The sequence below is a fragment of the Monodelphis domestica genome, chromosome 1, assembly GCF_027887165.1.
Source record: "Monodelphis domestica isolate mMonDom1 chromosome 1, mMonDom1.pri, whole genome shotgun sequence".
In the NCBI taxonomy this organism is placed as follows: Eukaryota; Metazoa; Chordata; class Mammalia; order Didelphimorphia; family Didelphidae; genus Monodelphis; species Monodelphis domestica.
This window is the reverse complement of record NC_077227.1, coordinates 367,076,517-367,220,695: the sequence shown is the minus strand read 5'-3', so window position 1 is coordinate 367,220,695 and position 144,179 is coordinate 367,076,517. Positions and strand designations below refer to the sequence as shown.

Genomic DNA, 144,179 nt, shown 5'->3' with positions numbered 1-144,179 from the left:
GATTTGGTGGGTTGTCCATTTTTTTTTTCTTGGATGGGATTACTTAAGTATTCTATTTCATCTTTTTTTTTTAATCTGGGCATTCATATTTTTATAAATATTCATACATTTCACCTTGATTTTTAGATTTCTTGTAATGATTGTTTTAATTTCCTCTTCAATGGTGGTGAATTCACCCTTTTCATTTTTGATACTGGCCATTTGATTTTTTCTTTCTTTTTTAACATCAAATTAACTAATTCTCTATTTCAATTTTCCCCATAAAAACAATTCCTAGGCTTATTAGTTTGGTGGTTCTCTTATTTTCAATTTGATTAATTTCTCCCTTGGTTTTTAGGATTTCTAATTAAGCCTTAAGTTGGAGATTTTTAATTCATTCTTTTTCTTAGTGGGTTTTTTTTTAATTTACATGCCCAGTTCACAGATCTGTTTTTTCTCTATTTTATTAATTTAAGCATTTAGAGACATAAATTTTCCACTAAGTAATATTTTGACTGTATCTCAGAAATTTTGATATGTTGTCTCCTCATTGTCATTCTCTTTAATGAAATTGATTGTTTCCATAATTTGTCTTTTGGTCCACCCCTTTTCTAGAATTAATTAGTTTTTTATTAGTTTTTCTTTGTCTTTCCATGGACCTTTATCTATTATAATTTTTATTTCATTATGATCTGAAAAGGATGCATTTATTAATTCTGTTTTTCTGCATTTTGTTGTGAAGTTCTTATGCCCTAAAACATGGTCAATTTTTTGTGTAGGTGCCATATACTGTTGAGAAAAAGATATTTTCCTTTCTATTCCCATTCAATTTTCTCCAGAGATCTATTAAACCTATTAAATTTTATAAAATTGTATTCACTTCTTTTACTTTTTTCTTATTTATTTTTGGTTTTATTTATATAGATCTGAGAGGGGAGAGTTGAGTTCCTCTTCTAGAATAGATTTACTATTTCCTCCTGAAGCTCATTTAATTTCTCCTTTTAAAATATGGAAGCCATACCATTTGGTACATATATGTTTTATTATTATCATTAACAAATATTAGTATTTATATTACTTCATTGCCTATGGTACATTTTTATCAATATGTAATTTCCTACCTTATCTTTTAATTAAATCTATTTTGTTTTAGCTTTGTCTAAGATAATGATTGTTACTCCTGCTTTTTTTACTTTAGCTTAAGCACAATAAATTCTGTTCCAGTCCCTTAAGTTTATTCTGAATGTCTCCCGGACTCTAATGTGTTTCTTGTTAAGGGCATAGCAAAGGATTCTGATTTTTAATTCTGATTTTTAATCCACTCTGCTATCTTCTACCATTTTATGAGAGTTGTTCCCATTCCCATTCTCAGTTATGATTAACAGTTGTATATTCCTTTCCATCTTATTTTCTCCTTTGCACCCAGCTCTCTCTCGCCTTTCATTCTGTTCTTCTTTACAATTATTTTGCTTTTAATTACCATCCCATCTGCCCCTCTCTTCTACTACCATTCTTTTGTTTTATTCTCCTCTTACTTCTTTATAAGATAAGATAGGATTCTATTCCCAAATGAATATGGTTGTTATTCCCACTATGAGCCAATTCTGAAAGGTTTAAGCATCATTCATCACCACTCTCATCCTACCCTCCACTATAATATGGGGTTTTGTGCCTCTTTAGGTGAAAGAGTCTACCCCAAGTGTGCTAAAGGCTGCCTTGCACTGAGGCTTGGAGTCTTGCCTTATTTTTGGACAGAGGCTCCAGATCTCAATCTGGATTTACACAGGCTGCCTTGTGCTGTGGTTCAGGTTGTCATGGCAGGCTTGGACAGGGGCTCTGGAACTTACCTTGGATTTACAACAGACAAACACACCACCAAATGCCTTGCACTAGGGCTAGGGGGCTCAATGCAGGCATATACTAGGGCTAGGAGTAGGCATGAGGTGTTCCTTTTATGGCTTAGACTGGATCTCAAAGTTGGCTTGGGCCCAGGTTCAGAACCATAACAGTAGATGCAGGGTAGTGTACAGTTAAAAGAGTGGTTGCCTTAAACTGTGACCACGAAAATATGGTTTCAAGACGTTGAATTGCCAAAATTGTAAAGATAATTTTTAGAGTCTTGATTTTATATTAAAAAATAAAGTGGTCGCCATGGAAAATTCCCAAAATATAAAATACCCAAGTCAGCAGGGTTTATGGAGATTTTAATTATTACAAATGAAGGAATTAATAAAAAGGAGAGAGAATAAGAGAAGTATAGTATGAAGGGCCTAGGCCAACATGGCCTAGGCCTGAGCCTTAAGAGAGAGACCACTCAGTCTTTAATCCACTCACCACAAGATCTGTCCCAAGCAAGATTCTAGTGTTCAGAGAGATCCAGCTACTCCAACTAGTTCAACTAGTTGGACCAACTGAGCTCCAACTCAGCTACCAAAGCTGAATTCCTTTCAGAGCCCCAGCAGCCTTCTCTGACTCCTGACCTCCAATTCAACTCCAAAGCTGAATTAACTGTCAGAGGCCTTCTGAACTCCTTTTAAAGAGAATTTTCTCCTATGTCACCTCCCCTAAGTTTTCACATCTACCAATCACAGGAGACATTTTCACAGGACTGACCATTCTTAATTCATACCTTATTATCACCTTCTCTAGGTAGACTAAAACTCTCACACCTCTTGCTAAGCTTGCTTGACCTTTTAGTGATGAATTTGACCTTCATAGGTACTTAGCACCTTTTTGTATTAGATCTAAAAATAGACCCAGCTTAAGGGTTTTAGCTTTACTCTAAGTATGGACTGGGTACCTTTCCATTGTTCAGTAAGGAGTTTTACAACTTTATCTTCCCCTTAAGGTATGTTTAAGTATGGGTGGAATAATGTTAGAAGTCCCTACATTCCTGATCAAGTACCTTCATTGTTTAAAATGGGTTTAGCTTAATCAAATCTTCTGAAGTAGAGTCTGAGAATTTTTAGGATTCACAAGTCTGAGAAATTTTAAGATTCACAATAGGGGTCTACTATTGGCTTCCACCAGAACTTTTTAGTGCAGGCTAAGTGCAGGCTGCATAGGCTTCCTGAAAATTATGTTCCCCTCTCACTCCAGTGAACCAGACTCTCTCTGCCTACCTTTCAAATGTTTTCTGCTAGAAAATTGCTTCACTCTGTCCCCTTGTTGGTTCTGTCACTGTAGTATTAATTTTGAAGCATTATTTTAAGGTTAATTGGAGAGGATTCTCAGAGTGGTTCCAGTTTTCCCTGCCTCTACTCTACCATCTTTGCTCCACTTCCACTAATGACATTTTCAAAAGAAGTTTAACCAATGTAAATGTATCACCACAATAAGAATTACCAAAATAACCTTAAATTTCCTTTATTGTGTCAACCAAAGAAATTTGGCAGCCAAAAGGAAACATTGATTTTAGACTATAATTTCCTTTGTAAAAATTTATGGAGGATGGTAGGTAAATATGAACATTATTTCCTTATAAAACAGATACAAAAATGAAGATTAAAAGGAGACAGAAAGATAGTCATCTAAACCATATCATCCCAAGGACATTTAAGGATGAAAATGATAGGACAATGAGCAAGCAACAAGGAAAATATCTATAAAGAGTATATACTAAACTTTTCTCTATCATTTACAATGTAGCTACCATACTTTGGATTTAAACATCATCTTCAGTGTGTTACATCAAAAAGAAAAATAGAACTAGAGAGAATGACTTCAGAAAAATTGACTTAACTAAGTCAAATATACAAATAAATAAACCTTTGTGCTGTAAACAACATTCTGAATGTTGGAAGTTCATTCTCAAGATATATCAAAAAAGAGTTATAAAAATGATATTTTTAAATGATGAATATTTTAATAGAATTTTTATTATATACTTAGTAACTACCACCACCAAGAAACATCCAAACAAAAAAATTTAAAAATTATTTGCAAAATCACAAGCTCTACACTGTCAACAATTTGCATAAAATATGTAAATTATACATGTGTGCTAATATAAACATTCTTTGATTTTGAATTCCTTTGGGATTTGTTTTACTTTGATTTTTTTCCTCTTGATTTTGTGGCTGTCATTTTTTATGTATCATTGTATTATTTTTATTCTCTTTTTTCTTTTTTCATTTCTTTATATATATTTCACTTATTTTCTTTGTTTCCAATATTTCTCATTTTCAATAACATAATACAATCCATTACATTCAAACAATCCAATCTATTCAGCCATCCAGTCATTACATGTGTGTCATTTCTAGTTATTTTGTCATTACAAACAAAGCTATCATTAATATTTTCATACATACACAGGTTTTTACCCTCTCAATAATGTTCTTAGAGCCTAACCTAGGTCAATGAGCATGAGCAGATTTACAGCCCTTAATGTATATTTCTATCTTGTCTCCTAAAAAACAATTTACAGTTCCTTTAACAATGTAATATTAGGCTTATTTCTCAATAATCCTATAAGCATTTAATTTTGTCACTTTAGCTCAACTGTTTCCCAGTTAGCATACATTATCAGGGCCACATTTAATTAGATTGGTCCTTAGACAGCAAACAATCATTTGCCAGAACCATATTCTTTCCAAAACGAAATCATTCCAGGTTGGTCATAACCAGTGGAACTTTTGTTCTAATGCCACAACACATTAAGAATGCATACTACCTCAATAGTATGATGAGTTTTAAGTAAGACTTTTGCTATATATTTATGTTTTCTAAACCATTGTTGTCCTATTTGAAACAATATTTGGATTATTTGTGTATTCAGGTTTATAGTTACTACTAGTTTCATCCAGGCATGTGGTGGTTTCTCCAGTTATCTATCATATTTAAACTTATCTAAGGTTCTATTCATCTCCTTATCTTCATTCTTATTTTTTTGGTTAGACTTACCTAGTTCTGTTGGGGGAAAATTAAAGTCACCTGCTATTAATATTTTATTATCAATCTCAATCTATATATCTTTTAGTTTTTTCTTTAAAAATCTAGAAGCTATAACTTTTGGTATATACAGATTCAGTATTGATAATGCTTTATTATCTATAGTGCTTCCCAACATAATATACATAACGTGTTTATCCTTTCCAATTATATCCATTTTAGCCCCAACTCTGTCAGAGATCATGTCTATTACCCCTGCCTTCTCTGGATCATCTGAGGCACAGTATATTCTGCTCTAGCCTCTTAGCACTACTTTATGTGTGTCTCTCATTTTCAATGTGTTTCTTCTAAACAACACATTGTCAGGTCCTAGTTTTTTGTCCTTTCTTTTATCCATTTTCTACCTGTGGGTGAATTTGTACTATTTCCACTCAGTGTCATAGTTACTAGCTATGCATTTCTATCTACTAACTGTACATTTCCATCTACTCCATTTCTCCTCATTGTTTGTTCCTCTCTTCCTTTCTTTCCTCCATATCCCTCCTCAGATGCTCATTTTCCTTTGACAATACCTCTCCAATTCACAGCCCTTCCCCAAAATCCTACCTCATTCTCTCTCTTTGCCCTCCTAGTTCTAAATTGGCCCACCTTCCCAAAGGTCTCTCCCTTGTCCCTTCCCTCTTATCTTTTCATTCTTATACTATCTACTGTTCCAAAAATGTTTTTCCTTATTCCCACAACTACTTCCTTATTCTCTACTACTTCTTGATAGTTCAATTCTGAAAATCCCTCCTCTATCTTGTCCTAAGAGTCCCTTTGTTAAACCCTCACCTTACTCCCCTAACCTCTTGATATATAGTCCTCTCTAGGTTTCCCTCTCTCCTCCTTTTACTTATCCCCTTACCCCCCCTTCTCTAAACCCAACCTTCCTTCTCTTGTTCCCTCAGTCCCCCAAGGGGATTTCCAATACCTTTCTTATGCCATTTTTATTCCTTCCTATTTCTCGGTATGTTAAGAGGTTGTTTTTTTTTTTTACCTTCTAATCTTGTATGTTATTCCCTATTTATCCCAGGTCTGATTAGAGTAGGATTCTAGTACTACCACCCCTTCACTCCCTCCTCCTTTTCTTTGTTATATTTCCTCCACTCATTCCTCCTCCATATGATACAGTCATTCCACCCTACCTCCTCCTGGCCTATTCTGCTATCACTTCAGCTCATTTGATTACATTCTCCTCAACTTCAAGTCTTCCATCCATACATGCCCCTTCAAAACACCCAGACAATGAAGCCATTCTCAGTGGTCATAGATGACATTTTCCCATATTGGAATCAAACACTTTAACCTGATCAGTTGGTTTGATTAGACTTTCATTACCTTCATATGTTTTATAGATAAAATTTTCTGCTGGGTTTTGAGTTTTTCCCCAGGAATAATTGAAACTATTTTGTGTGTTATGTATTCATTTTTTACCTTTTATCATTATGTTCATCTTGTTGAGAATGTTTCATCATCCTCGGTTACTGAAAGACTACTGCTACTACTGCTGAGAATGTTATTGTTGGTTGTAAACCCACTTTTTGCTCTACAAAATACTGTGTTTCATGTCCTGTATTCTTTTAAATTTGTGACTGCTAAGTCTTATGTTATTATGACTATAGCTCTTCAGTATTTGAAATTATTTTGTTGTTGTTCTTCTTGTTGCTTGTAGTATTTTCTACTTCATCTGGGAGCTAGGAAACCTAGAAATGATATTTCTATGCATTCACATCTTGGATCTCTGAGGTGATGATCAGTGGACTCTTTCAATTTCTATTTTATTCTTGTGATTCTAGAATTTCTGGGCAGTTTTACTTGATGATTTCTTGGAGTATCTGATTCAACCTCTTTTTTATTGTCATTTTCCTGGAGTCCAACTATATACTGTCTTTCCTTAATCTATTTTCCATGTCAGTAGTTTTTGTGACAAGACAATCCATATTTCTTCTATTTTTAAATTCTTTTGATTTTGTTTTATTATTTTGTGTTGTCTTGGGAAAATGTTAGCTTCCCCTTGTCTAATTCTAGTTCTTATTATATTATTTTTGCTGTGAGTTTCTAATTCTCTTTTTCCATTTGGGTGGTCTTTCTTTCAAAATTTTATTGTGTTACTCTTATTTTTTCCTAAATTTTCCTCAAAATCTCTCATTTGTTTTTTAGGATGTTTTTTAAGCTCTTCTAAAAGCTCTTTTTGAGCTTGTGGTCATTTATTGTATTTCTTTGCTATTTTTGAAGTAGGTGTTTTTATTTTACTGTCCTCTAAGTTTGAACTGAAGTCTTCTCTGTCCCCATAATAGCTATCAACAATTGGTTTCTAAAATTTGACTTTAATATTCCTGAAGGTTATCCTTTCGGGATCTCTTTCAGCAGGTAATCAATTGATTCTTTCCATTTCTATTTTACCTTTTGATTTTAGTCTATCAGGGCAGTTTTCCTCAATAATTTCTTGAAAGATGATTCCTAAGCTCTTTTTTTTTAAATTACAGCTTTTAGATAGTCCAATAATTCTTAGATTATCTCTCCTAGATATTAATGAAAAAAAAATAGCAGAAAAAGTAATATCTGATTTGGTAAAACAACTGACCTGGAAAAAATATTCAGGAGAGATGATCTAAGAATTATTAGACTACTTGAAAGTAATATCATGGAGCCACAGAATATTTTAAAAATTCTGATGAAAAGACAAAAGCTCATTGGAAAATTTGACGCTCAAATTTCAAGAGAAGCATTATAAAAGGTAAATAGGAAAGAGAAATTCCAGGTCAAGGAGAAAATATTACAAGCAGCCAAAAAGAAATTCAAACATCATGGAACTACAGTCAGAGTAAAATAAGACTTGGAAGTTTCTACATTAAAGGATCAGATATCTGGAAATATGATATTCTCAGGCGCAATGGAGCTAGGACTTAAACCAAGAATAACATAGTCTGCAAAACTAAGCATAATCTTCCAAAGGAAGATATGGATATTCATTGAAATATAAAACTTTCAAATCATCCTCATGAAAAGACCAAGGCTGAATAGAAAATTTGACTCTCAAATTTCAAGAGAAGCATAAAAAGGTAAAGAGGAAAGAGAAATTAAGAAATTCAATAAGGTTTAGATGTTTACATTCCTATATAGGAAGATTATTCTTGCAACTCTTCAGAACTTTATGATCATTAGAAGTAGAATACAAAGACAGAGGGTAAGACTGTGAGTTGAATACAATGTAATGATATCTGAAAAATAAAAGTAACAAATGAAAAAGAGGAATACATTGGAAGAAAGAGGGAGAAATAGAATGGTGCAAATTATCTCACATAAAAGAGGTGTGAAAGAGTTTTTACAATAGAGAAAAAGATGGAAGAGGTAAAGAGGAGAATATTTGAACCTTACTCTCATCAGAACTGACTCAAAGAGGGAAAAACATACACAATCAATTAGGTATAGAAATCTGTCTTACCTTACATAAAAGAAGGAAGGGAAAGGGATTAGAAATGGGGAGGTTGATAGAAAAAAGAGGGGGATTTGGGGGATTTGGACATCAGAAACTAAACACTTTGGATGATGGATAGAATAAAGAGAGGAAAGGATAAATGAGGGGGAATAGGTTGGAAAATAATATAAAGTAATCATAATGGTGAAAAAATGTACAGGTCTCTCTTATAAAGGCCTCATTTCTCAAATACATAAAGAAATGAATCAAATGTATAAGAAAACAATACATTCTCTAAATGATAAAGAATCAAAGGATGTGAACAGGAAGTTCTCAAAGTCATTAAAGCTCTCTGTAGTCATAAGAAAAATGCTCTAAATCACTATTAATTAGAGAAATGCAAATTAAAGCAATTCTGATATACCACCCCATATCTATCAGATAGGCTATTATGATAGAAAGGGGAGATGACAAAACTTGGAGGGGATATGGGAAATTTAAGACACTAATGCATTGGGGGAGTTGCCAACTGATAGAACCATTCTAGAGGGTAATTTGGATCTATGACCAAAGGGCTGAAAAATGATACATACCCTTGGACCCAGCAATACCACTACTAGGTTTGTATGCCAAAGAGATAAAAAAGAGAAAAAGGGGAAGAACCTATGTGTACAAAAATATTGAAAGCAGTTCCTTTTGTGGGAGCAAAGAATTGGACGGTGAGGGGATACCCATCAACTGGACAATGGTTGAGTGAGTTATAGAATGTGATAGTAAATGAATTCTATTGTGCTATAAGAAATGACAAGCAAGAGGATCTCGAAAAAACCTGGAAAGATTTTCAAATTCTAAAGCAAAATGAAGTAAACAGAACCAGGAGAACACTGTATGCTGTGACAGCAGAGAGTATGATGAACAACCATGAATATCTCAACTATTCTCAAAAATACAGTGATCCCAAGCAATCCCAAATGACTCATGATAAGAAATACTGTCTGCTTCCAGAAAAATATGTGATGGAAACTGAATTCAAAATCAAAGTAATTTTTTTCCAAGTTTCCTTTCACCAAAAATTAATATGGAAAAATGTTTTGTATGGCTGCACATGGAAAATCTATATCAGACTGTTTGCCATTTTAGCAGGGTAAGGGATGGGGGGAAAGGGAGAGAAGAATAGATTTCAAAGCCCAAAATTCTTTTTAAAATGTCAGAAATTGGGGGCAGCTGGGTAGCTCAGTGGATTGAGAGCCAGGCCTAGAGACGGGAGGTCCTAGGTTCAAATCTGGCCTCAGACACTTCCCAGCTGTGTGACCCTGGGCAAGTCACTTGACCCCCATTGCCTAGCCCTTACCACTCTTTTGCCTTGGAACCAATACACAGTACTGACTCTAAGACGGAAGGTAAGGATTATAAAAATAAATAAATGAATGAATGAATGAATGAATGAATGAATAAAAATAAAATGTCAGAAATTTATTTTCAAATATGATTGGAGGGGATAAATTAAATTTTATAAAATAGGACAATATTCAGAATAACTACATATATGTACATTATATATAAAGGTATGAAAAGATGAAGGGATGAAAAAGAATAAATAATATTTTACAGCAGACCATATTTTTATAGCTTCACAATTACCTGGAAAACAGAAAACATAAACTCTCATTTTCTTATCTGGGCATTTAATTAAGGAGAGAAAAATGACCATTTAAAGGCTCAATTCCAACAAGGTATCTTTCAGGGAAGTGCCAACATAATACAAGATTCTTTGAAAAATGCTCAAAAGAGAACTGTGTTCAACAAACTTCTGATTATTAACATCAAGCAGAGCATAAAAACAGAGAGACAGGCTAGCCAAATATGTTTACTACTGTGAAGATTGGATTTAGCTACTTCCTGATTATAACAATGAAGATACTTAGTTTAACAAAATCAGGAATGTCTTGGGAACTCTAAATTACTCCACCCTACTTAGACTGTACTTTAGGGGAAGATAAAGTTGTAATCTCCTGAGTGAACAATGAAGGTACTTAACTCTTAACTTATAGTGAAGCTAGAACTTTAAGTTGTCTATTTTAAGACCTTAATACAAAAAGGTGTTAAGTAACTATGAAGGTTAAATTAATCACAAAAAGGTTAAGAAACTCACAAAAGGTGAACTTAACAAAGAAGTGTTAAGTAACTCTAAAGATATAATCTAATCAAAGAAGATGGGAACTAAAAAGAATGGGCATTTGGAGGAGACACAAGAGTGAAAGGTCTATATATTTACTCACTTCCTCTCTCTGGCACCTTTCTGGTTGCAGAGAGTTGGCTGGTGGCAGTGTGCTGGGCCTTTTGGCATCTTAGCTTGGCGACAAGCTATTGTCCGATTCAGTGGTGAGTTTCTGGCTGAGTTTTCCTCCTTTACTTTCCAACTTTATCCTCTTAGAAGCCTCTAATCTTCTTCAGAGACCTAGAGGCAAGAATTCTAAACTCCCCCTGACACAGGCCAGGGAGGAGAAATCCTATATCCTCTTCCCTCCTTCTCCTTAAATTCCTTCCCTCTATATTAATTAAATTACCATAAATTTCCAGACTGACTTGGGTATTTTATTTGAGATTTCCCTTGACCAATCTAAATCTAGATTTTAAGTCACAGCCCTAAAATTATCTTTACACTATCATTGTGGAGAATGTCTAGAATAGAGTTCAGATTGAAGAAGAATTGCCTAGAGATAGTGAGGTCCAAAGAACATGACATTCACAAATAATAGAAGCATCCAGTCTGAGAACTTTTCACAATATCCTAAATGAAATCTTTAATCACACAAAAGTAGTGAGGTTGAAGATAGGGAGAGGCCAGGGCATGGTAGCAGGAGACAGATGGGAGTCATGAACAAGTGAATGAGGCATGCTTATTATCCAGACTATGCTATTCAAACGTATGAATAAAAATTGATAAAAATATTTTAGAAGGATAAGAGGATAGATTATGTACTGGGTCACAAAATGAATAGGAACAGAATGAGTTATACTACTTTTGAGAAACTGCACACTGTTTTTAATAATTCTTTTCCCCCCTGAAACAAAGGCCTTATCTTAAGCTTTAATATTTTATCATTGATGCTATTTGACTGTGTCATTTCATAATCTAAAGAATTAAAGTTGTTATTTATCCAAATGGTACATTTGTATCAATCAATCAGTAAACATTTACCAAGCAACTACTATGTTCCAGGCACTGTGTTAAGCACTCTGGTTATAAAAAACAGCAACACAACATCTAGAGAATTAAAGGAAAACACTCCATAGGTAGAACTCCTAAGAAGGATTTATGGTATTATATTGATATATACATGATAAAAAGGTATGGATGGTTGTGATATGTCTTTAGAGGGAGTACACATAGATAAGATCATAGATCCATCCAAGCATGGAATTTGAGGAGGAATATGATGGATGTTGGAAACTTCATAGGGGACTCATATCTGAAGCAAACCAAACTAAACATTGGGACATTACATCACAGCAGTAGTAGGATCTATATGATAAGGATTGATCTTACATACATTTTGGTTTACCTACTACAAATTCTACTCCCTTTACCTGCAAAACTCCTAATAAGAATTTTCTAACCCAAAAGTGTCAAACACCAAACTAAACTAATATTTAATTAGGAAATAATTTAAAGTAAAATATGATGAAATATGGATATTACACTTTATAACATTCAATATGTGGCTTGCAGGATGCCTTATGTATGGATTAAGGGCCTCTGTTTCTATTTGAGTTTGACACCACTGCCCTACACTTACCATCTCTTAACATCTCTGCTTCCTTACCACCAACTTGCTTATCAATCCCTTAAAATTTAGGTGTTTAAGTATATCAGTTTACTGGAAATGTTATCTTAGAAGTTATCAATGATATCTTAAGTGTTTGGCCTTTTATTATTCCTTATTCTTCTTTATCTTTTTAAAGCTTTTGACATTATTGACCACTCCTTATTCCTAGGTATTCTCTCTTCACTCTCAAATAGGAAGAACTGAAGTACCATCAATAGGGAATTTATCTTCTATCTGAACTCTGCACTGGACAATAGAAAATATCATTGCTGATTATAGTCTCCCTGCTTTTTGACTTGTTTGATATTTAAAATCTGAGGATCAAAATTATCCCTGTTGTTGCTTACATTAAGGAACTGGATATGATCTACAGTTTAGTATGTAGGAGAGAAACATTGTTGAAGGGTTTTTTTAAGCTTTTATTCTGCTCTATAAAATCAAATGCTTTTTTATAGTCCAAAAATAAGTATGGTTGACTCATTTTCTGTACATTTCAGAAAAGATATCACCTATAGTAGAATATCATTTGCCAAAAATCTTCCATCTCTCTTCTCTCAATTTTATCAAAGAATTCCTTGAAACATGAATCAAATATTTATTCTCAAAGTTTTTGTAGTGGTTTAAAAGGCATGTGGATCAGTACTTTTTGATATCTTCACAATTACTTTTTAGGTAATGACATCTTGAGAACCCTATGGCATCCTCAAAATTGGGTAACCTGAAACACAGAGCTCTTCTGTGTACATGTGCAGTGCTCCAGCTGCTCTTCTAATCTTGGTTTCCCTTAGCATCATTTCTATTTTCTCATTACATTGGGACAGTGATGTTAAAGTCAAAATGTGCTAGCACCATTGTCACTGATAGTGAAAATTTATTTTAGAAATCTTACCTAAAGTTTTCCATTTTTCATCTGTTTATTATCTCCTTTCAAGTTTATCCTGTAAGGGGGGAAAGGGGTTAATTTTTAAAGGGTTGGATTTGATTATTTAAGAATTTGGTCACCAGGAATTTAATTAATTGGAAAGAAATTTTATTTACAAAATGTAAAATTTATTTACAAAATGTAGAAAGAGTAAAGCAATAAATCAGAGAGAGGATAAGGTAAGATATCTAGCCTGAGGACTAAGTAATTTACTCCTGGTCCCTCTGGGCAGGAAGAATTAGTTTCAGCCAACCTCAGCAAAGCCAAGAAAGTGGGCAATTTCTCAAGAGGATAGGTCTTTCCTGAGGCTAGTCTCTTCAGAGAAAAGCCGGCAGTTAAGAATCATCTTTTCACTCACCAAGTGTCAGTCCAGTCAGTAAATTCTTCTGCCCCTCTTCCCCAGCCTCAACTTGAAAACATGAAGAATTGAATTCTCACAGGAAGTTCCACTCCAAGACTCGCATCTCCACTTCCAAAAATGAAGAACTTAGTCTCACAGGAAGTGACAGCCCCTTTTAAAGACATTTTCTCTTGTGTCACTTCCTGTGCCTTCCCCTAATTCCACATCTACCAGTCATAGTTGATGCTCTGTTCTAGGACTGCCCAGAAGACAATTAGTAGATTTTAATTTGTTATCCACTATTTCACACGAGGGTCACAGACCTCACACTAAATGATTAAGTGGGATATTTACACCTTTGGTGATTACATCTAACATGGGCAGATCTTCCCACTCAGCTTTAAGTATTGTGTTTGCACTTTTTGTGATTGAATCTAAAAATAGGCAGGTCTCCATACTTAACGTTTAAGTAGGGTGTTTACATTTATGGGGATTAAAATCTAAAAATAGACATGAGTAACAATTTAAATCTTTACAGTCAGGGAAGAGCTAAGTACCTTCATGGTTACAATCAGGGGAGAGCCAAATCCAATCTTCTACAATCCCTAAGTATTTTTAAGAGGATATGGCTTAATTGGCTCATGCACCTTGTTTTTTAGGTAGCTAGGTAGCTCAAAGGGGTAGAGTGCTTAGCCTGGAGCCAGGAAGACTTGAGTTTAAATCTGGTCTCAAATACTTACTAGTTGTAAGGGCAAATCACTTCAACTCTATTAGTATTAATCCACTGGAGAGGGAAATAGCAAATCACTACAATATCTTTGCCAAGAAAATTCCATGTATATGAAGGGTCAAACAAAACTCAACAACAACAACAATAGCAACTTTGTTTTTCAAACATGGTCAAAATTTATATCAGCTTTCCTTCCCAAATGTAATTGGTCCTTTACAAAAATAAATGGTATCTTTATCATTTATATTTATAAAGAAGGTCCTAAGAAACCAGAAATTCTTCTAGGTCAGAGCAAAAATTAGAATATAATTGTGCCTTTTATGATATCACTGGCAAGAACAAGATTATCATTCTCCTTATTAACTTTCTAGAAATATAGTTTTCTTAAGTTCATATTAAAGATCCTATTAAAGATCCATATTAAAGGTTAAAAAAAAAACAACATAGGATTTATAACTAGGAATACTGCAAAGATCATGGAACCATATTCCAATTAAGAAGGCAGCCCTGGCTCCTGAATCAGAGTACCTGTGTTCAAATTTCTGCCTTTACTACTTCTGTGACTTTAAGCAACTCACTTAATTTTGCTGGGCCTCAATTTATTTATCTATAAAATAGAGTTGAACCTAATTGGCCTCTGAGATCCCTTTCAATTGTACATCTATGATTCTCTTGAACTGAAGTCCTGAGAGATGAAGGGACTTGTTCCAAAACAGTTTAAGGGCAGAGGTGAGAATGTTTTGTTTTGTTTTTAAATTTGGAAATTTTTATTTAATTAATTTATAATATTTTTCTATGGTTACAAGATTCATGTTCTTTCCCTCCCCTTCCCCCACCCCCTTCCATAGCCAATGAACAATTCCAATGGTTTTACATGTGTCATTGATCAAGACCTATTTCCATATTATTAAGATTTGCACAAAGGTGATCATTTAGAGTCTACATCCCCAATCATACCCCCATCAACTCATGTGATCAACAGTTGTTTTTCTTCTGTGTTTCTGGAAGAACTTCCACAGTTCTTCCAGAGGTGAGATCCTATCTCAGTATTCACATCTACCATATTTTATTTAATATGTTTGTTACATTGAACTAAACTCTTCATGATAGGTTAGATATATAGAAAATCTGAAGTTCTATCCTCCATTTTTTTTTTAGAAATAAGATCACAGTCATTTCCTCTAAATGAAGTGAAGAATTGTAACAGTGACTATTTTGTCTCATTGCCATGAGACCAAGTATGTTACATTCCTAACCTTTTTCCAGAGTAATTTGACTTTTTCAGGGGGTTAGACATGGAAATCTCTTAACTCTACTGCTGACTAAATGTGTTGAAATTGGGAATCATTTGTATTCCCAATGTTATTGTGTCAAAATACTAGGGTTCTGTGAAGATTAAATTAAATCTCTCCCCTGATTGTGAAAATGAAATTAACTCCCCTGCCCATTTTTAGGTTTAATCACTGAAGTGTAAACACCTCATTTACACCCCACCTTGAGTGGGGAAGGTCTGTCACCTAGTGTGCAATAATGGGTGATGAATCAGAATCAAACTGACTGCCCGCTGGGCAGTCCTAAAGTAAAGTTTCAACAATAATTGGTAGATGTAAAAATTGGAGGAAGGCACAGAAAGTGATGCAAAAGAAAGTGTCTTTAAAAGGGACATTCACTCACATTGTTCTAGAGTTCTGAGTTCAAGTTGGAGGCTGGTGAAGAATCTTCTGACTGGGCCTGAGACTCTATACATGGTGAGACTGTCCTTGAATCTCTTCCCTTTAGACTGACACATGGTGGGTGAAAAAGGCTGACTCCTTTCCTGGATTTTCTGAAGATGCTAACCTCAGGAGAGAACTATCCTCTTGAGAGAGGCTCCCTGTATCCCCAGGTCCTTGGCTACAAGGGCCAAGGCCTCTCCAGTTAAGGACTAAACTTCCCTATCTGTTTTTGAGCCAGCATTCAGAGCAAAATATGTAGGGCTTAATCTAGATATCTTACCCTATCCTCTCTCTGAATTTCTTACTTCACTCTCTATATTTTGTAAATAAATTGTAAATAAACCTCTTGGAATTAATTAAAATTCCTGGTGACCCTGATTTTAAATAATCTATTCCAATCTTTTATTTTAAAAAACCCTTTTTCTCCCTTAGAGTTTCATTTAACCATTTCATAGTCATTTCAGCTTTTACAGAAGACCACTTATTTAGGTGTAGTAGGAGCGGACATGTCAACATTTTCCCCCAACATCTAGGGGAATGATGCCCCTTTTATTCCTTCAGTTGAAGTTGGGTTGGTTGAAATATCTAGCCTAGAATCCTTAGCTGAAAATTCCCTCGAGTTTGAAGTCCCAATCCAGAACTCCACTCCCTGTACCTAGAAATGAAAATGATAAATAAAACAAGAAAAGCCCAAATATATTTCTCATGGTCACAGGATAAAGGAAAAGGTAGCCCTTCTCCTCTCAGCATATTTAATAATGCCTTTGCTATGGGTGATTGAGACCATCATCCATGAATATCAGAAAAATAATGACTGCCCTTTAGTTGAGTATATTTAAAGAAGTGGCCAATTCCAGCAAGTCAGTCAGTGGGAAAGAGCTGTTCACACTCATGCAGTAGCCCAATGAAAAATTTATTCTCCCAGAAGAAGCAGATATCTGATGTCTCTCACATGAGTTGGTGCCTACATCTTGGGTGGTCTCGATATGTGCCAAGTTCCGAATACACAACAAACAAATTAAGATATCATGTTATTTGCCTTTTATAGAGTAGCAGGAAGCTGTGTAAAGGGAACCCCTTCCTCCCAGGGTCGTGAACTTCCTGCTCTTCTGAGCCAGCCCATTAGTGTGGCTAGAATACTCCAAACAGAAGTCACAGGTTAAAAACTGGAGGATCATGACCAGGGACTAAGGGTTATGGGTCTGAGTCAAGAGACTTTGATTGGTTCCTGAGATGTGATAAACCAGTGCACAGGGAAAGGAAGTGATATGGAGAAAGAGAACTATAAAAAATGAGACTATAGAGAAGATCAGGCTCTTCTCTGGAGGGCTTTGGCTGGAGGGCTTTCTGCGACTCAGCATTGGTAGCTCAGGTGGAAGACACTCTTGTGTGATGGTAAGATTAGGTGGTAGAATGGGAAATATTTTTCTATTTCCTTCCCTCCTTATTTCTTTCTTAGACTCTATTTATATTAAAATTAAATTATTAAAAGCTACTGTCATCCTCATGACTTAAGGGTTAATTATTTTATAAATGGTGACCACAACAATCCCAAAACCAATTTCTAAATATTATAAAACATTACTTTGGATTTATGATTATATTAAAAAAAAAACAAGTTTTTGACCCTGAGGTGGAAATGTTTCATGTTGTTTCTATGAATAACCTACCTCCCCAATTGTAGTTCTTTGGATGGGTTGGCTTAGATCTTTTCTTATAGGAAATATATTATCTTTGCACATTTAAAATAATGTGGAGTATGCTACACAAACATCTGTCCAAGGATGAGTTTACTCTATGAATTAGGTCATTTGAAAAGGAATTGTAACTTGCAGGGCCTTTATACAGTTTCTACACTTGCTACCCATGTCTATACCAGCAAAATCAGGCAATTATTTTAGCTCCATGGGCTTGAATTAAAGAAACCTAATGGGAGAACACCCTACTACCCTTAGAAGTCTGCTGCCTCTGAAGCTCAGCAATGCATAAAGGACCATGGAGATTGTGTCATTGGCACATAACAGAATAAAATTTCTACTGGAAAGTAAAATGCCTTTATGCTTCGATGACTTCTAAAATAGCCCAGAAATTCACTCTAAATGACTCACTTCTGAAAATGTCAAAATTTTATTGAACTCGGAGGAGCCAGACTTTCTAGATAATAGGAGCTAGCTATTATTGCATGGACTGGAGTCTACAAGTTCAAAAAGGAGATTAAAAAACTTTTTGACAGATTTTGGTTTATCAGTTGTCAGACAAGGAGGAAGTCTAATATTATTTGTTCCAATACCTACTTCTTAGAATATGTGATGTAAACTTTTTCCCCATTCCCCTAAAAAAAATGTACAGAGTGAAAGATGACTCTTTTCTGAGAGACCAGCTTTTATCAACTATTCTTTTTTTCTTTATTTGATCCCAGCAATGAACTAAACAAAGTATTCTGCACATATAGCTCAGACAAAAGTGAGTCTCAATCTTCTCTGTGCACATGCCCATACTTTGAAAGACAAAAAGAAAAAATGGGAAATCTAAAGAGGTGAGGCAGGGAAAGGGAAATGGGAAGCAAAGATAGAAGTGTAAAGTGCTAGACTTGGAGTCAAAAAAAGTTGAGTTCAAGTCTTGCCTCAGAAAACTAATGGTTCTGTTACTTTGACCAACTCATTTACTCTTTCAGTACCTCAGTTACAATTACCATCTGTAAAATGAGCATGAAAATAGCATCCAACTCACAGGATTATTGTGAGGTTCAAATGAGATAACATATATAAAGTGTGTGGCAAATCTTAAAATGCTATATAAAGTCTAGTTATTATTATCAAAGGAAAGAGAAAAGAGACAAGTATAGAGGAAGGGAAGGAATGGAAAGGAAGTAAAAATAAGGAAGGGAAGAAAAATGAAGGGAGGAGTGGGAAGCTTTTTTCTGGAGAAACCATGCCATATTATTATTATCCCAACTATTGATTTTACATTTTCTGATTTCTTTCTAACTCTTGCTTGGTCTTAAAATCTTTCCTTTCCCAAAGATGTGACATGTATACTATTCTGTGTTCACCTAATTTACTTATAGTTTCCTTCTTTATATGCAAGTCATTCACCCATTCTGAGTTTATCTTGGTGTAGGGTGTGAGGTGTTGATCCAAACCTAATCTCTCCCACACTGTCTTCCAATTTTCCCAACAGTTTTTATCAAATATGGATTTTGGTCCCAAAAGCTGGGATCTTTGGGCTTATCATAGACTGTCTTGCTGAGGTCACTTACCCCAATTCTATTGCACTGATCCTCCTTTCTGTCTCTTAGTACCATATTGTTTTGATTATCACTGCTTCACAGTATAGTTTGAGATCTGGGACTGCAAGGCCACCTTCCTTCATATTTTTTTCATTATTTCCCTGGAAATCCTTGATCTTTTGTTCTTCCAAATGAACTTTGTTATGGATTGCTCTAATTCAGTAAAAATGTTTTTTGGTAGTTCAATGGATATGGTACTAATTAATTAATTTGGGTAGGATTGTCATTTTAATTATGTTAGCTCTTCCTACCCATGAGTAATCAATGCTTTTACAATTGTTTAGATCTAGTCTTACTTGTGTGGAGAATTTTTTGTAGTTGTGTTCATATAGTTCCTGTGTTTGTCTCAGCAGATAGATTCCTAAGTATTTTACATTGTCTATGAGTGATGTTAAATGGAATTTCTCTTTCTAATTCTTGCTGCTGAGATGTGTTGGAGATATAAAGAAATGCTGATGACTTGTGTGGGTTTATTTTGTATCCTGCAACTTTGCTAAAATTGTTGATTATTTCTACTAGCTTTTTAGTTGATTCTCTAGGATTCTTTAAGTAGACTATCATATCATTTGCAAAGAGTGATAGCTTGGTCTCCTCATTGCCAATTTTAATACCTTCAATTTCTTTTTCTTCTCTAATTGCTACTGCTAGTGTTTCTAGTACACTGTTAAATAATAGAGGTGATCATGGGCATCCTTGTTTCACTCCTGATCTTATTGGGAAGGCTTCTGGTTTATCCCCACTGCAGATGATGTTTGCTGATGGTTTTAGATATATACTGTTTATTATTTTTAGGAAAGGCCCTTCTATTCCTATGCTTTCTTGTGTTTTCAATAGGAATGAGTGTTGTATTTTGTCAATGGCTTTTTCTGCATCTATTGAGATAATCATGTGATTTTTGTTGGTTTGCTTCTTAATATGGTAAATTATGTGGATGGTTTTCCTAATATTGAACCATCCTTGCATTCCTGGTATAAATCCTATCTGGCAATAATGAATAGCCCTCATGATCACTTGCTGGAGTCTTTTTGCTAGTATTCAATTTAAAATTTTTGATTCTATTTTCATTAAGGAGATTGGTCTTTAGTTTTATTTCTCTGTTTTTGACTTGCCTAGCTTTGATATCAATACCATATTTGTGTCATAAAAGGAATGTGGTAGAACTCCTTTCTATGTTTATTCTGTCAAATAGTTTGTATAATATTGGGATTAGTTGTTCTTTGAATGATTGATAGAATTCATTTGTGAATCCATCTGGTCCTGAGGATTTTTTCTTAGGGAGTTCTTTGCTGGCTTGTTCAACTTCTTTTTCTGATATGGGGTTGTTTAGGTATTCTATCTCTTCCTCTGTTGATCTAGGCATTTTATATTTTTTTAAATATTCAACCATACCATATCACTTAGATTGCCATATTTATTGCCATATAATTAGGCATAATAGTTTTTTAATGATTGCCTTAATTTCCTCTTCATTAGAGTTGAGGTCTCCCTTTTCATCTTGTATACTGTCAATTTGGTTTTCTTCTTTCCTTTTTTTAATTAGATTGACCAGTACTTTGTCTATTTTATTTGTTTTTTCAAAGTACCAGCTTCTAGTGTTGTTTATTAAATCAATAGTTCTTTGACTTTCAAATTTATTCATTTCTCCTCTGATATTTAGGATCTCTAATTTAGTTTTCATCTGAGGATTTTTAATTTGTCCACTTTCTAGTTTTTTTAATTTCCATGCCCAATTCATTGACCTCTTCCCTCCATAATTTGTTAATATAAGTGAACTCAAGGATAAAATTTCCCCCTGAATACTGCTTTGGCTGCATCCCATAGGTTTTGAAAGAATGTCTCATCATTGTCATTTTCTTCAATGAAATTATCAATTGTTTCTATGATTTGTTCTTAAACTAATGGATTTTGGAGAATTGTATTAATTTCCAATTAATTTTTTATTTGCTTCTCCATGTATCCTACTAATTATTATTTTCCTTGCATTGAGATATGAGAAGGTTGCATTTATTATTTCTACTCTTTTACATTTGTTTGCAATGTTTTTATGCCCTAGTACATGGCCAATCTTTATGAATGTACCATGTGCTGCTGAAAAGAAGGTGTATTCCTTTTTATCCCTATTTATTTTTCTCCAACTATCTACTAATTTTTTCTAAGATTTCATTCACTTCTCTTACCTCTTTCTTATTTATTTTTTGGTTTGATTTATCTAGTTCTGGTAGAGGAAGGTTCACGTCTCCCACTAGCATAGTTTTTTTATCTATTTCATCCTTGAGCTCCACTAGTTTCTCCTTTAGAAATTTCAATGCTATGCCATTTGGTGCATACATGTTGAGTACTGATATTTCCTCATTGTCTATACTGCCTTTTATCAGGATGTAATTACCTTCCCTATCTTTTTTGACTAGATCTATTTTTACTTTGGCTTTGTCAGATATCAGGATTGCAACTCCTGGCTTCTTTTTCTCAGTTGATGCCCAATAGATTTGACTCCATCCTCTTAGTTTTACCCTATGCATATCTACCTTCCTCGTGTGTTTCTTGTAGACAGCATGTGGTAAGGTTTTGGATTCCAATCCACTCTGCTCTTTGCTTGCATTTTATGGGTGAGTTCATTCCATTCACATTCAGACTTATGATTACCAGCTGTGTATTTCCCAGCATTTTGATTTCTACTCCTTGTCCTGCCTTTTCTTCTTTCACTATTTCCTTCTACACCAGTGTTTTGTTTTTAATCAGTCCCCCTAATTCCCACCCTTATTTTACTTCCCTTTCTATCCCCCTTCTTATTCCCCTCTTATTTTCTTAACAGTCTTTTAAAACTACCCCCCACCCTCTCCCTCCTTTGTATTGCTTCCCTCCCCACCAGTCCATTTGTTACCCTTCTACTTCGCTATAGGGTGCAAATCAATTCTCTGTCCCAATGTATTTGACTGTTCTTCCATCTTTGAGTAAATTTCAATGCACACAAGAATTGAGTATTTCCTATCCCCAACCTCTTTACCCTTTCAGTGTATTGATGTTCTACCTCCTCCCACCATGCACTTCTTTGTGACATATGAATTTACCCTATTTTGTTTATTTTCCCATTTCTCTTAGTATTAACATCTTTTTAAACTCTATTTGTATATATACATATATATATTTAAGCATACATGTATCTATATACATATTTATTTCTTGGCATTTCATCCTATACAGTTTGTCACTGTTCCCTCTAAGTATAATTCTTCTAGCTACCCAGGTGATAATAACCATTTTTAAGAGTTACCAATATCCTCTTTTCTTGTAGGGATACATATCATTTTAACTTACTGAGTCCCTTAAAAAAAGTTTTTGCTTTGTTTTGGTTTGGTTTGGTTTCCCCCCCCCCCTTTCTTAATTACCTTTTGATGATTCTCTTGAATTCTGTGTTTGGGCATCAAATTTTCTGTTCAGGTCTGGTCTTTTCTTTACCAATGTTTGGAATTCTATTTTATTAAATGACTATACTTTCCCCTGAAAAATATAGTTGGTTTTGCTGGGTAGTTGATTCTTGGTTTTAGACCTAGTTCCCTTGCTTTCCAGAATATCATATTCCATGCCTTTTGGTCCTTCAGTGTGGATGCAGTCAGATCCTGTGTTATCCTCACTATAGTTCCATGGTATCTGAATGACTTCTCCTTAGCAGCTTGTAATATTTTTTCCTTGGTCTGGTAGTTCTTGAATTTGTCTATAACATTCCTGGGTGTTGTCAGTTGGGGATTAAGTACAGGAGGTGATCTGTGGATTCTTTCAATCTCTACTTTTCCCTCTTGTTCTAGAATGTTGGGGTGGTTTTCTTGGATAATTTCCTGTTGGATGATGTCCAGGCTTTTTATTTTGTCATGGTCTTCTGGTAGATCAATGATTTAAGTTGTCTCTCCTGGACCAATTTTCTAAATCTTCTGTTTTATGAATGAGGTGTTCATATTTTTCTCAATTTTTTCATTCTTTTGATTTTGTTTTATAGTTTCCTGCTACCTTGTGAAGTCATTTGATTCTCATTGTTGTAGTCTAGTTTTTAAAGACTGAATTTTGTCCCTGGCTTTTTGGTCATCCTTGTCCTACTCCTTCTGATCTTTCATCTCCTTTGCCTCATTTTCAAGCTGATTAATTTTGGCTTTCAAGACACTATGTTCTCATTTTAGTTCAAATGCCTCTGTTTCCAGATGACTTATTTTGCTTTTTAAGTTCTTTTCCCAGTTGTCTTCTGTCTCTCTTAATTGTGTTTTGAATTGTATTTTGAATTCTTCCAAAGCCTGTGTCCAAATTTGCTGGAGTTTCTGTGTTTTTGCTTGGTATTCCTGATCCTCCTCCTTTTCATTTGCTCTTTGTTCATTTCCTGAATAGAAGCTGGTGATTACAATTTATTTTTTCTTTTTCTGTTGTTTGCTCATATTTGCCCCTTCTTTTCCCCCTGTAGTTGCCTGTAGTCTTGCTCCTCTCACTATGTGCTGGATCTATGGGTTTGGGCTTTTCTGTCAACCTTCAACCTTGAAGCTTAGTCAGCAAAGTTCTCAGAGCAGTCTGTGGAGGGGGGGGGGGCCTTGGGAGGGGGTTGGAGCTTGAGCTTCCTTGCTCTCTGAAGGCCTAATAAGATTAAGCCCATCGGATTTGATCTTGCAAAGCTGGATGTGCCCTGAGGCTAAAACCTCGGGAAAGGGGGAGAGTTGCAATATGAAGTGTCTCAGCTGCAATTGGGCTGCCTTTTCTGAGGTTCTCCTCCAACTGCCTCCCAGCCACCTGTGTTCAAAGTCCTGAGCCTGGAACAGCTTTGCCCACAAGGTACTCCCTCTAGACTAGTGTCCTTGCCCTCCCCCCCCCCCCGAGATTCCAGCCACTACTAGAGGCTCAGTACTGTAGGTGGGGGGAGAGGTCCTGGGACCTTCCTTCTTCCTTCCCCTTAAACTTGAGTATTCTCTTATTCAGGCTTTTGGGGGGCTTACCTTTTAAGTTTAGTCCAGCAGGAGAGTTCCTTCACTCTGTCCTGTTGTTAGGTTTAGTTTTCAGTCCCCTATGAGCATTTGGTTTTTAATTGGTGAGGAAGGGTTTTCAGAGGTCTGAAATTTCACTGCCTCTATGCCACCATCTTTATTCTTCCTCCATGAGGAACTATTGAAAGACCTAAAGATGATTAAGTAAAAGAAAAGGATATTTAGAAAGAGTGAAAAAGACAATCTCCATCATGAAATATTTGAGAGATTGTCAAATGGAAGAGGAACTAAACTTACTCTGCTTGGTCCCATAGAGCAAAACTAGGACCACACATTTTCAGAGGTTCAAAAGAGAGCTTCCACAAAGTCTTTCATCACATTTCTGTTGACAAGAGTGATTCCATCTTTAAACAAACCTCTATTTCTATGTAAAATGAGTAGTCATATCCACTTTCATGTATTTGAATTTATCTACATGCCACTCATCTTGGAAGGTCCTTCTCCAATCATCTCCAGTGCCCCTGTTTACTATAAAAACAACACAGTAAAAATTTTACAGGACTATATTTGAGAATTGTGTGTCTTCTCCTTATGTCTCTTTGTATGGAACACTATTACTCTATACTTACTAATTTCTTGTGTTCTTATAAGGGAAGGTGATAATTAAGATACTAAAGATAATTGTGATATTTGTGATATTTAAGGTATTTAAAGTACTCAAGATTCTTAAGAACCATCTCACTAGAAAGAAATAAGGTAGTAAATTGAATAGGATGGGACGATATTTTAGAAATCAAAGGATGAATAAGAAGAACACACTGAGGAAAGAGAAATATAAGGGGATGAAATTATCTCACATGAAGAGGCACATAAGAGTTAATACTGTTGAGGAGAAAATAGGGGGAATAGAGGGCAATGCTTTAACCTTACTCTCATCAGAATTATCTCAAAGCAGGAATAATATAAATGCTCATTTAGGTATAGAAACAACCTTACCCAAGACAGAAGTAGGAAGGGAGAGGGAATAAGAAAAGGGGGAGACAGTGGAATCATGTGTCGGCCATGGGAGAGGTGGTAGGAGGGGGGGGGAGGAAAAGAAAAGGATCTTTGTTTCCAATGAATAATGTTTGGAAATGACCAAATAAAATAATGTTTAAAGTGAAAAACAAAAACAAAAACAAAAGGGGGAGAGAAGAGACAGAAGGGAGGATAAGTTGAGGGAGATCATTGTCAGAACCTAAATGTTTATGAACAGGGAAAAACTAAAAGGGGAGTTAGGGAAGGATAAATGGGGGGGAATAAGGGAAACCCAATTAGTACTAGTAACTGTGAATGTGAATGGAATGAACTTACCCATAATATGAAAAAGGATAATAATTTGGATTAAAAACAGAATCCCATATGGGCTCTCTATAAGGAAACATTTAAAGTAGAGAGATATATACAAAGTAAAAGTAAAGAGCTAGAGCAGAATCGATTAGCTCTGCCAAAGTTAAAAAAAAAAAAGCAGGAGTAGCAATCTTGATTTTAGACAAAGCGAAGGTAAAAATAGATCTAATCAAAAGACTTATAAGGAAGGAAATTACATCTTGTTAAAAGGTATCATACACAATGAAGCAATATCAATGCTAAACATGTATATAACAAATAATAAAGCATCCAGATTCCTAAAGTAGAAGTTACATAAATTGCAGGGGGGAAATAGACCGTAAATATACTAGTGGGAGACCTCAACTTTCAACTCTCAGACTTAGATAAATCTAATCAAAAAATAAATAAGAACAAAGTTAAAGAGATAAAAAGAACTTTAGAAAAGATTGATATGATAAACTTCTAGGAAAAAATGAATGAGAATAGAACAGAATATACCTTTTCCTTAGCAATATATTTCACCTTTCTAAAAATTCACCATATTGCAGTACATTAAAGCCTCACAACCAAAATAAAAAGCAGAAATATTAAATGTATATTTTTCAGACCACAATGCAATAACATTTACAGTCAACAAAGGGCAGCAGAAAGATGAAAAATTAATTGGAAACCAAATAATCTTATTCTAAATAAGGAGTGAGTCAAAGAACAAATCATAGAAATGATAATTTCACTTAAAAGAATGACAATGAGGAGACAAAACATCAAAATTTATGGGATGCAGTCAAAGCTTTTCTTAGGGGAAAATTTATATCTCTATCAATAAAAATAAAGTAATATTATTAGATAAATATATAATATAGTTAGATTTAGACATAGATATCATAATTTACATAATAATGTAGTTATCTATATTATGCTCTATATACCTTTGTATTATTAATATGTAACCATTTAATAATACAATAAAGCAATATAATCAATAAAATAGAGAAAGAGTAGATAAATGAATTGAACATTCAACTAAAAAACAAGAAAAAAGAACAAATGAAAAATCCCCAATTAAAAACCAAATGGGGAATCTTGAAATTCAAAGGGGAGATTAAAAATTTGAAAGTAAGAAAACAGTTGAATTAATAAGTAAAACAAGGAACTGGTTTATGAAAAAATAAATAAAATAGAACATTGATTAATTTGATTTAAAAAAAAAGAAGTAAACCAAATTACCAGTATTAAAAGAAAAAGGCAAATTTACAACTGCTAAAGAAGAAATTAAAGTAATTATTAGGAGTTACTTACCCAACTAGATGCTAATAAATTTGACAATCTAGTAAAAGAGATAAATATTTATTAAAAATATAAATTGCCCATATTAACAGAAGAGGAAATAGAATACTTACAATTGCATCACAAAAAAAAGAAATTAAGCATGCCAGTAATGAATTCCCTAAGACAAAATTCCCAGGGCAAAATGACTTCACATAAAAATAAAACTACAGACCAATCTCCTTAATGAACATAGATGCAAAAAATCTTAAATAGAATACTAGCAAAAACACTCCAGCAAGTTATCACAAGGATTCTTCACTATGACCAGGTAGGCTGCATACCAGGAATGCAAGGATGATTTAATATTAGAAAAACCATTGATATAATTGACCATATCCATAACTTAACCAATAGAAATCACATGATTATCTTAATAGATGCAGAAAAAGTCTTTGACAAAATACATCACTCATTTCTATTGACAACACTAGAAAGTATAGGAATAGATGGGCTTTTCCTAAAAATAGTAAACAGTATATATTTAAACCATCAGCAAGCATCATCTGCAATGGGAATTAGAAGACTTTCTAATAAGATCAGGAGTGAAGCCAGGATAACCATTATCACCTCTACTATTTAACATTATACTAGAAACACTAGCAGTAGCAATTAGAGAAGAAAAAGAAATTGAGGGGATCAAAGTAGGCAATGAGGAGACTAAACTCTCACTCATTGCAGATGATATGATAGTCTACTTAAAGAATCCTAGAGAATCAACTAAAAAGCTAGTAGAAATAATCAACAATTTTAGCAAAGTTGCAGGAAACAAAATAAACCCACATAAATCATCAGAATTTCTATATATTTCCAACATAACTCAGAAGCAAGAGTTAGAAAGAGAAATTTCATTCAAAATCACTCTAGACAATATAAAATATTTAGGAATATATTTTCCAAGACAAACACAGGAATTATATGAACACAACTACAAAATACTTTCCACACAATTAAAACTAGATCTAAATAATTGGAAAAACATTAATTGCTCATGGGTAGGATGAACTAATATAATACAAATGACAATCCTATCCAAATTAATTTACTTATTCAGTGCCATGCTTATCAGAATACCAAGAAACTGATTTATAGAATTAGGAAAAAATTGTAACAAAATCATTGGGAAGAACAAAAGTATCAAGAGTATCAAGGGAAATAATGGGGAAAAAATTTTTTTGAAGGATTGGGTCCTAGCAGTACCAGATCTTAAACTGTACTATAAAGCAATGATCATCAAAACAATATGGTACTGACTAAGAAGCAGAAGGTTGGATCAATGGAATAGACGTGGGGTAAATGACCTCAGCAAGATAGTGTACAGTAAACACAAAGATCCTAGCTTTTGGTATGAGAACCCACTATTTGACAAAAACTGCTGGGAAAAGTGGAAAAGAGTATGGGAGAGATTAGGTTTAGACCAATATCTCAAACCCTACACCAAGATAAACTCAGAATGAGTGAATGACTTGAATATAAAGAAGGAAACCTTAAGTAAATTAGGTGAACACAGAATAGTATACCTGTCAGATCTATGGGAAAGGAAAGATTTTAAGACCAAGCAAGAGACAGAGAATATTATAAAATGTAAAATGAATAATTTTGATTACGTTAAATTAAAAGGGTTCTATACAAACAAAACCAATGCAACCAAAATTAGAAAAGAAGCAACAAATTGGGGGGGAAATCTTTATGACAAAAAGCACTGACAAACTCTAATTACTCAAATTTATCAGGAGCTAAATCAATTATACAAAAAGCATGTGATTCTCCAATTGACAAATGGTCAAGGGACATGAATAGGCAATTTTCAGATAAAGAAATCAAAACTATCAATAAGCATATGAAAAAGTGTTCTAAATATCTTATAATTAGAGAAATACAAATCAAAACAACTCTGAGGTGCCTCCTCACACCTAGCAGATTGGTTAATATGACAACAAAGTAATATAATAAATGTTGGAGGGGATGTGGCAAAATTGGGACATTAATGCATTGCTGGTGGAGTTGTGAATTGATCCAACCATTCTGGAAGACAATTTGGAACTATGTCCAAAAGAGGGCCTGCCCTTTGATCCAGCCATCCCACTGCTGGGTTTATACCCCAAAGAGATCATAAGGAAAAAGACGTACAAAAATATTTATAGCTGCGCTCTTTGTGGTGGCAAAAAATTGGAAAATGAGGGGATGTCCTTCAATTGGGGAATGGCTAAACAAATTGTGGTATCTGTTTGTGATGGAATACTATTGTGCTAAAAGGAATAATGAGCTGGAGTAATTCTATGTGAACTGAAAAGACCTCCAGGAAGTGATGCAGAGTAAAAAGGAGCAGAGTAAAAAAAAGGAGCAGAACCAAGAGAACATTATACAAAGAGACTGATACACTATGGTACAATCAAAAGTAATGAACTTCTTACTACCAGCAATGCAATGATCCAGAACAATTCTGAGGGACTTATGAGAAAGAACACTATCCACAGTCAGAGGAAAAACTGTGGGAATCGAAACACAGAAGGAAAACAACTTCTTGATCGCATTGGTTGATGGGGATATAGACTCTAAACAATCACCATAGTGCAAATATCAATAATACAGAAATAAGTCTTTATGAATGACACATGTAAAACCCAGTAGAATAGAATGTCAACTATAAGAAGGGGATGAAGGAGGGGAGGGAAAGAACATAAATCTTGTAACTATTGGAAAATGTTCTAAATTAATTAAAGTTTTCCAAATTAAAAAAATAAATAAATAAAGGTTTTGTACAAACAAAACCAATGCAACCAAGATAGTAAGTGAAACAAAAAACTGGGGGAAAGTTTTATGCCAGGTTTCTCTGACAAAGGTCTCATTTCTCAAATATACAGAAAACTGACACAGATTTATAAAAATATGTCATTCCTCAATTGATAATTATTCGAAGGATATGAACAGGAAGTTCTCAAATGACGAAAGATAATCTATAGTCATATGAAAAATGCTCCTAATCACTACTGATGAGAGAAATATAAATTAAAATAACTCGGAGATACCATCTCACACCCAATGGATTGGCTAATGTGACCAAAAAGGAAAATGATAAATTTTGGAAGGGATGTGGGGAAATGGGATAGTACTACATCATTGGTGGATCTGATAAAAAATATTCTGCAGAGCAATCTGAAAACATGCCAAAAAGACTATTAAACTCTGCATTCCTTTTGAATGTAGCAATGCCACTAGTAAGTCTGTATCCCAAAGAGATCAAAGAAAAAGGAAAGGGATATATAAAAACAAAAATATTTATAGTAGCTGTTTTTATAGTCTCAAAGAGTTAGAAACTAAGTACAGACCCAACGTTTGGAGAATAACTGAACAAGTTATGGTATATGATTATAATGGAATACTATAGTGCCATAAAAATGACAAACAAGATGAGTTCAGAAAAACCTGGAAAGAATTGCATGAACTTTTGAAAAATGACAGAACCAGGAGAACACTATCTACAGGAAAAAAATATTGTGCCATGAACAACTATGATGAACTAAACTATTATTAGCAATTCAAGGTTCCAAGACAATCCCAAGGGACTTAGGATGAAAAATGCAATGCACAGTGATGGAAGAAATGGTCAGTCTCAATCAAAATATACAATTTTTCATTTTATTTCCTTCATGTGTTTTTGACACAAGGAATATGGAAATATGTATTGCATGATAGCACTAGTATAACCTATAACAAACTATTTGTCATCTCATGGAGAGAGGAGGGAAAGGAGAGAGCAGCGAAGGGAGAGAACAAAAGAATCTGGGCCAAAAAACCTCAGATAACAATTGTTTAAAATTATTTTAGATGTAATTGAAAAAAGAAGAGAAAAAAAAGAAATCTTCAGTAGATTTTTATTACCTTTAAAGTAAACTTCGAACGTTTTAACCTGCAATTCAAGACCCTTCACCATCTAATATCAAAGTGGACTTCATTGTCTCCTGATGCTTTGTGATGTCCTTTAAAGGGGAAATCTCCTTTAAAAACCTGCTTCATTTTAATGCCTTCCCAAAGCCTTCCCTGATCCTCTATCAAAATTTTCCCATCTCAGATTTCTCATACCTTTTGCTTCTCTACTATGCTTGTCAGATATTTACTCTAATATGTTAAGGATCTTGGTATCATTACTGCTTTGACATCATATCACAACCCTTCTTTTATCTTTGTAGACAACCTCTTAAAGTCATTATGACAGGGGGAAAGATTTCCCCAAAGGTAGATTTAAAATGAAGAATAAGAAAAATAATTTGTTGTATTATTGATATTATTTATGAGGATTTTTTTCTTTTTATAATTGTCTAATTAGAGGAGGGTAATATGAAAGAGCAAGTGCTTATAAAAATAAATATTTCTAAACTGGGGAGGAAGAAGTCATCCAATAACCAAATTTTTCATATTGGACCTTTTTGAATATCACTAGTCTGGTTCTCATATTATGCATCTAATCAATATAAAGCCTTTCTAATTTGGCAGGAACTGCCATAGTCTAACCCCAAATGATTCCCATACTACAGTAGAATAAAAATAATATATGCCAATATGCATCATGATTATCTATATTTATGCTATCCAACTACTAAACATTAAAATAGCATGTAAGCACAGGTGACATCTGACCACCTAATTAGGTGGTACAATGAATAAAGAGAGGGAATTGGAAACAGGAAAACTTGATCTTATTTGAATCCTACTTCAGATATTATTAGCAGTATCACCCTGTGTAAGTCACTTAACCTCTTAGAGCCTGTTTTGACATCTAAAAAAATGAGAATAATAATCATACCTATCCCCAAAGGACCATTGTTAGATTCAAATAAGATAATATATGTAAAACGCATTGGAAACCTTAAATAACCATGCAATTGTTATTATTACATATACTATGTTTCTCCCCATGCTCTTATCACAGTGACCTGATCTAGAAGGTTCTTAATGCTTATTGAATAAATGAAGTTTTTGAATAAATAATTTTACAGAAGAATAAGATCATATATTTTAAAATGGAAGGAAACTAAGACCTTCTAGTCCAGGGGTCCCCAAACCCCTAAGGTCATTTATCCAGCCCCCACTAGACTTCCGGAAGGGGCACCTCTTTCATTGGTGGTCAGTGAGAGGAGCACTGTCTGTGGCGATGCCACGAAGCATGGCATCGCTCACGCACAGTACTACTTCCGGTGACGTAATCCTTTACTTGACGCCTTGTTCTGAGAGTAACTGAACGAGAACAAGATGCCACATAAAGGATTTTGTGGCTACACAATGGAAGACTTCATCATGGTAAGCAGCAATCTGGGGTGAGGGGATTCCTCACTGTGTATACTGCTGCCCAGTATAGTGGTGGCAGTGATGGGCCTGTGCAAGGTGTGACAGCAGTATACAGATTTGTTCATAGTTATTTTTTGTTTGTTTGTTTGTTTTTTATAGTCTGGCCCTCCAATGGTCTGAGGGACAATGAACTGGCCCCCTGTGTAAAAAGTTTGGGGACCCCTGACTAATCCCTTGATGGTGAACCTATTATATGCATGTCAGCACTGACACGCATAGCTTTTTTTGATGACACATGACCTCATGTGGGCTCAGTGCACCTCAGGGCCCAGGAAGATGCTCGCCAGCAGTTACAGCTGTGGCCATATCCCAGCCTGACCTGAGGGGGAGCACTATTCCATGTGCTGGCTGGGGGGGTGGGGCAGTGGTGGGTGGTGCTCCATGAGGCTGGGGCACATGGGGCTCCTGTGGGGTGAGGAGGAGGAACAGGCACTTGGAAGGAGCGCAGGTGGGCAGGCAGACTGGTGGGCAGCAACTGCTCCTCTTGCAGCTCTCCTAGGCCAGCTGACTGGGTAGGGGCAGGGAGGGGCAGGAGCAGTGGAAGACTGGGTGGCATTCCTACCCATGTGCAAAGGAGGAGTGCATGGAACCCATTACCAGACACTTTTAACATCCTGAAAAATATATAAATGGCTTACTTACAATTTTCCCCTCTACGTACTTTTGTGAGACCTTATTCTCAGTGTTAAATAATATCAAAACCAACAAAAGAAATAGTTTGACAGATAAAGTTAGTAGCACTTGCTTGGACTTGAAGTGTACAAATACCAACCTTCAAATGAAGATTTAGCCAATGAAATTCAGCAACAAAAAAGTCACTAATAGGTAGGTTAGTTAAAGATTTCCTCTTCCTCCTCACTTATCTTAGTTCATGGCACCCCACACAAGTTAAGTAATATCAAGACCAACAAAAGAAAATGACTGACAGATGAACAAAGAAGTCACTAAGCAGATAAGTTAAATAATTAGTTTGGGGTTTATTAAATACAGTTATATATTACAATTATACATTTTTTATTACTTAAACTATAAATATCACAAAATTATGGGGTTTTTCTCGAAATGACACACCACCTGAGTTATGCTTGGTTTTTTGGTGAATTTTGACACACCAAGCTCATAAGGTTGCCAATCACTGATCTAGTCCATTCCTTCCGCTTTACAGCTTGATTCATGTTTCAAGAAGTAGAGTGACTGAGATGGTCACAAAGTCCCTTCTAACTCTATTCCTTTAAAATGAAAAAAAAAATACTGTTTTTGGAATTCGAGGTGGACTTACATTGGTTCAAATTTATTCCAATTCTACAAACAGTCCCTGTCCTTGAGGAAGTTAATCCATTCATCTTTGGGATAATTGTCCTGAGGCCCAGCTGTCTTGGGTGGTACCTGCACACTAATCTACTCTAACTAGTCCCAGGTTAGACCTTGCTCCATCTTCATATTACAACCTCCTGACTATCATGCAATCTGACTTTTGAAAACATTTCAAGTGTTCACAGAATCTCAGAATTAAGAGGCATCAGAAGAGGCTCACTCTTAACAATATGTTTTAAAATAATACTGAAAAATATTTTCCCCAACCTTTGCTCAAAGATCTTCCTGGAGGGCAAACCTACTTCCCACTCCTGCTACTTTAGGCTAGATCAAATAGTAAAGAAAGTTTATTATTATTATTATTACCTTAAGTCTAAATTATTCCTTGAAAATTCCATTTATATTTCTTGTTCTACCTTTTAGAAGCAAGCAGAACAAGTTTAAGCCCTCTTCCACTACACAATATTTCATTTCAACCAAAATTTATCATGGGCTTATTATGTGAAACAATTAGAAAGTCTACTCCCAGGTCTTCTCTTTACTAAACAGCTTAAATTCCTTCAAGAGGATCTTTAAATAGCATAATCTCAAGGTCTTCACAATCCTGGGTAACCACTCTACTAGACTCTCCAGCTAGTTAATTATCTTCTACTGACTTCAAAGTGGAGGGTATGTATTCCAGGCAATTCTAAACTTATAAGCAACCATCGATACTAGGTGATAAACGAGCCCAAGGAAAGTATCTTTTCTCAAAAATTTCTTCTGCACTAGCCTGCCACAGTTTCTGAAATTCTACTACAAGAAATGTATTTACTATACTTGGTTTAAGGTAATATTAAGGAATTTTCCCATTAAAATTCATACCTCTAGAAAGGATCACACATTGAAATATTAGAGGTCATTATGACATATGTCTTAACTTGATAATTAAAGAAGCCCAGCAGAATTTCAGAAAAAGGATTAGCATATCAGTTTTGATATGGGAAAAGATAAAGAAAAAAAGGCACAGGGTATAAGCAGTAGTCCTGGGTAAGTCATTTAACTTTTGGGGACTTAATTTTTGTAATCATCTGTATATACAGAAAATGTTGAATATGATCCTTTTCAGTTCTATATCTATAATCCTATAAAAGTAGAATGGCCAAACATAGAGAAAAGGTGATGATGTAAGAGAAAGCTGAAAAAGAAATATAGCAAGCAGGGCTTTCTGGAATAGTTGCAATTTCAGTAGATAAATAGATAGATACATATAGAGATATGAGCTATATATGTATATGTATCATCATTGTATATATAATTATATAAATTACCATGGCTATATGATATGATATATTATATGATACAAATCATCCCCTTTGTAGACTGGCCTACCTAACCCTGCTAGTTCCCTCTAAAAAAAAGTCAGAATTTCTTATTAAAATTTTTGTTGTTAATTTTTTCTAATAACCATTTACTCTCTCCATGTCTCATCTTGTAAAGGACAAATAGCCATGTGAAATGTTATAGTTGCACCTGCAAAACATCTTTTTCAAAATTCCATGTAGTTTTATTCTCTAGTATTTTTCTGAAACCGTTTTAATAGTTTTCTTTCTTTTCTGTGAAATGGTGGGAATTTTTTAAATGTAGAATACAAGATTATAAAGAAGATTTATGTTTCTACCTGACAGATATACCCCTGTAGACTGTTGTGCCCTTTAAAATTAATTCTGAATGCTTTTTTTCCCTTTTTTTATATAATTATATTTATAGTTTAAAACTGCCTGAACTCCTCCCCATACATGACCTATTCCAATCTGTCCTCTGGAGCTCTATCTAGACCTGCCTCTCAACTTTGCCAATCTATAGAGCAGATGTATTAAACATGCAGTGTACCAGCCACATGCCACCTATAGCATTCCAGAGAATCATGGAAACTAGATTTAAGTGTAATTGGGAAATACTTAACCATATAAATAAAAACAAAACAAAATATAGTTATATTTCATTTTAAAACTAAGTCAATATGCAGCCTTCCAGGGATTCTTATGAATGGTTTAGTGACCCCCATTTCTATTTGAGTTTGATTCCACTGTCCTAGAGAATAACCCTATTACCCATCCAACAGGACTAGAATCTTCAGTGCTCAAAAGCAAACTGCTAAGTTGCTGTCCTTATATTCCACCTCACAGATGGTTACTTTACCCTCCTTTCTGATCCCTGTTGTCTCCGGTAAACTCTACATTCTTTCTTCCTCTGCCTCCCAAATATCGGGCGCAGATGACAGTACTTTGGTTTTAACCGCAGAGGGCAAGATAATGTCACTTCCAGAACCATCCAACCACTCAAAAATGATGGCTCTAAGCTTGGAACTGAGCTCCACCTCTTGCCAGCTGCCAGCTAATTAATACCTTGCTGGTGGAACTGCCTCACTGAGGTAGTAATTGCACAGGCAGATGCACCTGGTCAGGGAGCTCAGAGGGGAGTCCTTTCACTTTGACTAATAACGGAAGACAGGAAGTGAGAATAAAGGAAATATTTCAAATGCCCTCTTTGCTTCCTGAACTTAGAGGTGTTGCCTCTAACTGGCTGGGGAGGGGGGGGGGAGGGGGGAAGGAAGCCTAAAGTTATAAAAGGAATTTTTAAAAGGGAAGAACTTGACTAGTTGTTTGACTTTTGTAGAGTTGCTTATCTGCTCTAGGTCTCTGTTTTCTCATTTATGAAATGGAGACAGTAATTCCTGTGTCCATTGTTAAAAGGAAAAGGACAAATGACATAATGTCTGTGAAGTGCTTTACAAATTCTTAAAGTACCCTGTGCATCTCAGTTACTTTTGTTAATGATCATAATTTATGACAATATTTTTAGAATATGTAATCATAATGCATACCATAATAATAAATAATGATTTTAGAAATGATGGAATTTTCTTACCTATAAAATCTGAACAATGCTATTTTGCATTTGCTATTCTGTTATGTAACTAAAAGAGGCTACATTTGCTCTTTTCAGCTAAACTATAAATTCCTGGGGTAAAGAGATAAGTGCCCATCATCACTTAAACAGTCTGTCCCAGTCATCCTATACCGAAAGTGCTGTCCAATCAGAGGTTATTTAATGAACATTTGTTGACTGACTCACTGACTAGCAGAAGAGCCATTAATTGGAGATGAGGATGGAAGGGGAGTATTTCTCAGGTTTATACCACCTCCTAATAATAGGGGAAGGGCAAAGGGTATTTGCATGTGACCTTATATATTCAAGCCCAATTTACCCCCCTTGCAAATAGGGAGGTTTCCAGAGAAGCTTTGATATAATGAACTCCTGGTAAGGAGGTCAGAAATATCCAAAAACCTTTTTCAGACAGCTACTGTCTTTTGTGGTTTAATTTTAGGAAATGGAAACACAATTCAATAGAATATTAACAATATATGAATATACATATATGTACATTTATATTTTTAAATTTTATATTTATACATTTATTTGTATTTATATTTACTATATTTCCATATTATTAAAATTTATTTTATATTTATATAAATGTAAGTACAAATAGAAATAGAAAATCAATTTTTTAAAATGTAGAATATATAAAGACCAAATTGCATCAACATCAGTATCTATTTACTAGAAAGCAAAAACCATAAAACACATCAGGGGCAAAATATTTTAGAAATCACCTATAAATGTATACCATGAGTGGATCATGGATTTAGAGTTGGAAGAAACCTAAAGAAGGTTAAAGTTTACTCTAACCATCCTTTTTATAATTTTAGAAATAACCAGGCTAGACTCCTCACTATCTCTCTCACATTCCATAACCAATCCATTGTCAAATCTTGTTGAGTATGCTTTTGTAACCTTTGTAACTTTTGTTTTATATGACTCCTTTTCTGACTTGGTTATACCACCAATCTAGTGTGGGCCCTCATCACATCTCACATGAACTATTTGAACAAGCTTCTGGTTATAGTCTCTCTTCCCAGTCCCACCCAAAATGAGAATAAGTTGTATTACCTTAATCAGACAGGAGCAATATATGTCAACTTAGCATGATTTTGTTTGAAGCATCCATTTTGTGATTAAGTTGCTTCAAGTAAATTGTTTTTCTCTAGGTTGGTTTTTTTTTTTAAGAATCACTCATATGATATGATAGTCAACAACGCTGTATCCTTAAAGAACTGATAAACATATGCAGACCCCAATAAGAAAGACCACCAATATTACAACATACAAAGTTTTATCATTAGTTTATGTAAAAAACTACCAATAAAATTATATGGTGAACAAATTGGAAATGACAATAGTGTTCTTAAAGTTAAAAACTAACTGAAAACAAACCAACCTTCTAAAGGCTCCAAGCTTCAGCCTGTTCCTGGGTTGCAACTGAGACATGTTCCTGCATTGCCTATTCTTGAATCCTGAGCATCCTTGGGTTCTCCTGAAGACAGTACTGATTGATGGAGGTTTGCCATATGGCCACAAAGAGGGAGACACATGTCCTCTTCCTGGGCACATTGTCATAATGACAACATTTTTAGGGGCATCAATTTAAAAGATGCTTACCAGCCTAAGACTCAGATTGGTGATTTGTTCATAGAATGGATATTATTTCTGTGGTGTAGACATTTTGACTAATATAGTTATATTATATGTTTTATATAAGTCTAATTAGTGTTTTTCATAATACTAGTTAGCATCTGTAATGACTATAAACTCATTTATCTATACTTAGCTATCAAAATGATTTTCCTAAAGAATAGTTTAAACTGCGTCTCATTCACACCACCACCACCTCCATTTTAATGAATTCTAATGATTCCTTTTTTACCTCCAGGCTCAAATATAGTCTTCTATTTGATTTTCTTAATAGCCTTTCATAACTTGGTTTTTTCCTACCTTACCAGTCTTCTTATGTCCCTTTATGTAATATAGTGGACAAAGTACTGAGCCTAGAATAAGAATAAACTCTGTTCAAATATGTCTTCAGAAACAATAGTGGTGTGACCTTCCCTAAGTCACTTGACTACCATTTGCCTCACTTCCCTCATTTGTAATAGTACCTTCTTCCCAGGATTGCAGGGAGGATCAACTAAGATTGTAAATTGTAAAGTGTTCAGTACAGTGACTGGTACATAGTAAACCCTATTATATTATTTTACAGTACTCTTATGATTGAGTGATGCTGACTTCTTTACTTTTCTTCAAATAAGACATTCCATCTCCAGATGCTATCCCCTTATCTGGAATTCCTTTTCTCCTCATTTCTATCTCTTAATGTCCCTTCAAGTCGCAGCTAAAATCCCACCTTTTACAAATAGCCTTTCCTGATCCCTCTTAATGCCGGTGCATTCCTGCTGAGATTAACTCTAATTTATCCTGTGTAAATCTTCTCTGTACAAAGTTATTTGGAACTTGTCTCATCTGTTAGACTGTTAGTTTCTTGAGGGCAGGAACTATTTTTGCTTTTCTTTTTTATTATTTTTTTTTGTATTTTTGCTTTTCATTGCAATGCCAGCACTTAGCACAGTGCCTGGTTCATAGTAGATGCTTAAATATTTGTTGACTTCATTGAGACCAAGAAAATTTAGGTGACCTGGACTTGTCTAGGGATAAATAGGGAGTTAAAAAAAAAAGTCAGGACCTGAAGCCAGATCTTATCCCAAATCCAGCATTCTTTTCACTATATCCCTGAAGTAATAGTCCAAAAATTATATAAAAGTACTGTTTATAAAGAGTTATTTATGGGGACACTTGGGTGGCTCAGCTCAGTGAATTGAGAGTCAGGCCTAGAGATGGGATGTCCTGGGTTCAAATCTGGCCTCAGACACTTCCTAGCTGTATGATCCTGGGTCCACCATTGCCTAGCCCTTAAAACTCTTCTGCCTTGGAATCAATACCCAATATTGATTCTAAGATAGAAGGTAAGGGTTTAAAAAAAAAGTTGTTTATGATCAGCTTTGAGATCCCCTGTTCTTTGACCCTTACTCTGCAAAGATTAGGACACATATTTCCTTTAAGCTATTTGTCTAAAAATCTTTAATTCTCCATGCACAAATGATCAGTCCATTTTTTTTTTCAACTAGATGGTTGCACCTGGCTAATTGGAGTTGTTAGATGGATAAATAGATCAGAGAACAGCAGTGCTAGTGCATTCCATACTAGTCAGACATAATTAACAGAGGAGACAGCAAGTTCTTCCTGGCTTCTATTAAAGAAAATACCCAGTGGACTGATTTCTTGGAATGTCTTCAATTGCTAAATTATGAGTAGCACTTGCTGCCACATGGGAATGCATCTGAAGAGGCTAGTTGTTATTAGAGGGTCTGAATGCTGCTATTTTGTTAAGATGTTTATAATCTTCAGGTTATTCCAATATGAGCAAAAAAATTCTGGAAGCACCTACAAGAAAAATACCCAAAGGGAAACTAAGTAGGGGTGGGGGCATACTAGCTTCTATTAAAACTTGCTGGCTTTAGGACTGATGGGAAGAGGGCTAGCCCCCCTGAATTCTAGGAAACACAGAGGCCTAAAGAATATTAAATCTACTAATGCCCTGGGGGCAGTTGGGTAGCTCAGTGGATTGAAAACCAGGCCTAGAGATGGGAGGTCCTAGGTTCAAATGTGACCTCAGACACTTCCCAGTTGTGTGACCCTGGGCAAGTCACTTGACCCCCATTGCCTAGCCCTTACCACTCTTCTGCCTTGGAACCAATACACAGCATTGATTCCAAGATGGAAGGTAAGGGTTTTAAAAAAAATCTACTAATGCCCAGAAAACATGAAGATTTAAAATCCAAAAGCTTCAGACAACAACAAAATTTCAAAAGAAACTGAAAGCTTTTACTTTTTAATGTTATCTACTTACAGTCATGGGGTAAGTAGATGACTCAGTGGATAGAGATTGGGATTAAAGTCAGAAGACCTGGTCAAATCTGAACTCAGACATTGGCTGTGTGCCCTGGATAAGTCACTTACCCCATTTATCTCAGTTTCCTCATCTAAAAAATGAGCTGGAGAAGAAAGTGTCAAGCCCCTCCATTAATCTTTGCCAAGAAACCCCCCAAAAATGGATCAAGAAGAGTAAAATATGAATGAAAACTAAATGACAGAAACTTAGAGTTAGGAAGCTGATGAACCAGCAAGTCTCTTCCAGTCTCCTTGCAAGTTCTGCATTGGCTTCTAAGAAAAAAAAAGGGTTGCTTTCTCATCCTTTTAAAAAAAAAATTCAAACCCATGGAGGTATAATAATTTTCTGATTCAGCTGGTGTAGATATGAATAATCAGTATAAGACAACTGCATAATGTCATAGGAGCACTGGGTCTAGAACCAGGAAGACCTGCATTCAAATCCAGTCTCAGACACTGTATGACCTTGGACAAGTCATTTAACCACCATTTACTTCATTTTCTTCAACTGTAAAACAGGAAAAATTATAGTACCTACTTCCCAGGGTAATTATAAGGACAAAATTAGATGATATCTATAATGTGCTTGACACATAGTAGTTACAATATAAATACTAGCTAATATTTTTATTATCACCCATTGCGTGGTCTGTTTCCATTCCAAATCACATTGTATATGCTATTGGCTACATAACTGGATAGGTTTGGTTTGTGTAAAAAAAGGTATAAGTATTCTACTGACAGGCTGTGATTGACTGAGCCCCTTCTTCAGATGTAGGAAACTAAGAGTCCAGCACTTACTACCTATTTGCCATTCTACAAGGCAATTTGCTACTATGTGACTTAGTTTCCCCATATGAAAAATAATGGGGTGGAGTACCCCATATGACTGTACTGAAGAACATATCATTGTGAAAGCCTTTAAACATCTTGCACAAACTTTTCCATGGCAAAACCATAAGCCCTTATGGATACTGAGGGGCTGGTCACCAGATCCATTGAGGTCACATATTGCCTAAACAGCCTTTTGTTCCTTTTTTGCCTTTGTTAGTTGTCACATAGATGATGATGGATGGACTCCTTCAACCTGGTTACAACCTGTATACAACCCTTAGAGAATTTAATGACTTAACAAGAGGTAAAAGGTCCATTTAGTAGCTGAAGTAAAGTACTGTAGCACTATTATATTCCCCACCTCTGCATTTATAAAAATGTAATGGATGAGACATATAAAGACATGCTTTTACAGCTATTAGAGTCACATACCAGAGGAGCTTGGAAGGTTTTCCTAGGGGGTGTGGTACCCCTGGATAACTCCCAAGAGGGAGCATTTCCCAAGAATGCCTAAGTAGCTTCTGGATGATTTTTAACTCTTCAGCTTAATAATCTACCTCCTCCAGAATGACCTAGATTCTTGGTGACATTTTAGACCCAAAAAGATTTTCCTCTGCCACATTTTGGAATGATGGTAGTAATAGACTTTATTAAAAATATCTCAGCCAAAGTTGAATGTAATAAAGGAATTAGCTGATGGAAAAAGGAGTCATAAAATGCAAAATAAATAATTTGGACTACATCAAATTAAAAAGTTTTTGTACAAACAAAACCAATGTAACCAAAATCAGAAGGAAAGCTACAAATTGGGAAACAATCCTCATAAAAACCTCAGACAAAGGTTTAATTACTCAAATTTACAAAGAGCTAAATCAATTGTACAAAAAAATCAAGCCATTCTCCAATTGATAAATGGGCAAGGGACATGAATAGGAAGTTTTCAGATAAAGAAATCAAAACTATTAATAGGCACATGAGAAAGTGTTCTCAATCTCTTATAATCAGAGAGATGCAAATCAAAACAATTCTGAGGTATCACCTCACACCTAGCAGATTGGCTAACATAACAGCAAAGGAAGGTAATGAATGCTGGAGGGGATGTGGCAAAGTAGGGACACTAATCCACTGCTGGTGGGGCTGTGAACTGATCCAACCATTCTGGAGGGCAATTTGGAACTATGCCCAAAGGGCGATAAAAGACTGTCTGCCCTTTGATCCAGCCATAGCACTGCTGGGCTTGTACCCCAAAGAGATAATAAGGAAAAAGACATGTACAAGAATATTCATAGCAGCCCTCTTTGTGGTGGCTAAAAATTGGAAAATGAGGGGATGCCCTTCAATTGGAGAATGGTTGAACAAATTGTGGTATATGTTGGTGATGGAATACTATTGTGCTAAAAGGAATAACAAAGTGGAGGAATTCCATGGAGACTGGAACAACCTCCAGGAAGTGATGCAAAGCAAAAGGAGCAGAACCAGGAAAACATTGTACACAGAGACTGACATACTGTGGTACAATCGAACATAATGGACTTCTCCATTACTGTCAATGCAATGTCCCAGAACAATCTGCCGGGATCTAGGAGAAAAAACACTATCCACAAGCAGAGGACAAACTGTGGGAGTAAAAACACCAAGGAAAAGTAATTGCTTGACTACAGGGGTTGAGGGGATATGACTGAGGAGAGACTCTAAATGAACACTTTCATGCAAATACCAACAACATGGAAATGGGTTCGAATCAAGAACACTTGTGATACCCAGTGGAATCCCACGTCGGCTACAGGATAGGTGGGGTGGGGGAGGAGAAAAAGAATCTCTGTTTCCAATGAATAATGCTCCGATTTGACCAAATAAAATAATGTTAAAAAAAATAATAATAAAGAATGGGGAGAGGAAGGAAGGAAGGAAGGAAGGAAGGAAGGAAGGAAGGAAGGAAGGAAGGAAGGAAGGAAGAAAGAAAGAAAGAAAGAAAGAAAGAAAGAAAGAAAGAAAGAAAGAAAGAAAGAAAGAAAGAAAGAAAGAAAGAAAGAAAGAAAGAAAGAAAGAAAGAAAGAAAGAAAGAAAGAAAGAAAAAAGAAAGAAAGAAAGAAAGAAAGAAAGAAAGAAAGAAAGAAAGAAAGAAAGAAAGAAAGAAAGAAAGAAAGAAAGAAAGAAAGAAAGAGGAGACAGGAAGAATGGATTATCTTCTCTCTCAAAGCAGTGTCCAGGGGAAACAGCTGGTGTTAAAATGGGCCAAGAGAGAGGAGAGGGGGAATAAGTAGGTTCCTCCTTCAGCCTTTCCTTAGCTATGGCTGCTCCTCCCCAAACTGGTTCTTGTCTTCCTCTTCTACTAATGTCTAGAGTTTTCCTCCTCAGGGAGATTATTCTCCCTTTCAAGCCAGCCCACTCACACTGAAGTCAATTTGGGAAAGACAACAACAGCCTTTATTCTAAACTAATTCAGTTGGGGATAACACAGGGAAATGACTGCAGGGAAAGTTTGTAAGGAAAGAGGGGAAGGTCCTCCCTCCTCAAATTGGGGAACTTGGGCCTTGGCAGCCTTGGGCTCCCTGAGAGAGTCAGGCTTGGTTAGCCCTGGTCTTTGCCCAACTGGCACAATTCAGAACTAGAGCACCAGGAGCTGTGAAATAGTCTTGTCAGAGGCTTAATGTCTTCTCCCACTGACAACTTTGGTTGGGAATTGATGGGGGGGAAAGATGTCCAGTCACCAGGAGAGAAAGATGATTCTTTCCCCAGGATCAAGTCTTGGTCAGACCTTCCCCTATCCTGTCTCAAGGCTGAGAGAGCTAACTTCCTTCCAGTCAGAACCTTCTGGCTTCTCAAAATTCCAGACCTCCTGGGACCCCTCCCCCATTGAGGTAAGAAGATTCAGCAGCACTTCAGCAGGTCACTTTTCTTTGAGTTTAGACCTCTGTCACAATCCTCCATTTCCTGTTGTGAGTGTGGTGTCACCATGAGCCACACAACGTACTTACCTTCTATATGTCTATTCTAATCTAACTATGTTACCTACTGTTCCCAATTAACTACCCCCCTCCCCCAAAAATAAATCTTATCCTAATCTATCTGTTTGCTATCCTAAGGTCCTATCTCATGCTAAAGACTAAATTATGGGAAGGAGGGTTAGGATCGTGTGTCCACAAAAGTTTTTAAAATATAACAATTTCCAAATACAAAGGTCATTCCTATTGCAATCAATATAAACTTTACCTCTTAAGTAAATTGAATTATCCTATGCTTTATGTAAAACTACTTCCAACGTAACAATTCATAACATTTATATATACTAACTTGTATCAATTGAAGTCTGGTTAATTCTGTCCCTTTGTTACCTCTCTAGTTACAATATTCCCTTTTCCACCCTAAACTAATCTGTCCTTGTCTGTTAATGGTTAGTATGTTAACTCTTTCCTTAGTGAATTATATAGTATTTTACTAATTGTCTGGTTTTTCTACACATTTACATATGATCCATGTTATATATATATACTCTAGTTTGAAGTCATCCAGACAGGAAGGTCATTTCCTTCCCATTTGTATGAGTCCTACTATAGATTTATTTACAAATATACAATTTATGAGCTGTCCTTATTTACAACACAGCCCCTAATGTCAGTGTGAAATTTGTGTTCTAATATGTCATGATGGTTGCATACTTACTCCTCTTCAGGGAATTCTCTTCTCATGTTGTCTGAAGATCTATTCTCCATTTTTTCTATATAGAATCTTATGTGCATGTGAATGCAATTCCCTATATGTGAAGTTAATGTGATTGGTGATTAATCTTATGTGACCCATTTTCCTGAAGTCCATTCCCCATAATGTCTTTGATTCAAAGTTCTTTCCAGTTGTTAGCATGTCTTCCATCCTTTGGTGTTGCTTGAAGTTGTCATAGGTCTGGATGTCTTCACCTTTATTGGATACATACTTGACTGTTGTCTCAGTTTGAAAGATAATCTCAGGTATTCGGAACTATAGGATTATGTGTGCATAAGATCTCTCTATGCATGCATGTAAGAGTGAATATGTTGATGCATATGAGTGAAACTTTATACAGAATGTTTGTGTCATCTTCATGTGTATAAGTGAGTTAAATATTGTTTTTATATTTCTGCCTAGGTCTGAGATAGAGATTTTTGATGTATGTTTACTATCTGTGTTGTGCATTATTCTGTTTTGTTTTCACTGTCATTCGGGCTGTCACTGTTCAGTATCTCTATTTCTTTCTGCGCATTTTGGTTAGGCTCATGGGCTGTCTGTTTATCAAGAGCTGTACTTGGGGTGTCTGTGTTTGCATGGATTCTGGGGCTTCAATTAAGTTTTCTTTTGGTATATCACCATGGGCATAGTGATGCTTTACATGGGATGCATGGAACCATGAATCTTTCCCTATTATTTTGATCAATGTGGGAGTAGCGAGAGCTACATCATATGGGCTGATCCAACTGGGCTCTATAAGTTTGTCTTCAGTAAAATTTTTCACATATACTTTGTCACCTGGCCTGATGTTATGTAGTGAGAAATCTAGTGGGACCTATTACACTAGTAATCCTAGTCTTCTCATTCTTCCAGTTTATCCTGTATCTGTGTCAGATAGGTGTGTAACTGGCATTCTTCTCCCAGCATGGAAACATAAGATGGTTTAGTGGCCCTTCCTATCCATACTGGTTGTCCATAAAGTATCTCATATGGGGAAATATGTAAGTCTCCTCTGGGTTTTGTTCTCAGATAGAATAGTACAAGTGGAAGAACCTCTGTCCATTTAAGTTGATTTTGGGCACAGAGTTTAGCTATTATGGTTTGTAACTCCTTATTCATTCTTTCTACCTGGTCTATATGCATTATGGAAATTACCCTTTATTCCCAGAGACACACTTGTTGTAAAATGCTAGATGTAAAGTGACTTCCCCTGTCTGAGTCTATGGTGTCTGGAATGCCATATCTAGGAACTATTTCTTTAAGCAATGTTTTCACTACCATGCCAGTGTTCTTTTTTTCTTTGATGGATATGCTTCTGTCCATCGAGTGAGTCTTTCCACTATGACTAAAACATATTTATATCCTTGGTCCCCAAGCATGTTAATAAAATCAGTCTTCAGACACTGAAAAGACATATAAGCCTTTTAAGGATCACCCTCCCAATGCCTTGCACTTGAAATGACCTTGGTTGAACTTTCTACATAGGTGGCATGCCTGACACACTCTTATAGCATTTGTTGATATCCCTGGGGCTTCCCAAAAAATGGCGGACCTCATCGAGCATGGACTGCACTCTATAATGACCTCTGGAGTGAAGCACATTGCATAGATGTTGATGCAGCCTTTTGGGCAAAATGGGCTTTCCTCCCTGCGCTAACCAGATTCCTTTGATTATTTTGACTCCCAGATGTTCTTGCCATGACTGAATCTCATCTCGGCAGTATGCTTGTTTGATATCATGCTTATCCACCAGAGAGAAATTCAGAACACAGATGGGACCAAATCTTGCAGCAAATTTCACTGTTACATCTGCTCTGTGATTTCCTAAGGATATCTAGTCCTTGCCAGAGGAGTGAGCCTTGCAATGGATCACCAACACTTCCTTTGGCAAGTTCACCACTTCTAAGAGTTGGTTTAGGGGGTTTTCATATGCTATCCTCTTTCCAGCTGTTGTGGCAAATCCCCTATTCTTCCAGGTTTGTCCTGTGGCAAATAAAATTATGTAAGCAGAATCTATACACACATTAACCTTTTTGCCTTTGGACAGCACAAGTGTTTCTATGAGGGCCTTTGAGCTCTGCCCCTTGAGCACTAACATGACCTGGTTATGATACATGCCAGAGGATCTTGTCCCCCATCACAACTGCAGCTCCTATGATCCTTTTCCCTTTATAAACATATGAAGATCAATGAGTGTTGTGTCCTTCAAATCATCTCTGGTCCTCTGCACTGCTTCTACCATTTGGGTGCAATCATGAAGGGGTTCTTCTCCCAATGGTAAGTCCGGGATTAGTGTAGCTAGATTTAATGGTGCACATCTATGTAAAATTAGGTTGTCATTTGCCAGCAAAATGATTTCATACTGGGATAGCCTTGCAGATGTAAATGCATGCCTACTCTGTGATTTTAGCAGTTTTTCTAGCTGGTGTGCAAAGTAAACATGGAGCTTGCATCCCAGTACTAATTCATTAGCTTTTTTAACCATGAGGGTGGCAGCAGCAATGCTGCGCAGACAATTCACCATGACTTTTGCAACCTGGTCCAAAATTGCATTTGAATGTGCATTAGCTGATATACTACCAATTTTTATAAAGCTGTTTTCTTAGTGAAAATTATGTACACTCACACTGTGGATCACAGCTAAGTGAAAAAGGAAATAGATCTCATTTTTGAGTGAGAAACCTTCGTATTCTGCCTCTCCTTCAGCAAACACAGTGTGTCACTGATTGTGAACTATATATTTTTTATTCTTTTTTAAAATTCGTTATCATTGCTTTTCCTTGTATGTGCAATAGCTTATAATATAAGTTTAAAATATATATTTTCTCTAATATTAATGCATACTCAAAAGCTTTAGACTATGGAAAGCTGCCATTAATTGATAAATGTTATTGGGCTATGATTAATGTTTGTGTCTGATTCCAGGAGAAGGGAACAAGAGTCACTGCAGTGCAAAGGAGAGCACAAAGAGAAATCTGCATAGTGTCTATGAGCACAAGGTCAAACAGACCAAACTAATCCCAGTGGGATTGATGAGAATCTGGGTCAAGACAGAAGGCTTATTTGAGGTTCAAGATTGCATTTGTTAGACATATGTCAGATGCGGGCCTTCCCCATACCACATTCAGACAAGTACCAAAGTTTGGCTACCATCTTGGCTCCTCCTATCACTGCCAGTGAAGGTAAAATCAGATCAGGGAATGACACTTCCCTTTTACACAAAAATCTAGTCCTTTTTTCTCTCTTATAGTATGGCAGCTTCCTGTAGTCCTGGCTGCCAATGGGTAAGTGTAATATTACTGCATTTTGTTCTACAGATTTGTGAGACAGAAATTACTTTAATTGGACCCTAATGCAAGGGCCTGTTTTGAATTCATTCTTGTTCACTCAGAAATTTTTATATACATAGATTTTTGATATTTTGATTCTGATTTTGAATTTTTTTCTTTCTCCCAAAGTCTATTTTTTTTCTTCTTTTTTTATGTTTTTGGTTTTTCTTTTGATAATTAACTCATACACCCCATAACTCAACCATGTATCCTGAGCTGATCTTGGTGTTAGTCAACACCCTCTTCAAGGGGAATTGTATTTTCATAAAAATCCAAGATATAAATTTTTGTTTGAGAAAATTTTCAGGTAAAGAAACTTGCTAACTCCTTGGATCCAGAAAATGAACTGTTTGGATAAAGATGCCTGCAGAAACCTACATTGCATCAGAAGATCCAGAATGAACTTGGGGTGAAATTGATTTGAACTGAAGGGGTTGAACACATTTTTTGGAGGCAAAAAAAAGAATTTATTATAGGATATTAGTCATATGCATTTTATGGTCCAGAGCTGTGATAGATCAAGAACAGCTTTTAAAAGATACTTTTAGAAGTAAACATTAGTAACAAGAGAATACAATAGGTTCACATATCTGAAAGGGGATGGACCAGTGTGGTTTCCAACCTTAGTTTAATCCAGGTAGGATGAAAGTGCATGTGACTGCTCTGCAGCTTCCTTCTGATAGTGCTATCACATAGATTTGTGTAGGTTCTCTTTTTGTTAAAGGGAGATGAGAAATGTGATTCAATAGAATCTTTTTCAACTCATTTGAGATCATTCCTGGGAGGTGCCCAAGCTTCACTGTCCAATCCAAAGAGGATTTCAGGTTTTACTTCCAAGGTCCTTTAGCCCTTAGTGTAGGGCTTTTAAGTATCTACTTATTGATATATGTTCTCATCCAGTTGAGGCATCAAGGCTAAAGTGGGTGAGCTAGTTTTGACCTCAGTCTTACAGTTGAATTCCACAATAATAAATCTATAAGCATTTCTTAGGTGCTTATTATGTTAGTGTCTGGTAATACAAAGAGAAAATATATTTTCATTTTTACTGCCTGTTGTTAATGCTATGTAGCATGTTAACTTGATCAGATTATAATAGCAATGATATATACTATTCTTTATCAAGAACAAATTGTACTAAATGGTTTTGATATTTTTTCCTACTCTTAAATTTTGTTCTCTTTATGTCAAGCAATTAAAGACATCTGAATAACATCATCATTATTACTAACCTTGTCCATTTGCTCACACCTGGCTTTTCTCCTTCCACTTCTTGAGCAAATTATTATAAAAGAAAAAGATCAAACATTACCCTTTTGCCTTCATTTTAAAAGAAAAATATGGTTAATTAAGGAAGAGTGAGTTGGGAAATATATTGTTGTTTTTTAATTCAGTTGGATTTTATTTTTTTGTGACCTACTAGTTTTCTTTTTTTTTTTAATTTTATTTAATTAGTCAATTTATAATGTTTCCATGGTTATAGGAATCATGTTCTTTCCCTAGCCCTCTCCCCAACCATACCCCCTCCCATAACTGATGCACAATTCCACTGGGTTTTACATGTGTCCCTGATCAAAACCTATTTCCATATTATTGATGTTTGCACTAGGGTGATCATTTAGAGTCTACATCCCCAATCATATCCCCATCATCCCATGTGATCAAGCAGTTGTTTTTTCTTCTGTGTTTCTACTCCCACAGTTTTACCTCTGAATGTAGATAGTGTTCTTTATTGAATGCATTTATTTTGAATGTACACTCTTATGCCAAAGGAGACAGCCCTCTAATTGGCTTTTTGTCAATGAACCTAGCAAACATTGGCTTTGCTTTCTTCGTTCTATTTCCCTCTTATCTCTAACTATTTTAGTTTCTTTTTAGAAGGTGCAATATTGCATACACCTGTAGTTAGAAGATTTTTAGAAATATAAGCCAATTATGTTAAATGATCAATTGGGGAGACTAGTCTCCCAAATGATCACAGGGAGAATTTGAAGACAGGATTAACTCTCCCCTGACCATTTTTAGATTTAATCACCAGAAGCGTATACACTTCACTTATCCATAAGTATGGGGAGGTCTGTTACCCACATGTGGCATAGTTTGTGAAGAATCAGAATCAACTGACTGCCCTTTGGGCAGTCCTAAGCAAAGCTATAGCTGCAATTGGTCCAAGTAAAGTAGAAGGAAGGCACAGGAAGTGACAAAAGGAAGGGTCTTTAAAAGTGGCAAGAACTTCCTGTGACCACCTCTTTCACCTTCAATCTTGACCCTGGAGTAGCTCTGACTGGGGACTTCAGACTGCTCTTCAATTTTACTTTAGGACATGGGTGAGTAAAAAGGCTGACTCCTTTTCCTGGCTTTTCTGCAGGTACTAGCCTCCAGAGAGGCCCCTCATCTTGGAAGAGTCCTCCTGGCTAAAACCCTTGTTTAATTTACCTCTAGGCCCTGTTCTCTGGAGCCTCTGAAGCCCTGCCTGGTTCAGACTGGGTCAGAATACTCTTTCTCATTTCTTTACTTTTACTCTTTCTCTCTATTTTACAAATAAATTGCTATAGTCATTCTGACTTGAATAATAATTTTTGTGGGGTTTTCCTTAATGGACTTCCCTGATTAGCAGGGTGCCACAAGGGAAGGGGCTCACCTTTGTGATGGGACCGAGGAGAGATAGAAACCGAGAACCAGGGTGGAGAATGAAAGACACGGACAAGTCAGTGTTTGAATAGGCAGGCAGACCTATGATACTCCCTTTGATAGGAAAGTATGAGTACAAAGGAACACGAGGTGGATGAGGAGATTAAGATAGGGAATGCAGGCTGAGATGGTTACAGCCTTGGGGAAGGAGAAGGTTAAGAGGAGAGAGAGACATAGTCATTAAAGAGCCGAGTGGAGCTCTATGAAAGGGGAGAGAAAGCCAAGAGGAAGTTCATGGGTTTGCCTCTGAATTTAATCCTGTCCTGCTTGGGCAGTACTCCCAAGCACGTAGTAACCACATCACAAAGTATAGACAATTAAGATTGGGTGGCAAGGTAGAGGGAACACTTTTGGGCGTGTAGATTGCAAACCGCGCTTTCCCGGGGAATTGAGTCCGAGCATGTTAATGAGTTTGTCTTAGCCAAGGGCCACATGGCCAGTTCAAGGTTATATTCACAAGCCTCATTGGTATAACCTTATGCTTGGAGACACAGTAACCATACAGTCATTTATATTTCATAGATGTGAATATGCTTGGAATGCTACAATTTTGGCGACCACATCTCTAATAAATTTGGTCCAACCCTTGAATATTTTAAGCTTTACAGTACCAAATGAATTATCAAGTCCCCTCACTAATGTATTTATTCAATAAGTATTTATTAAGGATCTAAAATGTGCCATGTAACCTTCCTGGTAATTAGTGATACAAAAACAAACAAAAACTAAAAACACAAGAATCCTTGCATTCAAGGGGTCTATAATCCACTTCTAAATCTATGAGGACAAAGGTCATGTTAATTTAGAGTTATATCAATCAATAATAAACATTTATTTATCACCTACCATATTTAAAGTGCTAGGAATACAAAAAAAGAGGAAAGGCAGTTCCTGCTCTCAAAGAACTTACAATATAATGGGGTAGACAACATGCAAACAAATATCTGCAAAGTAAGTTACCTTTATACAGAATAAACAGTAATTAACACAGAGAAGGCATTGGAATTAGGAAGGGTTGGAGAAAGCTTCCTGTAGAAGGTAGGATGTTAGCTGAGACTTAAAGGAAAGCAGAAAGGTCAGTATTCAAGGAGGAGAAAAGAGAGCATTCCAGGCATGGGAGACAGCCAGAGAAAATGTCAAGAGCTGAAAGATGGAGAATCTTATTTGTGGAATGGCAAGAAGGTATTCTTCTAATCTCACCCTTCCATCTATTCTCAAGATTTTGTGAAGCTTTTTGAGTCTGTGTTTGGATAACCCATAGACATGCGATCCTTATTGGAGGTGTGGGAAAGAGCATCTACTTTATTTATTCTGTTAAGTTACAGATCCAATGGTAGCTTCACTTTTATATTTTTATCAATTCAAAGTCAACAGGTATTTATTAAGCACCTGAGCTTCATGCAACTTGACTACTTTGATAAGAGCTTTCTATTTTCTCCATTGGTTTTTTTAAATCTCATCTAGCTTCTATTTCTAATAAAATTTTATTTTTGAGATACCATTTTTCTTGGACTTCTGAATTCTGCTTTCTGCCTCTATGAAGTTTGTGGGTAAGAAGAAAAAAAAGATACAGCATTTTATTTCTACATTACTCTTTTTTAGATAAAGTAATCTTTCCTGAAGTTTATATTGAAGTTGGCAGGACCAGAAAAACAATGCAGGCAATGACTAGAAAAGATAAGGAAATGAACTACTTCCCTCCCTTTCGTTAAAGAGGTAGGGACTCTTCTTGTGTAATATTGCATACCTTAGCAAAGTAGATGTCTCTGTCTCAACTGGTTTCACTAAATTATTTTGTCTATATTCTCATTTATTAGTCTCATTTGTAACCAACCAAGTTAATTGGCCTACATCAATTTGTTGATCTCTAAATAGTGATATATATATGGATGGGTTGGAGGAAAAAGCATCAGATTAAAAAACAAGAGACCAGGGTTCTAATTGTAATTTTAATACAAACTAGTTATCTGATAATAGGATGGTTCACCTCCCTTTATCATATATTTCTCATTTGTGGAATGCCAAGTTTTGGAGCAAAGGTTGAAACTCTAACTTTACTATATTTGGGTTTCATATAGAACCAAAAATTAAAAATCTACCTATCTTCCTTTTGCACATAACGTTTCCATTAATGTTACAAGAGCTTTATGCCTCCAAGTGATCTTGAATTTCTTCTGCTTCTGGGATCAGAAGCCTTGGCAACATGTGTATAAATTCTGATGTTACATGGTACCTTTGCTTGTACTTTTCACCTCTGCATTTGTAGGATCTAAATTATTCAGCCTTGATTTTTCATTTTACTAAAATTGCTAATTTGGATTATGGTCACATTCAGGATTAGTTTGCCTAGCTGTCAAGAGTTTACTAAGCAGCCTGGGTCTGCTGAGATGAGGCATGTATAAATTAGACAGTGAGCCTTTGCTTATAGTAGAAAGCTAACAGAATAATTTGTGCAATAAAGAGTCTGAATAGCTAGTAGGTTTATAGTGTTTCTCTGGTGCAATTAGGAGAGGTATTGTTGTGTAATGAAGAAAATTAATTAGAACTAAATGCTATGGGAGTGAGGCTGGGTAACCAAAGGCAAATTTGCTTCCTAATTGTTTTTGGCACCTGTAGTCATTTTATACCTTTTTTTAGGGAGGTTAGCTAATGGATATTTAACCTGTCTCACTATTTCCTTTTTCTTGCATATAAATTGAGTATAGGAAACTATGGTGTTCTCTTCATAACCAAATACAGTAAATCCTGTTAGATAATGAGTGGGTAGGTGGCACAATGGATAGAGCACCAGGTCTGAAGTCGGGAAAACCTGAGTTCAAATTTGGCCTCAGTCAGATACTTAATAGCTATGTAACTCTAGGCAAGTCAATCAACTTCTGTTTGCCTCAATTTCCTCCTCTATAAAATGATGATAATAATAGTATATGTCTCCCAGGGTTGTTGTGAAGATCAAATGATGTGATAATTGTAACATGCTTAGCACAGCACCTGGCACATACTAAACACTATATACTTGCTAGTTATTATTCATTAGTTTGCATTTTTAATAATGCTGCTGATAATATTGTAGAAGAGTCATGTATCAACCAGGGCACTAGATGTGATGCTTTTTTCCAAATCTTTTAAATTCCTTTGAAATTCCAAATCTCTGATTCTATAAAATTATGTTTCACATGCACATTTTTATTTATTCAGATTACATCTATAATGAGGATGTAAAACTCAAAAAACTCAAACTCAAACCTATAAGAATTGACTTATCAAGAGACTACAAAATACATTTATCCAAAGATATAAGAGGAAATGCACAACTAATTCTTGAATATTCAGGGAACTGCTTATTTATTTACAAATTGTTGTGGGTTTTTTTAGAAAATTCCTTTTTGCTACAATTATATAACTGGTTCCTCCAACCTGCTTCCTCTTGTCCATGCTTCATTACATACCTCTGTGTTACTGAATAAAAGCAATGAGGTGAAATTTAGTAAATTCCTTGTTTGGTTTCTTATGCAGCAGTTATGGTGAAAGGTTTTATAGGAAAAAAGAAAGTGAAATCTAAAGAAGGAAATTAGATTGAATTACCACAGGTTGACTAAGGTATCAGATATTGTGGTTAAGGGAGTGTTGCCATATTTGAACCAATAATTCTCAAAGACTCATAAAGTGTGCAAAGGGACTTTCTTAAGTTTTGTCTATGTAAGAACCATTTTTCAAATTCAATAAAATACAAGTGTATGCTAAATTATTTAGAGCATAATGAATTATATTTGTAAATTCAGAAAGTACTTCAATATTTTAGTCATTGCTATGAACATCTATTATATATAAGTGCTCCAGTTAATGGAGAGTTATAGCAAATGAAATGTCAGGTTAATAGGATATTTTATTAAGTTACATGCTACCCTTTCCTAAGATGTATGACCCAAAGAAAATGCAGGACAAAAAAAATTGCAAAAGTGGTCCCAAAACCAGTTATCTTCTGGAGAGTGAAGGAGTGGGAAGCCTTTTCCAGTATCTCTCATTCCAAATGGCTTTTACTGTGAAATTACCTTTATCTATTCCCCCTGTCTTCTGTCTATCTAATAATTTCATTTTCTCTCCTATTAGAATATACATTTCTCAAAGGCAAGGATTGGCTCTACCCCCCACTTAGTGCCTGGCACATAGTAAGTGCTTAATAAATGTTTAACTGACTGGTCCATTCTGAATAAGCCCCTTTGGCCCATTCTTTTTTTTTTTAACCCTTACCTTCTGTCTTAGAATTGATACTATGTAAAAATTCTATGGCAGAAAAGCAGTATGGACTAGAAAATTGGAGTTAAATGACTTGTCCAGACTGATACAGCTAGGAAGTGTTGAAAGCCAGATTTGAGTCTAGGTCCTCATGACTCCTGACTTGGATACTCTATCCACTGTGCTGCTTAGCCGCCCCCTTGGCCCCTTCTTTTGATCATCCTCTGGAATGTCAAATCTTCTTCCTTTTCAAGTGGAATTGATTTATGAAAAAAAGCCCAAAATAGGGTAAATCCAAATAAAGTGAGTGCTTAAATTTGAATAAAAGTTTTTGTTATTAAAAAAGAGGTAACTAGGAAGTAATAAGGACAATTTGTTGCATGCTTTTTAAACTTTCTGAAAGCAATTCACAAAAAGTTTCAAAAATATTTGAGCAGAAGCATCATTGTTGAAACAAGCATTTAACTTCTCAAGATAATTACTTTTAAAAAATTACCAATTATTCATATATAAAAGTACAGTCCCATCACAAAATATTGCCTTATAGATAAAACTTCTTATGAGGACTTAAGTTGTAGAGTGACCAAGGAGCAGGTACATCACTAAAAGAAATGAATCATATTAATGTTGACAGTCTTACTATAAATGAAACAAAAAAGACAAAAAGGAAGTTATAACTACATGGAAGGCTGACCCATAGGTTTTCTTTGGAGGCAAGTATAGGTGAGTCAGCAAGGTTGGCTTCATAATGTATCCAAGGTATCATTTCGTGATACTCTTAGATATCTCATTTATAAGACGCCTACCAATAGATAATACTAATAGCTAAATAGAGCAAGTCGAATCTCTCTTCCAAATGACAGCTTTTTAAAGATTTAAAGCAGCTACTTCAGTCCTTCTGGTGATACTCATGGATTGATCTTTTTATGTTTCTACAAACTTGGGGCTGTGAAAGGGAATTCTTTATTCTCTTTGTCTATTTTTAAGTTAATCAACCAAAAACTTAAATACCCCTACTTAACACTAAGTAAGAGAGCTTGCGAGTCACTTACTAAAATGGGTGACAACTCCAGAAATTTGTGAATCCTTTGATAAGAGTTTACACCCTCAGAGGATGAAAAGTGGATCTTACAGATCCCCTGTGCAGTGCTAGGCAATTTGGAAGCTGTGATTGGCCCCCATGAAGTCCTGAACTTCCTGTCCAAGGAGTCTTTGGCTTGAATCTTCAGCTTGGAGCTTCAGCTGATGACTTACCTCTTGGAGGTGGCTTTGGACTTGGACCTCAGCTTCAACTTGGGACCTTGACTCTTGAACTACTTTTTGGAAGTGGCTTTGGATCTTCTCTTTTGGACTTCATTTTGGGTGAGTGAGTAGCTGGCCTTCCCTTCCTGGCTTCTAGAGAGGTTAGTTCCAGAGAGGCCTCCTTCTCCTGGAGGAAGCTGCATTGGTGAAACCTTTGCATAAGACACCACCAGGTCCTCTGGCTGAGGATTAATGAGCCCTGCCAGGACTGAGCAGGACACCAGAGCAATATTTAGTGTGGTAGGCTAGACATTTTCTCTACTTTCATTCTTTTCCCCTCTTTGTAAATAAAAGCTACTAAAAGTCACTTGACTTGAGCTATAATATTTTTTAATCAGCAACCACAATATTACCTTAGAATCCTCATACTTTAGTTAAACACCTAAATTTAATTCCTTACAGGGACTAAACAAATTGAGCATATGTATAAAATAGAACAGAAAAGGTATTATATGTGAAACCATGTATCTCTATTATGTACAACTTGTTTTCTGTTTTAATTTTATGATAATTATATGATAAATTCAATGTAACTTTCTTTTTTTTGTTGTTAAACCCTTATCTTCTGCCTGACATGGTTCCAAGGCAGAAGAGTGGTCAGGGCTAGGCAATGAGGGTTAAGTGACTTGCCCAGGGTCACACAACTAGGACTTGCTAGAGGCCAAATTTGATCCTAGGACACCTGGCTTTCAATCCACTGAGCTACCCAGCTGCCCCTTCAATGTAATTTCAAAACTAACCTTCTTATACATTTTTCTAACTTTCTTTCTGATCTATAAAGTGCCTATGAGCTATTTTTGTTTATTTCAATTTTTATTTTTTGCTATCCTTTTAATCTTTCCTATCATTCCAACTCTCCCCCATTTCCTTTTGGAAAGTAAAATAAAATAAAATCCTTGTAAGAAATGCATTGACAAAGGAAAACATTTCTGTATGAACTGAGTTAAAAAAAAATGTCTCTCTCTGCACTTATCATCTATCACTTCTCAAGCAAGAAATGTCATATACTTATATCACCAGCACTCTGGAATTATAGTTGATTATTGCATAGAGCAGTGATGGTGAACCTTTTAGAGATCGTGTGCCATGCCCCCTGCCCCACCCCAAGAGAGAGTATGGCAACCCCACCTCCCTTATCCCACACAGGGGAGGAAGAAAGCTCTCCCATTGGGCTGCTGGGCAGAGGAGCAGGGATGTGAAAAAATGTCATCAGACACAGTAGAGAGGGGGAGGGGAGCAGCTCTGCCCAAATCCTTCTCTGCCTTCTTTGCCTTTCTAGTGACTAATTCTGGGTAGGGGAGGTTGAGGGGAGGGCAGCCACATGCCCACGGAGAGCAATCTGCATGCCATATTTGGCATATATGCCATAGTTTCTTCATCACTGGCAAAGAATTTTCCAAAGGTTTTCAAAGTTGTTGGCTTTTACAATGTTGCTATTATAGTATAAGTTGTTCTCCTGGCTCCTATCACTCTTTTCATAGAATTATCATTTTTCTCTGGAATTCTCTCATTCATCATTTCTTTTGATGCAATAATATTCTATCAATTTGTGTACCATAGTTTTTTCAGCCATTCCCCAGATAATAAATACGTCCCCTTACTTTTCAGTTCTTTGCTATTAAAAGTTTCTGTTAATATTTTAGTACAGATGGATGCTTTTTACCTTTCTCTTTGTGCTTTAGTTAGTGACTTTTAGGGTATAATGCCAATATGCTTTCTAAAATAGTTGTACCAGTTTTTGTTTTTTTTTAAACCCCTTACCTTCCATCTTGGAGTCAATACTGTGTATTGGCTCCAAGGCAGAAGAGTGATAAGGGCTAGGCAATGGGGGTCAAGTGACTTGCCCAGGGTCACACAGCTGGGAAGTGTCTGAGGCCAGATTTGAATCTATCAATATGCCTATTTTCCTAGTCCTTCCAATATTTGTCTTTTTCCTTTATTTGTCATATTTGAAAATTTCATAAGTCTGAGGCAGTACCTTGGAGTTATTTCAAATTACATTTACCTAATTATAAGCAATTTGGAGTATTTTTCATGTCCTTTGATGGAATATTTTTCCTTTTAAAAACTACCTGTTAATATCCTTTGACCATTTTACCTACTGAGGAATAGTTCTTGCTTTATATATTTGAATCAGCTCTGGTCCTAAACATTAAACATCTAATCAAGAAAAACTTACATTAAGGATTTTTTTTCCCCATTTAACAAGTTCTCTTCTAATTTTAACTACATTGATCTCATTTGAGTAAAACCTTTTTTAAAAAATTTAATAAAAACCAAACTGTCCATAACTATCACTTATACAGTTATTTATGGTTTACAAGGCTATATATAGATATGAAAATCTCATTTGATCCTTTCTACTCATTGTTTAGTCCTGAAGGATATACATCCTTCATTGTTTCTCTAATTTGTTTGTGATGAAATCTTTATATCCAAGTCATATATCCATTTGGAGTTCATCTGTGATATCTGAGATGGTAATCTAAATCCACATTCTTTGAAAATGACCTCTATTATACCCAGAAGCTTTTGTTGAATAGTGAATTCATATTCTAATAGTTGGGGTGTTTGGATTTTCTGAACATTATATTAATGTAAGATCATGTTACTATGTTTATTTGCATCTGTATGTTGCATATCAATTATGTTTCATCAATTAACTGCTCTAATCTAATAGATATTAAGCACTTTGAATAATAATTTTTTTTTGTAGTATAGTTTGAGGTCTGGTATTATTATACCGTCTCCCTTGCTTTTTTTTTCCCCTCTTGAATTAACTTTAAATTCTTTACCTTTTTTTTGTTCCTCCACATGTATTTTTTTCTTGGCTACTAAAGTAAACTTTGAGTAGTTTCATTGATATAGTGCTGTGTAAGAAAATTAATTTCTCTAAAATTGTCAATTTAATATATTGAACCAGGTCAAATATGAGAAATTAACATCTCCAATTATTTATGTCTTTAATTCTATAAAAAGTTTTTTATAATTGCATTTGTAGCTGCCTGCAGCCACAAATTAATATATTTATGGGTGGACACCTGAGAAGGGAAGTTAGAAACTGAGGGAAAATGGGTGAAAAGGTTAGAGAGAGAGATGGAACATGATAAAGGAAAAAAGACTCAGAGACTGAAGAGTTCAACAACGTGGGCTCCAACGTGCATACTCCTCTGATGGTGGAAAAGAGAGAGCTACAAGTGTCCCCAATCTTTTTTTGGAGAATCAAGGAATGGGGAATGGGAGATAGTTCATGAACATGTGTCATGGCATAGGATTTGACATTGGTTCAACTGACAACCACAAGATTGAAGAGGAAGAGGTTAAGTGACCTGGTAAGGAATCTGGTCAAGGTAGGAGCTAGGACCCTGTGGCAGCTAATGTACTGCCCAGGAATTCTCTTGAACTTTGGACTGTAGGTTTAGAGAGTGATCAGAATTAATAGAGTACCAATTAAATACAATGATCAAGAAATAATATGGCCATGAGACTGGTACATGAGCACATAGGTTGCAATATTAATACATCAATAATATTTTCAAGATTAGAATATTCCTGGAATGTCACAGTATTTATAAAGTTCATTTGTGTATTTATAGGTAGACTACCAAGTATCTTTTAAATGGGATCTCTCTATTTCTTCCTGCTGGATTTTGTTGATAATATACAGAATGTTGAAGACTTATCTAGATTTATGTTCTGAAAGTTTGTTGACATTATTAAGTATTTTAATTAATTTTTAGTTGACTTAGAAGAATTCAATTGGGTTAAAAGAGAACTCTAAATAGAACATCCTGTTATCTACAAAAAGTGATGGTTTGTTTTCCTTTTGCATTCATTCCTTCCAGTAGAATATTTAAAAAATAGGATTAATGGACATCTTTGCTTTTAATGCTTTTATTGAAAAGACCTACAGCTTCTCTCTATTATATATAATGTCTCTTGATTTTAGATACTATTTGCTACATTAAGCAAACAAATGTTGAATTTTGTTAAAAGCCATTTTCCATAACCTATTAATATAATCACATTTTGATATCATTTTATATCATGCCCACTTTGTCCTCTCTCCTAGAATCAGGTTGCTACATCTTCCCTCAGCATTTCAGGGTTCCAAAGTACCCTGAGGTGTTTGAGTATATCTTCTCTAATTCTATTGGTTCAAGCCCCCACTGGCTATGTCCACTCTCATTGTGAGGGGGCCAGTGACTAGCACTCCAGTTCTATTTAACAATTTAACATCTATTAACTTCTACAAAAGAAATTTACTTCAATGATATAGCAAGAACAAATGCATAAATATTTTCCTAAATACATTGAGGACATTATCTCTCCATACCACATTAATCTCTGAGGAAATTGTTATTTTGGTGTTATTTTCTTTATTGCGTGGTCTCTGTATGTAGACATTAATGCTAATGTAGACAATGCTCTCCTGTAGACATTAATGAAGAAAGAGGAGGTAGTTGAGTCTGACAGGCTTTTCTGAATGCTTCCAAAGCCAATTAGAGCTGCTCTTTTACCAATGGTTAGTTAACCTATCAGAAAGTTAAAAAATGACTACTCATGTTCCACAGTTTCTCCAGGGCCCTTCCTTATATATAATTATATTCCTGGAAGCCATTATCTCTAGTGTCCTTCATGTAGAGATATCACAGCAGCTGAGAAAGCTAATAGAGTCTGCATCAAGAGCCCTCTTTTACAAATATATGTTTATACTTTCTGTATGTTGAATCAAATCTGAATTATTAGCATAAATACAATATGGGCATAGTTTATATTTTAATATGCTATGTTAATTTCTTTGTTCATATTTTGTTTGTTTTTGTGTTAACATTCATTAGGGGTATTGATATATAATTTCTTTCTCTGCTTTGTCTCTTCATTTAAGTATCAAGACCATTTTTTTTTATCATAAGAGACTGGCACATTCCTTTCTTTTCCTATATTTTTAAATATTTTATGTTAATACTGGATTGATTGTTGTTTGAATGTTTAATAGAATTCACTTATAAATTCATCTTGTCATCCAGGATCCCCATACACTTCAAGGAGTTAATATTTTATTCAATTTCTTTTCCTATTGATTTTTTTTTTGTCACACCAATTCTCTAAATTATTTAGTCTGGGATTTGTATATTGATATGTTTTGCAAGGCACTTTAAACATAATGTCTTATTTGATGCTCATAGGAATTCTGGGAAGTACGTGCTATTACCCACATTTTATAGATAAGGAAACTGAGGCAAAATGAGATTTTTAATTACTTTCTCAAGTTCGTACAACTAGTAAATAACTGAAAATAGATTTGAACTTATTATTCATTCTGCCAGTCTAGCTGTCTAGTTTCCTTTACCTCTTCCCTTACTTTCTTCTTTTAAAATGAAGAAAGAATTAACAAAAATCACTGCCAGGACCCCATTTCATTTCACTTTTCCTGTGAATTCTTGTTGTTAAGGGATGCTTGTATCTTCCTACCTCTCCAAAATGCAAATACTTTGTCTTTTTGGTCTTTTCTGATTGCTCATTTATATTTACATTTTTATTATTTTCTTTTTTTCTCAGGTTTTTATTTCAAAATTTCTATTTAGCTCTGGTCTTTTCATCAGGAAAACTTGAAAATACTCTGTTTCATAATTTATTCTTGGTTGAAAGTCCATATTTTGCTTCATAGAGTATCACTTTCCATTCTTTTCTTTACTTTAATAATGTCCTACTTAAGAGCTCTGGAGGCTGAGTCTGGGATATTGGCCTATCTGAGAGACCCCTTCACTGCTGTTCTGGGTAGTGTATTTAAAAAAATATAAATGAGGAAAGTTTGTACCCGATGGGAAGTTTGGACTTTCTATATGGAGAGGGGGAGAGGAGAACCCCCTTCTCAAAGTGAGGTTCAGGGGAGACAGCAGATGTAATGGGTTGGCTCAGAGAGTGAAGAGGGGGTTTGAAGATTTTCCTCCTTCTGCCTTCCCTCCTTAGCTAAAACTGCTCTCCCCAATTCACTCTTGTCCCTCTTGTTCCCCTTCCACTACTCAAGACCAAAAGGTCCCCCCTTGATCTGTTCACTCACACTCAACTTGGGGAACAGATAACTTTTAATGTTAACTCAATCAGGTAATAGAAAAATAATAATGGGCAGGGAAGAATGGGAAAAGTAAAGTGGAAAAAGGGGTCCCTGTCTCTATCTAAACCCTTTTCCTCCCTCCTCGAGTTTGGGGGGAACTCAGGCCTTGGCAGTCTGAGCCTGCTGAGAGAAAGTCAGGTTGACTCATTGACTTACCCTTGGGCAACCGAAGCTGAGGTAAAGTCTGCTCAGGTTTCTCTTCAGAAAGTCCCTTCAATTGGGAAGTGTTGGGGGGAAAGATTTCCAGCCACCAGCAGGAATACTGGGTAACCCTCAGGAGAAAGTCTTTTTCCCAACTTCTCTCTTTGGCTTCTCAAGACAGAGAGACCCTCACTGCTCTCCAAGCCAGAGTCTCCTCCTCTTGATTCCACTACTGGGGCCCCTCCCCCATTGAGGTGATCAATTTCACATACTCTTCAGCTTGGCACTTTTTCTCTAGTGCCAGACTCTGTCACAGTAGATGGCTGAGTCAACAATCATCTCTGGATGACCCCAAATGTTTAGGATGCTAGATTCTGAGTCCATATTCCTGGGAACTCTGGGAAATCACATGCTGCTTCCCCAGGCATTATGGAATTGAGTCTGAGATGAGCTCTAGCTATTCCTATACTCATGACCTGCCTCAGAGCTCTAGGCATTAGGTTGGTTCATGATCCTGGCCCACCCTATTCCACAGTTCTTACCCTGGTCACTTGCATGTAAATCTAATACATTATCTTGGGCCAGAAAGATGACTCAACGCAGCCTCTTCTTTGATTTCTTGACAATTATTCTGTCATGTCATTATTGGACTGCTTGTAGAAGCTGAGCTGTGTTGTTTCTTCCTTCATCACCTATCTTTGCTAATTTTCTAGGTCAATATGAGTCTGATGATTCTTAAATTATCTCAGCCTTTTTTTCCAGTTGTTTTCAATAGCTGTTACTTTGCATTTTCTTCTCAGTGCAGCACTCCCTCATAATTGCATTATTTCATTTTGATTTTTTTGTGTTCTTTTTTTCATTCTACCATTACTTTCCACTTGGCCTAATCTGATTTTTTTTTTATGCAATCCATTTCTTTTGTGAGATTACCATCTTTTGTTTTATCCTATTGTACTAGTGGGGAATAAGGAATCAAGGCTTGAAAGGTCTAAGAGAGAGAGGACAGATAAAAAGAAACAGTACTTCCTATTTTGGGTACAGCTACACAAGGGAAGGTGAGAGATTTGATCAAGGTGCAGAGTTGAAAGGTAAAGAGAGGAAATCCCCTTCAGTCTCTGGTTTCTGGTTTCTTCCCCTGATAGATATTATACTGATCCCCTTAGTACATTAGAAGAATAAGATGTTTGGTCTCATCTGGATTAATAAGATCTATTTATTCATTTGGTATTTAGGAATGGTAGGTTTAGGGAAGAGGGAAAATTCGAAAATCCCTGATTTCTATTTTAACCTAAATTCCCCTCAGGGGTTGAGGGCTCAATCTGGGGACCTGAGACCCTGAGGAAATTGTGGAGTCAGGCTGTTGTATTTCCTGGTATAGAGATATCACAGCAGCTGAGAAAGCTAATAGAGTCTGCAGCAAGAGCAGTTATTGAAGAGATCAATGGAAAATCTTCTTGGGTGGATTGTCTCTTACCTTCCCCAAAGGGAAAAAGTCTCTATCCACTACTGGTGAAAGATGGCTAATCTGATTTCTTCAGATAGATGAGGGATCACAACAAGTTGAGCTCAGCAAGATGCTCCTCTCCCTTCAAGTTCAAAAGGGAGAAGATCCCCTCTTCAAATGCTCATCTGCTTTTCTTGGCTAGAGGTTCTAGCCCCATTTCCCCATTGCCAGAAACATTCCATTCTTTTCCTGCATGCAATTTTCCTGCAAACCAAGTCCTTGCAATGCAGGCTGTACCTCTCTCATCCACACTATTGATTTTTCTTCCTATTCTTTTCTCCAAAGTTCTTATTTAAAATTAAATTTTGTTCTCTTGATTCATTTCCCTTGGTACCCTGTAATTTTTGTGGCTTAGCCATACTTTTCTCTGAGATTCTACTTGGATTTGTTGTGGACTTATTCTCTTCTATATTTCTATATTCTGTTTTGGGTTTCTCTACCATCTGTAAGGATTTCTGGGTTTTGACTCGAGCCTTCTGATGGTTCAAATTAAATTTTGGCCTCATCCTCTTTGTTAGTTTCTCTTTCCACAGGTCTCAAACATGTTGCTTTATCTCTGGTTCTATTCATATGTCATTGATTATACTGATAAAAGACTTCCCACTAGATTCTAGATTCTTTGCTTCTTTGATTGTAGCTCTTTCCCAGTATAAAGATTAAAATTTCGGCATATGGGGAGACTGAGGCAGGTAGAAATTAGTTTCTCTCTGCAAGGAGTATTATATTTTTAGAGGTTTATTGAAGTTAAGGATTAAAGAAAATACAGGATAAGGAAAACGTGTCTAGGCCAGGGAGGCCTAGACAAGACTTCACCTACATTATGGAAAGAGTCACGTCTGCTCTAAAACAGAAGTCCAAAAAAGAGAGAGAGAGCTCAAAAGCCTTTGCAATCAGCTTAAGTAGCTTCTCAATCTCGCCCACCTCAGAATTCTGTGAGATTACAAAGCATTTTGGGGAAGTGGAGCAAGGATTTGTGGGGATTGAAGTCCAGAGTTCAAATCTCAATTTTACACCAGCTGTGTTTTAGGGATGTGCTGCTTGACCAATAGCATGCCCTGGTGTTGGTCTTCCCCTCTCTCACCCTGTGGTTTGGGATAGAGCTGCATGGGCCTTGTATTGCCTGGTTGCTGTTCTAGTCCTTTCTTCTACTATGGCTTATATTCTATGCTTTGGTTTTTCCTCCACTTAGGATCTCCATAAGTTTCTGGCAGCCTCCACAAGAAGCCCTTATCTAGAGGAGCTTATTGACATTTCTCTTTGGTTTTCTTTATCATTATTCTTTCTTGTTCATCTTTAGAGATTTAATGGAATGTTTGTGAGGGAATCTGGACTCCTCTAGGACTTCTCATGCTGCCATCTTAGCTAAAGTCACCTAGGGCATGATCAATAGGCATTCATCATCCTAATTGCCTTCTTTTGAATATTATCAAGCTTATTAAAGTCCTTCCCTAAACTTGGAATCAAGAACAGAATTTAATATTCCAGGTTAATTTGTAAACTTTTCAGGCAAAATAGAGAAAGACCATCACTTTCCTAGATGTAGATACCATGTTTAGGTCTCTCTTTTAATGTAGCTTAAAAATAAATTAACATTTCTGAATGCTCTATCACATTGTTAACTCCTATTAAACATGTTTTATCAGATTTATCAGAGAGCAAGTCAAAAGGTCCTGAATGAACATAATGAAGAATAGGTAAATTTTGATGAGAGGGAGAGAGAAAGAAGGGTTCTTAACATGGAAAAATAGGGATGACTAGAAGACAGATGCATGCTTCCCCACTCTTGGCAGAGAGATAATAGGCCAGAAGTGCAATATAATAGAGATGCAGCCTGTGTACTGATTTGTTATGCTTGACTCTACTTATTTGCTATAATGGAGGGATCTTTTTTTGGTTGTTGTTGCTATTGTTTTATTTTTTTCTTTGTTAGAGAAAATGGCAAGGGAAAGAGGGTGGATAGTAATAATGTAAAAAAAAAAATTATCCATGAAACATCTTTAAACTACACAGAAAATAGCAGAAGGCAGTTTATAAGAGGATACAAACAAGCAAGGTGGTGTTGATACTACTGTACTTTTAAAAAATCTTATGTAATAGAGGTTCAAATAGTCTCTTTTACTATTATTTACATATAGAGACATTCATTTTTGATAATATTTGTCTACTTTTTTTTTTTTACAAAAAGGAAATATAAAAAAATAAATAAAAGAAAAAAGATTAGGACCATCAGGATACCACATTGGATAGCCTTTTTTACCTAGCATGCAGATTATGAGTGATTTTATAGTAAGGGGGCAACACCCCCAAAATATCATAGTACCTGATATTTTAAAAAGTGGGAGAGGCTGCAGCTAGTTGAGTCAGTGGATGGAGCACTGGGCCTGGAGTCAGAAAGACTTGAGTTGAAATCTAGCCTTGGACATGCTGTGTGACCCTGGGGAAAAATCTCTTAATCACTGTTTGCTTTAATCCACTGGAAAAGGAAATGGCATCTTTGCCAAGAAAACTCCATGGACAGTATGGTTCCCAGGGTCACAAAGAGTTGGACATGACTGAACAATAAGAGGTGTTAAAAATGATAGCAGAAGGGCAAAGAGTTAGCAGAGTAGAGTGAGCACCAGGCCTGGAATCCAGAGGACCTGGGTTCAAATCTGACCTCAGACACTTCCTCCCTTACCAAGTCACTTAACCCCAGTTGCTAAGCCTTTGGATTCCTATTGTTTTAGAATTCACACTAAGAGAGAAGATACGAGTTTTAAAAAATGTTTTAAATGTTTTTAAAAGATAGCAGAGAGTATCCATCTAGTCCTATACACAAATGAGGAAACAGAATCCTAAAAAAGAAAAAGGGCTTGTAACTTAAATGAGAAAAATGTAAAATACTTTGCAGACTTTAAAACTATATTGTTGTGATCATTATTCAAGATCACTCAAATAATTAACCAACAAGCTATAAAACACCTAATCCATTAAAAAATGCAACTATCTCTGCCTTCAAGAGGCTTTGTTCTATTGGCAGCTGGGTAAAGCAGATGATAGAGTGTTCTACCTGGAATCAGGAGAGATCTGAGTTTAAATACAGCCTGAGACACTCACTAGCTATGTGATCCTGAGCTAGTCACTTAACTTCTTTCTGCCTCAGTTTCCTTATTGGTAAAATGGGAACGATAATAGTACCTATCTCCCAGTGTTAGGAATATGAAATGAGATAATATTTGTAAAATGATTTGTGAATTTTAAACATTATATAAAATATTAGCTGATTTGGTTGTTTTCAGGGGGTAGAAGGTATATAGGTTGTTCAAAATATACATGAAATAAGATCAATGGGGTTTTTTTGAAGGTGAGGAGGAGGGAGAAGCACTAATAGCTGGGAAAATCTGAGGAAGCCTCTTGTAGGAAGAAGCACATAAAGTGAGTTTTGAGAAAAAATCTGGGGGGGCAGGGGTAGGAAATAGTGCTTTCCAGGCATGGAGGACAGTCCACATGCAAAAGCACAGATGTTGAAGATGCAGTATTATGGAAAGTAACATCAAAAAAGCCACTTTTTCAGGGCTGTAGGGTATATGGAGTATATTATGTACTGAGTGTAAGAAGGAGAATAAAACAAACCAAGGGTGGAAGTGTGTAGTGAAAGGTTTTAAATGCCACATAGGAATTTCTATTTGATTTGAAAGATCATAGGAGATTGAAAAGGGCTGATGACTACATAAGTGTAGAGGGGGAAGTTTTGAGGTGTTGTGGAGGTTAGTTTATAACAAGACTTAGCCACTGATTTTTTAATGGGGTGTGAAGGCAAATATCATCCTGAATTTGTGAACCTGCATGACCAAAAAAAATGGTGTTTCCCTAGAGAGGGATCTGGAAGTTAGGAAAAGAAGTGAATTTGAGGGAAAAGGTAATGTGTTCATTTTTGAACAAGGCAAATTCAGGATGTCTATGGGATATCCTGTTTCAATTGTCTAATTTGTTGGACCAAATGTCCAAGTTGTTGATTAGGGACTACAGCTCATAAAACAAAGGCTGGCATTCATATGCTTAGTGATGAGAACAGAACCCCCATAACAGCTGATGAGGTCACCACTAGAGAGAGTATAGAGATAAGAGAGATCAGAACAGAACTCAGGGTGCCCAAATTAGGAGCTGAGACACGGATGATGATCCAGCAAAAAATATTAAAGACTGATCCATAAGGTAGGATTACCAGCTAGAGAGAACTGTCATGAAAACCCAGAGAGACCCCAGAATCTATGAAAGGGGCTACTAACATGGGATTCATGAACCCCCACGGGTTCTGTGAATTGAATTCTGGAAATCTGTGAATCTGGAGGAGAAAAGTAAAATCAGTTTTCATTTGCACTAATCTCTAACTGAACTTTAACTTCAATTAATTCAAAATATCAATCTAAGAAAGAATCTATAGGCTTTATCAGCCTGCCAAAAGAACACAGAAAGGTAACGAACTCCTGATCTATGAGGTCAGGTTATCAACCATATCTAGCAGCATTTATGTGCATATAATAGTATAATAGGATTTGGATATGATTTCAAGTTAAAATGTAAGAAAATGCTTTGGGATCTGGCAAACTAGCAGAGCTGGCTTTCTCTCTTCAGTATCCACAGTATTCCTTCCATCACACCCAGTGGTAGGCTGATAAATTTTTAACCACCTGTTCTAAAACATAGGACATGCTTTTAAGTTTAATCTGCATTATTAGCACTTATCCATCACCTTCTTAAGTCTAGATAATTAAGAAAACTATTAATCAAGCCCTGATTAGTAGCATTTGATGATTTCTGAGGTGTGAGTGTTCATTCACACTGAGAATTGAACAATTGCCTCTTAAGATCAAGTTCTAGCTCTGACTCCAGAACACCCTTGATTACACCATCCTGAGTCTCAGGAAGGGGAATATCCTAAAAGCAGGTCAAAAGGGTGTTGATGTAAAATTTTTTCTAATTCACAACCCCCCCTCCAGGCTGGCCCCCCTTATGCAAGAATGTATTTTAATGTGGTCTGTTTTACATAGAATAAAATAGAGAAGCCTTCATCTTGGGACCCATTTCTAAACTGGGTAAGTGAGCATGAAGTTAAGAGGTTTCCAAACTTGCTTCTGCTCTGGAATGTTTAGTATGACTCTTCTTCAAGATAAAATCTTCAGGACTATATTTCACTAAACATGGATTCTTAAATGAGTGCTAGGCTCATTTGCTCAGACTAAATGTCAGTGGGCCTGTAGATCCACTCTGCACAGTTAGATCCAAAGCCTGAGGCTCCTGTAGACTTTTCAAAGAGTTTCATGATTGGTTTAGTTCCATGGGATTCAGATAAAGATGAAAAATGAGCCCAAGGTTATTTGGGAACATTTCATATTTAAGAGACCTTCGAGCACTTCACAAATAGAGAATGTTATATAAATACTGAATAATCATAATGTGTTAAGTTTCTACCCCCCCTCCTTGATTTTCATCATGAAAAATTCCATTAGAAATGGGTGAATTCATATATCAAAAGTTGGGAAATAGGGGTTAAGATCCAAATAATTTGGAAGTGTTGAAACAATTTTAATTAGTAAAAGAATAGTCCATTTGGAAAAGAAAACATTTTTCCAAGTTTTCAATTTTGTGATGCTATCACCCAACCTAATACACACCCCTTCTCTTTTACTATGTACCTCAACACTACCAATCCCCTATTTGTTTTCTGTGGACTTCACATAACTCTCTTTTTACAAAATAAATAAGTGGTCATTTCTCTCTTTATCAAAGAGAGTGAAAACCAAATACAAAAACCTCGCAAAAATTTAACAACTAAAAAGTCCTTTCAATTACCATCTACCATCATCCTTTAATGTTATCTGTGCTAACCCTTACCCTTCATCCTGTTTCAGAATTGCCCTTCAAGACCTATTCTACATTAGTGAGCTAAATAGCCCATTTTTCATCACAGACCTGCCAACTAAAAAAAACAAATCAGCTTTTACAAAACAGTTTGGGATGTAGATGAAGAGTCCAGACAGAAATCTAATAAACAATGTTTTGAATTACATTTTAGACATTTTAAAATGCTCTGAGCTCAATTTCACAAGGCATTTGCATTTGTAATGAAAAAAACATCTTAGAGTTTCCTGTCCCCAGGTTAACAGACCCCTTTTATGTTTTGTAGGAGCAATTACAAATGATGCACAAAAGTACTTTATCACGACATATCTCTTTGCATCTAATTTTTTCTTGTCTGAAATGGAACATATCAGGGGATTTTCTTAATTGCTTTTGAAGCTATTCCAAGATAATCAGTTGCTTTCCGGAGCATGATAAAAGACATTTAACAATATACCAAACTGACTTTGGATCAGACCCTAATTTTGTTCCTGATAAGAGATGTCTAACTATGAAGGACAAAATTTTCCTCAGGATAGTATTTTATTTCAAACTTTATTTTAGTTTTAACTAGATTTGCCAATACCTATCACCATCAACAAGAGAATTACCAAACAAATCATCTTTTTTTAAACCCTTACCTTCTGTCTTAGTATCAATTCTAAGACAGAAGAATGGCAAGAGTTAGGGAATTGCAATAAGTGTCGTGCCCAGGATCATACAACCAGGAAGTATCTGAGGCCAAATTTGAATCCAGGTCCTCCCAACTCCAGTCCTGACACTATTCACTGTGCTACTTTGGCTGCCCCTTGATCCCCTTATCCCCCTCAAAAAAAATTTCTCACTAGCTTCCTGACTTTTTTGAAGATCAGTATGTATAGAGTCAAATTCAAAGAAATCCTTAGCAATCAATAAAATAAACCTAAGGAGGAAAAACAATATAATGTCAGTACTTCATAATATTTCTATTTCACTTAAAATCTGCTTACATTTTAAAACCTATGCAAACCAGTATTGAGGGCTTATTATATTTTGCCACTTTAAAGGGAATATATTCTCAGTTCTTGAATTTTGGCTTCTATTTTACCTTAGTGAATTAGCTTTTAGCTCAATTGTAAACTTTCCTTAAACTTGCTTAATAATACCTCTTTTAGTGCCCTGATTATCCTTATAGTTACTATATTGGTGAGACAGAATTTTTTTATTATTTAGCATTTACCAGACAACTTATATAGTGAACTCCCCAAATGTAAATGTATGATTATGTTGAAATTAAGTTAGATTTTATATCATGAAATGGAAATACATAAGGAAAAAGGAAAAGAATCTATCTTTTGTCTTATTGTGCTTGCATCTTACAAAGGAAACATCGATAACATAGTAAAAGAGTAATAAATGAATATCTATTATGCCAATGTCAGTGTGTCATGCCGACCTCTGTCTACACCAAGAACTGCTCTTAGCACTCAGATTATTTTTAAAAACTTAAATGTGAAGAGCAATGGATAAGAAGAACATGACTGACTGATGTTTTATGTTTTATGAACCTTCACAAATATGGTGCTCAAAAATTATATCTATAACTATGTAAAAGATACAGTCTGCAAATATGATCCAAGGAAGAAGATATGCTTAATGTCTCTAAAATCATGAGAGATATGTATAGATTGTTTGTCAATCTCTATAAAACTAAAATCAGGGAAAATCTTGGCATCAGAAAGGTGAGGTTTTACAGCAAATAGAAGATAATATTTCTACACAATAGTTCACAGCTTATTTAACATTGAACAAATATAATATGTAAATTTAAAGATGTTTTGACAAAGTCCTAAATAAAAGATCTGTGATAGGATTCCTGATTTAGAGCTGTGAGGGAACTAGAGGCGACTGTAGTCCAATGCCCACATTTTATAATAAGAAAACCAAGGCCCAGAGAGGTGGTCACCTAGAATCTCAAAGTTAGTAAGTATCTGAGATTTGAACCCGGTTTTTCCTGACTCAAAATCAGCACTTTAAGCACTATTGCATACAGCTGCTAGTTTATTAAAATAAATTCAGATGAGAATAAAAACAACTTTGAGATTTTACTTGAACACCCAGCAAAACTGGAAAAAAATTTAAAAATATGGGAATAGTTTTGTAAGAACTACAGGAAGACAGACACACTAATATATGAAACTAGGAATTGGTGCAAACACTCTGGAAAACAATTTGTAATTATAGTGAAACAAAAAAGAAGGAAGGAAGGAAGGAAGGAAGGAAGGAAGGAAGGAAGGAAGGAAGGAAGGAAGGAAGGAAGGAAGGAAGGAAGGAAGGAAGGAAGGAAGGAAGGAAGGAAGGAAGGAAGGAAGGAAGGAAAACAAAGATGCCCAGAAATCTCACTTCTAAGCATATACCCCAACAGTCAAAGACAGAACAGTTCCATATACACCAAATTATTCATAGTAGCCACTCATCTGCCTTTTTTTTTTTGTGGTAGCAAGGAACTGTAAACAAAGGCAGATACTTAAAGATTGGGAAACTTGCTAAACAAATCATGGTACATGAATATAATGTAATGTTACTTTTGTCATAAAAAAAATGTTGAAGAATTTCTCCTGAGCTGAGGAAAACTTGTATGAAGTAATGAAGTGAAGTAATCTTAAGAAAAATAATAAACTGTACATGATAACAGTGAATGGAAACAACCCAAACTGAATGCAATATAATTATAATGACTGAGCCAGTCCCCAAGAAGAGAAAATGTCTCCCTTTCCTTCTTTGCACAGGTAGCAGCAGTATATAGGTGTACAACATGGCATAATATGTCAGACTCAGTTGGTGTTGGTTAGTCTTGCTGAAAGTCACCCCACTTTCTTTTCTTTCTTTAAAAAAATTTTTTTTAATTCTTTATTAAAAGAAATGGGTTGGTGGATAAGGAAGGAATATATTCAGAAAAGATGATAATATAAAAGCAAAAGTAGCAATATTTTTCAAGGAAATTAGGAAAGTTTGGAGAACATTCTTAACATTTTGTGGTTGTTTTAGGAGACAACCATGTTTTAGGAGCCTCCCCCATGAAACATTTTTTTGTGCAATAAAACACAGACTACTGGTTTAAATGTACCATGTTCTCATTTCTTCTGATCAAAGGTTTTTATAAAATTCTTTACATTGCCTAGCCTAATCTGTATTAAAAAATGACATTTTTGATGGGAAATAATTTCTATGAGTATGAATGTAGCTAAAGGTAAAAGCACTAAAAGTGTTTTCTGTAGAAAACACATGTAAAGATGTGTAGAATTATAGTTAGACTGAAAAATGATCCCCCCAAACTTTTAGCAACCTATATTCAAGTGTGATGTAAACAATAAATTAACACCATCTCTATGGAGTCCTTACAATTTGATGCCTTCTTATTTAAATATCAGAATAACACAAGGGAAAGAATAGTACAAGTAAATAATATATATCATGGAAGTTTTAAATGTGGAAAATAAAACAAGGCTATAAAAAGATAGGCAGTCAAGAGACTGAATTTCTATTTAACTATTTTGAAGATACTAATCTAGTCTTAGAGGCAGGCACCCACAGATTTTTGTGAGTGGAAAACTGAATGTATCTAATGCCTCTGACTGCATGCTTTCCACTTCCTATTGAGTTTGTCCCGTAAGGCAAGGTTGTTGGAGGACCTGGGTATCTTTGCCAGCAAGTCACCTTTCACACCCTGCTGCCAACTGGATCTCTGAAGATGACATAGAAAGTCTCCAGATTGAAGAGAACCAACTTTCCTTTTGATTTCAGGCATTCCATTTCTGTTATACTGGTCCTGTAAGGGAAGAGGATGAGGAAAATCATTGGGAAGCTGGAACTTGTGATGCACTCGTTTCCTGCTTCATCTCTTATCTCTTCTGGGAAGAGGAGTGGTACCTTCCACTTAATAAAAAACATTCTCACAGCTGGTCATACTCTACATATCATCTAAATTCCATACATCATCCCCAGCCACAAGATTCCTTATTGCCATCCCCTGAATGCTCCCATCTGAAAGTCCTACACAAACAGCAATTACCCCTTCTACTGTCCCCTCTCAAATGTGTGTTCTATAGGGAACAAACTTTCCTTCATCCTAGTCTTTTTCTCTCCCACTTCTGTCTTCTAGCAATCACCAAAACTTGATTCCCTCAATGACACAACCTCCCTGCGTCACTCTTTCCAGTACTCATTCCTCATTTTCCTGGGCTCATGCTTGAGACACATGAATTAGAATACTGCATGCTCCCCATTACCATTTCTAGGTTCTCTCCTTACCTCCATCACTCAGTAATCTCTCTTCCTTTGAAGTACATGCAGTTCTCATATACCAATCATTAAATTCCTAGCAGCTATTGTCTATGGACCTCTAGGTCACTCCCCTTCCTTCCTTAAGAACTTCAGTATCCATATCACTTTTTCTCTCCTCCCCACCTTCTGCCCGCATACTGAGTGACTGTTTGGATTGGAACTGTTTGGATTGAAACAAGGATAAGGAATATGAACCACTACAAATTCCATGGGTCTCTTCTGATCCTTTACATTCCAAAGAGGCTTTAAAAAAATTTTTTTTTATATAGAAGACTACTATATTGTTTAACTTCTTAAAAATAAACATTTTGCAATTTGTTTAGATGTTTTCTTTCTTGAGTATTCTGGAAAGGAAAACCACATAGTAATAATGCCTTATTAAAAATTCTTCACTTTTGTTGGTGTGACAAGTTAAGGACAATCAGAAAACTTTAAATTTAAAAGTACTGTTAAACTGAAACCCAGGAAACTATTTACAATATTAATACCTTGGCCATTTGGGCTTTTGTATTCATATTTCTAAAAGTAAAATAAAGGGACAGAGTGGCAAAAAATAAAAATAAAAAACCTCAAACATTCTAACCACTCATTCCTCAACCACTCACTTCCTACCACCTACTCTCTACCCCACCTCAGTCACACACAAAAATGGTCCTATCTTTCATGCATTACCTTCATGTTGAAGAATACTGAAATCTGACCATATCTGATCATCGGCTTTCTACCTCTCCTTCTGTCTTCCCTTACCAAACCCTATTCTTCATTCATACCTTTAATTCATCTTCAATCCCTCAATCTTCAGTGGTCTCCGAGGCCAACTCCTCTGCACTAGTCAGTCTCTCGTCTTTTCCCCATCTTGACCATTTGGTGAATCAGTCCAACTTTGCATTGTCCTTTTGAGTCCCTGACCCCTTTATCATATTGCTGATTGTGCACTTGTTTTGGTTGACCCCTATCACCCACCTTCATTTCTATACACGTGCTGCTGAATGTAGATGGAGAAAAACATGCAACCATTTTGCCTGGGTCCATTACAAATTTATATTACACAACCTCAAATGGGCCCTCACTGCTGCTAGGCAATACTTTACCTCTCTTATCAACTCACTATTCCACTCCCCATAGCAGCTATATGTCATCTGGTTTTTGTGGCTTATCTACTTGAAAAAGCCATCTTTAATAGATATCTCCCCTTTCTTTCCTGTCTTCTTAATTCATTAGTTTGATTTCCAACCTCATCCTTCCACCAAAAATGCTCTTCCCTCCCTTATTTCACTCAAATGCTTTCTGCCACTATCTCTGTCTTTATCCTTGTCTCATATAATAACTTATTCCTTACCAAAGCTCATGTCTTTACTTGTTATGCAATCTTCTCCAATAGACTGCGCCCCTTGGTTATCTCCATTCTATCATTGATTTCTAATCTCTATTTTCTGGCTCCTTCCCTACTGTCTGTAACATGTTTGTATCTCTTTCATATTCAACTTCTATACCTGCTATCATCTTCTCTCTTCTCTTTGTGGCTTTGAAAATGATATCTACAACAATTACACAGTTGGGGAAACTATAACAGGTTAAGCTCTTTCTCAGAGTCACATAGTTAAGGAGTCTGAGACTGGATTTGAACTCAAGTCTTCAATCTAAGTCCAGTGTTCTATCCACTGTGCCATCTAACTGCCTCACAATGACCACGGTATTAAACATACAGGATAATCAAAGTGGTTACCAAGGTTTTCTTCTCCTAAGAACTACTAGCATTAAAAGTACTATGAGTATATATATAGAGAGAAAAGTATTCTGTAGCTCTTAACAGTACTAAATCTAAAAAAGCTAGGAAGTTCATAGTCATGTAGAGAGGCATCATGGTCACAGGACTGAGTTGGAATTCCTGGATCTGCTGACACTTTTTGCCTGGGTCAACTCTATTCAAATCCCTTAACTTCTCTATACCTCAATTTCTTTATCTATAAAATGGGGAAATGGAACTTCATCAGCTACCTTGGAGTAGTTATGAAGAAAACCCTCTGAAAACATGTTAAATAAGAAGTAATGCTATTAGCTTAAGTACACAGCATGGTATATACAGTAGCCGAGTTATAGCTATCATGAATTCAATGTCCCAAACTAAACTCATTCTTTCCCTACCTTCCCATTCCCACCAATTCTCCCTTATTTTAACTTCCCCATTATTGTCCAAGAGTAATACCCTTTTTCCAGCCACCCAGGCTCATAACCTATGTGTTATCCTTGGCCCCTCAATCTTTCCCACCCTCTCTATTTTAAATCTGTTGCCAAGTCCTGTTGATTTTATCTTTGCAATATCTCTAATACACCTCCTCTCCTTTCATACTCCCACCACTCTAGTCTAGACTCTTATCACCTCATGCCTGGACTATTGAAATAACTTTCTGGTTAACCTCCCATTCTTCTTTCCCCACTTTAGCCCATCCTTTGCTGATGGGTCAAATTGATCTTTCTGAAGAGCAAATCTAACGATGTCACCAATTTACTCAGTATTACCTCTGGTATCAAATATAAAAATCTTGTTTGGCTTTCAAAGCAAGTCATTTTTAACCTGATCTCTTCCCGTTTCCAGCCTCCTTTTGCCTTACTCCCCTCTACTTACCAAACCAGTGACATTGGCCTCTTTGCTGTTTTTAACAAGACATTCCATACCCAAAATACTTCAAATTTTTGCTGGCTGTGCCCCATGCCTGGGACTCTCCTCACATGACCTCTACCTCCTAACCAGCCTTCCCTAGCTTCCTTCAAGTTTCACCTTAAGTCCCACTTTCTGTCAGAGATCTTGTAACAGATAATATTGGAGGGGGTATATTTGATGGATACTAGATAACTAATAGATCAGGTATTTTATCTTCTTTTGCCTACCCTCCTCCCTCTATATCTCCCTTCCTACCTCTTCCAGCCTCTCTTCTTTTCCTTCTCCCTTATTCAGCCTCCTTCTAAGTCACTCAGGGTGAGGTATGATGTTTCAGAGGAAATATCTCAAGTAGAGGTTTATTGGGGAAAACAGGAAAAGATGAAGGATGAAGGTAAGAGGGAGGGGGTTTTCCCTATTATCTACAGCGAGTCTTAGGTTGGAGGATATTGAGAAATCAGTCGCTACCATGAAACAGAGCAAGTCAGAGAGATATGTGGACTATTGTCCTTCTGCCTTTAAATCAACCAGGCCACCTCCAGCTTGATTATCCCAAGTCCCAGAGATAAACCCAGCTTCTTCCTTCACAGTCACTACCATTAGCCAAGAAGCCCAAAAAATCAGTCAGCAGTTGGCTCTTGCCTTCAACTGTTTCCTGGTAACATTCCAAATGGAATCTTCCTTTGATTGACAACTGATCAACCCCCAGCCATTGCTTCTTGTCCTTTTGCATGCCTTATAATTTCTCTCCTTTCCATAATCTCTACCTCCAAGCCAGCTTTCCCTAGCTTCCTTCAAGTCTCACCTCAAGTCCCACTGTTAGAAGCCTTTCCTTATTACCTTTAATTTTAGTGCCTTGTCTCTTAAATTATCTTTAATCTTATATATCATTTGTATTTAGTTGTTTATTTTTCTCCTACATTAGCCTGCAAATGCCATAAGAGCAGAAATAATTTTTGCTTTTCCTTATGTACTTAGCACTTAGCACAGTATCTGACATATAGTAGGAATTTAATAACTGCTTGACTTTTTAACCTTTAAATGGAATCTATAGCTGTGGGAAACAGTCAACTGCTCCATCACAACAGCAATCCTATTTGTAACACTGGTATCATTGATGGCGTATTTCAGCTTGCTGGAATACCTGAATCTGATACTGTAGTCTTTTCATACTGTATGGAACTTCTTTGTAAATAATTGAATTGTTTGGATTTTTTTTCCCCTTATTAGAGCATGTGCTCAAGGTCAAGACTTGTTTTTGCCTTTCTTTACATCCCAAGAGCTTAACTGTTCTTAGCACATAAACTTTAATAAATGCTTGTTGACTGATTAGAGTAAATAAAGTGTTTTTGTGTTAGTCAGCATGCCCTCATACCGAAATTAAAAAAACAAACAGGTCCATCTCTGAATAGCCAAATCAGAACTTTGGAGCTGGAAGGAATCTACAAAGATCATCCCTTCAGAAAAAGAAGTCAAAGTAGGGTACTTTCATGAGAAACAAGCAGACAAGCATTATTAAGTACTTGCCATGTGCCAAGTACTGTTCTAAATGTTGAGGGCACAAATATAAGCAAAAAGACGATCTTGATCCTCAAGGAACTTATATACTAATGGAAAAGGCAGTGTTGAAAAGGAGTTGGAGAGGTCAAGGTATTCATGCTGGAGCACACTGGCAAAGTTCAGAGATACAGAAGCTCAGCTGGTAGGGAGATTAAGCATGGCCAGGAACTGTCCCCAAAACAGAAGACTTCAGAAGAAATTCACCAACGAGAGAAAGGGACCAGCAAAATAGAGGGATGTTCCAGGATGAAAAGACAGCTGAGCCTTCAGGGTAGCAAACTTGTTATAAGGGTAGAACAAATCTACATAAGAATAGGGAACACCAAGTGGGTATCCTGGTATGTGCAGTAAAAGGGACATTAGAAATCAATTAGTCCAACATTCTCATTTATTAATGAGGAAACTCAAGTCCAGAGAAATTAAGTGACCAACTCAAGGTTACACAGGCAATAAGCAAGAGAATGAATATTCAAAAACTCAGGTCTTCTGACTCCATATACAAAGCTACTTTCACTATATCCCATGGTACTGTTCAAGAAAATACCACAGTAGAATGAAAAATCACTGACCACAAAGAAATTAAAAACTCTCATGCCAGCAATATAGATTTATTGTTGTTCATGACTAGTCAAAAAGCTTACAAGTTTCATTATCAGACTAAAACAATGTTAAAGTACAGCCACAGATTCAAAACATCATTTAGAGACATGGAGTGAAAAAAGATAGTTACAAAAACACACAAAGGAACCCATTCATATGGGTGGTCACTGTATTCTGCTACAAATGTAAGAAGCATCGAGCTACAGAAGTTTCAAGATACATAACATTCTGAAAATATATCTTAAGCATAAAAACTGCACTCAAGTTGCAAAAATAAGGTTTTACTTTTTTTAAACATTTGATCTGAGCTCAAAGCAATGAAATAATGAACGCCAATGATTTTCACATCAGTTTAACTCACATTAGAACAATAACTGTAAAAATGATTTTTTTTTCTTTTTTGGTGATGAGGAACTGATTAAACTCAGCTGCACAAACTCAGCAGTTACAGAGGTCAACAGCATGGACAATGTATTGCATCCAAAAGAAAGTCGGCGGTGGACCTACTTTATCCTGGCCATAAAATATTTTAAGAATCATAATTTACCACCCTCTAACAAGAAGTTAAGCCAGTAGAAATAAAATGATAAAAGGAAAGATTATTATTTCAATCAGGGCTCTTTTGCCACTTAGCTCCTTTAGGTAACAGTTTCACTAGTGCAAGAGCATCATTTACCTGAAAGATCATAAGTGTCACAATTGAAGTACACTCATACAAAACTATTTCCTTTTTTTCTTTAAAAAGTGCCACATACTGTACTTTTTGTACTTAAAAAAAAATATATAAACTAATGAAAGACCGTTTGTCTCCACCTCTTGTCAATGAGAAAAGGCCAAAGTGATTCTTTTATCCCAACTCGAAATGGTGTTCGTTGACCAATGCCCAGGTTCTCTAACTTGGAGCAGTTGAGTTGAGCATTTCTTGGACGTGGAGCTCCTAAGACTGGGCTGTCGGTGACCTTTGGGGGGAAAAAAATTACTCAGCAAATCCTGAGACTCTTCCATTTCTCAACCATTTCCTTTTACAATGCATGCTTCTGTCCACCAAATAATATCCTACAATTTGTTATATTTTTAATAATCTTCATCACCTGAAAGTTCTAACAAGAAAAAGTATAAGTATTTTTCATGAATCATTTATAAACAAAAAATGGTTTATCTCATCATCCATAAAAGTATAAACTGTTAGCCTAAAATCACAAATTTAGAACTGGAAGAGGATTTGTTCAAATCCCACCTTTAATGGTTATTACTTTTGTTGTCTTAGGCAAGTCACTTACTGTGCTTTACCTTCTTGGGCCTCAGTTTCCTAAACTGTAACTTCTAGAGTCCCTTCCAGGTAAATCTATGAGATCCAATAATCCCATTTAATCCAACCCAAAGTTTATATCTAGCCATTCCTATGCCAGATGAAGACTTCTTTGATGAATTCAAGGAACAAAGGGAACACAAAATTAGAATTAAGCACTTATGAATTGTGTGATATTTCCTTAGACTACATAAAATAGCTTAGGATCAAAATTTACCTTCTATCTTCCTATAAAAAATCCAAATGCTTTCTCTCCCCCAAATTATCTATTATTTTTTAAGCTTATATCCATATATGTTGTCTCCCCTTAGCAAATTAAAGTTCCTCAAGAGCAGGGACTGTTTATCTTTTGTCTTTGTATCCCTGGCACCTAGTAGGGTTCCCTGGTATAGAGGAGGTGCTAAAATAAACACTTGATAGATTCAGGTTAAATAAATAAATAAATTCACAGGTGAGGAAACTAAGATCCTGAGAAGTCACTGAGGTAGTAAGTCTAAAATTTGGGATATGAATCCAGGTCCTCTGTCTCCAAATACATTGCCCTATCAGCTCTGCCTATACTAGGAAATAAAGCCTTGTATACACACACTGCACTTGGCTTATTCATTCAAGTTAAATTATATTTTGCAATTACAGACTTAAGCTTTTAAGGAAGGCAATTAAAAAAAATGTTTCTGTATGTCAAATACGTACAGGTCTTAGGTGACTATTTGGAAGGTTAAAGGCATCTGCAATAGCACATGCCATTTCATATTTGGTCATTTGTTCATTGCCAGACCAATGGAAAGTGCCTTTGATTGTAGGATCCTAAGAAGAAAGAAAGAGAACACAAAACAAGAACCAAGTTCTGAGTTATGTGATGTTTATGTAGGCTACATAAAATAGCCCAGGCTTCAAAGTTCACCCTCTTTTTTCTCCAATACTATTATTTTTAGAACAATTCTACAAATGAGGCTCATTAAGAAGTAAAAACATCTTATAGTATCTGCTAAATGGTATCCCCCCCCAACATTGTTTATAAAACAATATAAATGACTGTCACTGTAAACTACCCAAATTCATTGACTGAACTAGGAATCCTGAAACAATTTCAGAAGTTATGTGAATGCAACTCAATTTAAATAGTTCAAAATTCTTTTAAGAGATCTATGGTCCATCCTATAAACAACAATGAAACAGACAGTGAAAACACAAATACAAAAATGAAAACAATCACTATCCTCAAGGCATTTTCTTTCTACTAAATTTAACTCAATTTACTATTTGGACACTGGAGGACTTTAAAATTGTAATCCCAAGCTCAGCCTCGTCTAAATTCAGAGAGGCTCATCATGAGATTTATCAGATAATGAATTGTTTTGACACAAGTGTTTTTCATATCTGCATATCCAGTCTTCATCTTTTTTTCTGTCCTCCAGTAGTGACCCCTCATTTATATAGCACAGATTTACATGAATAGCCCATAAATATCTGAAACCCAACATACCTAAAAAACACCCAGGTTCAAACTTGTGTTGTCCAAACTATTTCAATAGCCTTTTTCTTCTTCTTCTTTTTTTTTAACCCCTTACCTTCCATCTTGGAGTCAATACTGTGTATTGGCTCCAAGGCAGAAGAGTGGTAAGGGCTAGGCAATGGGGGTCAAGTGACTTGCCCAGGGTCACACAGCTAGGAAGTGTCTGAGGCCAGATTTGAACCTAGGACCTCCCATCTCTAGGCCTGGCTCTCAATCCACTGAGCTACCCAGCTGCCCCCTCAATAGCCTTCGAATTGCTTCTACTGTATGCAATCTCTTCCTTTACTTAATCTATCTCCTGCATTTTCTGTGAGGTAATTTGCTCTGTTCTATCTCTCCCTTCTCACAGTGCCTACCTCTTTCTCACCCTTATTATAAGTCAATTCACATTTGTGTTCTCTATGTATACATCTTATAACTGTCCTAATAATGATAAAGTTCTTAGGAGTTACAAGTACCATCTTCTCAGGTAGCAATTAAAATTTAACCTTAATGATTCTCACATGATTTGTTTACCTTTTTATTCTTTTTTTTACCTTTTTTTTATTTTTTTTTAATTTTAATATTATTTTATTTGGTCGTTTTCATACATTATTCACTGGAAACAAAGATCGTTTTCTTTTCCTCCCCCCCACCCCCACCTTTCCCTCTCCCATAGCCGACGCAGGATTCCACTGGTTATCACATGTGTTCTTGACTCGAACCCATTTCCCTGTTGTTGGAGTTTGCATTATAGTGTTCATTTAGAGTCTCTCCTCAGTCTTATCTCCTCCAACCCTGTAGTCAAGCAGTTGCTTTTCAGCGGTGTTTTTACTCCCACAGTTTATCCTCTGCTTGTGGGTAGTATTTTTTTTTAGATCCCTGCAGATTGTTCAGGGATTGCATTGATACTAATGGAGAAGTCCATCTCCTTCGATTGTACCACAATGTATCAGTCTCTGTGTACAATGTTTTCCTGGTTCTGCTCCTCTCGCTCTGCATTACTTCCTGGAGGTTGTTCCAGTCTCCATGGAACTTCTCTTTATTATTCCTTTTAGCACAATAGTATTCCATCACCAACATATACCACAATTTGTTCAGCCATTCCCCAATTGAGGGGCATCCCCTCATTTTCCAATTTTTGGCCACCACAAAGAGCGCAGCTATGAATATTTTTGTACAAGTCTTTTTGTCCATTATCTCTTTGGGGTACAAGCCCAGCAGTGCTATGGCTGGATCAAAGGGCAGACAGTCTTTTATCGCCCTTTGGACATAGTTCCAAATTGCCCTCCAGAATGGTTGGATCAATTCACAACTCCACCAGCAATGAATTAATGTCCCCACTTTGCCACATCCCCTCCAGCATTCATTACTTTGCATAGCTGTCATGTTAGCCAATCTGCTAGGTGTGAGATGATACCTCAGAGTTGTTTTGATTTGCATCTCTCTGATTATAAGACATGTAGAGCACTTTTTCATGTGCTTATTAATAGTTTTGATTTCTTTGGCTGAGAATTGCCTGATTATGTCCCTTGCCCATTTGTCAATTGGAGAATGGCTTGATTTTTTGTACAATTGATTTAGTTCTTTATAAATTTTAGTAATTAAACCCTTGTCAGAGGTTTTTATGAAGATTGTTTCCCAATTTGTTGCTACCCTTCTGATTTTGGTTACATTGGTTTTGTTTGTACAAAAACTTTTTAATTTGATGTAATCCAGATTATTTATTTTGCATTTTGTAATTCTTTCTAATTCTTGCTTGGTTTTGAAGTATTTCCCTTCCCAAAGGTCTGACATGTATACTATTCTGTGTTCGCCTAATTTTCTTATAGTTTCCTTCTTTATGTTCAAGTCATTCATCCATTTTGAATTTATCTTGGTGTAGGGTGTGAGGTGTTGATCTAAGCCTAATCTTTCCCACACTGTCCTCCAATTTTCCCAACAGTTTTTATGAAATAGTGGATTTTTGTCCCAAAAGCTGGGATCTTTGGGTTTGTCATATACTGTCTTGCTGAGGTTGCTTGCCCCCAGTCTATTCCACTGATCCTCCTTTCTGTCTCTTAGCCAGTACCAAATTGTTTTGATGACCGCTGCTTTATAATATAGTCTGAGATCTGGGACTGCAAGACCCCCTTCCTTTGTATTTTTTTTTTCATTAATTCCCTGGATATCCTTGATCTTTTGTTCTTCCAAATGAACTTTGTTATGTTTTTTTCTAAATCAGTAAAAAAAATTTTTGGAAGTTCCATGGGTATGGCACTAAATAGATAGATGAGTTTGGGTAGGATGGTCATTTTTATTATATTGGCTCGTCCTACCCATGAGCAGTTAATGTTCTTCCAATTGTTCAAGTCTAGTTTTAGTTGTGTGGAAAGTGTTTTGTAGTTGTGTTCATATAGATCCTGTGTTTGTCTCGGGAGATAGATTCCTAAGTATTTTATTTTGTCTTGGGTAATTTTGAATGGGATTTCTCTTTCTAGTTCTTGCTGCTGAGCTGTGTTGGAATTATATAGAAATGCTGATGACTTATGTGGGTTTATTTTGTATCCTGCAACTTTGCTAAAGTTGTTGATTATTTCAATTAGCTTTTTGGTTGAGTCTCTAGGATTCTTTAAGTAGACCATCATGTCATCTGCAAAAGAGTGATAATTTGGTCTCCTCCTTGCCTATTTTGATGCCTTCAATTTCTTTTTCTTCTCTAATTGCTACTGCTAGTGTTTCTAATACAATGTCAAATAATAGAGGTGATAATGGGCATCCTTGTTTCACTCCTGATCTTAATGGGAATGGATTTAGTTTATCCCCATTGCAGATGATATTAGCTGATGGTTTTAGATATATACTGTTTATTATTTTTAGGAATGACCCTTCTATTCCTATGCTTTCTAGTGTTTTTAATAGGAATGGGTGTTGTATTTTATCAAAGGCTTTTTCTGAATCTATTGAGATAATCATGTGGTTCTTGCTAGTTTGCTTGTTGATGTGGTCAATTATGTGGATGGTTTTCCTAATGTTGAACCAGCCCTGCATCCCTGGTATGAATCCTACTTGATCATGGTGGATGACCCTTCTAATCACTTGCTGGAGTCTTTTTGCTAGTATCCTATTTAAGATTTTTGCATCTATATTCATTAGGGAGATTGGCCTATAGTTTTCTTTCTCTGTTTTTGGCCTGCCTGGCTTTGGAATTAGTACCATGCTTGTGTCATAAAAGGAGTTTGGTAGGACTCCCTCTTTGCTTATTATGTCAAATAGTTTGTATAATATTGGGGTTAACTGTTCTCTGAATGTTTGATAGAATTCACTGGTGAATCCATCAGGCCCTGGGGATTTTTTCTTAGGCAGTTCTTTGATGGCTTGATGGATTTCAATTTCTGATATGGGATTATTTAAGAAAACTATTTCTTCTTCTGTTAGTCTAGGCAATTTATATTTTTGTAAATATTCATCCATATCACCTAGGTTGGTATATTTATTGCCATATAGTTGGGCAAAGTAGTTTTTAATGATTGCCTTAATTTCCTCTTCATTTGAGGTGAGATCCCCCTTTTCATCCTTGATGCTATTAATTTGCCTTTCTTCTTTCCTTTTTTTAATTAAATTAACCAGTACTTTGTCTATTTTGTCTGTTTTTTCAAAGTACCAGCTTCTAGTCTTGTTTATTAGCTCAATAGTTCTGTCACTTTCTATTTTATTAATTTCTCCCTTAATTTTTAGGATCTCTAGTATGGTTTTCTTCTGGAGGTTTTTAATTTGTTCATTCTCAAGTTTTTTTATTTGCATTTCCAATTCCTTGGTCTCTGTCCTCCCTAATTTGTTAATATATGCACTCAGGGATATGAATTTTCCTCTAAGTACTGCCTTGGCTGCATCCCATAAGGTTTGAAAGGATGTTTCGCCGTTGTGATTTTCTTCAACGAAATTGTTAATTGTTTCTATGATTTCTTCTCTAACTATCCGATTTTGGAGTATCATGTTATTTAATTTCCAATTAATTTTTGATTTGGGTCTCCATGTATCCTTGCCGATCAATATTTTAATTGCCTTGTGATCTGAAAAGGCTGCAGTTAATATTTCTGCTTTTCTGCATTTAAGTGCCATGTTTCTATGACCTAGTGTATGATCTATTTTTGTGAATGTGCCATGTGGTGCTGAAAAGAAGGTGTATTCTTTTTTGTCCCTATTTATTTTTCTCCATATGTCTATTACTTCTAATTTTTCTAAGATTTCATTCACCTCTTTTACCTCTTTCTTATTTATTTTTTGATTTGATTTATCTAAATTTGATAGTGGTTGGTTCAAGTCTCCCACTAATATGGTTTTACTGTCTAATTCCTCCTTCAATTCTCCTAGTTTCTCTATTAAAAATTTGGATGCTATACCATTTGGTGCATACATGTTGATTAGTGATATTTCCTCATTGTCTATACTTCCTTTTAGCAGAATATATTTACCTTCCCTGTCCCTTTTGATCAGGTCTATTTGTACTTTGGCTTTGTCAGATATCATGATTGCAACTCCTGCCTTCTTTCTATCGGTTGAGGCCCAAAAGGTCTTACTCCAACCTTTAATTCTAACCTTGTGAGTGTCAACCCGTCTCATATGTGTTTCTTGAAGACAACATATGGTAGGGTTTTGGGTTCTAATCCAATCTGCTATTTGTCTGCGTTTTATGGGTGAGTACCTTTTTATTCTTTTTGAATGTTGTATATGACAGTCAAATTGTCTATTCAGCTCTGTCCTTTTCATCAGGAATGCTTGAAAGACCTATTTTATTAAATATCCATTTACTCCTACAAGTTAACTGTCTTGCAAAGTAGGCTATTCTTGGTTGTAATCTTTGCTCCTTTTTGCTCTCTGGAATATCAAATTCCAATACCTATAATTTTTTAATGTTGCTTGAAAGAGAATTTAGGAATGCTCAGGTAAGCCCCTGTCTTCATTCCTCCACACTGGCTCAAAATTCCCCCTACCTGTCCCCAAGTGATTTTTCTAAATCAAAGGACAGTCTAAGTCATTCTGTTACTTAAGAAACTTCTGTGGATATTTCAGGATAAAATGAAAATTCCTTGTCTGGGTACTTGGCATCTAAATTCCTCCACAATCTGAATCCAGTCTATCTTTTTAAGCTGGTTACACATCATTCTCCCCATGTTCTCTATGCTACAGTCAAACCAGCCTAATTTCGGTTTCCCATACACTGTGATCCATCTCTTATCTCCAAGGTCTATCAATGTTCTCTCCCAGCTCTACTTCCTGAAATCCCTTGCTTCCTTCAAGGCTCAACTCAAATACAATCTCCTTAAAGAGGTACTTTGAGATTTCCCCAGTTTTTAGCATCTTGTTTCCCTCCCTAATCACTTTGTATTTATTTGTATATAGTCTGTATTTACTTGACTGTGAATCTACTATGATGTAAACCCACTCTATTCCTATAGGAAAATATAAGCTATAACAGGGAGATATTGTTTGGATTTTGTCTTTATATTCCCAATGCTTTGTACAGTGTATGATACACAGTAGGCATTTAATAAATGCTTATTAATTTGCAAGCTATAGAAATTGTGATTAATGTTAGTGGAGGGTAAACTCACACCAACAAAACTACAGATCCCCAAAAGTTTCTTACACAAATGATTTGGAATTATATAAAATGGATTTAAAGAAACTCAAGTAATAAACTGGGTTGGAGGTTCTTTAGCTTTTAGAATACACTGAAATCTTTTCCTTGACATTCAAAGGAATTAGTTCTCCAAAGATCTGGGATCCATATCTTAAGGAACTATTTAACATAAAACATAGATTTAAATCTCAAAGGGATTCTGGAAGTCATTAAGGCAACCTCATCATATTACAAATGAGGAACATGAATCACAGAAATGTCAATCATGTGAGGCAGAATCTGAAACAGAGATATTCCTATCTCCAAGTCAGGTGCCCAAGCCATTACTTCATGTTTCTCCTAATTGAAATGTAATTCTCTACAGTATCAATTAAGTTTTAGGACTAATAACTTAACTGTTGCTATCCACAGAAAGCCAACTATAAGCTGTATTCATTTTAATTTTTATCTTTACAATAAAGAAAAGTGCAAAGGATGTGTCTTACAGTAGACTGAGAAGCATTATATGGAGAAATGTAAAGTTCAAATGCCTAAGACTTTAAGGTACCTGTGTACAATACATGTACAAATTGTAAAGGAATCCCTATTCTAACCACAATTTTCTAGTTCCAAAGGAAAGTAATCTAATTTAGTTAATATGTGAATTTCAGGTATTTACAATATCACACTACATTGTCCCCTTTATGAAAACCTTAATAGCACAAGCAATCTTTCCCAAGACTCACCAGCATCCTCTTCTCTGCTAGTTGCCGGCAAACACTGGCAACATCCTTGACATTTGTGGGAAACCTCTGCTGCCAGTGGTCCATGTTAGCAGATTTGTTGCTGAACTGGACCTTATCAAACATAACGGTGACAGCACTTTCTTCTAGTTTTTCAACTTCTCCATATAGAACAGGGATTCGCAGGACTGCTGCACCTATGGGAAAACAATGTTTCAAACTAGTATCACTTTTCAAATTTCTAGGTAACAGTAGTTACAAATTTTAATATTGTCCCACCAGAAAATAACTGCTTAAACAAGCATTACTCTGAATTTTTTTCACCTTCTAACGTTTATATGAATATTCTGAAAGTTTTAAGAATGCCTTTAGACTGTTCATAGGCAAATCACTCTAATTAAAAAAAAACATTTATTTTTAGTATATTTTTCATATTGAGTTCAACAAATATTGAGCTCCTTTCATGTAAAAGGTACCCTGAAACATGAAGTCAAAAGATGCAAAGCTATATGACAAAGTCCCAGGCTCTCCCAAGGCATATCAGTATAATAGAGAAGATATAAGTATCTCTAATGCAAGACAGAATGGAAAAGTATAATAAAAATGATATCAAGTACTATATAAATTCAGAGAGAAGGGATAGAGAGAAAATGAAGTTATCTATTAAAAATAAACACTATATATGCTGAAAATATTTCCCATTAATATTAGATTATTAATAATGCTATTTCTTACCAACATTGTTTTCCAAGACAGCCTTTTCTCCTTGTAGTTTTGTTTTGCCATACAAATTTAGGGGGTTTGGAGTATCATCTTCAGTATAAGGTGGATTTGTTCCATCGAACACATAGTCTGAGCTAATATAGATCAGAAATGCTCCAATTCCCGCTAAAGGAATATAAAAAACAAAAACTCCACAATATTAACAGACTAACAGAGATAAAAATTCTTTTACCAAATTATAAGAATGCTTGTTTGTTCTCAGGTAAAGGAACATAAACACAAACCCCTTAAATGTATTTTTAAAATATCAATCTCAGCAACTAATATTTCATAAGTATTCTATAATGTCAAATTACCTGCTTCCTTTGCCAAATTCCCTGAAGCATCCACATTAAGCTGAGAAGCAGCATCTGGTTGATTCTCTACAACATCTGGCCTTCTTTCTGCTGCACAATGTACTATGACATGGGGCTGGAAGTTAAGCATTCATGCATTTTTAACAACAACAAAAATGCAGAATAACTATATCTCCCCTACAGTAAATTAATATAGAGAGAAATGTTCATTAAAACAAAACCTTATCCATTGCTAAAGTAAATAACAACTGAAATAACTCAGTAATATTATTCCATTTTCAAATGAAAAGAATTAAGGAAATTGTCATATAACTTCTCAGAAAAGAGAAAGAGGCTCAATAGTAATAATGACACTTTTACAATACCGACTAATTTCATCTACTGCTGTCTATGTCTGAAGGTTTAGTTTAACTTGAGTAAGAATAAGGGAAAATGTAGACTATCTGCAATGTAACCTAAAATGGTAATAATACATAGGAAAAGGGACTAAACTTGTGATTTCACTAATATTAGAGAATTCCCAAATGAGGATACCTTCACTATTAATGCAGCAGTTTAGCGCCTGCTCTGCAACCTAAAGGCACAGTGAGTTACCTACAAAAAAGCAGATCCTAAGTGACTTGTCCAGGGTCACAGAATCAGTTAAGGTGAGGAGGAACTTGATCCCATGTCATTCTGGATCTAAGGTCTGCTCTCTATTCACTATGCCACAATGTTTCATATATCTCAGAATAAAAGGGGACAAACACTAATTCCAAAATATATGCATTTAAAGTCTTTTCAAACAATCTTTTATTTTTTTAAGTCCTTACCCTTCTGCAGAAGAACAGTTAAGACTAGGCAACTGCAGTTAAGTGACTTGCCCAGGGTCATATAGTCTGAGGCCAAATTTGAACTTAGAACCTCCCATCTCCAGATGTGGCTCTCTATCCACTATGCCACCTAGCTGCCACCACACATTTTTTTAAACCCTTACCTTTTGTCTTAGAATTAACACTAAGTACTAGTTCCAAAGCAGAAGAGCTGGTAAGGGCTGGGCAACTGGATTAATCCCAATTGCCCAGGATTACAAACCTAGAGAGTATCTGAGCCCAAATTTGAACTCAGAACCTCCTGTTTCTAGGGCTAGCTCTGTCCACTGAGCTACCTAGCTGTTCCAAATATTCTTTGTAATAGCCATATGAAGAAAACTTTAAGAAAGTCAAGGTGTGTCAGTACTGTCAGCACCATGGCCAGCAGTTAAGGTGAAGGCTAGCACAGTTGGTTGGTTGACATAGAAAGATCAGATAGTAGTGTCCCAGAAACTGGGGAGGATGAAGAAGGAAGGAAAATAGTTAAAGACATAGCACAACTTTCTTGTTACCAATGCCAGTGGATTTAACTAGCCTGACAGATTTCTATGCCTTTACGTAATGAGAATTACTCAGAACAAGAATAAAACACAGGTGAGCCTTTCAAATAGAAAATGTACCACTGTAATCTAAGGAAAAAAAACATTTCATGTATATTTTTTGTCTCTTTTCAACTACACTAAAGAGAGGCAGAAAGAGAGACAGAGAAAAACCTCTGGTATCTTGTAGAACTACTTAGTCTTGTCACTTATGATAAAAGATTAGTGTTTTAGAAAATGCTATGTACATAACAAAATGGCTTTTCAGAGATAGCTTCAGCTTTACTTCTACAATGATGAATATTCTTAGACCCATAAATCTAAAATTGTTTTATGTATTAATTAGAATCTTGAATCCTTGGATTACATTTCCCAAAATTCCCTTTTCCCTTTCATGTACATGTGTCTTTACATTGTTGGTATTTAAGTTTGCTGTAACTCCTCCCCCTGGCTCTCTTTTACTCAAGACTGGGCTGAGTTCAGGTAGTTCTTTTACTTTAGTTATTATTAGTAAAACTTTATAAAAAATATAATACTTAGTTATTGAATATTAATTTTAAAAACCCACATTTAGAATAGATGTAATAAATGCATAATATGCCTTGGCACTAACATATTACCAATGAAGACTTGTATGCCAAAGCAGTAGCAAAATCAATATAAAGCACATACATGAAGAGAAAAAGAGATGATTTGGTCATGTAAAGAGAATATGGTTAACAGATGGACTGTTACTATCCACGCAACACTGAAAGAACAAGAGGAAGTCCTCCAGCATATCGGGCAGATCTCTTACAATGTAATTATGGAAAGATATAGATATGAATTTAAAAGACTCAGAAAGATTAGATGATTTACTACTTGTATTGGTGAAGCATATAGTTTTATACATTTTGCAAATCCACTGAATTTATAAAGATGGAAGTAACCTTCAAATTTTTCCTGAAAGCATTTATTTTCTAAGAACTCCAAACAGTCCTCAGGATGAGTTCTAATCTAAATAATACCAAATGACCTCTGTATCTTCTTTATTCCTTAGACAAATTCATTTCTCAATGTTTGTCCTTTTGCCTTATACATATCTTAAATGATAACTCTCTTACTTACCCTGAGTCTTTGAAATGACTTCTTAATGCTGTAGTTTCTCCAATCAATTTCTTGATAACAAACAGTTTCCATATATTCTGGGCAGTTTCTAACACTGAAGGTGTTTTAGTGCTTAAAAAAAAAAAAACACTTATCATACCTGAAAATCCTGAATTATATCATGAACTGCATGAGTATCCAAAAGATTGACTTGTTCAAATCTAGGCCGTGCTCTACTGTAGCCACAGCCAACAGCATGCCAGTTGTTCTTCTCAAACTCCTTGTACACTGCTCTGCCAAGTAGGCCAGTGGCACCAGTAATCAAAGCACGCCTACTAGGAACATTAACATCCTCCTAAAATGTAAAGGCAAAAAATAATTAATTTGAACTCACCATACCATAAGAGGGAGCTCTAATATATCAAACCACATTTACTGACCAACTGAAGGACAAAGCAATTTGACCTACTTCAGACCTCTAATGAAATGATTAATTTACAGAAGAAACAAAGATCAATGGAACTGTGTACCTAATTTCATATGACTTCAAAAAATTTAATGCAACAAAAGAACATAGATGATACTGTATAAGCAATTTATATTACATACCTTAGTTTTACCTTAAAGATTTGAAAATCAATCAGATAATTTACTTCATATTATTTGAATGAGGCAGCTCATATATACTAATTTTAATTACCATATTGTTCAGTGGATTGCCAATAAGAACTATAATTAGATTTAAGCTTATTTTGTGCTCTGATCACATTTTTGAGCTTTATTTGGTTAAATGTTTAAGGGATTTGATATTTTTGGTCCTGGGTTATTTCTAATGACCTCTTTTCATTCTTAATTTCCCTCAGTATTTCTTTTACCACCACAATACTTCAAGAACAGGTTGGGGTATTCTTACATTTATTCCACAATGCCATTCTCCATAGATGCTCAGTTAAATGGAAACAGTCTACTCCTTAAAGAATGTATATAAACATCAATATTAAGTTTAACCAGAATGATAAATACTACTAATCTACTGAAAATTACATTAATTGCACTATACCAATAAGTTTTACTTTAACAAATTCTTCAAAACCTAAAATATAAAAGTTCTATACATTTGATTTGGAAAAAACAAAAAAGCACTGCCTCCAAATTTAACAACATACAGTCAACACTGCCTATAATTTTCATTTATCAGTACATAGTAAGGGAAGGCATGAATATAGAAAAAAGCAGTATAATCAGAGTCAGATATTGGTGCCACCATGTATTTTTAAATCAAAATTTATCTCAATTTTTATTCATTTATAAAATATGGAAGTGTGATTAGATATTCTCGAAGGAGTCTTAAAACTAATTTCTGTGATGCTACCAATGTAATGAAATTTCCAGGGCACTTACCAAAATCAGGCAGAAGAATAAAAATAAAAACTGAGGGCAGGGATTGTACTTTATTTTCATATCTCCCTCTTATCATCATGTAATAAATGTTTATTGAATAAACATGGTGGAGTGAGAAATAGAATAGGCCTTAATTTTAATTCCAAATATCTTTTCCAGGCTTCTACCACAGTTAACTGACTTATGAAACTTTCAGTTGTTTTGTTTTTATTAAAAGGTTATAATTTAGGGGGCAGCTAGGTGGCTCAGTGGATAGAGAGCCAAGCCTAGAGATGGGAGGTTCTAGGTGCAAATGTGGCCTCATACACTTCTTAGCTATGTGACCCTGGGCATAATTTAACCCTCAGTAAGGTTGTCTAAACCTTACTGATCTGTCTTAGAATCATATTGATTCTAAGAAGGAAGGTAAAGGTTTAAAGAAAAAAGTTATATGCAATATGATGAAACATTTGGACAAAAAGTAAACTCTGTTTACACATAATACTCTACTTCAGCCTACTATAAACAAATGAAATTGCTTGTTATTAGCTGATGCTCAATGTTGTCATGACCTTCAAGAAAGTTTATGACTTCCAAAAAGGGTAAACTTCACTCATTTACACAAACCAAAATTTTGATCTGCTTCAGAGCTACCTAAAGTTAACATATTCATCTACAAATATGCATTACATAAATAGAAAACAGCAAATTGTTTCTTCTCAAAATCTGATCTTTAAAATCAAAGAAAAGTCAGAAAAAATTAATGTATTAAAATTTGCTGTTTAAGAATTTAACTTATTACAATTCAAGTATGTGACCTAGTTTTCTGAGATTAAGATTTTTTTAGGAATATTTACAAAATGGAAAAATATCTTATAAATCTCATTTTCCACATGAAAATCCAGGTTGTTGCTAATCTTAAATTTTTTTCATTGAAAAATACTTTAGATAATCACTCTATAAATTGTTTTGAACATGAAAATACAAATGTCAATCAATATACAGGAATATCAAAAACTATAGGAGGATAAATACAGCAAATTTAGATACATATCCACAAAAGAAATTTCTTTTGGCTTACAGGAAAAATTTAAATTTTAACTTGGCAAGTAAGCAAATAACTCCCAGAACAGTTAAGTATAAAGAATATCATGAACAAATAGATTAGTTCCTACTTTCCATTTTGAATTTTTTTCATAAAAGTTAAGCATTTCTAAAGTCATTTGTTTTTCCCTACTTTAGCTGATAAAAAAGTAAATGTTATAAGTACATATTTGTATGAATTTATGTGGAAGAAAATTACATGATATTGGAAAGCTCCTAGAGGCTGTGAGCTGATGCATTTTAGAATCACGAATTTATTGAAATATATTTGCATGACATGTTTTATATTCATTATCTCATATAAGCCTTAGGAAGGCAGATTTCATTGTGTACATTTTATCTATCTTGCAACTGAGGCTGAGAGATTAAATGACTTGTCCAGTCAGAGCCAGATTATGTCAATCTACTGGATTTTAGCAACATACCCTTTCTGTATCACATTATTTACCAAGAGGCGAACCTCTTTCCTTGTTTGCCCAGAACTGTAATTTCACATTGCCCAGAACTGTAATTTCACATTATAAGTATTAAAAGTCAGATCATCCGTTGGTCTGCAACTTCTAATCTTAAGGGAATAAGAAGTTAAATGACCCACGCAGGGTCATAGAATCAGTATGTCAGAGGCATGTCGGGAACATAGATCTTCAGTATTCTAGTTCTCTATTCACTACACCCTACTGTCTCTTAAGAATATATCAATACAACCATTCACAATTCGTGATACTAAGATAATATTCACTCTCAAGAGTTTATTCTAAATCAACAACTGTGTAATCTTCCTTTATCTCCATAGCTAAGGCTAACAAAAACCAATATTCACCAGTTTTCAGAAATTTATGGTTCACTCACGAAAAGATCCCCATAAAAAACAAGTTCTTATATCCAAGAACTACTGCCTACTTCAACTCCACATTTATGAAGGGCTTATGGGGGGAGTAAAAGAGAAATAAGATAGGTCAGAACATAGGTTCACATTCCTAGACCTGACAAATCTAGTAACTGAACTCTCCCCAAGCCCAGAAATGGGCGCTTTAATCAACCACAAACTTTATGAACACAGCTATGTGCTCAACGTGAGACCACCCACTCCCTCTGGGTCAGGAGAATTAAGATATTAGAGGGAAGCAGCACCCAAGCCTAACAAGCCCCGCCCCCATCCTCTTCAGGCAGCCACAAGCTGCTTCTTGAGAGCTACAGTTCATGAAGTTTCAGGAAAAGTAGCAAAGCAAAGAGAAAGGAAGTGAAATCATAGCAGGCACGGCAGGAACCTCCAACAGGAAACACAAAATCTCTTCCTGAAGCCAGAGAAGCAAAACAGAGGCCTCCGAAACGGGGAGCGCCTTAGAGGAAGAGTAGGACACTTCCCGGTCGTCACCCGCCCGAGCGTCTCCTCGGCCTCGTCGTCCCAGGGCTAGGAAGCGCTGGAATGGGGAAAGGCGTAGGCAGCTCCACTGCCTGAAGGGGAAGCGGGGCAGGCGGTAGGAGTGGGCCGACCCCGCTCACCTCCACTAGCTGGCAGCTCCCGGGGACGAAATGGATGGTCAGCTCTTTCTCCCGCCCCACCATCACCGCAGCTGTGGCGGCGCCTCCTTCCTCCAACCTGCACCCCAGCCCCAGGTGTAGACCTCGCAGCCCCGAGCGTCCGGAGGCCTCCCAATAGGCTCCGGCCCAGCCCCTCCGCGAGGTCCCTTCCGGCTTCCGCAGCCACAAACACGCACGTCGATTGGCTACGCCTCCTTCCCTGGATAGAGTCGGTGATTGGTCAACTTCTTCTGTAGCCAGGGGTGCTGATTGGCTAAACTCATGCTCTCCCTCTCTCTCTTTAGGGGTCTCTTAAAGGGACAAACGTACGTCATGGGGGAGCGAGTCTTAAGTCTTAAGACAGTTAAAAGAATTGGACGAAGTCTTAATCTTCTCTTGCAAACGATTAAGGATAATCAAAAGTAACAGATGTTACCTTTGGGAGGGTGGAGATTTAGCACTATAACCAGAGAAAAGTGACTTCAGGAACAATAGACTCAAAAGACCTCAGTTCGAATTTCTGCTCTACCACTTGTTAGCTATGGAGGCCACCTCATCCAATTGATGCATTTTACATGAGACTGGCCCAGAGAGGTTGTGCGACTTGGCTGATATCACAAGAGTTAAATGGGATTCAAATTAAAGTCCTGTGATTCCAAGCACTCTTAATTCTATACCAAACAAGAAAACTCTTGACATTCTATTTTCTAACATCGTTTCTGCTCTAAATCCTTTAATCTGTGACTTCACTCACACTATCAGGATCCTTTAGCACATAGGATCACTGCCCCTTTTCTGTATCCAGGAAACTATTTCTTACAACAATCCTCAAAAAAATTGTTCTAGATCAAATCTGGCCTCAGACACTTCCCAGATGTGTGACCCTGGGCAAGTCATTTAACCCCCATTGCCTGTTCCTTACCACTCTTCTGCCTTGGAACCAATACACAGTATTGATTCCAAGATGGAAGCTAAGGGTTAAAAAAATTTTTTTTTTATTCTAGAGATATGACTTCCCTCAAATAGTCGGGGAGTGATCTTGACCTTGTCTCTTGTCAGGCCATCATGTATTAAGTCAAGAGTCCAGAAAAGCTTTAGGTCTCAAATTGACAGTGTTAACTTAGGAAAAACACAGAACTACTAAAAGAGTCAGAAAAACCAAGTCTTTAATCAGGAAAGAGATCATGTCCACTATATGGCTGCCACCAGTATCTCTGAGGGGATAACCCTGCTAGATTATCCTCCAAAGCACCATAGAATTTGGGGAACCCGGGATAGGGAAGTATGATTGACGGGCTTTACAAATGGCTACAAGGAAATGAGAAGCCCAAGATAGGACTATCACTGATGCTTTACAGTGGATACAAAAGGGAAAGATCCAGCCAAGGGCTGGGCTACCAGGAAAAGACCTTTGATACAATGGGAGACAACCAGGACACAGGGGTACTTAACACTTGATTTTAGTCTACTAGTTCCACTCAACTAGGGCAATTAAGTCCTTAAAGTCTATTCAATCTGAAATGGCTAAATCAGAAACCTCCCTAGGGGAGAATTCTCAAAGAAACGGGCAAATTTGGGGTCTCCAGATTTCAAGTTCACAACATGGTTGGCCGGTTGGAAAATCCCTTCCACAGCCATCTCTACTACTGGTGGTCAAAGATCATGGTGTAATCCCTATGACAGGGAGAGAACATCATAGGTTTAACTTGCAGAACCTTTATGTAACAACATCTAAATGTTCCTCCAGATACAATAGATATTACCTAAAAGGGGGGGAAACCATGTTTTTTAAAACAGCAGAAAATTCTAGGGAGACGATTGTGGTTTTCCTAATCTTTATTTGCATTATAATAAATAACTGAAGAATAAAAACAATGCTTTCAAAAGACTTTCTTTTTTCTAAGTCTGGTTCTTCTCTTCCATTCTTCCCCAACTCATCTTTTCCCACCCCTCAATGTCTTAATGAATTAGAAAGTGGCACGAATCCCTTGTTTAAGGTGGCCAGTTTGTATAGAAGAACAACCAAAACAACTGTCATTTTTTTTACTTAAATCTGAGTATGTTGAGTTTTAGAAAACATTAAGAGCCCTCAAATCATACAAATACACAATCTTCAGGTAATAATATGGAAAAAAAAACTTGGATAACATTTTTTAAATTTAAAAAAAAAAACAAACCTGGGCAACCTGGGCAAAAAAGAGATTCCAGTTTAACTGCTAACAAAAACTAAGAAAACAAAACTTTTTATCCGGGTCAGTGGAGGAACTCCAGGTAAGAAATGATATGGCAATTTCCCTGTCTTATAAGGGGGGGAAAAAAAAAAACTTACCACACTAATAGCAACTCACTCGACTTACATTTGAGCATCAGCATTTGGCTACCTGTCATAATGGCATGTGCTTTTTATTCCTGGGTTATTATGCACACTTTTAGTGATATTAGGAGAATAAATGTAAATACAATCAGTAAGTAAGATTTATGTCACAAGTGAGTCTGTAAATTTAAATTGACTAGTGTGGGGATTGTATATAGATACGCTTAAATCTATATCTTGAAAAATCTCTTCATAGGACAAAACAAAGGGGGAAAAAAGAGCCAGAGACCACAGATGAAATCCCTTAAGTAACCTGGGAGAAAGTGATGAGGAAAAATATTTTATAAATGCTGACAAATGAAAATCATGCTACATTTTGCATATATATCAGCTGCTTAAATTATCTTTTAATTGAATGCTGTGATCCCCTGGATCAATGCCTTCCCCAAAACCTCCATTTCAGTGTTGAACAAACTTTCACATCTAAAAAATATATATAATTTATATGGTATATAAATTTATATGGTAAATTCAGGCTAACTTTGAAAGTTTGTTACATACTTGTTCTATTTTTCTCAGGCATCCATAGAGGTTGATTTAAACAATTAACACCTCTAAATTCCAAAACCAAAAAATTTTAATTCTGAAATGTCCAACCCTTACCTGTTCCTTTTCCACCAGCATTTCAGGCATGATTCTTATTTCAGAAAACAGATGTAGAGATTGCCCTAATTCCCCAGGCAAGCTCCAGGGCTGGTCGGTTCTTTGTCTACTTCAGGCAGCAAAGAACACAAGCACTGGAAGAGGGAAGCTTTTTCACTTGACCTTTTTTCAATTAGCATTTTGATTCCAGTCTCTGGGTCACGTGCTGTTTTCCACATTCTAGTAAGCTGGCAGCTGATTCCTTCTGGCAGCCTTGAAAATGCCCAATGAGAAGTTACAAGCTTAATTTCACTTAAACCAGAGTGCAATAGCAGAGCCATTATGTGTCTAAATGATTTAATGTAAAAGCTTCCTAGTTAATTGCAGCGATTGTTCTTTTGTAAGAAATACTAAGCAGGCATTTAGGGAATAGCCAACTATGCAATTGATTAGCTGCCTCAGACTTGGTCTGAAGGGTAGTAATAGGAACTATGTATGAAAGTTGCAAAAGTAGCAAAATTTGGTGTTTTGTAAGGACATTTTTCTAAATTTTAAGCAGCTATCTAAGAGTGAAATGGGTTGGCTTAGAAGGTAGTAGTTGCACACCCCTTTTCTCCCTGTACCTAAGGCCTTCAAACAAAAGCTGAAAATTTTATCAGACATGTTCAGGAAATTCATGTTTCTAGTTGGGCTCTGAAGTCCCAACTCAGAGATTATGATTCTTTTTTGAGGACACGGTGAACTAGAACCAATGTTGTTCATATTTACTGATCTCGTAAGAGTCTGAGAAGAGTTGTTTTTACCTTTGGGTAACCATTGTGTTTTACTTTGAATTTGTATTAATGAGAAATAGTAAAGAGGAGGGAAGGAGAGAGGGATATTGTGAAACAGAGGCAGAAATAGTATATTCTTAGCAAAATGCCCAGTCTTGTAGTGTATGTGCACGATAGGTGTTTGTGTGTGTATGTATATTCTGAGAAGGGATTGGTAGGCTTTACCAGACTGTCAATATTTTTGATTCACACAAAAAAGGATCCCTATGTCTAACTTTTAAAGCTCTCATTCTAACCCAGACCCTGGAACATTTATTTCTATAAATGCTAATAAAGGGAAGAAGGACTACTTCACACACACACACACACACACACACACAATTAATTCCAAAATTTTATTGTCCCAAAACTTAATTAGATGTATAAGCTATTCTATTTCATTCCATGACCAGAACAGTCTCCTCCTTGTGGACCTCCTTTATATATCAGTTCTCTTAAATAGTGTTACACATCTTAGTTTTTCAGAACACTTCTCTGTGTTGAGAAAGCTACTTTTTCTATTCAGTAAGTTGCTTTTTCTGAATTAGCTAGAAATGACAAGATTGGCTTAAAACTAAACGTAAGACCCACAAACCTTAGAGAACTGAGTAAGAGATCAGGCTGGATTAAACATGGAAAATTCACATTTTTAATAACCGAAAAAGCATCTGCCCTGAAACAAAACCCCATCATTTTGTTTTGTTTTTAAATACCAATGCTCTTCTGATAATGCTATGAATCATGGATTGAGTCTAATTGCAGGTTACTCAAATGATTGGTATCAACTGCAAATATTATTCCTAACTTACAGATGGGAAAACAGATGGAGAGTTTAAGGGAATTATGAGTATAAGGGTCACACACATCATAGTGTCAGAATAAGATCTTTACTTGTTCCTTGTCCAATCTGATCTACTATACCAGACTGAACTTCACTGGGTATGTCTTTACTCCCAGTTTAAAAAGAATAGACTGAAGATGTCATATCACATTTCTTGATATTCTCACTGCTTAAATTAAAAATGTTCTAAGGGTAAGTGCTAAGCAATGTAAGTGCATTCAATGAGAAAGATTCCCTAATTTTTTTTTAAAATACTATTGAGTTTTCCACTTTCCAAAATGGTACTTTTATTTGAAGCCTATCTCCCACTTATTAACATTTAGGGTGACTTTTTTATGTCCAATACCCCTACCACTATATTTAGGACCATTTTTATTTTTAAATCAAAATGTCAAACATTTACTCATGGCAAGTTCTGCAATTTACCCAAAATTTTTCATTTAAAAAATCCTGCTATTAATTCAGAAAGAACTCATTGTGGTTTAAGTCACCTAGTCACACAGTATCAACTCAAAATATAGTATCACATAGTCTCAAAGCTAAGGATGGGAAGTAACTAAAAGTGGGGAGGGAGGTAGTCAGAGAATCCTTGTGAATTTTGATTGTATCCATAAAGCTAAATTAAATACATCCCAGGCCGCACATGACTTGGTATTATGTAGTGGCAGTTTTGCATAGTAAAGAAACGTGAAACACACAAAACAGATTTAGTATGAGTAATTATATTTGTTATCCCTCTTTTTCCAATGCCTAAAAGAGATATTAATCTGACAGAGGTTGAGATTAGAATACATAAAAAGGAAAATAAAGCCATAAGAGTAAGAAACAGTAAATTACTTTGAATAAATCAAATTAACATTCTGAAACAATCCAATTAAATGGTTTACTTGACTAAATGTGGACAATACAGTATAAAATAAATTATTTCCCTGATTCTGAAACCTAAATGTTTTCTTAAGGCACCTTCATATGATTACAGAGATAATAAAATGTCAAAGATGAAGAACTTGTTACTAGAACTAGAAACCTAAAATTTTTTTTAATAGTATCTGAAGGAAATCTGACATTCTTCAATAGCTGTAAAATACTGAAATATTGATGCAAACCCATTTGTGAATAACAGCTAATAGAGTTGGCTAAAGGTAGAGGGATTTAAAAAATCAAAATGCAAGAAAGCAAAATCATTGATTTCTCCTATAATTGTCTTATTTCATTTCTCCATACTACATAAGAAGATGGCTAATATTACAGTTTGTACTAATTACTTGAGTTCCTCTTATAAATAGTGCTATAAAATGAAAGTGAAGGTTCTTCTCTTAGTCATTTAGCTTTCATGATAAAAAGCATATAAAATCCTTCTACTCAGTAAAGCATTCCCTTTAAACTTAAAAACTAACTCATATTATTTAAGATAAATACATTGCTAATTTGCAAAAGTATATATATGCTGTTTACTTTAAAAGGGGGAAAAGCACTTGAAATATATATGGATAAAGTAAACTGGAAATAAAAGTTGAATTCCAAATATGAAATAACAAATGGATAGAGAAGTGATTTATCTTACTTCTGATATTTATTGGTCAATGTCAAAAATTTTTGAAAAACCTGCTTTATAAGAAGAAGCCTCAATATTTTAAGAATAAATTACAAGATTAAGATTTAATGTTGTAACTAAATTACTTGGAGCCTAGATATTTTATACATAACATTATAAGATTTTAATCTTTTCAATGAAAATAAATTCACATTGGCAAATTTATCCTAATGACAATTTATAGAATGGTGTCAGCTATAAGGCCTATTAACACTGCCCATTTCATAGCATCTGATTTGCAGCTTATATAACATTTGTTATGATGTATATAAAGCTATATTTTTTTCTCTTAAGTACTCTAAGTGCCATCCTTACTATGGAAAATGCAAGTGAATTTATTTTCTATCAATAGACTAGAATTTCTTTCTATGAAAAAAGTGTGTATTTTTGTGCATACATACCTTTATATATAGCTAAATAAATAAAGGATTACCCTCCCCACTACGCCCCTCATGCTCCTTGTTAGGATCCTAGTGAATTAAAATTTATTCTTCTTTCTTTTACAATTTGAGTTAATATTCATATGTAGAATCCCAAGGGGAAAAGCACCTCTATCAGAGGCCTCTAATTCTTATTGGAGAGAATAACCCAAGGTCATCCTTCTGGCAATGGTCAAATATTCAAGGCAGAACTAGCCAGGAAGAGGCATGTGTTTATTAATTGGCTAATACCAAGTATATCTAAACAGTTTTAATCGCTTCTTGTCTTCTTTTGCTTTTAAGTTTGAAACTATCTGTAGGTTTCCCTAATTAGAGCTTCATAGAGAATCATCCATCTGGGTCCAAATGGCCCTATAATCATTGGGATATTAGACAAAATTGTCCACATCTTGTTTGCCAACCTAGAATAAATGAAGAAACATGTCAACCCTCTGTCCTCAAACTTCTCAATTCATGTACCTCCAAATCCCAAAATATAGATCTGGAAGTAAAGAAAATAAATATCTTGCTTCCAATAAATCTGGACCTATCTATTTCTACCCCCAAACCCCATTGCAACCCTCCAAATGAGGAAGCATCTTTAACACACATCAAAGATGACACATTTCCCATACAAAAAGAAAAACTGTGACATCTTATAAGAGCACCATACTATCATTCAGTATGAACACAGAATTGGATGACCAATAGCATCTACTACCAGTCTCTAGATAACTGGAAAGAATATCCTCTAATAAGGCACATTTGGATGGATAAGTCATTCTAATGGGCTTTCTCCTTCCTCCTTTTTGGAAAGGCTATTAGATTACTAAAAAATAACTCCTTTGGAGAGGGATTTGTTGTAAATGTAAGAATTGAAAGGGCTAGGTAAAAATGACTAAGTCTTGTATTTTAAAACTCATCAAAATCATATTGATTCATATACATTCAAAATGCTGCAATACGTAGCTCTAACTTAGCAATTCACTCTAAATAGTCATATTAAGTTTAGTATTTTAATTTTTATCATTTCTGTTTCTTTTTGGCTGAAATAGTGCAATAACAATGCAAAAAATTGTACTGGAAGAACAAGTAATATCAATAATTTTTTAAATGAAAATTAATCTAATGGCGGTATACAGAGAGAATTAAAAGAGGAAAAAGAAACCTAAAGAATGGAACCAGCTATAGGCTACTGTAATAACCTATACATGAGGTTATTTGATAAGGGTATAGACTGTAGTAGTACTAATATGAAAGGAAAGGGACAAGTTTAAGAAATCTGAAAAGGAAAACTAAAATGGAATATTATCACTAGAAATGGGGAGTCAAGGTTAATGGATTACCATATACTTTTCATATAGCTAAATACAGGTGAATATTAAATTATCAGCATTATCAAAATCTCATAAATTTGAGTATTCCAAATATCAACAAATTATAAATAATTCTTATAGATTATTTGTGAAGTCTTCTCTCATGATTCTAGAAACTCCAGGGGATTTCAATAGCATTTTCTGTTACCTGGAAGAATTATTAGAAAATATATTAGCATACAAAAACAATGGGTTTACTTTAACTAATTATCATTAGTTTCTCAGTATTTATAGTGAATTAACAAAGTACACTTTACCCAGAGCTTGCTAAAATTTTGTCTGGTCTCTAAATCCATAAATCTGTAAAGCACATTCAATCAGCATCCTTCTTCAAGTTAATTGGAATGCAATATGTTCCTACAGAATACTTACCTTGATAAATATGCCAAAAATGCATTGACACTACTGAAAAATCTCACCTTTAATTAGAATAAAATGGAACTTTTTAAATCTCTCTCCATATACAGTGAATGTAATAGCATAATGAAGTGATTCCCCTTCTCCTTTTAAGTTTCATCTTACAAAATAACATTAGAATAATACTTGATATTATTACCATATAAAAATAATCAATAATTCTTTATGAACTATTCTGAACCAGTGCTCTGCACTAAATTGTTTCTCTCTCTTCACTAAGACTAAAGACTTTGAAGAAAACGAGTATAAGTTCATGGAAAAACTGTTCTCTCTGAGGACAGAATTAAGAGGATGACCAGACAAGGGCAAAGAGACTTTTGATCCACTTGCAAGCAGTTTCTTCTTTCTTGATGCCTGATTGGGCTGAGTAAACCAAATCTTTGTCTACTTTGTTTAATAAATGTATCTCAAGTTCTCCTTTGATGAGGTGGAAGGGAGAATCCTTGGAGGAACCATTTGAAGGAGGATTAAAATGATTCTCAGATAATGATCCTATAGGATGTGAGGACATTTTAAGTTATTATTGTTCTGAGACTTACCTAAACTCTGAACCCTTTCTCAATCTTGACTATGGAACTTTATTTATTGTTCAAGAATATCATAAATCATAATTCCCAAAAAGTTCTAGTTAGAGAAGACTTTCAAAGACAAGGAGGAAGCTCTGCCCATTTTTGGACCTTTCTCATTAAGCAACAATAGTTAGAATGATTTAATTCATAAAATTCTTTCTGGCAGGTTTGTCTCCAAAACAAAGAGCATCTTTTTTTTTTATTCAGCAGGAGCTACTTTTGAGTTAACCAAGCAAATTGAACTTTTCTTACCTTCCTTCAAAGGTACTTTGGGAGAAAAGTTTTCTTTACTCTCATGCTGAAAAGCTTTAGAAGGATCAAACCGCTTGAAACCTTTTGCTTCATTAATTTGTTCCTGAAGTTTTTTCCCTACTTGTTTTTCCTTGGCCAGTTGAGAACGAAGTTTAGAAACCTCCTAAATAGAGGGGGGGGGGGGGGGGAAATCAACATTTAAGTAATTGTTATTTGTTATTATGTGTTATTATGTGCTAAAAATGTTCATTGTAAATAATGCACAAAGTTTCCAAAGCACAGGTTCTTAACCTGAGACAGAAAGATCCCAAAATATCTGTGGGGGGAAAAAATTACCTCTTTATTTCCACTAAGATAACTCTTAATGAAAACATGAAAATTCCACTCCAACTGAGATTAACATTCCTTCCTTTAATTATTTAAAAACATTCTGAAAAAGTGGTTCAAAAGTTTCACTAGACTGACTGCCAGAGGGGTCCATGACATACACAAAAAAGTTAAGAACCCTGGTCCTAAAGGATGCTTTAAAAACAGATTTCAAATTACTGTTGCATTCAAAAGATTTAAAAATAATAATTATGACTTTGGGTTTTTTTTCCCTTTTGGCATAGCTGTGAACTAAATTGAGAGATGATTTTCAAGATGGTCACTTAAATATTATCTTAACTGACATGTGAATAAGAATGTTATATTTTAGTGAAAAGGATAATTATGTACAAGGAGTTAAAGGATCTGAGTATGAGTCTAGGTTCTTCCACTTACTATTTAACTTACTAGTGAGAACTTGAGTAAATCATTTCCCCACACTTTAGTTTCTTCGTCCATAAAATGAAGAGGAGGAGTAGTATGGGCAAGATAATCTCTAAATTCCCTTACAAGTCTAAGTCCTATGATCCTAAAAGAAACTTGTCTTAAAATAGAATATCTTTGTTAGGGGGCAGCTGGGTAGCTCAGTGGATTGAGAGCCAGGCCTAGAGTCAGGAGGTCCTAGGTTCAAATCTGGCCTTGGTCACTTCCCAGCTGTGTGACCCTGGGCAAGTCACTTAAACCTCATTGCCTAGCCCTTACTATTCTTCTGCCTTGGAGCCAATACACAGTATTGATACCAAGACAGAATGTATGGGTTTTAAAAAAAAAAGGTAACTGAAATCTAAGTCAAGGGAAGAAAAGGTTTAGAGCAACTTCCTCACTATGTACTCACTGAGGTCAGACCAAAATAATTTACTGAATAAATTATGTCATAGGATACTCAGAAACTCTTGAGGTGTGATAGCTGTACCTCTGCTGGTAACTTCCAAGGATTTAGATGAGAGAATGGAAAAGGGAAAATAAAAATGTATAAAATGGAGAAAGTGAATAGTTCCATTTGTATAGTAGCAAGTTTGAATTCAATTCCTGGCAAAATTCTAAAATAAATGGTTTTATCTTGTTAGTAGTTAGGAGGAGGTGATTGAGGGAAGCTAGGTAGCTCAGGCCAAAAAATAGGCAATCTTGGGTTCAAATCTGACCTTAAGACAAGTCCTACCTGTGTAACCAGGGCCAAGTCACTTAACCCCTTTTGCCTAGCCCTTATGGCTCTTCTGCCTCAGAACCAGTACATGGTAATAGTTCCAAGACAGAAGGTAAAGTTAAAAAAAAAAAAGGTCATAATCAGTAAGTCATTTAAATTAATTTTATTTCTTTTTAGGACAAGATGGCTACCATGGCAAAGCTCTGGATATATAATTCATAAAATTTAGAGCCAGAAGGATGCTTAATGATCTAATCCAATTTCTTTATTTTAATGATGAGGAAATTAAGATTCTAAGGGCTTAGTGACTTAGATAAAAAGGAGCAAAGCTGGGATTTAAACTCATGTCTTCCAACTCAAGTGTCCAGTGTTCTTTCTACTGCATCAAACTACCTCTTTCAAGTTCAGACACTAAATGTCTTTCTGAAATCCAATGTTTCATGATTTCAAAGTGTATTAACAGTAAAAAAAAGTTGAATGATAGTATTTTTAGGTAGGCATAGGACTGTTTAACTGGATGGATTTATCTATTAATATACAGATATTAATCTGAAGTAATATGATACATGGTTGTTTAGCACTTAAAATTAATTTTTGACAATGATTTGGATAAAATAATGTATGGCATTCTTATAAAATATGAAAATGACAACACTATAAAAGGGGTAACCAATACATTAAGATAACAGAATTGGAATACAGAAAGTTTATTAGGTTAGGATGGTAAGCTGAAGCCACCAACATGAAATGTCATGGAATTAGATGTAAAATTTCTTGATTTGGGCTAAAAAAAACAAAACTCAACAAACAAAAAAACCCTACACAAGTAGAGGCTATGATGTATTATGAAGAAATAAGTATCCATAAAAAAGACCTATAAGTTCTATTTGACATCTATTCAATAAATCAATAGCTTGATTATTAGGTTGGATTAATAGAATCAGTGACCATAATGGAAATTAAAAAAAATATATATACTGGGATCTAGTTAGACAGGCTATATCAAGAGTACCTTTTCCAGTTTGGGATGCTGTGTTTAAGAAAGGACAATGAGAAGTTAGAGTATACTAAAAGGAAGGCAACCAAGTTGAAGAGGGAACTAGAAATTATGCTATTAAAGTTTATGGAAGGAACTAGGGATATTTAACATGGAGAAGAAAAAATCTGGGAAGGTGTGAGAGATGATTATCACCCTTCAAATATTTAAAGAGTTGTTACATGGAAGGGATAGTAGATTCATTTTGTTTGGATCCAGAGAGTAAAACTAAAAGCAGCAAATGAGTTGATTTGAAATAGATTTGAATTAAACTTAAAACTTCTTAATAATTGGAACTGCAAAAAGACAGAATGATATGCATATGATGTAGTGATTTCCATCATTTGAACCATTATTTGAAGTATTTCAATAGTAGTTCCATGACTATGTTTGAATATTGTTAGAGGGAGATTCACTTAGTCCAACTCTTTGGCAGAGTTGTCTTATACTTGTGAATAAAAGAATGAAATATTAAATTTACAAACCAATTTAAGCTGGTTATTTTCTTCTTTTAACTTCATGACATGTTTGATTTTTTGCTTTTGATTCTGATGACCCAATAATTTGGCATATGATTCACTAAGTTTATTCAGTTCTTCCTGTGTAGCACCATGTTCATTCAATAAAGCTCTCTTCTCTGCTTCAAATGCATCCAATTGTTGCTAAAAAAGGATTAACAAAGAAAAATTTAAAGATCAGAATTTGTAAGTTCACCCACAAACATTCAAATAAATCTTAGAAATTAAAATTTAACATATTTTTCTAGCACTTCTTATAGCATAATGGTAAAATGGTTATTGCGTTTCCATATATTGAGTTTTCTTTATCCTCAAATTACAAGGTATTCAACCTTTAAACAAAAATCAGAAACTAAACCAAAATTTTTAAAAGAAAAAATTATTAGAAAGGTTAATTCAAAAGATTTTAGCATAACAGTATTTATTATATATGCCTGTTTTAATAAGAAACTCAATAGAAAATAGTTTTCACACTATGAAAGGGAAAGAATCTTTTTTGGGAGAGCTCAAGTCACAGCTAAAGGTTCTGTGGGCTTTCTTTTAACCCTTACCTTCCATCTTAGAATCGACACTATGTATTAGTTTCAAGGCAGAAGAGTGTTAAGGGCTAGGCAAGTGACTTGTCCAAGTTCATACAGACCAGAAGTGCTGAGGCCAAATTTGAACACGGGACCTCCTGTGTTTAGGCCTGACTCTCAAACCACCGAGCCACCTAGCTGCCCCTCACAGCTATTATTGTAGTTAAGTAATTGACATTAAACATTTCTATGGTAATCAAAAATAACTTTAAATTTATAGTGGACGAACCTCAAAAGGCTTTGTTTTGTTATAAAGTTCTTCATAAAGAAGACGCCATTTTTTCACATCTTCAGTGAATTCCATATTCTTTTCTCTAGTTTTTCTAAGTGAAGAAAAAAAGGTTAATTAACAAAAAAGTAACACATTTCTAATATGACAAATAGATGTTTGTAAGATGTTACCTTGTTTCTTCCATTACAAGTTGTTTGTTAAAGTCTTCACTCTGTTGCTTAAGTTTATTCTGTAAATCAGATATCTGTTCTAAAGAAGAAGCTATTGCTTTTCTTACTTCTTCTTCTTTAAGTGCCAATTTGCTCTGCATGTCTAGAAACACCCTTAGATTTGAAACAAATAAAAAAAATCAACTAAATATTCTAGTCCTTCATGCAAAACAGCAAGTTGCAAATGCATGATTTTAACTTTCATTTTAGTTACCACAAACATTTAACGTTAAAATTCATAAAAGCAAAATCAAATCCTATAAACCAACCAAATGGAACACACAGCAATTCGCTACCTGAACTAATTGGTTTATAACAAAAATCTCTAATTAAATCTTATTTTTATGCTTCTCTTATGAAGATAAACAGATTCTACTATTCTAGTAGAGTTCTGGGCTCATCATGCAAATTACTAAAACCATTTAATAAGACATGAGGGAATTATAATCTATAAAGGTGAAGCAAGTACCACAATGATGAAATTGGGGCTGTTTTGAAATACTAATGAATTGTAAGAAGGCTTATGTAAGCATGGTGCTTAGCATTTTCTCCATATAGTAATAAAGTGTGTAGGCGGCTTATACCTTGTATATTCTTCATCCTTTTTATTTTTAGCATGCTGAATCTCCACCATTTGCTGCTGAATAAGCTCAACTGTTTTTTCTGCCTTAGCAGTTTTTCCTTGTAGTGATGAATTCTCATGCCTTAGATCTGTCATCTCTTTAGCCACTGAGACTTTATGGCTTAACAACAAAAAAAAGTCAAGGTAAGTCTTCTAACCATTGTGCAGTGACAAACTAGTATACTGTCAATTTGCATAGTTCAAAACCTATTTGATGCACATAGGATGAAGAATGGGAAAGGTTCTAATTCAATTGTACACTGGGACAACTACAAATTCACTAAAGATAATAGTAGTTGGGGTATCATTCCTCCAGTGTTCATCTTTCACCACAATGTTTCCAATGTAGGTTTTACAAAAGATGCATAAAAATTGGAGAAATTGGATGGTAGACTAGATACCTTTCAAATTCAGCAATGACTTCTTTAAGACTTTGTAATGTATTGTTGTATTTTTCCTGCCAGTGCAGAATGGCCTGATTGTGTGCTTCACTGATTTTCTCAATTTCATCCTGTTTCCTTAGAGAAAAAAAAGATAAAAACTTTTATTTTGTTTTTTTGATCAAAGGGAGATACCAAAGAATCACTGGGGTCAAATTGTGCAAGAGAATGAGACTGACAAAAAAGAAACACTTGGCATAAAGATACTTCACCAAAATGGTTTCTCTGAAACTATTACAAGGCCATTTGGAGTCATTATAACAATAACTTTTCTTAGGGATTGTTATTGCTCAAGGACTTGAGAAAAGATAGCTATAAAACAAAGAACAGAAAGAAAAGCTTTAAAAATCAGCCTTTTGAGGGGGCAGTTGGGTGGCTTAGTGGATTGAGCTAGGTCCAGAGATGGCAGGTCCTGGGTTCAAATTTGACCTCAGACACTTCCTAGCTGTTGTGACCCTGAGCAAGTCACTTGACCCCTATTGCCTAGCCCTTACCACTCTTCTGCTTTAGAAGCAATAGACAGTATTGATTCTAAGATGGAAGGTAAGGGTTTAAAAAAAAAAATCAGTCTTTTGAGAAAAGTTTCACATGCTTCTTAAAATACTAAGAATGGACAACAACACAAACTTTTTTTTGGTTTGAAAATATGCTTGCTATTAAGCTGAAAATCAGATTGGAAAACTAGGCAGAGCTAAAATAAAATTGTAGTGGAAAAAAATCAATTACAAAATGTGTTTAAACAACGTAAGAAAACAAAGTCATGAACAAGTGAATTAAGAACCTATCACCTGATACTCCCATCAATATGATATGTTTTGAGATAGAATGGACCTTAGAAATCATTTAATCTAAGCCTCTTATTTTACAGATGAGGAAACTTTAGCCCAGTTAGGTCAAGTGATTTGAGATGCCTGAGCCAGTTAATGGTAGCAGTAGGGCTAGAGAACTCAGGTATTCCAAATTCCGGGCCCCTATTCTTTCTACACATTTAAGAAGCTAAATAATCTCAGAACTTGCCTCTTTTTCAAAAGGTCACAGTTAAAATCTGTAAAGCAAAAGAACCAAGACAGAATGTTTTTTTTTGTAATTTCAACTTATAAATTAAATCAAATATTCTACAGACCCCTTGAGCTTTTCTTCTAAGAGTTGGAGCTCTGTAGCTTTGGATGTACTCTCTTCTTCCAATTGCTTCACCAGTCTTTCATCCTGTTCTTCCTTTTGTTGCAGTTTATCTAGCTCACTCAATGCTTGTTTTAATTCTTCCTCAAAAAGATTTTTCTCATTAATCATCTCTTCTTGGAATAGACAAAGCTTCTGATTAAGAGTAGATGATAATTCCTATGATCAAACATCATCCCAAATTATTCTTACATATTAGAAAACCAAAATTGAGAAGTGTATATCAAGATGGAATCAAGCAACACAAATACTAAGCTTAAGAATCAATAGAATAATATTTCTTCATCTTGGAGAACAAGTAAATATTTACCTGCTCTCGTTGAAGACACGAATCAATTTCTGACTGCCTTTGTGCCAGCTTTTCATTTTCTTGTTTTTCTAGAGTTAATCTTTCTTTCAAGCTTAGTATCTCGGTACTGAGATTTTGTTCTTGTTCTTTGCCTTGTCTGACAAGTTCCTCTATAAAATGACATTTCAAAAACATCATAACTAGATAAAGCATTATACTTGGATGAAAGCAATTTCACATTAATAGTCCATTTCTTTTTTACTATTTAAGTAGATTTAAGCATTCACTAAGCAAAAAACCCAAAAAACTCCAACTGCTTTAAGTACACTTAATTATCTGTCCTGTTTCTTCACAAACTGTATTATGCATTAATTCAAGTCTCTAGAAACAAATATTGTAAATTTTTACCAGTTTAGACGGAAGAAGTAAAAAGTCTGAAAAATTCAATAGGTGAAAAGAAATGCAAATGTATTACTAATTAGATTGACAATGTTCTGGGAGATGGGAAATGCTTAATATTGGTAATTATCATGCATAAAAATTCCTGACCGGAAGGTTTAAAAAAAAATCTATTTAGATATTGAGACAAGGCCCCCTACTGACATTAGTGCCAAGAATAAATCACATTAGAAAAACTTAAATTCAATTAATCATATATTATTATAGTAATGTACTCTCAAAGAAGTTTTTGCCTGTTATAACATTTCATATGTTTGAAAAATGCTATAATTAATAAGTTGATTAAAAAAACCTAGTTCTTTACTCATTACCTCACCAGAAAATCAAGAATTATGTTTTAAGGAGCATTAATGAATTGTATTCAAGCCACTTAAGTCTTTACTATCATCAGAGAATTAATAAGAATTAACATTATTAGAGGCTTAATGGTTTTGAAAAAAGTCTATAAAATATATTTATTTCCTTGACCATTCAGATTTATATAGCACTATTTTCTTTCTTTCTTTGCTATTTTTAAGCTATCATTTATGTGATTTAAGTGATTTAAGTAATTGTACCTTTTTCCTTTTCAAGTGTGTCACATCTAGTGTTCAAGTCTTTAATGTTTTTAGATAATACATCCACATTTTCATCCAGAGACTGCTTAAGGACTAAAATCTCTTGATTCCTCTGATTCAAAGTCTCTTCTAATTGGACAATATCCAACTTATATTTTTCCATTTGATCTGATGTACAGCTTTATTTAAACAAATTTAGAAAAAATACAAGTTTCATTAGACATTTTTCATATTTTCCTAAGTAAAAATCTCTTGAGAAGACATTTACATTACCTGATTTCTGTAATATATTTCAAGAGGTTTTCAATTTCTAACTTTTCTTCAATGTTTTCTTTTTCTGAAGTAACTCTACAAAAAATGATGGGATTTATGATATTTTAATATGGTCTCTTATGGCCAAGGTAAAGTTTTCACTTTAAAGATTTTTTAAAATTACATAAATTGTCAGGTTATATTCTAAAACCAGTGAATAATCTTTTGAATAACTTAAACACTTAAAAAAAATTCAGAACCTATTGAGAAATTCAGGTATCTATAAGAGTCAGAATAGCTACCCATAAGACCATCAAACATGACTCACTGAAAAATCTGAATTCTCTAGATGGAGACATAACAGTAGTGGAACCACTTCATCTTTAAGTTTACAAATCAATTAAAAAAAAAAGGATTGTCATGGAAAGTGAGCCTAAAAAATTCTGACAATAAGTCTATGTGGAGAAATTGTGAAAAACAATCTAATGGAGGCTTTCATTCAAATTAGTTTTGCCCAGTGTTAGGTGCATTATCTAATCATAACTGGTTAGAAGAAATAAGGTCTTTTTTCTAGTTTACCAACTTACATTTTTTCCTCTAGTTGTGACAAATTTCCTTGAAAATGATGAAAGTTCTTCTGTGCCGAATACAGTTTGATTTCCATCCCTTCTTGTTTATCAACAACATTCTAAACAATAAAATGACAACTGGTAGTAGGAAAAAACTCTTATGGTCTTAATAAGACAAACTTGAAAATAATACTCACCTTCTTCTTTGTTTCCATCTTATTCTTCAGTTTCATTAACTCTAAGCTTAGAAGACTTATTTTCTTCTGGTGGTTACCATCTTCAGAAAACTTGAAAACAATTTAAAAATCAGAAACATTTTAGCTACAAATAATTAAATAGTGTCAGTTTCTTGTTGACCTAACTATGGTCTTTTCCAAAATACTGCAATAGGGATAATCACCTGATGTTTCAAATGTGAGAGCAGTTCTAATTCTCCATTACTGATCATACAGACTCACACACATTTTATTCACTTTGTCACATGTGCTCCAGGACATCCTGATATGTTTAGAGGCTTCTTAAGCAATAGCTAACCCTGTGCTATGGACTCCTCCTTCTAAAACCCCAGAGCAGACCTATTTGCCTCCTTAAAACACTAAATTCAAAATACTCACTTCAGCTCTAAACATGTATGTAATAAGCAAAGCCAATCACAATCAAGGTTTAGTAAAGTTGTGCCTTGCTCATTCAATAGAGGATGATTTGGGGAAAACCTTAGAATTCTTCTTTAGAGATACAACAATCTATTTAGTGTACTAAAAATCATTATTTTATTTGCAAATCCTAATAGAGAAAACATGTATTTTAAAACATGCTTACAAATTAATGTGATTTTCTTAGATTATTTTACTGGTTCCAAATGATATGAGTTTATATCACGTACAAACAAAACAGTTTTAGCCCAAATTTTAATCCTCTTCTATCTATAAGCATTTTTCATAGGAAAGGATTTATTGACTGTTCAGTTTTCAAAATTATTAAAATGTGGATAGAACTTTTCAGAAATCACTTAATTTAATAAAAGAAGTCAATTAAGTAAACTCCTTAAATTGCTTCTTGGTATTGAACTTATTCACTAATTGCATAAAATCCCTATAACTATAATTGTCTCTTAAAATCATAAATAGGTAATTCTCCTTATTTTGGTCAACTAGTCCATGTGGAATCAGTAGCAAAATGTAGGGAAAAAATCAATCTATAACTGTTTAAAATGAGAAACATCTATGCCCAAAGGGTGCTAAAAGACCATCTGCCCTTTGATCTAGCCATAGCACTGCTGGGTTTATACTCCCCCAAAGAGATAATAAGGGAAAGAATATTCATAGTTGCACTCTTTGTGATAGCAAAAAATTGGAAAATGAGGGGATGCCCTTCAATTGGGGAATGGCTGAACAAATTGTGGTATATGTTGGGGATGGAATACTATTGTTCTCAAAGTAATAATGAACTGGAGGAATTCCATGGGGACTGGAACAACCTCCAGGAATTGATGCAGAGTGAAAGAAGCAGGACCAGGAGAACATTGTAAACAGAGACTGATACACCGTGGTACAATCGAATGTAATGGACTTCTCTACTAGCAGCAATGCAATGATCCAGGACAATTCTGAGGGATTTATGAGAAAGAACACTAACCACATTCAGAGGAAGAACTGTGGAAGTAGAAACACAGAAGAAAAACAACTGTTTGATTACATGGGTTGATGGGGATATGATTGGGGATGTAGACTCTAAATGATCACCCTAGTGCAAACATTAATAATATGGAAATAGGTTTTGATCAAGGATACATGTAAAACCCAGTGGAATTGTGTGTTGGCTACGGAAGGGGGTGGAGGGAGGAGAGGGAAAGAATATGACTCTTGTAACCAAGGAAAAATATTCTAAGTTGACTAATTAAATAAAAAAATTTTTAAAATAATAAAAATAATATAAAATGAGAAACATTTATAAAATGTCACTTTAAGAAGAGGGAATAAAATTCTATTCAACAAATACTTTTAGTAACACACTCAGAAGAAGAAAAGAAATCTGAAAGGGAAGAAAGGTAGATTTTTGTCAAAACCTGGGGGAAAAAACTGTGGTAGAGTAGAAAAGAACTAAAGATGGAGGCCCAGGTTCAATCCCGAGTTCTGTTCCTAATCAGTCTGATGGTGAATCAGACCATTTATTTAGGCATTTTGGACTTAGTTTCCTCATCGGTAAAATAGGGAGGCTATACTTATCAGGGTCTTCCTGCTCCAGAAAGTGCTGTTTTGGGGTTTTTTTTATTTACCTTAAGAATTGCCAGGGTATAAAGGAACGTGACTATGTACCAAGCTGCTCCCTACTAGAAAGATCTCCCAAGTTGAGAACAAGCAGATGAGAGGCTGACCATAACATTAATATATCCCAGAATAAAACTACTTGAGGAAAAAATATATGCATGCATTAAGCAAAGAACTATATGTTAGAGCAAGAGCTCAATGATAAAAGGGATAAAGTATGAGATCTGAAATATGGCTGACCTGAGTTCAAATCCTTCCTCAGGCACTTACTAACTTTATAATCATGTGGAAATCACCTCACTTCTCTGTCTCAATTTCCTCATCTGTAAAATAAGGATATTAGCACTTAACTCACATGGCTATTGTAAAGACAAAAAGAATGAATGGGAAAAACACTGTTCAAAGCTTCAAGTGCTGTATAAATTAAGATTATTAGTATATAACTTACTTATGCATGCATAAAAATTCATAGCATTATTTATTTTAAAAGAAAAAACCAAGGTATAAACTATAATGCTAATAATCATGAAACTAAAATTCTGCATGTGTATTAAAGTCAAAGTACATTGTCTATGATTGCTCAATAAATAATGGATAAATTTTTTTAGCTTAAACCCTTTCAATCTTTATAATCATGTTTATTTAAATTGGGAGAGGGGGTGTTATGTGGAGGTTAGGGAAAGGAACTTCTGAAGAACGGTTGCCACAGTGTGTCTTACGGGTTACAATAATATGTGTCAGTATAACCATAAAAAGAAACTTTCTAGCATTCACAAATTTAGATTGAAAAGACCAAAAAAATTTTCCAAGATACATAAATACATATCTCATTTGCAAAGCATAGATATTCTGAAATTAATGAAAATATTCAATAAAATTATTTAAAATCTGTATTCTTAAAAAATAATTATGAAAAATGATCACTACTAAGGCAGTTTTCATACTCAAGGAATACATTTAGTAACTAAGATAACTAACATTGCTGACATAAACAAAAATAATTTGAATTTAAATGGAAGGTCTAAATACCTTTATTTTTAGAATTTCATTAGCTCTAGTTAATTCAATAAGCTGCTTTTCCAAAGATGCAATATTAGCTAAGAGAGATGTTTTCTCTCTGACTGCTATGTTGAGCTTTGCTTCCATTTTCTCAAACTCTGCTTCCAGATCTTGAAGATGTTTATTCTGTATTCCACGCTCTTGGACTAGGGCACGTATCTAGAATCAGAAGAATCAAAAATAAGTTCCATTTATGCAAATGCACACGCATTGAATTTCATATACCAATAAAACCTAAATTTTGCATATTTTAATCAACCAATACTAACTTTCCATGCCTATGTTCCTTTTACTTTAATTGTATCTTACGTACCCCAAAGGTATTTTTATTTTTTATCTATTTTTTTTAAGCTTACCTTCCATCTTGGAATCAATACTATGTATTGGTTCCAAGGCAGAAGAGTGGTAAGGGCTAGGCAAGGGGGGTTAAGTGACTTGCCCAGTGTCACACAGCTGGGAAGTGTCTGAGGCCAGAATCTAGAACCTCCCGTCTCTAGGCTTGGCTCTCAATTCACTGAGCCACCCAGCTGCCCCCCAAAGGTATTTTTAGCAATTTGAACAAATAAGAATCAACAATTTTCCCCCCAATTGGACTTAATGATTTAAAGTAATCTTACAGGAAATTTTATCAAGATTTAAGATCTACTTATGGATGAAATTAAATAAACAGTTTCAAGTCCCACAGATTTATGTATATAAACTGTTATGGTTGGAAGGGATCTTAAGAGATAATTTTAAGGAAATAATGTCAGAGCAGGAATAACTTCAAGGTCATAGTTAATAGTTATGTTAGTAGTAGTTAGTAGAACTAGTTAGTAGCTCAACTGGAATTAGAACTCATGTTCTAGTGCCCAATTCAGGGCTTTTTTGTTGTTGTGTTTTTTGCTATACAGTACTAACTTCTTCAATTCCCTTAAAAAATATTCTTACTCATAAAATCATACAAAAAGTTATCATGCCAACAATTGCTACTATTTTTATAACCATACGCTTTCAAATACCTAGTATGTGACAAAAAAGCTTTTGAATAAGTAAATCTCACAAAAATTATTTTCTATTCCTTTAACTTTAGGATTGTCATTAGTGTCAACTTCTAAAATTTATAAGGTATTTTATCAGGAATCATTGAAAAAATAACTAAATTACAAACATTTACTGAGTAGTTATTATGGAAAAGATATTGTGCTAATAGCTAGAGATACACTGTATCTTATGTTATATAAAGACTTTTTGTAATTCTAAACACCATGTCATATGAGATGGCTCTCCTTGCTAAGGTAAACCCCTCTACATACCACTCTATTTCATATTCTTCAGGAGATTGCCCCTTTATCATCCTCACTCTCTCACAAATTTTCAATCTATCCCTATCTACTAGCTGCTTCCCTAATGCCTATAAACATGCTCATATCTCCCCCATCCTCAAAAAATTCTCAGTGGATTCTCATAACTCTACTCCCTATTGTGGCTAAATTACCCTTTCCTCTCACTTTCTTTTAACTCTCTATGCAGTCAGTCTTGTGATGTGATAATTCAACTAAAACTGTTCTTACCAAAGTTACCAATGATTTAACTGCTAAATCTGATGGCCTTTTTCTCAGGCCTTATCCTTCTTGACCTTCTCTGCAGCTTTTGACACTGTCAACCATCCTCTTCCCCCTAATACATTCTTGTAAATGTTTGTGACACTCTTTCCTTATTCTCCTCCTACCTATCTCACCACTCCTCAGTTTCCTTTGTTATATTTTCATCCAGGTCATGCCCATTACCCTTGAGTGATCCCAAGGGCTCTGTACTGGGCCCTTTTCTCTTTATAATATTTTATTTAGTGATTTCAATAGCTCCTTTGGATTCAATCATTATCTCTCTGCTGTTGATTTACAAGTCTACTTATCAAGTCTTAACCTCTTATTCGAACCTCTAATCTCACACCTTGAACTACCTACTATACATCTCAAACTGGATAATGTAAAATGGAGATTTGAACCCCAGACTTCAATCCCCAGAAGTCCTTGGTAATTCCCAGAATTCCCTATAATCTCACCCAAGTCCCCACCTGGGCGAAATCACAATTTGTATTTAAACTGGCTGTAATGCCTACTTTGGCCTCTTTCTTCCTCTATTTGGACATGGCAAGATGTAGTGAGTAAGATGTGAATGGGCTAATCAGTCCTAGGCACATGGGTTTATCATTTTGTAATCCTTGATTTGTAATAGTCTTAATAAACCTCACAAAATATAATACTTTTATTACTAGAAACTAATTTAATTTTTACAACATCCAATAGACATAGGGGAAAGTAAATTCATTATGTTTCTGCCTCAGATCCTTCCCACTTTCTAATTTCCCTGTGACTACTGAAAGTGCCATCATATGCCCAGTCACCCAGGCTCAGAATCTTGGTGTCATCCTCAACTCATCACTCTCTTCACATTCATCCCCTCCAAAGTCTTGTCAAGGACTGTTGATTTTACCTTTGTAATATCTTTCTAAAATGATCTTTCTAAAGTGAACTTCCTAAAATGCATGTCTGACCATGTCTATCCTTCCCTCTTCTCCCCTGCCCTCTCCCATTCCTTTGAACACACTCCAGTGGCTCCTTGTTAACTCTGCTTTGCTTTACATTTAAGTAACTGAAAATAATTTTTTCTTACCTCTTTCTCTTGTATCTTCAGTTTTTTCAGCTCTTTAACATTCTTTTGAGATTTTGTCTATTAAAATATCAAAAGACGCAATAGTAAGTATAATTTATGAAGCTAAAAATCTTGAGACAAATCAACTTTTATGGATCTATTTTATACCAAGAGACCCCATCTTGCTCCATGACAACAGAGGTAAACCTGGGTTTTGGAAAACTGTGCCAGCAAAGCACAAGTTTTCACAAGACTTGCAGAGGGCACCAGTGACAGCCTGTGACTTTATTCTGGGGAGCAGCACAGTGGCTCCAGGAGGCTGACCAGTTAGTAATGAATTCTTTGGTTACTTCAACCCAGGAAAGAAAGAAAAGTGGCCTTTAGGCCTATGCTTCCTCTTCTTGCTTCAGCAATGTTAAGGGCAGAACAAAGGACAATGGGGACTGAGAAGGTAAGAATCATACTGTTTAGTGACTTTATATAGCACTAATTTAGCTGATGGTATTCTATATGAGACCTATATTCAATAATCAGTGAGTAGACAATACTACTTGAGGCACTTAAGTCTGTTAGTCTTGACATTTTTGCCATAAATGACACCAGAAAATAAAGTTGCAGCTAAATGGAAGATTTATGGTTCATAGATTGTCCCTAGAGTAGCAAGTTAAGAAATTGGTGGTGCTGATGTCATCAGATGCCCAAATATAATTTCAAGTGTATTTAGTTATCTTGCATTTAAGTGCTCATGGTAAATATTTACAAAAAGTCCACTCTGAAAAGGTAGAGAATTTCAACAAATAACTAGTTAAGATCCTCCAAATTCAATGTACAAAACACACTTGATAATGGATGTCTTCAGTGCAAAATTGGGCACAAATATGGTTCAGGACAAAAGAATGAATGTGGTCAGAGACCTTTAGAAGACATAGAAGTCTCAGGCCTATATGTTATGAATATTTTTTTTGAGGGGGGGGGGAAACCTAATCAAAATAGATGGCCTAAATATAATAAGTAACAAATAATAATATAAATTATATTGATTTTAACATATTGGAAAAACCTAATAACTGATATGAATCATTCTTGAATCTACTTTAATCAACTAGAAAACTGACTTGTAAAATAATAAATATAAGTATTTATTTATTTATTTTTAGGGCCCTTACCTTCTGTCTTGGAACCAATACTTTGTATTGGTTCCAAAGCAGAAGAGTGGTAAGGGCTAGGCAATGGGGGTTAAGTGACTTGCCCAGGATCACACGGTTGGAAAGTGTCTGAGGCCTAGGCCTGGCTCTCAATCCACTGAGCTACCCAGCTGCCCCCTAAATAAAAATATTTAAAGTAAAATAGAAATCTAAAAAAAAGCTGAAAAATTATTCATTGTAATATTAGAAGGTAAAACATTATTGGCAGTTATCACCTTATGAAATAATGAAAAGCAATGGTATAAACTTAAGAGAAGCCCAGCTGAGCAAAGTATTCCCAAGGACATTTGAGGATGAAACAAGAAAAACAATAAATAAAATATAGGAAAATATACACAGAAAAGGCTTGTGCTAGAGGTGGCAATTTTCCTATAATGCAGGAGAGGCTACAATAAAAATGGAGCTGTTTAGGAAAATCAGGGTATTAAATTCTTGGTTTGGAGGAGTTATAATCCTTTTTCTAAAACCAATAGCAATATAAAGACCAGAGGCAACAGTAGAGAACCAGGCCTGGAGGCAGGAGTACCTATACTCATATCTAGAAACAGACACTTATGTGTGATGTTGGAACATCACTCAACCCTATTTGCCTCAGTTTCCTCATCTATCAAATGAGTTGGAGAAGGAAATGACAGCCAATCCAGGATCTTTGCCAAAAACAAACAAACAAACAAAACAAAACAAAAACAGAGCCACAAAGAGTTAAGAGGCAGCTGTGACTCAGTGGTTATGAGTAGGGGGCTGCTGTCAGGAATACCTGTGTTCAAATCTAGCCTTGGAAAAAATTTGTTGCTCTGTGACCTTGGATAAAAGGATCCACTGAATCCATTGGAAAAGGAAATGGTAAATCCCTTTAGTATTCTTGCCAAGAAAACCCCTAAATGGTTCTGGTCCATGGAGAAGAGTCAGACATGACTGAACAACAAAGTTGAAAGACCTAAGTAAGGGATTTTAAATTTATAAATAAAACTAAAGTTGATAACAAATTTTGAGAATGAGATAGAATTTGTCATTAAAGAAAAAAATCTTAAGCAACAATAAGTTTGAACTTTAGTATCCAAAGAGACTAAATTAAGGTCAATTTATAGTAGGACATGAAAGGAATTTAAAACAGCTCAAGCATGAACTAAAAAAGGTACTTTACTGTACTCTAAATTAAGGTAAAGGGCAATGATTCCTAATATCTTACCTAATCATAACTGTTCCTAGATTAATTATCTGGAAATGGAAGAAAAAAGTCTTAAGACTTGCTTTCCCTATTAACAGTATCCTTTTAATTCCCCCAACAATACTTCTTAAAAGATTGAAACCTAACCTATTGGATCTTTTAGTAACACTTACATGAAGATGGGGAAAGATCAGTCTTTTCTCAATCAGTAAATTCAGTTTGGAATGTGGATCACCAGGTGTTTTTTTGCCTTTATAAAATATATTCCAGGAACTAGATTCTTTAAAGTACAGATACATTATTATACACTGTAGCTTTTTGTATCAATCTTCTCTTCACCAAAGGGTATAAGTTCCATAGAGTCTGCCATTCCTGCTACCACCAATTGCCACCTTAAGGCCAGGGAAATTAAACAATTTGCTGCATCACAGTGAGACACAAGACAAGGAGAAATATGTACCAGACAGACCAAATCACCTCAACCATTTCCCTTAGACTTCCGTGGAAACTGGAGGACCCTATTGACCAAATGTCCTAGAACATCCATGTTCCCCATCTTTCATCCTAACCCTATCATCTAGGGGAGCAATTTCCCCAGAGAAGAGGCCTGCCATACCCCAAACCATCAACACCAAGTAGATGAGGCAGGATTTGAAAATGATTCAAAATCCAGCATTCTTTTTTGTCATACTGTAGTTAGCACTCAATATATTAGATATACAATTAACTACAGAATTTATATTAAGTATTCCTTATCTTTATATTTCATTAGTGATAAGTAGAGGATTGGGTTTTTCACTATATACTTTAAACAGGTATTGTATACTCTTTGAACATAAAACTTATCCCTCCTCCCCGTATCACAAACACACACATGTATATAATTCCAATATACACAGAGGCACTAGTAACTACAGTTTTAGAATAGTGTTCCCGCAACCCTACAGTTTTCAAGGAAATATCAAGAATTATGAAATCACAATCATTGCATAGGAACAGTTGAAGACTTGAGTTCATTTGGCATTAATAAGCACATTTAAATGAGATATACATGACCTTGTCTAGAATAGAATTTGTACTAATGGTGTCAGACAGAAGGTTACATTATGAACTTAAAAAAAAAAGATTTTACTACAAAAAATACAGAAATAGACTTCTTAAAACTTTGAATAACAACGCCTATTCATACATTCACAGACTAAATCAATCAGTAATTCAATTCAATCAGTAAATCAATCAATAATATCTTTCATTATTTGGTTTATATCTATCACATACAGTTTCTTACCTTTAATTCCAAAGGTTTGGTATTTTTTGCAGTTGTGGTTGTAAGCCTGTCTTTGCCATTATTAATACCCTCTTGATTTTCCATAAAAGCTGCTATAAAAATTAAAATTTAAATATAAATAGCAATTTTTCTAAAAAATAGATTTTAAATATTGTGATATAATTTATACTAGCTTAAAATATAAATACAAAGTAGCAGCCCAATTTAATCCTTTTGATCCAGAATAAAATTTAAAATCATTAGTCAAAATTTTATTCTTTCTTCTTATTTACAAATTCAGTTCTAAATTGTATATTGGCTAAACCTATTTGGAATGGAAGAATCAAGGGAAAGAGTGATCATGAGAAGAATCATTTCATCTGTGTCCAAATACCTTAATGTTGCTAGTTAGATTGCATGCTAGGTTTAGTACTTAATTACATTCATAAAATGTCAAGTACAGAGCAATCTAATCCTTCATAATTCATTTGATTTTGTACATAAGAATTGCCTGCGGCTTCAATTTCAAGCTCTCAGAAATACTTAGACATCTCTCTAAAATATAAAGTTTCCGATTTTTTAAAGCTTGAAATTGTTATTCAATTAGTCAAACATTTATTAAATGGATGACCTATATGCAAGTCACAATGCCAGGTGCTGAGAAAGCAGAGACAAAAATGAAACATCCTCTGTTTCTCAAGAAATTTAAATTCTACTGGAGGGGAAAGTAACTCGTACACAGATAAGCAAATAAAAAGTAATTTTAGAAGGGACAGAACAGTAACTGAGGGAGATGAGTAAATATGGGGAAAAATATATATATAAAAAGTATATAACTTGTCCCTTTCATTTTGGAAGGTATTATTACCCTGATGCCTCCTAAATCGTTGTGATTTCTCAAATGATACAGGCCCTTTTGGTATTTCTGAAGTTTTGACATCATAAGCTCCTGGAGAAGGCACACGACCTAGAAACAACAAAATCAAATATCTATGTTTTATTTATTCATTGTATTTATACAGTAAGATTTGGAAAATTAATAGATTAGTAGTAGCAAAAATGGAATTTGCAAAATAGAGCTGTTCATTTGTTTCTCTTCACCTAAATAACCAGATGTTTTGTTGTACCAAGATGCATTGAGAACTATTTTACTATCTTGAATGACCAATACAAGTCCTCCTTGAAATAGAAACGTCTTTATGGCATATAAGGGCATTAGGGAATACTTTGGGACTTTGGAAAACTAAAATCCTGTTGCACAAGAACTATAGCTATTGATTTCAGTTTGTGGCAAATATGAAAACTTAAGCCAAAATAAATGTGACAGCCTGCAACTTAACTTAGCTCTTTGGGCCCTAAGCATATCTGGCATAAGAATCACCACAATAAGAAAAACAACACAGCCTCAGATAGATTAAGGGAAATCCATTAAATATAAACAAATTAAATAAAATATGAATTTATATTAAATTCTGTTTTAAACAATGGGGTGATTTTCATTTAGAGAACTGGCTAACAAAGAAAAAACTACAATACTTTCAATGGGAGAGTAGAAAAAAAAGCAGAAAACATCATAGAATCCTAAGATCTCTAAGTTGGAAAGAACTCCAAATCATTATCCAGTAAAAAAGAATCATAGTTATAGTACTTCTGGTACAGTCTTCTAGTCTCTTTAAAGACCTTCAGTGAGGAGGAACCTATTTATAATAAAGTACCTAAATTTATATAGGACTTTAGGATTTTCAAATCTCTTTAAATTTTCTGATCTTATCTTCATAATAGCGCTTTAAGGCTGGTGCTATTATTATCCATTTTGGAGATTCTTGAAGAAACAAGAGACACAAGGAGGTTGAGTTGCCCAGGGTAAAACAGCTAGTAAGTGGCTAGGGAATTATCTGAAGGACTTCCTGACTCCAAGCTAAATACCAACTCAGAATACTTTGCCACCTAATTTCAATGACTACTCCCTAAAACATACCACTTTGGAACAATTCAGTCTTTTCCCAGCCCCCTTACTTCCCACTGAAATTTATCTATCAAAACTCCACATTTGTAAACATAAGAACAAGTCAAATCCTTCTTTGGCATAACTCTTCAAATTCCTATAGTCACATCAAGGTGTCACTGGATTTACAAGATCAAAGTGAATTTTAAAGATCAACTAGCCCAGTTATTTTTAACCTGGTATTCAGTGATTTAAAAATAATAACTGTATTTCAATATAATTTGTTTCCTTTGTGATACTATTTTAATTTATTTTAAAACATTATTCAGAGAAAGGGTTCATCAGACTGACAAAGTTCATCACCACACACACACACACACACACACACACACACACACACACACACACAGGGACTGTAACCTAGCCTGATATTCAACAGATGAAGAAACTGAAATTCAAGAGGAAAATTACTTAAGACACAAAAGAAGAGTAGTTAGCTTTAGGACTCCAGCCTCACAACATCTGGTACAATTCTTTGACAATTAAGAACAAATCTATTCGTTTTCTCTTAATAAAGTCATACCAAGTGGTGCTAGAATTAAATCAGGGTCTCAGGGGCTTCAGACTTGGGTTCTGGGGAAAGAAAGCGTCTGAAGGAGATGGATCATGGAAAAAGGTCAAGAGAAACTCCCCTGGCCTCTGATCCCAAATTATTTAGTAGAAGCCTCCCCCGTTGAAGACTGCACAGGCTCTCCTCCATACGCACCAGAAGGGTCATTGAAGCGTTTTAGCGGAGCCTTCGGGAAGGACATGTCAGGGACCAGACGTATCGTCCAGACAGGCCAGACCACAGCAACAGCTAACCTCTCACTTAAATTCGAAAAGTTCAGCTTGCTAGCCTCCTTCTCAAGAACAGCCAATCAGAACGTCATTTCCTTCTAATGCACCAATCCTCAGAGGAAGCATTTAAGAGCATGCGCAAATGCCTTTGTGGCCAACCAGTTAGGTAAGCAAATACGCATGTGTGAGGAAACAGCCTATAGTAGGACTGGTGATCGCCATTTCCAGAATGGTTTCTGACGGGCAGATGAAATGTGCGCAATACCATTTCACATACATGATTATGGTTTTCAACTGAGTAGTTGAAAACTTAATGAATTTAGCCCGACTTTCTCATATCTCAGTCTTTCCCTTCCTTAACACTTCATTTATTTGTTCTTTTTATACAAACTTCCCTCCTAGATCTCTATAGAATATCAACTTTCATTTACGGCTCTGCCAGTCTCCAAGATGGTTGCCAAAGTGAAGAAACTCTGGTTTCCGCCCGAAAGAACTTCACTGAGCTGTGCGCGTGCGCATGACCTACCGGCAGGGTGGGCAAAGACGCTTCCGCGCCTGCGCTCTGCGCCGAGGTACCGTGGCTGGTACTCTCCGAGGGCAGCTGGGAGCAGAGGGAAGCATGTCTGCACCGTTTGAGGAGCGAAGCGGGGTAGTGCCTTGCGGGACACCCTGGGGCCAGTGGTACCAGACTCTAGAGGAGGTGTTTATCGAAGTTCAGGTGCCCCCGGGCACTCGCGCGCAGGAGATCCAGTGCGGCCTGCAGAGTCGGCATGTGGAGCTCGCTGTGCGGGGCCAGGAGATCCTCAAGGTAGGGACGGCCCTTCATCCCTATCCTGGGTCCCAGCCCTCAAGAAACTGAACCTTAGGGTCGAAGCCAAACTGCACCCTGGGTCCAGTTGCCTTCCCTGGGGCCACTCTGTAAAACTTCATTCCCATGGCCTTCCAGGTACAAGGGCAGAGCTTACTTAGTAGTTTACCAAGGGAATTTCTCTCGAGTCCTTTTGTTATAGTTATTATTCCACGTGCTAGTGGGTAACTAGTTCTTCTAGCCTCATCTGAAAGAACTTTTAGGCCTAGGGGAAAAAAAACCGCTCTTTTTCTGGTAGATCTCTCAGTACCCCTGAAACAAAGCTGTCAGATGCCCAGAGTTACCATGGGAACGTTTGGAAGATGACTTGGAGGAATCTTGTGAATTCCTTACCTCTTTGTTCTCACCGGGGTCGACAGGAGTCCGTGCCACAGACTGGCAAGAGTTGAGAAAAAAGGTTCCAGAGAAAACGTGCCAGTTAGGACAAATATCATAGTCTCTAGAGAACAAGAGAACTTCAAAAAAATTCTCTATTTCAACCCCTACATTTTATACATGAGAAAGCTGAGGCCAAGAAAACCCCCGGATTTTCCTCAAGTCATACAGATATTGTGATAGGATAAGTTTAGAACGGGAAGGGATTTTAGAGTTCATTTAGTCTAATTCCTGTATTTTGGAGATAAGGAAATTAAGGTCTAGTAACATAGGCAGTAAGTAGCAGAATGAGGATTCAAACTTAGATCCTCTAATACCAACGAAATCCAGTGCTCTTTCCACTGCCTTACGGAAAGTCCTTTAGTAAACTGTAACTAGTTCAAAATATTCAATTTTCAAAATTCTTAATCCCCTGCACACACCTTTTCAGAAATAACTACATATGTGTAGAACACTCGGGTACTGTTACAGGTGCCCTTCTTATAATTAAGGATGTCTTCCTCAACTCTCCAGATAAGCAGGATTGCAGATTAAAATGTAATTGAGAAATATTTAACAAAATTAATAAAAACAACAGAACATAATGTTAGTATGTGATTTTTTAAGTTAACATTCATCCAGAATAGATCCTTATCTACCTTTTGTTAGTTGCCTGAATTTGTTTGAGTTTGACACCACTTCAGATGATCCAACTTGAATATGGATTCAAGGATTATCCAGATGCAAATGACAAATCTTTACCTCTTCCCTCTCACTGCTGCTTGCTGGACAGCTTTATCTGGTTATGTCTCCCTCCAGACCATTATGTCCCAGATATAATTTAAACTTCCTTCCAAAACCACTTCCTCTAAACATACTTTTTTTTAAAAACTTTGCCCTATATTTTAGATTTGATACTGCATTAGAAGAGCAAAAGGGGTTAGACTTTAGGGTTAAGTGATTTGCCCAGGGTCACACAGCTAGGAAGTGTCTGTGGAGAGATTTGAACCCAGGATCTCCCAGACCAGGCCTCCAATCCACTGAGCCACCTAACTGTCTCTGAATTTATGACTTAGGATCTAACATCTACACAATATATTATATCTTTGTACTAGTTCTTTTATTAATGGAAAAGGCACTTCTTGGGACACAAGACAATTGATTTGTGCTTTAATTCAATCCATAGGATGGATTTTGTCTGGACATATAAAATAGATTAAGGATAATATCTGATACAGTTTAGTACTTAGCCCTAGGCTTAATACATACTGGATATTTAATGTTTATTGAATTTCCCAAGGTATTCCTTTTCACATTTTTTTTAAAAACAGGACCTTGATCACTGCATAAAAGGGGGACTGGGTGTATAAAGTACACTGAATTATTAAAAATTACATGACATTTTTTATCTCTATGGATTTACATGGCATCTTGAAAAGTTTCCTTATTTTAAAACCTTAAAAATTTGGGAGAGTTTGGCTTCTTCCTAAATGTTTTCTCAGAAAAAAAGGAAAAAAGGTTCTCACTTTACTTTTCCTAATAATTATGTTTTTTATTTTGGCAAGTAGCAGTAAAATAAAGGGATTTTGGTTGGTGTTCTTTAAGAAACATTTTTATGTAACCAGAACTCTTTATGAATCTCATAACTTGACTTCTCTCTTTAATACCTATTCTAATTATAGCTTTCACCACAGACAACTGTTTATTAGTAAAGTTATTTTAGGAAAGGGAAAAGGGAAGCCTGGGGCATCCTTTCACTTATAAGCTCCAGTTTCCGTGTTCATCTCTTAAGCACTGTTTTTATATAATTTTAAAAGATAATTATCTCTTTATAAAGCCTTATATAAACTTGATAACTATTGTACAGTTATCACTTTATCACTTTATTAGTTTACAGATTTACTCAAGAAGTGAACTGAAATATCTGCTGAAAAACAGAATGCCCTAGTTTTAGAATTAGGAACATTCTTTATTCATATGGTTTTATTTGGTTCCATCTACCTTGTATTAAGCATAATTTCAGAAAATGGGGGTTCAATTCCTGTGTACCATGAACTTAAAACCCTGAATTTTCTACAGTTTTCTTATAGCCTTTTCCTATGTTTAGGATTTGAATAAACTGTTAAAAACTTGATTGCTTAAAAAAAAAAAAGCACTTATACTCTGATATGTGTTCTCATTGATCTATGGATATTTCCTTCAGGGATGCAAATCCCAGTCCATCCACACTTATCTGTATCTCTTAAATTAACCAGATAGTGTCCGTTCAAAGTGCTGAGGGCCTTCCACAAAGAGTTACTGGTGCACCAAGAGGTTAAAGGGCTTACTATTTACATAGCCAGGAAAAGACAGAATTTGAAACCAGATCTTCCTCAAGCTAAGGCTATCTCACTATCTATTAATTATGCTATTCTGCCTCTCTGTGACAATATGGAAAGGTTGAGAGATCACAATGTATATATTAAATCATGTAAACTTTTTTTAATTGATTTTACATATTCAGTGAACTGCAACATTTTGGGGCAATCTTGCAAATTTCTCTTTTCAGGGCAAACTCTTTGATTCTACAATAGCTGATGAGGGAACGTGGACATTAGGTAAGGATATTGCTACATTTGAAAACTCAATTTGGCATCCTTTTTTACATATTTTCTAGATCAGAGGTCCCCCTTACCCTCTCTAAACCATATCATTTTGTCCTTGCATCTTTAAAAATATAGCAGTTGAAGTTTATTGAAAAAAAATCTCCCATGATAACATGAAGGATTTTTAAAAGCCAAATCTATTGATAAATTATAATTTCATAATTTGTCATTTTTTTCTTAGAGGACAGAAAAATGGTTCGCATAGTTCTTACCAAGACAAAGAGAGATGCTGCAAATTGTTGGACATCTCTCTTAGAAACTGAGTATGCAGCTGATCCATGGGTACAGGACCAAATGCAAAGGAAACTTACCCTGGAGAGATTCCAGAAAGAAGTAAGTTATATGAATTTATGAAGTCCTGTATTAAGCATGTGTTAAATTCATATAATAGCTTTTACTATATACACTAAGCCTTTGGACTTTTGTGGAAAGTCTTTGTAAAACCTAGTGCTTTATTCATTTTACAAGTGTTCATTTACCTACTACCATTTACTCAAAAACCTCTCTTATAAAGTTCATTTAGTCCAAATATATAATTTAGCCAGATTTTGTGGCAGTTATTTATCAACTTCAGATCATTTTCTTTCTCAAGGACTTCAGTACTCTTCCTTTCCATCCCAATTCCTGTTCTAATATGTTAATAACTTCCATATTTATGTTCCCTTGCTTCCCATCAGCTTCAACTCCTATGATTTGTACCTTTATTCCACCTCACCCACATATCTAGTCATACCCTTTGATTGTGTTACTTCCTCAATCCATAATTTTATTCCTCATCATCTATCTTTACAGTTGTCTCTGTACCTAATCTTTCCTGGAATTCCATCATTCTCTTATTTTTCTAGGTTATTACCCCAGTTTTTGCATCAATTGCCTCCCATCAAAATTTTTTACCCAGTTCAACCTTACATTATTCTCGAACCCTGGAGTGCCTTGCTCCATTTTGTCAGTGCACCAATCCTTTATAAACTATCTTTGGATTACTCTCATCATCTACCACCTTCTGCTTGCTAGTTGCTGAACTCTTATATAGAGAAAGTCTTAAAACTGGGCCAGCTCAGTCCACTACAAATTTGTTACCCAATCTCAATCATTGTCCACTAATATTTTTTCTTCTCTAATCAGATTCTCTTCCTTTGCCCACATCAACTTTTCTAAACCCTTTCCCATCTACATCATTATCTTTCCCCATCTTCTCAACAAGATGATTTTGATTATTTTGTGAGGAAAATTTAGGCCATTCTTCCTTGTCTTCTCATCTCTATTTCCAAAGTTCATATAACCTCAGCATCATCCCCTATCCTTGCAACTGTTGTAATCTTAGAGAATGAGGTGGTCCTTCTTCTTGCTAAACATGTACCTTTAATCCCAGCTCTTTCAGTCTGTTCTGGCATTTTGTTCCTTTAATCTCATTCTATCCCTTAATCTTCAATCTCTTATTCACTGACTCCTCAGCTAACCTGTCCCCTAAGGCTCAATGCCAGGCTCTGTTATCTTTTCCCTGTGATACTGTAATCACTCTTGCAGGTCTCTTCAGTTTTAATAGGCTTAGATATTTCTATGATTACTCCTAAATCTATATATCCAGGCTGCTATATTAACCATCTGATGACATTGGTACTACCTTGTTCAAAACAAATCAAACTCATCATTTTCCAATCAAAAATAATTTCCTTTTCCCCAACACATCACAACTTCTGTTTTTGTCTAGGACACCTTTATTATCCTTTTGGTCATCCTGGTTAATCTCACTTATTATTCTTTACTTTCACTATTCCACTCCCCATCTATCCAGTTACCATATCTTGTCAGTTCACTTTCACATTTTTCACACAGATTTTTCCCTTTTTCTGTTCTAAACCACAACTACACTTTCACACCCTTATCATTCACTTCTCACTTGGACTGCTGTGAAGATAGCTGACATAAAAGTACATATCTGACCATGTAATTTCCCTGCTCAAGAAGCTCTAAGTGCCTCCCTAATCCCTCTGGGAGAAAATAGATTCTGTTGTTAGACATTTAAAGGACTTTACTGTCTAGTTCCAGAATTACTATATATTACTTCCTATGTTATCTATCTATAATATTACACATTCTGTGTTCTTGCCAGACTAGCCTGTGTGCTTTATGTCGCATGCAAAATTCCATTCCCTTTCTCTTGCTTTGCCTGAGATGCTTCTTCCATTCTTGGAATTCATCTTTTTCAGCTTTACCTTTTAGAAATCCTTTACCTTCTTTCAAAGCTTAGTTCAAATATCTTCCCAATTGCTTTCTGCATCCCTTCTATCTTATGCCCCTCCTCCCAATTACTTCATATTTCTTTTGCATATATTTTGTAACTATGTCTACCAGTTTAATTTTTGTCTTTATCTCAAGATCCTAGCACAGTGGCTGATGTGTATTAAATGCATAACAAATGCTTGTTGATTGCCATTATACAAGCCAAAATCTCCCCCATCCTTTAAAAACCTTCAGTTATATTACCGTCCTTTCAAGTTGTATAGCTGTGGTCTTTCACAAACTCATAGAAATGGCTACACTGTTTCTAAAACTGAACAACCTGACTTCCATCTCTTTATCTCCTATCAAAACGTCTCTCTAAAGTCACCAATCAGCTCTTTGTTGCTAAATCCAGTAGTTTTTTTCCTCAGACCACTGTATGGTTTCTCTTTCAGGATTTTCATGACTGTTTTATCAGTCTTCTTTCCAGGATCATCCTCCCATGTCCTAACTTTTATGCATATACATTCTGGATCATTCCTAAATCCTCTTTTCTCTCCCCACTTTCTTAAGTTACTTACTTGCCTGTCATGAGTTCAAACTGCCATCTCTATGCAGTTGACCACTAAAATCTATAGACCTAGCCTTCATCTCTTGCCCACTCAGAATACTTCAATGGCTTTCCATTCTCTAGAATAAAATTAAAATTCTTCTATTTTTGCTCCAACCAGTGTTTTCAAGATAATTACATATTCCTTTCTTAAACACCTGTACCTTTCAACCAAATTTATTTACCAACTGTTTCTTGTCTATATCATTCATTGCATTATTCTGCCTCAGTTCTATTCTACTAAACTGGAAATATTCTCCCCTAAATTCTTCCTTGGAATCCCTTAAGGCTTCCTTCAAATTTCAGTTCAAGTACTCCACACTTTGTATACATTATGTATTTACAATGAACCATTATATCTAGGTAGTAGAATGTTAGTGCCTTGAGGGCAGGAACTGATTCATTTTTATGTTTGTATCTCTTTAATTGAATGCTTTTTATCATTATACATAAACTTTATATAAAAGTTGTAAATTTAGTAATCTCTTCACTCCTTTCAGAACCCGGGTTTTGACTTCAGTGGAGCAGAAATCTCAGGAAACTACAGTAAAGGTGGACCAGATTTCTCTAGTCTTGAAAAATAAAAACTGCCATTTTTCACTATGTTTCATGGAGCCCTAGAAGATGTTGCCAATGTAAAAGGAATGGATTATGTGATAGAAGAAAATTACACTTGCTTACACAACTGAATGAGAATTGTAAAACATTTAAATATGACTTCAAAGAATATATTCAAACTGTAGTTTACATAGAAAACATTCTGAATTTCAATGGAAACTTTTCTAGAGAAATGGTCTTTTTTTGGACTTTGCTCAGCAAGACATTTTAAACAAGTTTTGAACTCTTATTAATTTGTTATGCAGTGGGCCATAATCATGTGAAACTCAAGTGTGCCTTCAGGGGAAATTAAGTTTTTCTTTGGAAAACTGTAATTCAGAATAACTGTCAATAAAGCTTTCTAATTCCCACATGGGATAGGTGTTACCCACCAATTTTAAGAGTACCAAAGGGAAATGATTCACTTTAAACAGTCCAACAAGTGCTGGATTTTAACAGTATATTAAATGGAAAAATAAAAGTCTTAATTCCTAAACTGTCATAATATTCCTATGAAACTTAGTTCTATTTTAGTTTCAGATAAGTTAAATGCCTTTTAGTACTAAGCATTTTTTATGGGCATGAGGGCAGTAGGGGTGAAATTTGCAAAGATGTAGTTTTAAAATATATAATGTAAATATAGTATCTTTATAGGAAGTGTAACACAATAAACAAATTTAGCAGTCATTAAGCTCCCTTTGGATAGACAGAGGTAAAAGCTATCCTATATAAGAGCATTGTAATTTTGTTGTTTTTACCAATTCACTATTTTATGAAAATCAGATTGTTATTTTTTCCTATAATTTTGTATAAAATTGTAGTATCAAATATTTGGATGTAACTGATTATTTGGGAAATAAGTTGGGAAATCATCAGAAACCAAGCCAAGGACACTTTCTACTTCTTTATATTTAGATTGGTAGGTAGGTAGAAGACTGAGAACCAGTCTTATTTTATTATCCACTATGGATTATTAAATGATTTACAACTAGACATTTGTTCTTAACATTCAATATTAAAATTGGCCAATGTAGAGAGCCAAATACCAGGCTCTCTAGGTCTATAGCTTAACTAAAACAGGTTACCTGTAGTAAATTTTTATATATATACACTTCCTAACTTTTGGTATATGAAAAATATTTTTCAAAGGTCCATAGGCTCCACTGGATTGTTAAAGGTTAAGAAACACTAACCTATGATAACACTGCAGAGTGAGGTTATATGATTTTAAATGATCCTTTGAACTCCAAAGTTTAATGATGCTTTGTTGTCTATAGATATTTGAAGGGTTGTCACACTTGAAGGTTATAGACTTTTACTTCTTATTTTCAGAAGTCAGAAATGGGAATGCTGAAGTGGAAATTATAGAATGGTAGACTTTATCTTGTAAGGAAAACAAAAACATACCAGAGCTATCCAAGAGCAGAATGAGCTACTTCATTTTGGGTTACCATTACCTTTTCTGGAATTTATTTTTAAGCAGATCCTTCAAATACAAATTGGATTTGATTACCTCTGCAGTCCTTTCTATACTAAAATTCAGTGTGAATTACCCGTGTACCCATAGTTTCACAGAGCTGGAACAGCAGTTAAGATTTCTGACTCCCAACTCAATGCTCTTTCCTCTATGCCAGAACCTAGTAGAAATTATCTGCTTAATTTTGTTCTTGTTAGCATATACCCATGTAGCAGTTTGGAGAAAATTTCAACTATGTACAAAACTTTCCAGACAATGCATTTCAATAGTTTTATTGAAAGGTCACTTTCTTAGTACCAGAGCATAATGGTACTTTGTTACGTTACTTCAGCCAACTTAAGTTTGCATTGATGAATTAGAAAGGAAATTCTTCAATGAATTGGGTATTTAGGAGTAACTGAAGAGTGCGTCTGCAAAATTCTCTACAAAATGAAGCATAAGACATAGGAGACATACTGTGGTTCTTTGGTTTGTCTTTAAAGGGAAGTTTTTTCCACAACATAATGTCAAAGGGAAAATTTTAACTAGTTATAGCTATTGTTGAAGTTAAGCTATATATTGCACTGATTATATGCTCTCCCAACACTATAATGTCAATTTAGATTCATTAATCTACAACTAGCCTTAAGTGCTCCAACTATCACATAATTAGTCAAATTGCTGCTTAAAAATCTGTATAGACAACTCACGTTAGTCTAAGTTAAATTGTTATGGGAGCATTATGACAATAGCATCCCCTATATGTTTTGCTTTTAAGTATAAAGCTCTATACTAACAGTCTAGTTTCATACCAATAGTAATTTTTATTTAAAATTTTTAGTGATAGTATTGGCATATATTGCTTTATAAGGGCACAGCTGAGGTTTCAGATTGTCAGACTATGAGAATTGCTTATACAAGTGAAATAATTTTTTTTTTTCCTAAGGGGCTAGCTAGATAGAGATAAAAATTGTTCTGTATAAAATTTTGTATCCTTAGGATAACACTGACAATCACTTAAAATTTAACAGGTCTCTTTACAACTTTAATACTTTTATAATCAAATTTAAATGAAAAATATGCCAAAAATAAATCTTAAGAATTATGGATTATCTAGTTATGTAAGGCCTTAACAAAGTTGTTTATGCTGCCTCAAAGACTAGTAACCCTGACTATACTAAAGTGCATCATACCATTTTTATAAAGTTGATCTGTTTTGATGTGAACTTGTATCACATTTCAAATAACACATCAATTAAAGTCAATCATACTTTGCCATCTATACTACCTGTAATCTGCATACTGATCCAGATTGGATCAGTATTAACTATCAATTCACAGTATAATCTCCCATCCTTATTCTACATTAGGGTTTCACATTTGAGTTTTAGTTTTTACAAACACACTTCAAAGGGGATCATAATTTAGTCCTGAACACATTTTCAACTGCAGCATACATAATCAATTTCCAGCAATAGCCTGTTTTCCCCTCAAGTCTGAAAACATCAATGCTAACCTAGCTGCTATGTTTCAGGCTTCACAGCTTAAATCCATTCTACTATTGGAGTCCACAGTTCTCATGGGAAATAAACCTTCAAAACAGCTGAATTTCTTCAGAAGAATCCTATTGAGACAAAGGAAATAAGTTATTAGAAGTCTACAAAGTACATGTAGATAATAAAGTTTTAAATGACATATCTAAAGCTTTAGAATCAGAAATTATTTCAAGAACTTTAATGATGGAATAATTTTTCTTTTAAATGTGTGTGTGGGAAATCACTTATACTTTTTTCAAAATTTTAGAATGTGGGGGAAAAGATGATTTCATGAAAAAATATTTTAAAGTTTCAGGAAAAAGCATATTTATAGTTTATACACTATGGGCATAGAATATTATCTGGCAATCTGGATTATAACTTTTTTTGTGATACCTTGGGCACCTCCAATTATCTAGAGGTTTAATGAAAACTCATTAAGCACTAATTTACTTTTTTTAAAATCACTAGTTAAAAAGAACCTTTGATGGGAATGAGAGGGGATGAGAAAGAAGAGGTGATAAGATCTAAAAATCTATCCTGATGATAGTTCTTTCTTCCCTTAGTAGGAAGTATTATATTACGTGGCTCAGTGGCTAGAGATCCAAGCCTTGGAGACAGGAGGTCCTGCCCAGCTGTGACCCTAAGTCACTTAATACAACTGCTTAGCTCTTGCTGCTCATCTGCCTTGGACTTAACACATGGTATTAATTCTAAAATGTAAGAGTTTAACAAAAAAAAAAAAGATTAGTATAAAGCAAATAAGATTTGTTGAGTGAACTATATTTACAGATGCATTTGTCTTAAGTTTATGACCCCCAAAATGTAGCTTTCCATGGTTCTAAGCTCTTGTTTCAGAAAGTAGGACACTAAAGGCTATATGAAAAGCTTTGAAAGGGAAGAGACTTCAATCCAGAGCTTTAAATTACATGAGTTACATGAATATAGAGATAGAAACAAAGGCATGACACTTGGGGATTTCACAAATGAATATCTTAAGTAATTTCCATTTAAAAATTAAAGACAAACTATTTTGATGAAAATTTCACTATGTTTTGTTTTTATCATTTGTAAAAAATGCTGAAGGAAGCTATAGTAAACAATACTACTATCATAAAATTCCTTATTCTGCTGATCTTGTTTAAATGCCAAGCTTAAGTAATATAGAGAAATATTATAGAGATAATATAGAGAAAACAAAACAAAACTTCTCTATGGCAGTGTCTTACACATAGTTTGGCTCTCAGATCATCAATATCTTTAAAAAGAAGATCAATGTCTCCTTAGTTTTCTCAGTCCAAATTAATTGATAAAGTTTCTCAAATAATATATGAACATATAATGACAATTTGCATTTAACTCCTAAATGGAAGAAAAGTTACGGCACTAATATATTATTTCAAAAAATAATAAGAGAAGCAAATTACCAATTAAGACCCAGTTTCAGGGATTGTTGGAAGATGAGTGATTTTGTAATAACTATGCTTCAACTGACGTGCAGTACGCCCAGACACAATCCACTTCAACTTCTGAACATTTGGTTTAGAACATTTGTTTGATGAGTATTCAGTTAGGCACTTTGCTACAAGTTCCTGCCAGAAGGTCAGATCTCTGCAATTTATCTGCATAAAAACATTTTAAACTAATGTTGAAATATTATCATGTATTTTTCTCACCTGAAAAAAATACTTAAATTTATTAACTATACAACATTCCTTTTGCTTTAAGAAACATTGGCAAATAGTCAACTATTACATGGATTTGAGCAAATGATAAAAACATACCTTGGAATGTTTCTGAAGACATTCTATTCCTTCCGTCAATTCAATAAACTTCTGTGCTTGAACTTCTAGTGCAATTATAGACAATGCCAATACAGAAGGCTAAAAGAAGATAACATTTATAATAAATGTTACATGTAAAATTAGGTTTACATCAATAGTTAAAATCTTAAAATACTTACCTTTGCTTTAGAAAACATAATCCTACAGTGGCATGCCTTAAGCTGAGCTTCCAGTCTCTCAAAACTCAGGTTCTTTCTCCTTAAAAAAAGTAAAATTATCTCTATAAAATCAATTGTCATCAAAATACAGAAAAACTATCATAAACTTTTAATCCTAGCAAAAATGGTATTCATAGGGGGCAGCTGGGTGGCTCAGTGGATGAGAGGTCTTAAGTTCAAATTTGGCCTCAGATACTTCCTAGCTGTGTGACCCTGGGCAAGTCACTTGACCCCTATTGCCTAGCCCTTACCACTTTTCTGCCTTGGAGCCAATACACAGTATCTGCTCCAAGACAGAAGGTAAAGGTTTTAAAAAAATAAATAAATAAAAATGGTATTCAGTTCTACTGACATTTCTGAAAGTGACCAAAAACAGAACACATAAATATTTATTACTAGTGTCTAACAGTCAAATAAAGCAATCTTATGGCCCAGAAATCAAAATTATCCTTTTAATTCTTTAAAAAAATGCTATGCAGTTTAGGTATCCATTGAAGTTTTTTTTTCCTCTGATTTGTGAAAGATCCTTGTGGTAGTTTAGTCTGGAGATGGAAAATTTGATAAAGCACAAGGTTTTTGATGAGAGGGTCCAAAGATTATCAACCAAGGACTATACTATACTATACACTATACTATACTATACTATACTATACTATACTATACTATACTATACTATACTATACTATACTATAACCTTCATATTTGTTCTTTTTAAATGGAAAAGTAGCTAATAAGGCAGAAGGCTAAAATAGTATCTTGTCAGTTATCTTTTATTCTTAAAATGTACAAATGATTACAATTGTTTTATAGTATTAATGATCAGTTTATGGAAATTATGTCATTTTATCAAGTTCTACTTTCAAAAAAGAGATTACATACCTTTCAAATGGTAAGTTTTCATGAATGAGTGAATAATAGAGTTGCAGAAACTGAAAGGCAGTAGTAGCTTTGACTTTCCAACACACCTTCTCCAATACAATCTTTTCCATTCTCATCAGATCAGAAACTGTGAATTTATATTGGCTTATTCGGATCAGATCAGTGGCTAATGGGACATTTCTCTCTTCCTCTGTCGACTTCACAGCCAGATAGAAGCAACTTAATCCCACACATCCAAGATGTTTGGGCTGTACCTAACAAAATAAACAATCTAAAATATTGAATCTCCATTTTTAAAATCAAGAATCAATGTAAAACACTGAGTCTCCATAATTTTTAAATAAAATACTGGATTCAGCCTCCATATGTTGTATGCTTTGGATTATTTTTTTTCTAACCAGAAGTGACAAATTTAAGTAGTTCTACTCACACTCATCTGCAGTCATCCTCATCACCTATTTGGATTTTTAAATTGATTTGGCTAGGAGAAAGTATATAAGCAGTAACTGTGGAAGACAAGTGACTTGCCCACTAAGGGATATAATCTGTATGACATTATCACTGTACTCTGATGAACAAAATTAACAAATCAGGAGAACATTCTGAACAGTAGTCTTCATTCGTGGAAACTTTTCTGAACAAAGCATTTGTATAAAAAAATATCTTTTCTGGTCAACCCAGAAATAACAACTTAGTATTATAATGAAACATAATATTAGTAAGTAATAATAATTAGTTGGATGACAATTTACAAGTTTTCATTTGTCTTTTCCTAAAGAACACTACTTTTACACTGAAAGAAAGGTGCCATCATTCCATTTTAAGCACTTGGTTCTCAAATCAGTCTAAGTTTTAATTTTCTAGAAAATATTTTTCTGCAATTTAGATTATAAAGTATATTCTTCAATTTATATAACTATGAAGTAAGCTTGTGATCACCCAAACACAATCTAGTAATACTTACGAACAAGAACAATCATACATAGTGTTTACCTGTCTTATCACCCAGTCTCTGCCAGGTGAAATCCTACTATCTTTAAATGTCTAAGTGATCCCCCAAATTGGATTTATCTCCCTCTTCTGAATACTTGTTGCAATTATTAGTACCTCTTATGGCACTTGTTCCCCAACATTATTTATGAGGCTCACTTATTTTTCCATACTAGATAAACTCATTAAACTTTTGTTCAACTTTGTATCTTCTGTAATTTGTGGCAAACAATAATTTGTTGAATGATTTGGTGAGTAAAATGCCAATCTTAAAAAAACAAAAACATCTGGGATACATCCTGAAAGTTAGTATATTATTTGCATTTAATGAAGTAGGCAAAAACTTCACAAATGAGAACCCTTAATAAGACAAGTCATTTTACTTATTTGTCTACAGATAGAAAAGGCCAATGTGGTGCACTGAAAAGAGCCTTGAATTTAAAGACAATTCAAATTCTATTTCTGATACTACTAGTGTGATAGGGATTTTTACATTTGTAAAATAATGAGACTGAAACTAAATAGTCCTTGAGGCCTTTTTCCAGATCTATGATCCAATGAAATTTTCACAGCCATCAAGATTAGAGGACCACTGTCTCTCAATGACTGAAAATGGGTCAGAAAGCCATAGTTAAGGAGAATGATGTGGAACCATTTGGAACTTTGTGAAAACATATGGGTCATCCCATAATTCTTTTTTCTAATCCTGGAATGTCCTCCAAAATATTTATATTTTAACAAGAACATAAAATAGAAAGTCAAATACACCATAGTTGAATTTAATCCAAGCAATTCTGTTCAAATGAAGAACTGAGTTATTCAGAAAATTATCAAGTTAATATTAAAGTTCTAAATTATTATCCAATATTAAGCATTATTAATGGGTCAACCTTAATTTTTTGAAAATAATATTAATGAATGGTATTAGTAATGTTTCAGCAGAATGATAAAGGAAAAAGGTCAAGTTCATAAAATTAGCTTTGTATACATTTTGAATTTAAATATGTACGTAAACAAAAAGGGACTAATTCATCCCTTCTCCTAATAGAATGTAAGTTACTTAAAATCAGGGACTGTTTTGCCTTTGTCTCAATCTCCAACCTGGCCTAACACCTGGCAGATATTTTTAAAATGCTAGCTGAATGATCTTGGCTACAAATCAACCCTTAAGTATAAACAATTTCATCTCTGATACTCCAAATCAAGTAGCACTCAGTGTGAGATACTTTATTTAGCACATACCTTCATTTTGGACAGAAATCTGTCCAGTAAATTCACAGCTAGAGAAAAGGTCTCCGTGTCAAAACCAAAGAACTGAGTTAGGCTAAGAAGGTCTTTTACTTCAAAGTCCCTCAGTCTTGCAGTCATCCGAAGGCCATTATCATGGGCAGATTCAATTAGTCTCAAGCCACAGACCTTTGGCTGACATCTGGACTCCTGTTCCAACAGAACATTCAGCTGGTGCAGCAGTTTCTGAGCTTCAGTTGTTACCAGTGCCTCTATCATCTATATATAGTGCAAGACCCAGAAAGGAGCAGTAAAACAGGAGGTCAGGAAGAGGGTGGGGGTGGGGGAAGAGGAGCTCTTTCCTAGGTATAGCTACGGGTCAGGTCTTCTCTCTAGGGGCGTTTACTTGGAGTGGGGGTGGTAAATGTAGCCGAGGAGTCAACTGAAAAACCTTCAAAGCTTTTCACACCGACTTCCCTTTACTCCCAACAAGTCACTACCCATGGGGCGGGGCGAGACGCGAGTGCTGGGAGGTGGGAACCGCCTCCACTTCCACCTGGCACGGACATGTCTAGGCTAGTGTTCCCACAAAGAGATACTGGGGGAGGAGAGACATTATATTGATGAGGCCAGGAGAGGGAAAGAGAAAGGGACAAGGGGTTTTGGGGGGAAGGGGGAGGAGAAGGAACAGGACTCGGGGAGAGAGGATGAAACTAATGGTGAAGGAAAGGAGTTGGGGGGCCGGGGGGGGGGAGGGGAGGAAGATGGAACTGAATGTGAGAAAGAGAGAAAGGATGGGGAACTAGAGAGAAACTCGGCTGGAGGGAAAGACAGACCGGGAACTTTGAGGGTGGAGACACAGAACTTGGTGGGGAGAGACGGGGTTGGGGTGTAGAAACAAAGGCCTAGGTTGGGGAGGGTAAGGAAGAGACTAGAAACTAGTAGGTGGTGGAGACGTGACTTGGAGTGACAAGAGACCAGGGACTCAGGAGAGCAGTGGGGAAGAGAACCGGAACTGGGGTGCAGGGCGGCGCTGCATCTGTTGCATTTTCCAAATTCAGGGCCTCCCCACTCCCCACCCATCTCGGACATCTCCGCTCCTAGGTTTGCAAAGCCCTCCATTGTGGCTCCCGCTGCGACCCAGGGCCCATTCAATTCCCTCCCACCAGTTCTAAAAGCCTTCCAACTGCTCCAACCGCCGCCAACGACCAAGGCCGGCCCAATCACTCACCTTGAGTTCCTTGTGGCGACTCTTCCTCGGCAGCAAGCCTCCCCCCCGGGGCCTGTCCTCTCCTCACCCTGAAAAATTAGTCCAAAAGTCCCGGACAACGCGGGAACTATATGGGGGAGAGGAGAGGGGCCCGGGGGGGAGATGATGGAGGGGGTCTCTGGGGCAGCAGCGCCAGCGAGCTGAGAAAGCTGCCGGTCCCAGGCCGCGGAGCGCTGAGGCAGCTACTCAGGGCCGGGCTGGTTATATATAGGAAGGTGGGGCTTTCCCCGGTAGGGGGAATGGGGCAGGGGTTGGGGGTGGGTGGGTGTGTCCTACAAATCTTGGTGCGGATTGGTGCTCCTTGTCGTATTGGACAGTAAGAGTTGGGTCTCGATTGGTTTAGGTAGGAACTAGAGCGAGGGGGCGGGAAGAGGCAGAAAAATCACCAATCACAGCGCTAATTCCTTCAGCTTCGGCTCAAATTTCCTACTCTTAGAAAATCTCGCCCCGCCTACCAAAAGCCACACCTACCTAGGGACTGAATATGAGAGGGGTGGAGCTAAGAGCCGCACCCACCAGCCTCTCCCCTCTAGCTGGTCCCTGGATTCGGCCCTGATTGGCTGAATCTAGTTCCAGAATTCACTGGAAATTTCCTGTTAGGGAAAAACTTTAGCCCTAGGCTATTCTAATTCCCAGATCCAATTTCGGTTTTTATTTCTTTTCCCAAAATGTAACCTAGCCTTTGATTTTCATACTGTAAAGAAGAAATGTAATGAAAGTGCCTACTGAATGAATGAATGAATGAATGAATGAATGAATGATTAAAGCATTTATTAAGCCCTTACTATGTTGCAAGCATTGGCCTAAGCCCTGGGAACATAAATAGAAAAGCAAAACTACTCCTGAGCCCAATCTAATTCAAATTGGGAAACACTATACACATAGGAGAAGTCAATTGTGGAAAGTATAAAAAGTTTTGGTGGACTTTAGGGTGCATCAACTGGATAGATAATAAGGCCGGGCATTCTTAATGCTCAGCTTCAGGTAAGATGACAGTGCCTGGAGTCTGGGCCTTTCGGTGCCACGCCTGATGGTAAAGCCCAATGGTCTGCCTTCTTACTTAAAGTATTGTTGCTGGTGACTTCCTGCTCATTCAAAGCACCATGAGTAGCTATAGTTGCCTCACAGACAAGGAAGCTATAGTGGTCTGAGCCCATCACTACTGGAGGGAACAGAATGAATATGAAGTAGAGTATGTTCTCTGACTGAGAATGGAAATAACAATAATGATGACAATAATAGCATTAATATTGTGCTTAAAAGCACTTTGCAAATACCTCATTTTATCTGTACAATTCATCTATGCCTGATTAACTGGAAGTCACATACAAATTGTCCCAAAGATCAAAGGAGCATAATTTAAAAATCTTCTGCCAGACTCCCTAATTTTAATCTTAACACAAATCACATCATTTATTAACCAAAATTTGAATCCTGGTAATATAAGATGAATCAGAAGGAGCCTTCTAAGATCTTTTTGGGCTCTGTGCTACCTAGTTCTCCCAATTCCAATCT

General features: G+C 35.4%; 4 protein-coding genes and 1 long non-coding RNA gene across 11 annotated transcripts; 1 reads left to right on the top strand and 4 right to left on the bottom strand.

Annotated features, from left to right (window-relative positions):
* Positions 1–71,397: 71,397 nt before the first annotated feature.
* Positions 71,398–77,317, bottom strand: LOC103102768 (uncharacterized). Its single transcript, XR_457814.2, has 2 exons — positions 75,749–77,317; positions 71,398–73,894 (listed from the first exon to the last, which is right to left on the bottom strand). It is a non-coding gene; the product is annotated as an uncharacterized LOC103102768 (long non-coding RNA).
* A 1,903-nt stretch (positions 77,318–79,220) lies between these two features.
* Positions 79,221–99,155, bottom strand: MAT2B (methionine adenosyltransferase 2 non-catalytic beta subunit). Of its 2 annotated transcripts, none has more exons than XM_001369989.5 (7): positions 98,915–99,155; positions 92,093–92,287; positions 89,457–89,571; positions 89,113–89,265; positions 88,381–88,574; positions 81,231–81,344; positions 79,221–80,187 (listed from the first exon to the last, which is right to left on the bottom strand). In XM_001369989.5, the coding sequence occupies exons 1-7, from the start codon at positions 98,942–98,944 to the stop codon at positions 80,017–80,019; spliced, it is 972 nt and encodes a 323-aa protein (XP_001370026.1). In that variant the 5' UTR covers positions 98,945–99,155; the 3' UTR covers positions 79,221–80,016. The 2 variants fall into 2 exon arrangements, with proteins under 2 accessions (XP_001370026.1, XP_001369996.1); XM_001369959.5 differs by lacking the exon at positions 98,915–99,155 and adding an exon at positions 95,920–96,154.
* Positions 99,156–101,252: 2,097 nt separating this feature from the next.
* On the bottom strand, positions 101,253–126,093 carry HMMR (hyaluronan mediated motility receptor). Of its 5 annotated transcripts, none has more exons than XM_007473975.3 (18): positions 125,935–126,093; positions 124,092–124,190; positions 123,245–123,333; positions 119,605–119,661; positions 116,920–117,108; positions 113,821–113,910; positions 113,642–113,742; positions 113,076–113,150; positions 112,803–112,981; positions 111,808–111,956; positions 111,442–111,656; positions 110,280–110,396; positions 109,841–109,999; positions 109,218–109,370; positions 109,045–109,138; positions 108,205–108,381; positions 105,174–105,336; positions 101,253–102,981 (listed from the first exon to the last, which is right to left on the bottom strand). In XM_007473975.3, exons 1-18 carry the CDS (start codon positions 125,978–125,980, stop codon positions 102,938–102,940), a joined length of 2,196 nt encoding a protein of 731 aa, XP_007474037.1. In that variant the 5' UTR covers positions 125,981–126,093; the 3' UTR covers positions 101,253–102,937. The 5 variants fall into 5 exon arrangements, with proteins under 5 accessions (XP_007474037.1, XP_007474038.1, XP_007474036.1 ...); XM_007473976.2 differs by having other exon boundaries at positions 101,253–104,083; positions 123,245–123,336; positions 125,935–126,092; XM_007473974.2 differs by having other exon boundaries at positions 123,245–123,336; positions 125,935–126,092.
* Positions 126,094–126,196: 103 nt separating this feature from the next.
* NUDCD2 (NudC domain containing 2) lies at positions 126,197–133,801 on the top strand. The gene is made up of 4 exons (XM_001369931.5): positions 126,197–126,816; positions 129,779–129,827; positions 130,057–130,208; positions 133,209–133,801. The coding sequence occupies exons 1-4, from the start codon at positions 126,526–126,528 to the stop codon at positions 133,290–133,292; spliced, it is 576 nt and encodes a 191-aa protein (XP_001369968.2). The 5' UTR covers positions 126,197–126,525; the 3' UTR covers positions 133,293–133,801.
* Positions 133,802–135,038: 1,237 nt separating this feature from the next.
* Positions 135,039–142,974, bottom strand: CCNG1 (cyclin G1). 2 transcript variants are annotated; one of them, XM_007473973.3, is made up of 7 exons: positions 142,626–142,974; positions 141,410–141,673; positions 139,178–139,431; positions 138,260–138,335; positions 138,081–138,179; positions 137,724–137,918; positions 135,039–136,385 (listed from the first exon to the last, which is right to left on the bottom strand). In XM_007473973.3, the coding sequence occupies exons 2-6, from the start codon at positions 141,671–141,673 to the stop codon at positions 137,727–137,729; spliced, it is 885 nt and encodes a 294-aa protein (XP_007474035.1). In that variant the 5' UTR covers positions 142,626–142,974; the 3' UTR covers positions 135,039–136,385; positions 137,724–137,726. The 2 variants fall into 2 exon arrangements, with proteins under 2 accessions (XP_007474035.1, XP_001380117.1); XM_001380080.5 differs by having other exon boundaries at positions 138,260–138,338; positions 142,626–142,933.
* Positions 142,975–144,179: the final 1,205 nt, after the last annotated feature.

Excerpts from the sequence above, each read along its gene's own strand:
- HMMR (XM_007473974.2), bottom strand. The coding sequence starts at position 125,980 with ATGTCCTTCCCGAAGGCTCCGCTAAAACGCTTCAATGACCCTTCTG. Across the intron at positions 111,957-112,802 it reads CACACTTGAAAAGGAAAAAG|AGGAACTTGTCAGACAAGGC; the intron begins GTACAATTACTT and ends GTCATTTTATAG. Across the intron at positions 109,371-109,840 it reads AAGGATGAAGAATATACAAG|GGTGTTTCTAGACATGCAGA; the intron begins GTATAAGCCGCC and ends TTCAAATCTAAG.
- CCNG1 (XM_001380080.5), bottom strand. The coding sequence starts at position 141,673 with ATGATAGAGGCACTGGTAACAACTGAAGCTCAGAAACTGCTGCACCAG. Across the intron at positions 138,180-138,259 it reads TTATGTTTTCTAAAGCAAAG|CCTTCTGTATTGGCATTGTC; the intron begins GTAAGTATTTTA and ends ATCTTCTTTTAG. Across the intron at positions 137,919-138,080 it reads GTCTTCAGAAACATTCCAAG|ATAAATTGCAGAGATCTGAC; the intron begins GTATGTTTTTAT and ends GTTTTTATGCAG.
- NUDCD2 (XM_001369931.5), top strand. The coding sequence starts at position 126,526 with ATGACCTACCGGCAGGGTGGGCAAAGACGCTTCCGCGCCTGCGCTCTG. Across the intron at positions 126,817-129,778 it reads GGGGCCAGGAGATCCTCAAG|GGCAAACTCTTTGATTCTAC; the intron begins GTAGGGACGGCC and ends TTCTCTTTTCAG. Across the intron at positions 129,828-130,056 it reads TGAGGGAACGTGGACATTAG|AGGACAGAAAAATGGTTCGC; the intron begins GTAAGGATATTG and ends TTTTTTTCTTAG.
- MAT2B (XM_001369959.5), bottom strand. The coding sequence starts at position 95,982 with ATGGTGGGGCGGGAGAAAGAGCTGACCATCCATTTCGTCCCCGGGAGC. Across the intron at positions 88,575-89,112 it reads TGTCTTGGAAAACAATGTTG|GTGCAGCAGTCCTGCGAATC; the intron begins GTAAGAAATAGC and ends GTTTTCCCATAG. Across the intron at positions 80,188-81,230 it reads CAAATAGTCACCTAAGACCT|GTCACCGACAGCCCAGTCTT; the intron begins GTACGTATTTGA and ends TTCCCCCCAAAG.